The sequence below is a fragment of the Musca vetustissima genome, unplaced genomic scaffold (genome assembly GCF_032173495.1).
Source record: "Musca vetustissima isolate MV318-11 ecotype Yass unplaced genomic scaffold, APGP_CSIRO_Mvet_v1 utg28465, whole genome shotgun sequence".
Classification (NCBI taxonomy): Eukaryota; Metazoa; Arthropoda; class Insecta; order Diptera; family Muscidae; genus Musca; species Musca vetustissima.
In genome coordinates, this window is record NW_026878954.1 from 122,635 (window position 1) to 256,828 (window position 134,194).

Here is a 134,194-nt window from a genome sequence, read left to right on the forward strand (position 1 = left end):
TTTTAATCATCAATTCCTTTACATACAGTGACGAGCAAAAACGAGTACATGTTTTTACTTTGGGCAACCTTTACGTCATAAAAATGAAAGTTAGTAAGCAAATTCAAAAATGTTGGTTTTATTTTATAACGTATTTTGTACTTAACAAAACTACCTACAGTTAAAAATGTAACTCTTAGATTTCTAAGAAAAAATAAAGAAAATTAGATCAACTCCAATGTACTCACTTTTGCACGTTTAAACAAATTTGGAGAAAACTAATATTTTTATTACTCATATCGTAGTTTTATATTTTAATTGCGTGATTTATGCAATTTGGCATACGTTCTAACAATTTTAGTACAATCTCATTTGAAATATTTTTCCAATCACATCAGATTCGCTGCAAAAATTCGTCTAAATTATTAGGGGCTGATTGGTACTGTCTCACCTCTCTCTTTACGATTGGTCCTAAATTATCCTTCGAATTGATGTCGAAACTTTGTGCTGACCACTGTGTTAATTGAAAATTTTGCTCACGAAGATATTCAATCACGATTTTGTACGAGTGTCTTTGATCACCATTTTGTTCATAATTATTTACCCTACAGGATAGGCGTCCCTCTCTACCAAGACCGGTTGATATGACTCTACAATGTTCTCAATAGACTCCTTTCAATATTATATTGTCAATTTTTTACATCGGTCCAGGACCCACAAGTTAAAGTCTACCCATACCATGGCAATTCCTCAACAGTGCTTCAAATTGGGCCTTTGAATTCGTTTTCATGACCAATAATACTTATCGTCGGATTGAAAACGGTTGAATTTGGATTCATCGCACCCGATCACACTTTTCCAGTCGACCACAGTTAAACTTTTGGGCTAGTGGTAAAGTCTTTACCCTGATTTTGCAGTTTTTTTTTTTTGTTTGTTTTTTTTTACTGCTGCTATATTTCGAGAAGGGCTCTTCACGCTGTTCAATGACTAACAGGTTTGAGGAGTACTTGCGAAGTATATTTTGGTGTTAAAACTTATCAAATTACATTTCCCTTATCATTAGACGTGGGTCCACACAACTTATAAGCATTGTACGACCTCTAATTTGAGGTTTGGGAATAACGGGACACCGTTTTTGTACCCATATGACCACCAATTGGTACAATTTAAGTCCCTTTGCAATTTCCAAGTTGAAACAGATTTTTGCACTCAAGACCCGAATGGCCTCTTTAGTGGTTATTAAATATTTCTTCATGATTTATTATTTTTAGTTATTTTTTTAATTTTTGTTCAAAACTTTTTTTTAACGGGACTTAAATGATTCCAAACTTATATTTTCTTGAAAAAAAACTAATAAAAACCAAAAAAAGATTAAAAACACGTGATTCTGCAAATTATTCAATGCAAACGTGCAAAAGTGAGTACATTGGAGCTGATTTCGTTTTCCTTATTTTTTCTTTTACGTTTAAGAGTTGCTTGTTTTGTTAGGTACAAAATACTTAATAAAATACAACCAACATTTTTTTATTTGATTTTTTAGTTTTATTTTTATGACGTAAAAAGTGTCGAAAATGTAAACATGTACTCGTTTCTACAGTAGGTTCTAATTTATATGCCGTTTTATGAGACATTGAATGGATTGGAACTTTGAATGGATTGGAACTTGTATTATTGTACCATGAATATATGTATTTTTATTTGAAATAAATATATGAGGTATAAATTAAAAGAGGTTGTCATTATCAAATTTTCAATTATATAATTATGCTGTGGTTCATAATGTTTTATAGTACATTTACATTGTACTGGATTTCGTTAACCCAGTGGGTTAAAAATGTGAATTTTATTGCTTATATTCAAAAAATCCTCTTACTTCAACATACATTAATCCGATAAAAAGTTCTAACGTACATGTCGCACAGTGTCACGACCGCGGATAAAAATGGTCAAATCCAAGTACATCGGAGGACATTTTTTGATGTGAATTGATAGAAAACATTAGAAGAAATAAAAAATATATAATAAATATTTTATTAAAATAAAAATAACAAAAATAAAACAGTTATAGTGAGTTTAAAACGGCATATACATTAGAACTTCTTACCGGGTTAACCTACTTTATGAGGATTTATTTGACATATATGGAAAGGAATTGACAATTGAAACCCACTGGATTAACGAAACCCGGTTAAATGTAAACGTACTATAATTGCATATAACGATTTTATAGTATAGGAAGTTAATTTTCGAAATACCTACCATAAAACGCTGATTTTTGACTCCCGCATCCAACCATTAACATGTTTCGATATATATTTGTGATGATTGGAGCCATTGCGTTTTCCCAACACATTTGTACAAAACGTCCGATCCATTACTTCAAAAATCTCGTAAATAGATCAATCACCATAAAAAGAAAAACAGCCTAGTGTTATTATTGATCCGCCTCCATGCTTCCCAGTACCCTTTAATTTTTGGACTTTCTCACGGTCATTTTTTCATAAGAGAGTCTTTAATATTTAAACTTAATTCATCCGAGAATGTAATATGTCTCCACTGAGTCGGATTCCAAATAATATCAGCTTTTGCGAAATGCAATCTGACTTTCCGATTATTTTCAGAAATAAAATAACTTTATTGATAGTTTCCGAGCATGTAGGCCTTCTCCACAGCTCTTCCACTCTCTGCTGAGGTTATATCCAACGATAAAACTAAAAAAAAACAACACGAGATCTTTAGTTTTCAAAAAGTTATGCGTCAATTATTAACCTTAAAAAGTTAAGTTGCTTTAGTTTTGTCCACCAGTGTATACTAAATCTTAGTCCGATCTATGTCATCAGCTGCCTAATTAGATGTAAATTTATATGTGAAAAGATTGACATTTTCCAGTCCCATTATATTGAAGATATATCAAATCTTGGTCCGATCCATAATGCAATAATAAGGTGATGTATCACAAAAAAAAAAACATTTGTTTTTATCTCGAAATTCTGTCAAATTTTTCCATATAATATTTCACATGGTTGGCAACTCTGCACATCGAATTCAATTAGAAATTACGCACTTTGACAGTTAATCGAGACATCAGCTGAGCTGTTTTTGGCTCTGTCTGTTAACTCGATATTTGGTAACAATTGTTACTAAATGTTGTCTGTTTACACAATAATCCAGTAAAAGAGAGTCAAGTGAGAGAGCAAGTTTGACAGTTGAACAACAACAAAGTTGCTGGAGTTTACTGAAAGAATTTTATTCAGTAAGATTTTGCAACTCAGCCATTTTCTGATCAGCTGTTCTCTGACCAAACAAAAAAATTATTTAAAACATTTTTTTTAATTTGCAAAGTTCAATTTAAAGTTAATTACAGAAAATGGAAGAAAATTCGTAAGTAATGCAAAGTTTCATTAAATTAGAAACTAATTACTTATATATTTTTAGGCAAGTTCCAGATAGAGGGCAATGTATTGATGCAGGGAGCTTAAATGTTCCCGATGAACATACCAGATCAATTTTTCTTTTATTATTCATTTTATTTTTAATATTAAATGCAATACAAATAATTGTGTTCGTCCTTTGTTTGTTGTTTATTTTGGCGCAAATCAAATATTTTCTTGAATCAGCTGTTTATTTGCTAAAACTTACTAAATGTTGTCTGTTTACTTTTTTCAGTATTATCGCAAAAGAGAGTAAAAAAGGCTTACTCTCTGAACTAGAACTTACTGAATAAATGTTACTGGAAAAGTAACCAGACACACCTTTTGTCTTGACCATCTGTAAATGTTTGGCAACATTGCAAATCGAGTTCAAGTAGAAATTACCCACTTTGACAGGTTATAGAAACATCAGCTGCGCTAAATAGATTAAATCCTGCAGAATGAAGATTAATTTGCAATTAATTGATTCGTTTTATTAAAACACGTTTCCAGTGTGTAATTTATACGTAGTGAAATTTGTCTATTTTGTGGCACCCTGTTTTATCGATACATTTGGTTATCGGAAATAGGGTGGAAAACAAAACTGAAAAATATATCGGTTAAACTCGATGAAACGATTAGTCGAGAGTAGTCGGATAATTATTAATTGTTTTTTCTGTTCGCTTGACTTAAACGACATTTACATTTTTTATTATTTAAAATAAAGAAAGAAACAATGTAACAACGAAAACTATTTCCATACCAAAATATTTTTCGAAAAAAGTTAATTCAGATTTTATAAAAATTTAGCTAAAAGCAATACTCTTTGAAAACGAAAAATTGATGTCAAAATTCAATTCGAAGTGTTAGAGTGTGAGCGTGTGTGTTTGCGTGAGAAAGAAATTTTTATTTTAATTTGAAACACCACCAACAAAAACCCGAAAGAAAAAACTTCATTAGTGGCTGCCACAATAACAACAACAAAAAGAAGCAGTAATTTGACAAAAAGTGGTAATTTTTTGAAGTTTCTGAATAATAAATTTAGAAATTCTTTAATTTGTTGTAATTTTTATTTAAAGGTGTTTCAAGAGTTTTGTACTAAAGTTTTGACATGCTGCTGCTATTGCTGCATTTAATTCGTGTGCGTGTGTCTGTTTTTTGTTGTGCTGTGGTGAATGACTTCAAGAATCAGTATTGAAGCTTTGCTGTTGTTGTTTTCTTTGCCTGAATAATGAATAATTTTTAAAAGTTGGTGTCATCGCAAAAACCATCAAACAAAAAATTAAAGACCAGCTTCTGGTTGGACGAAGGTAAGTTCTTGTTTTTTCTTCTTGTTATTATTCATCTATTATTAATTATTGCTATTGTTGTATAGCGGTTGTATATAGGCCACAAGCAGAAGAAGAACAAGAAAAAGCACAGATCTCTTTAATTAATTTACATATCGTTCGTTGAGTGTTGGTAGGCGTGGTTGAATTGTTTATGCATTTCTTTTCTTTGGCCAGTGTTGATTAATGCACCACCCTATGCCATTACACATATTTTTTGTTTACATTGTGTTTTTTGTGATAAGAAGAAAATCGAAAAATATTTTGATTAAAAAACTACCCAAGTGTTTATGATCACCCCCACTCCTCCGATAGACATTTGTGTTATTATTTATAGCACAACATGTGTGGGGTTGGTTTGTTTGTATCACTTGTATCACAATACTGGGAAGTGTGATTGATGATCACCAAATTGTTGTAAATGATTTTGTTTTCAATAAACATTTAAATGGGAAAGACAAGCTGTGTATTAGATATAAACATTTAAGTGCTTGGGATGATTTCCTCCCACAACATTTGGAAGGCATAAGTTTGATATCATACAAAAAAATGAAAGTTCTAATGCACCATCTGAAAGTCCTGAATTATATTAGGCGAGTTTACTTGCGGCAATTATTATCGTTCCCTTTTGAACTTGCTCCATGCGTCTATACAAGGCAATACGGTTTCGAAAATATTTTTCTATTTGTTGTTTTTTCACATTTAAATCTATATAAAATGTCAACAAATACGAAATACACAAAACGATTTGCCACAAAATTGTCGGTACGAGCAATTTTTTTATCATTTCTATTCCCCTTGCCCCTCTCTCCCACAAACAAAGACTTGCCGCAAGTAAACTCGCCTAATCTAAATCAAGACAAATTTTGAAATTTGAAATTGTTCCAAAGGCAGATATTAGTGTCTCGATAACAAAAATATATAGTTTTTTGGGGAAAGTCCATACTTCCCCATATATATAAGAAGTTAAGACCGTCATAAATCACCTTATCAGGCTTTATGCTGTGTAAAATATTCAGATGAATGTATCTTACACACTCTGAGAACCTGTAAAAATTCCTTGTAAGGCGTGAAAAGTTAAAAAGAAATTTCTGCAAATCATTTTTATACCCTCCACCATAGTATGGAGGGTATATTAGTTTTGTTTTTCCGTTTGTAACGCATCGAAATAATCATTTCCGACCCTATAAAGTATATATATTCTTGATCAGCGTAAAATCCTATGACGATCTAAGCATGTCCGTCTGTCTGTTGTAATCACTATGGCGTCTAAACGAATTGAGATAGAACGCCAAAATTTTGCATAGAGTCGTATTTTGTCTGCAGGCAGGTCAAGTTCGAAGATGGGCTATATCGGTCCACGTTTAGGCATTGCTCCCATACAAGGGTACTCCAAAATTTTCAGTATTTTGGGGTTCTTGAGCTCGTTTTTCAACCGAATTCGCTGAAATTTGGTAAAATGGGTTCTTTTTGGATACCAAATTTCTCTACTAAAAATTATAAATATAGGTCCACATTTTCTGGTAGCCCCCATATAACGGTACCTCCCAATTTTCAGTTTTTGGGGGGTTTGACCGGATTTTTTCACCGAATTGACTGTAATTAGGTACTTTTAGTTTTTATTGGGTATCAAATCTGTTCACAAAAAATTATAAATATAGGTCCATTTTTTCGGGTAGCCCTCATATAAGGGTACCCCCAATTTTCGGTACTTTGGGGTTCTTGAGCCCGTTTTTCAACCGAATTCGCTGAAATTTGGTACTTATAGTTCTTATTGGGCATCAAATCTCTCCACAAAAAATTATAAATATAGGTCCATTTTTTCGGGTAGCCCTCATATAAGGGTACCCCCAATTTTAGGTACTTTGGGGTTCTGCCAGTTTTTCAACCGAATTCGCTGAAATTTGGTACTTTGAGTTCTTATTGCGTAGCAAATCTCTCCACTAAAAATTATAAATATAGGTCCATTTTTTCGGGTATCCCCCTCTAATTTTCGGTATTTTGGGGTTCTTGAGCACAGTTTTCAACCGAATTCGCTGTAATTTGGTATTTTGTAGTCGTATATGGTAACAAATCTCCTTACCAAAAATTATTAACATTCACCCCCCCTTTAGGGGTAGTCCCCTTATAACCCCCTTTTTTATTTTAAAAGAGTTAGGTGATGTTTTCCGTGTGTTGGGGTTATCCCATATAGCCAGTGTTGCCAATTTAGCACTTTTAGTGCTAGATTTAGCACTTCTTGAACTCGTTTAGCACCAAAAAAATTGATCTAGCACCTAGCACTTTTTTTAGCATTTTTAATTTCTTAGGAATTTTTTACAAAATTTTGGTTTTAATACAAAAAATCCCGTTTTTCGATTTAATGTTTAATTTTCGCTATGTTTCAAGCGATGAATTTGATTTTCCAATGCTATCCAGCACTATGATATTGTCAGACTATGATATTGTCTGTTGGTAGACTGTTTATTTGGGAAAATGAAAAATCAAATTAAGTTGTACATTTTATAAGAGCGATGTAAAAATAATGAAAATGAATTATGTTGGAGCTTTCTGAAAACAAGTTTTTTATTCAGCGGGAATCCCGAATGCCAAGTTATAACCACTTTAGATTACCGAAAAGGCGATCATACCCATTTATATTGGGATTGTGCCAGAATAAGGACCAAAATAAAAAAATTCCGGCAAACATATTTTTTTTAAGTTGCTGTTGAGAATGAGATTATGAACCCTTAAAAGTACACAAATGGGACGAAAATTGATAATCTTCATATTTGTACGCAATGTGAAATTACAGTTATTTACCTTAACCTTAATTGGGGGTACCGTTATGCCCGAAAAAATTGACCCATATTTATAATTTTTTGCGGAGAGATTTGCTACCCAATAAGAACTCAAAGTACTAAATTACACCCAATTCGGTCAAAACCACCCAAAAACTGGAAATTGGGAGGTACCCTTATATGGGGGCAACCAGAAAAAATGGACCTATATTTATAATTTTATGTAAGGAAATTTGGTACCCAATAAGAACTCAATGTACCAAATTTCAGCGAATTCGGTTGAAAACCGCGCTCATGAATCCTAAACTACCGAAAATTGGGGGGTACCCTTATATGGGGGCTACCCGAAAAAAATTGACCTACATTTATAATTTTTAATATAGAGATTTTTTACCCAATAAGAACTCAAAGTACCGAATTTCAGCAAATTCGGTCGAAAGATGCGATCAAACCCTCCCCCAAAATACCGCAAAATTGGGGGTACCCTTATATGGGGGCTATCCGAAAATATGGACCCCTATTTATAATTTTTAGTGGAGATATTTGCTACCCAATAAGAACTCAATGTACCAAATTGTCCTTAGACGAACAGACGGATATGGCTATATCGTCATAGAATTTAACGGTGATCAAGAATATATGTGCTTTATAGGGTCGGAAATGATTATTTCGATGAGTTACAAACGAAAAATAAAATTAATATACCCTCCATACTATGGTGAAGGGTATAAAAATGTGCTTAAAAGCTTAAAAGAAATATTCAATATCATTTTCAATATCAAATCTCATAGAAGTAGTACCAACGTATGTGCAAAATTCCAAAGCTCTGTCTTCAATATTGCAACCTCAATGCGACGGACATGGCTAAATCGACAACGAATAGCCGTTAAGAATAAATGGGGTTTCTGATTAATGTTTCATTATTAAATATTAACAATTTTGTTCTAGAAATTTTTAGCACTTTTTTCTGGCACTTTTTTAAATTATTTAGCACTTTCTAGCATTTTTTTCAACAAAATCTAGCATTTTTCCTCAACAAAGTTTTGGCAACACTGCATATAGCTGTATTCCACCATAGTAGGGGGGATATTCGTTAGACGAAATTTTCAGTTCATACCCCACATAGTATGATATTCTAAAACGATTTAATCGATTTAGCCATATGTTGTAATCATTTTTCTCTCGGAGGATATCGACATAAAAAACTAAAATGTGAGGTTTGATAATGAACTGTATTAATATTTAGCGTAATGGGCGGTATTGGGGTTCAAAACTAAAATATTTCCTTGGAACTTGAGCTACATCGGCGCTTAATTTGGCCTAACCCCTTATATAATGAAAACACCAAGTAGTTGCTAATTCCTACACAATGTTGCCAATATTGGTCCCGCTTTAGTATGCCTCATATATAATATTGCCCTATAAATTGTAGTATTTTCAGGATTTTATACACATGTTTCACCGTACCATGCGTTAATAATATATGTCAACATTTTAGGTTTTAGGAAAACCCCCATTGAAATTGCTGAATTTTATATTTGGTTTACAACAATCGATTGGAAGAATTGTCGTTATATGTATATTCCCTATGTTTAAATTCCAAAAATTTGTCAGTATTTCTATGGTGGAGGGTATCCAAAGTTCGGCCCGGCCGAACTTAACACTTTTTTACATGTTTTATTTATGTCGTTCTTGGAGCAAATCTGCGGTATATTGAATTCTGCATATACATTATATTCGCCTACAGAATAGCTGCTGTTTTAATTATAATTTTAAGAAAAAAGAGTTTATTTGCAAAAAAGTGAAAAAAAGTTAACTTCGGCCGGGCCGAACTTTGGATACCCTCCACCACAGGTGTATAAACAGTTACTTGACATGAAAGTTCCAACCCCACATAGTTAAAAACTCGGATGTAATTAAAAATCTTTAAGATTTTGTGATAGGGGATATTAAACATAAACGAGACTATGTAAACAATGTTTGCAATGATATCACACTATTAGGTTGGGTAAAGTTGGGTTCAAATCGGACATTCCATTATCCATGATGGATTTATAATTATTGAAACTGTTGACCCTCTGTAGGGGAGGTACCAGAAGGAGTGGACCAATGGGTCCCATCTTCCTACTTAATCTAGGATTGGTAAAGATAATAGGTTGTACAAAGTTTCGTTACAATCGGATAGTCCGTTTGCATGTTATTTTAAAATTAATTTTTAGCATAATTTTGACCATTTTTGGGGGCGTTACCAGAAGGTGTGGACCGATATTCCCCATCTACGAACTTAACTAAGTTTGGAAAAAATATTAAGATGTGCAAAGTTTGGATGAAAAAGATTAAGATTATATATATTGTTCCTTAAAGAGTCAAATTTAGGCCGATTGGCACAAAATTGTCTAAAATTAGGTTACCCTAACGTTAATAATTTTTAGTGAAAACATTTGGTAGTAATAAAAACTCATTATACCAATTTTCAGCGAATTCGCATACTAGCGTGCTCAAGAAACCCAAAATATTAAAAATTTGCGGTACCCCTATATGGGGGCTATGCCTAAACGTGGACCGATATAGCTCATCTTCGAACTTTACCTGCCTGTAGACAAGAGACAACTCCTTTCCTTTAGAGGCTATAATAATTACAATAGACAGACGGCAGGCGGATTTATAATTACTCTGATCAAAATTATATATACTTTATAGGCTCGGAAATTATTATTTAGTTGAGTTACGATATAACTTGCGTAGATACGGCATATTCTGCAGTTATACCATATCTACGCAAGTTATATTTATTTACCATATTTTGTTCGTAAGCGACTTGCTTTTGCCTTGTTTATGTCTCGCATTAGCTACTGCCTTGAGGTAGTTTCTGGTAGCAGTCAAGAGAAGTTGAAGAAAATTGAGAAATTTTACAATATGGTTCTGCTCTTAGTTACAAATTACCATGTTACAAATTATTCATTGCGGTTTCTGGGTGTACCGTTTAATATTTACATTGACCTACTGCGTAATAATATCATGTTTTCTTATTCCACGCGCAATACATAATTACAAATTCCTTGTTTTACCTCTTTAATGTTTGAACGATCATTTACGGTTAGAGTTGCCCGACTCTGGAATCAACTTCCTTCAGTTAACATTTAGACACAGATCACATATATAATTTAGTCCAATTTCAAGTCAATGGCCCTTCAAAAATGCCGGGTCGGTTACGATGAATCTCTTGAGTATAGCCAAAGGGGTAAAGGGTATCATATAGCCCCGTCCGACTTTTCTACTTTCCTTACTGGTTTTCTATGTACACACAATGTTGCAAAATATGGCTGAATAAATGTTATTAAAATCAGGTTTTCGTGTAGATGTCCTGTTAATATTTATGTATTATTCATATCTTCTCTTACATATTGATCGATCATTACTAAAAATAATAGAGGTCTTTCTTGGCCACAACCGGTCCTACATGCCAAATTCGCGACGATGGGGAATTTGTGATAACTGGGACCAGATATTGTGTTTACAAATTGTAATGGACGGACCTAACAGCAATATTTCGCGAAAAAGGGATGCTTTAAAAAATAATCCTCATTTGATTTAACTGCAGAAATCATTTGATTTAACTGAAATGTTCGATTAAAACACTATATAGGTCTCCAATATAGTAGTCCCTTTCATAATTAAGTATTTTTAAGATCTCAATATAATTAAGTTCACACCTAAGCTGTATATAAATATGTAGCATATAAAATATTATTTAAGTTTATTTCTTAGTAAATTAGTTTTTACAAAAAAAAAAAAAAAAAAAAATGCTGTGTATACGCGTTGTTTTTGGCGGCAAATCTTATTATATACATTTACCTTAACTTCACTGGTGTTTGATGTTTTTTTTTTCATATACAAAAAAAGATGGTAAAAGGGTATTATTTTCACTTTTCACATTGCATGTTTCTCCTAACTAACCACAATACTTTAACCATATACAAAACAAACAAATTTTCCAAACAAAAAACAAATTCATAAGCTTTAAAATGCTTTCACTTGTTCTATTTCTAGGGTAACCAAAAAAGAAAAGCAAGACAGACAGAAACAAAGAAAACAAAATACTGGGGGCCAAATGCAGGTTAGATGAGAGTGAGAGAGATTGGGATTGTTGTTAACCTACCACTCAAGAAGGATTATAAAAGGACAATGAACCGTGCCAAAGGGTGTTGTTGTTGTTTGTCTGCCATGATTTGTTGATAAATCATTTTTCATATTTTGATTCTCTTACACATACACTCAGTCATAAGCATCATCTCTGCCCCCAACCGCCTTACCTAAATGCATTTGAAATTGAAATCACAGAGTCACCAGACAGATTCCTCTTTAGATTCCAAACAACAAAAACGGGCAAATAGAAAGTCACAAAATATGGCTAGTAGTTTGGTAAATGATGATGAAGATAATGCCAGTAATGCAACGCGTAATACACAGCAGCAGCAACCCCAGATAGCAACAGGACAGACGAGTAATAACAATAATCAGCAGAGTAGTAATAATAACAACAATGGGGCAAGTGCCGCCAATACATCATCAGCCACCTCCACCAGCACCACCACTGCCACCACCACGAATAAAATGCATCCCAGTGAAGCCAAGGCGAAAAAGGAAAATCTACAACAAAGAAAATTGGAATTGGAAAAGTTGTTAAATGAGAAAAATTGGCTGCTACAGCAGTTGCAAAAACAGGAGACCGAAATTCTAAATGGCAATTTTGAATATATGAATTTCAATGATTTCCTGCATAGCCTTAATGCCCAATATAAACAGGAACAGGCCACAACGGAATCTACCATTACGGGTGGTAGTGGAAGTATTGGTGGCCCCGATGAGGCAATTCTTCGCCGCAAACCTTTGATGGCCAAAGAAAATCAACAACATCACAATGTGTTGCATCGACGACAATCGGAAATTTCCAATCGTTCATCGGAATATGACAATTATCCGCATCAGGATAACTTATCAACACATTCAGAGGGTGCTGCTAGTGGTGGTGGCGGTGGGGCAAGAGGGGCCTCGGGATCTTCTGCTGCGGCCATGACAATGCAACATGCCCAACAGGCCCAGCAGCAATACAATGCCAAATCGGCATTGAAAAAACGTTCAGCCACAGTGGCAGGTACCACAACCCAACAAACGGCAGCGGCCGCCGCAGCCAGCAATTTACAAATGTTGAGACAGCAGCAACATATGGAACAGCAGCTAATACAACAACATAATCTCTATAAACAACAACATCACTATCATCATCCCCAACAACATTTGTTCAAGCAGCACATTGAACATCATCAGGTGTTGATGCCACATTTACAATATGCCACACAGAAATTTTATTATACCACACTGCAGCCGACAACACAGCCCAGTACATCATCATCAGCTGGTTCCTCGGCACAACAGCAGCAACAACAACACCAAGTTGGTCAACCACAACAAAAAACGGTGCAGCAGCAGTTGCATCAACAGCAACAACAATATGGTCGCTATATTAAATCCAATCAGTTGCCACAGGCCCAAGTCCAGCAGCAGCAGCTTCCACAGCATCATCATGCTCAGCAGCAATCGCCAAATCACTCACAACAACACCACATGAACTACAACCCTCAAAATTCCAGCAGCTCAAATGCCAATCATCAGCATCACCATCAGCAACAACAGCAGCAACAATTACTTCTAACACCCCCTGGCCATGGAACAATTGCTGCTGCCTCCTCACATATGGACAACATTTCTTTGTATTCGTTAAATTCCAACAATGTGGCCACCTTGCATAGACAGGCCCAGCAACAACAACCCGTCATTGTGCAATGTGATAAATATTATCTCTCACCCACCACCCATCATGTGTCCCACAATGATGGTGGGGGATTCATTAAGTCCAGTCAAAATATTAAAGAATATATATCGCCCATGAATTCGCCGCAGCAACAACAACACCACCAAATGGGAACCACCAACGTTCGTGATAAAAGGTTAGCTTCTCAGACAAATCTTTCCCAGCGTGTTAATACACCATCCATAGATGCCATATCACTGGCACCATCCTATGTGTCCATGGAGACAGTGGATTATATGACAATACCCACATCACAACAGCAACAACGATGGAAATCACAATCCAATTTACCTCCACCGGGAACAACTTCAGCTTCATCCGACTTGAAATCCTATTCCAGTGATATGTTGAACAACAACAGCAGCAGTACCAATCAATATTACAACAGCAGCAACACCCTGCAATCCAATTCCAATGCTGCCCAACAACATCCTCCACATGTTACCCAAGTGAAACCATTTAAACCTCTCGATGATATTTCCATAAATTCCGGCTACTCCACAGAGACACAAAAGAAAACGAAATCCAAACAATGGCTTGAATCATCTCTAGATGGTCCGGTGATAAGACAAACCCCCCAACATCATACCCACAACAGCGGAGAAGAAAATTACCACCCCGATCACAATAGCAATATCAGCTCTTCACAACATCCACCCCGCTCCAAACTCTCCTCACACTCTTTGAATACCTCACGACATTATTCAATGTCAGCGGCGGCGGGTGCGGCGTCGTCATCTTCACACTCTCCCCTTGCCCATACAGCACAGGCGGCAAAATTAAGTCAATCCACCTCGTATCTAAATCAAATGGATGTTACCGCAGGTTTAACAAATAATTCCCCAACACCCGCTCCCTCAATATCACAAGCCTATAATATAGAAATTGTCTCACCACAAACTCCCATGGCATATAAATTTTTACCCGTCTCTACGGCGGGTAATACAAATAAGCCACCGGCTAGACCACCGCTCTATATCAATGCTACACCCCAAAATATTTCTGCATCTCCTACCACTGGGTTGTTAAGTGGTGTTGCAGGCTCCTCAGCTTCAGCGTTATCGCCAGATATTCGTGTTGAATCACCAAAAAATGTCACAGTTGTCCAACCGGCCACATTTCAACCTTACAAAGAGGTTACCAAGCCATTTGAAATGTCGGATTTTTATAAATATTCGACTAAATATCGCCAAAAGGAGAATAACAATAATAGTCAGGTGGATAATTGAGGAAGAGGAAGACTTTATATGAAAGGAAAACATAATATTATGGAGAAAGGGTTAGGTGATATGTTAGGGTTTCTATTTCTCATTAGGGAAATGGAAGTCACTTCAATCAGAGACCATGAAACCATTGTTTTTATCCAGGTTAGATAAGTTAATGGCAAAGCTATTAGAAGTAGGTCACCTGACATCCATATAAAACCCAAATTAGGTCTGTAATTTTAATGTTGATGTGGGATTTTATAAATATTCAGAAAGAAGGAGGAGGAATTCAGATAAAAATATGAAGGCGATTGGGTATAGCATTGGGTTCTAAACAATGCAGTAAGGTCGAATTCATTCATTGGCCGTGTGAGACATGTTTCTTATGGTGGAACTCACAGTCGAGGAAACTTAATGTAGAAGGTGCGCTAGAATAATGGATCTTCTACTGACAACAATTTAAGAGCCGATTAAATGTGTATTTGTAACAGAAAAAAATGAGCCTCCTTATTAGGTCAGGATTTAGATTTGTGATTATCAAGAACTAGTTAATTGTAGTGATCATGGGAAAATGACACTGTGAGATAACCATTGTTAGACCTGTTATACCAATTCATTAAAAGTGGAAAATTTAACCACAATCATGCATGTCTTTGATTACGGGAAGAAGGTTATCCCATACTCACAAGCCATAAACACATTTTGCTCATCCTTAAAGTTAACTACTGGACCAAGACAGAAAGAAAAAAAATTGTTTGAAGAGGTGAGTTCGGAGGCATTCGGCGCTGGTAGAAATATTCGAGAAGCAACTCTAGTTCCCTTCACTTCGACAGTTTTGGAATATTTTGGATTATTGAAAAGTTTTGTTATTCAAATATTTTCATTTTTAAAAAAAATAGTACCAAATAATGTTTTAGAACTTTTGGTACAAAATAAATTCTGTGTAATTTTAGTACAAAATGCGTTAATATTAAAAAAAAATGTACAAAAAACATTTTAGGTCAATGCTTAACAAGTTCTAATATAGTACTAAAACAATAAAAAAGTTAGTACTAAAAATATTTTTTGCAAAAAAGTTGCTCCAGAAATGTACACAAATATTCCTCAATATTTATTTTTTGAACAAATACATAAGCATTAGTAATAAAATTTGTTCAGAAATGTACTAAAATATTCCTCAATATTTATAACAATAAAAAATTTAGTACTAAAAATATTTTTACAAAAAAAAGTTTGTACTAAAAATATTTTTTACAAAAAGTTTGTGCTAAAATATTTAAAAAAACACACTACAAATGACTTCTTTCTCCAATTATACAATAGTTATTTGATAAAAATATATGTCGGCTATACCCAGTTCCTTCCCCTCAGATTCTTCAAGCATGTATTGATTAATACCTCGTAATTTTTTTTTTAATTTTATTTATAAAATATTTTTTTTACAAAAAAAGTTTGTGCTAAAATATTTAAAAAAACACACTACAAATGACTTCTTCCTCCAATTATACAATAGCTATTTGTTTAAAATATATGTCGACTATACCCAGTTCCTTCCCCTCAGATTCTTCAAGCATGCATTGATTAATACCTCGTCAATTTTTTTTAATTTTATTTATATCCACCCCTTTAAAATGACAGTTGCAACTAATTTAAAATTTAATATCTTAATCTTATATTTAATTATAAATTTAATATTTTTAAATTTATTATTTTTTTTTAATTATTTCCAAATTTTATTCCATTATATTCATAAATCTGTGTACGTTTAAAAATTTACTGTTAATTGTGTTAAATGTTACAATTAAATATGTATGTTTTTATTGTATTCGTTATTTATGTATTTGTTTTATTTTCAAAATTTTCAATATGTTAAACCGGATTTTAACATCACTTGAGATTATATGTTCAATACTTCAACTTTACATAGCACCACAGACGTTTGTATTTCAGAATAGCTTATTTTTTTAATACATTTCTTCCTCCATCTATTACCACCTCAATATCCAATATAGTTTTCAATAGCTTCCTCCAAGTTAATCTAACCCAAAACTATAGGACTCTCCCTTGAGACATATCTATAAAGGCTGATTCGTCTAGTTCTAATTCGTCAATTCTTCTAAACCACAGACGTTTCAATTTGACAACTTCTTAGTTTTTTTAAATAGATTTCTTTATTCATCTATTGTCTCCTCAAGATCCAATATAGTTTCACACAGCTTCCTCCAATCTAATCTAACCCCAAACTATAGGAGTCTCCCTTGTGACATTTCTATAAAGGCTGATTCGTCTAGTTCTAGTTCATCAAGTCTCCTTTTTTCATATTTTTCAATATTTTTGTAAGTAGATTTTGTATGAGAAATCGTTTCCAAAGGGAACGATTATTTAATGCCAAATCTGTTTCTAATTTAATTTCTATGTTTATTTATAATTAATGTAAAAAATGTAAATCTTTTAAAAGAAAATATTATTTTTTTACTTGACAATGAAATTGTATTTAAAAATTTTTAATTATTAACTTTTAAGATTATATTTGTTTTTTTTATTTTTTTTTTGTAATTTAATTGTTATAGCAAACGAAAAATGAAAAGCGTAGCTTTAAGTTGTTTTATATTTAAAAATAGATATTAAAATTTGTATTTTTTATCAAATAGGGGTTGTTATGGAATTTGTTATAGTTTCGAAATTGATTTACTTTTAAAACTATTTATAGGCTCCTCAATATGAATAGAAATTCAGACAGCAGAATAAACTGTGGTTCTAAAGTGGGCCCCAATTTAAATTTTTATTTTAATTAAAAAATTATTTTTTTATAACAACCTTTTCAGTATATTACAATTTATTGTTAAGGAATCCATTTGGCCATCTGATCATTCATTTTCTATTCATACTGTGGGCTCAATAATAAGAATTTGTTGACTTATAAATTCTTTTTCCAATATCAAGTTCTATAACAACCCCAAAGCCGTTTTTTCGTCATCCATCTCCTCCGTAATTGACTTGCCTGCCTCCCTCTGACCCAAAATAAATATTTTTTGTTCAAATACTTGTGATTTTTAATTAAAAACAAAAATATCCTGCTCAACAATGCCTACAAACAAATACCAGTGTCTTATTATAAAAAAACATAAACAATAACAACAACAACAACTATTAACTTTTAACTGTATAACAAAAAACAAAAAGGACTCCCCAAAGGTGATCTCTAAACACTAAGGCGCCTTATAAAACTACTACTACTAATAATAATGATATTTTTTATATACATAAAAAATTTTATATACATATAAGCAATTTTTATATATATGTAATGCTCAAATGTTTTGCCAAATTTTTTATATATATACATAAATGTAATGTGTGTTATTTTTTATAATATATTTTTTTGTAATATTCTTTTTTGTATTAATATTTGCTTAGACAATAATATTTGCATGTAATAAATCTAAATATTAGTTATATATAAAAATATTAAAATGTTAATTTATAAACAAAAAAAAATGTTTTTATATATGTATACAATATTTTTTTATAGCAAATTTTTATGCTAAACTAAAAGTTATAAAAAAAGAAAATTAAACTATTACAGTTGTATATTATTTTTATATGTAAACCATTTTTTATACAATAAAGAAACAAAAGATTTTTGTATATTACAATAAGTTAGTAGTCATTTTTGAAACTAAGTTCCAATCTCTTATAAATAGTTAACACTACAAACCGGCATATATCCACAAAAACCGAGAGATTTTTTTTTTAAGTTTCCAATGAGAATTGTACACCGATTCAATAAAATATAACGATCCTATCGGTAACTTGTAACTTCGAGGCAAATAAATTCTGCAAATGTAAAATATTGTACGAATTTATCTTGATATCGCTTTTAATTTGAAAAAAATGTTATACCTAAGCATTGCACATACAAAACGGAACCGTCCTTTTATATAGACGGTATATTAATTTTGTTTTTCCGTTTGTAACTCATTCAAATAATCATTTCCGACCCTACGATTCAAACATATTCGTCTGTCCGTCTGTTTTAATCACTCCAACATCTAAACGAATTGAGATGATAAAAAATGCTAGATTTTGTTTAAAAAGTGCTACAAAATGAAAAAAAGTGCCAATAAAAGTGCTAAAAATTGTATAAGGGAAAATAGTAGAATCGGCTTTAATTTGATATTTTTGATTCTCATTAGGTTTCCATACTAAAACAGGACTATTAACATGAAATTGGATGAAATAAAATATGTGATATTTATTTAAATGTGAATCTACCTAGATCTATCCATAAAGTATGTAAATCGACTTTAAACAAATATAAATAGGTCATCCGTTGGGCTATTTCTGTACTTCTAGAAAACGCAACTACGTAATTCTATCCTCAATTTTGTAAGTTGTGAAAAATTTGATGTCAATCTGACTAACATGAGGAGTGTGATGCCCAATTTACTTGAAATCTGGCGAAAATATATATGAAAGCTATATCCAAATATGAAGCGATTTTAAACAAACTTGTCACAGGTTAGGCAGACATCACTCTAGGCTCAATTCAGTACGTTATGCCAAATTTCGTGCAAATCGAAAGATATATAGCGACTTTGGTGTACCATTTACATGAAATCGGACGAAACTATATATGGGAGCTATATAGAAATCTGGACCGATTTTCTCGAATCTTGGCAGACATCACTCTAGGCTAAATTCAGTACGTTATGCCAAATTTCGTGCAAATCGAAGGATATATAGGGATTTTGGTGTACCATTTATATGAAATCGGACGAAACTATATATGGGAGCTATATCTAAATCAGGTCCGATTTTCACGAAAATTGGCAGACATCATTCTAGGCTTAATTTAGTACGTTATGCCAAATTTCGTGCAAATCGAAAGATATATAGGGACTTTAGGGCACCATTTACATTAAATCGGACGAAACCATATATGGGAGCTATATCTAAATCTGGACCGATTTTCTCGAAATTTGTCAGACATCACTCTAGGCTTAATTCAGTACGATATGCCAAATTTCGTGCAAATCGAAAGATATATAGGGACTTTGGGGCACCATTTACATTAAATCGGACGAAACCATATATGGGAGCTATATCTAAATCAGGACCGATTTTCTCGAAATTTGTCAGACATCACTCTAGGCTTAATTCAGTACGATATGCCAAATTTCGTGCAAATCGAAAGATATATAGGGACTTTGGGGCACCATTTACATTAAATCGGACGAAACCATATATGGGAGCTCTATCTAAATCTGGATCGATTTTCTCGAAACTTGGCAGACTTCACTCTAGGCTCAATTCAGTACGTTATGCTAAATTTCGTGCAAATCGAAGGATATATAGGGATTTTGGTGCACCATTTATATGAAATCGGACGAAACTATATATGGGAGCTATATCTAAATCTTGACCGATTTTCACGAAACTTGGCAGACATAATTCTAGGCTCAATTCAGTACGTTATGCCAAATTTGGAGCAAATCGAAGGATATATAGGGACTTTGGTGCACCATTTACATGAAATCGGACGAAACTATATATGGGGGCCATATCTAAATCTGGACCGGTTTTCACGAAACTTGGCAGACATCATTCTAGACCTAAATGATTAGGCTGCACCAAATTTCGTGGAAATCGAAAGATATATAGGACCGTTTACATTAATTCGGTTAAATATATATATGGGAGCTATATCTAAATCTGAACCGATTTTTCCGAATTTCAATAGGGATCGTCCTTGGGCCGAATAAGTGACATATGCCAAATTTCATCCAATTCGGATCATAAATGCGACCTGTACTTTGTTTTGCCTGTAACAAACATATGCACAAAGACACAATACCAGGGACGTACGCAGGGGGCGGCCCGGGCCCAACCGAAATGATTTTTTTTCACAGTAAATTTATGTTTGCAACATCGATTTTTTTCATTTTGTACTACTGGTCCATTTGTACTACTATATCGGTCCATGTTTAGGCATAGCTCCCATATAAGGATACCCCCAATTTTCGGTGCGCATTTCTCAACCCAATTCACTGAAATTTGGTACATTTGGTTTTTATTGGGTACCAAATTTCTCCACTAAAAATAATAAATATAGGTTATGTTCTTCGGGTGGCCCCCATACAAGGGTAAGCCCAAATGTTCGGTATATTTGGGTTCTTGAGCGCATTTTTCAACCCAATTCGCGTAAATTTGGTACATTGGGTTGTTATTGGGTACCAAATTTCTCCAGTAAATATTATAAGCATAGGTCCGCTATTTCTGATAGACCACATATAACGAAACCTGAAATTTTCAGTATTTTGGAAGGTTTTGATCGTATTTGTCGACCGAATTGGCTGTAATTTAGTACTTTGAGTTCTTATTGGGTAGCAAATCTATCCACTAAAAATGATAATACCAATTTTCGGTATTTTGGAGTTCTTGAGCACGTTTTCCAACCAAAATCGATGTAATTTGGTATTTTGTAGTCGTATATAGTAACAAATCTCTCTCACAAAAATATTAATATTCGTCCCCTTTTATAAAACCTTTGATACTTAAATCGTTATCTGTTTTTGTTCCGCGTTTTGGGTTTGGGTTTAAAACTTTTTTGCAATCATTCTACCTGCTGAGAATATCAAGATAAAAAACTAGAACCTAAGGTTAGAGAATGAACTTTATCGGCCCTCATTTAGGCCTGGGCCCAATATAATGATACCTGCCGATTTTTGGTATTTGTAATATTTTGCGTAAATGTAGGGGGGGGGGGGGTATTTTGGGGATACACATTTTCCACCCTATCATGGTCCACCAATATAGGTCCACTTTTTGGGGGTTCTAAGAAAAATCCCTATTAAAAATTGCTGAAATTTGTGTACATTATGTATTACATAAATGGGCTTCTAGATTGTCGGTATAGGTTCTCTATATTTTCATTTCAAGTACCTGCCAATTGAGGGTAATCCAAATCTCAACCCTGCGAACTTAACGTTTTTATTCAGTTGTTATAAATTAAACTGGTCTTTCGGACACGTGGCAGTTTAAAGAATTTTAATCAAATATATATGAAAAAAAAACTGTATTTTTCTGAATTTTCTGAGATCTTTTCGGCAAATTCGGCTGCACTTTCCTCACCTTAGGCTAAAACCTGTCTCGTTTGCCAAAGCAGCTAAAAATTTCTAAATTGGTCTTACGTTTGCTGTGCATGGTGGGTGATTGGCTTACATTCTCTACGCACTCCAGCGCCGCATAGTTAGCTTATTACCGATCGACCTGTTTTTCATACCCTTCACCACCCTTTGTTAAGTCTTCGGCCCTGTCCGACTTTTCTATTTTCCTTACTGGTTTTATATTTTGGATTCTATTAATTCTTTGTGCATATGTTTGTAACATGCAAAAGGAATCGAGGCAGACCCATGGTTACTTTTGAGAATATACATAGAATCACTTTCTGTGTCGATTTATGACTGTCCGTCTGACCATGTATTCTTGTGAACAAAGTACAGGTCACATTTATGATTCCAATTGGATGAAATTTTGCACAGGTCACTGATTTGACTCAAGGACAAACCCAATTGACATTGGAGATAATTGGTTGAGATTTAGATATAGCTCCCATATATAGTTTCGCCCGATTTTAAGGAAAAGGTGGTGGTCCGATTGAGACAAAATCTTGCACAGTCTGTAATGATTTGTTGAAATCGGTTCAGATTTAAATATATGTACCGATGTACCGCTGTCCCCAATTTTGCGATATTTTGTGGATTTGAATGCCCACCTGAAATGGGAGGGTATATAAAGTTCGACCTGGCTGAATTGAATGCTTTTTTACTATTTCATTTAATAGATAAATATTTTCCTTTGGCGGTAATCTTTATTGTCGAATAAAATTATAGTCTAAACACTCCCCCAAAAATATAAACATAACCCTATTCCGCAAAGAAATTTCCTATTTAAAACATATGAAACTCATTGCATTTTTCGGCACTTTGTCACATGTCCCCCCGTCACTCTTTCGCCGCAAAGTGTCCTATTTTTTTTTTAATATCTACACTTTGGATGAAAGATGTTTCCAACAAACAGTCAGACAGACAACAACAAAAATCTGGAAAAACAAGCAGTTTCAAGTGGCCACGATTCTTAAATGAATTGAAATAAGGTGGCGGTGGTGGTGGTGGCTGCAGCTACAAGAATAGCGTCGCTATTTGGTCAGACCAGACCAGAGAATTCTTCTGAGAAAATCTCCGCCACTGTCAATAGTGTGGGGGAAAAATCGAAAAGAGATTTTTCCGATGCATTTTCATTTGTTTTCGTCGTATCCGATTGCCGCCTGTCGTTCATCCCGCAACACGAAACTTTCAGTTGCAATTGGCGCGTTATTTAGAACGTTCGTGTGCGTTTTTCGTCCATTGTCGTCTGTGAAAATTTTTAAGAAAAATTTTTGGATAAATTGATCTTTTATAGGGAATATTGGAAACAAAATATTGAAAAATTATAGAAATGAATTAGAAAAAAAAAAATAGAAAAAAATTTTTAGTAGTTTAGTAAAATCCCCTTCGTGCATCGTGAAATTTCGTGTCTTTTGTGTTGAGTTTTATTTTCGTTTGAAAAAAAATAATTACGTGAATTTTAACAAAAAGAGAATCAATATAACCCTAAATTTTTATTTGTAAACAATTTTTTTTATTTTGAAAACAAAAATTAAAACTAATGGCCACAATGTCAGTGGCCCACATTTCGTGAAATCGTACTAGTCGTCGTGTGTTTGTGTGTCGCGTTCTAAAAAAATCGAATAAGCCATCATTTGACAAATTTGATTGTTGTATTCCAAAAGACAACATCATTTTTTTTCTTCTACGAAAATTACGTTGCAATCTGTTCATCGTCAGGGTGATCGTCATCATGATCGAATTGGGTTCACCTAATTGATACACGGTGGTGGGGTGCTGCGCGATGCTGACACCACAGTGGCTGACTGCCTCCCTCCTCACCAAATAAATAAGAAAATTGTGAAAATAAAGAGAAAACGGTTGCGCGTGAAAATGGAATTTCTCTTTTAGCGTTTTCGGTCTCTTTCGCTGACACACATCTTCCACTCATGTTCCACATCTGTGTTTCAATGGCATTCATTGAAAAAATGTTCATTTAATTATGGATCTGTTTGCAGTTTACGATTGGGTATGTATAAATTGAGAACAAATGTGTGGTGTATAATTAATTAAAATTGTGTTAAGAAATTCCCTGAGAAAATTACCAAAATCGGATTATATTCTGTCGGGTGAACAATTACTACTATACACAACTATGTCAAAATTATCAGTTGGTCTAAAGGGAACTTGTCTCTGGATTAATTTTTTTACTTGGGTGTTTTACATTAAATCGGACAATGTTATATATGGAAGTTATATCTATCATTTAGGGACAAAATCGCGAATGGCTCGAAAATGGAGAAATTTGAGAATTAAGGGGTCTGCTTATTTGCAATATGTCTTTGACAAAGAAAATCGAAACGCATCTATGAGACCAAAATATAATCGAAACGCATCTATGGGACCAAAATATATTTGTACCCTACACAACTATATTGTCAGGGTATTAACGCATTATGGGGTGCCAAGAGTTTGTAGCGCTGCAAAATATTGTTCCGGGACCCAACTTTTAGTATACCGATCGTCATATCTTGACTAGCCGAGTCGATCTAGACATTCGTGCCCGTCCGCCCATTATTATTTATAAACACGATACATGCCACAGTTATGGGCAAATTGTCACGAAATTTTGCAATTAGGACGGGTTCTGGTGGTGATATGTTAATATTTCGGGGGTGTGTGTAGTAGCTTTATCTTTATGACCCGAACCCCAGGAAATTTTAAATGGAGAAGGGGATTTAGCCAAAGAATAAGCATGATCGTTTTGGTGAAGGTCGGTTAATATTTGGCGGGTCCAATCGATCCAAACTTTTATGTGAAATATGAACAATATTGTATATTGCTATCCGAGTAGGGATGTGGAAATTATACGTTATACGCCTGAATTCTCGCGGTAATCGTGAACCATTACCATTGCCCAATATTAATTGAGGCTCCTATTTGTACCTTTAGACCTCTCTCTCTCTCTCTCTCTCTCTCTCTCCAGATCATGAATATCCTTCCTGACATGCTTAGATGGGTGCCTATCGATAATGAGATTAATTGGTTGGCTACTAATACACAAGCAGCTATTGCATCGACAACATCTTGTTGTGTTGACGCACAGGAAGGATCTTCGCAGTCCTCAGGGCGATATTTTGACAGGATGAAGACTTTTCAATTGCGTTACTAACGTTGGCGGAACAATCTGGGGCGGGCTAGGGACATGAGAACCTAGTTCCTGTTCCTGATCTTATCACAAATAGCTGTGGTATGCGCGGACAGCTTATAAATGCTATCGAATGTGACCCCTGGTCGGAATTGTGGACTAATCGACCTGCACCTTCAAAGGTAGCCGCATCTTTGTCTCTGTCTGACAAATTTTGCATCGTATGGCGTAAATGGGGAAATATGATCCGGAAAGGGGAGATGTGTAGTATATCATATGGTCGGCCCTCTCCCACTATACTGCTCCGCTCACTGGTTTTATACTATACCAGAAAATCGTATTGAAAACCAAAAACTATTCTTATGAATGATGGGTAGGATTTTTTAAAGAGGACGAAAAAACTTCCATATAGAAGAACAGGAAATTTTGAAGGATCTCCAGAAGATTCCTAACTTGAAGACCAGAAGTCCCTTCAATAGAAAACTAAGTTTTTTTTTCCATAGAAAACAATAGGTCTTCTTATAGAATATAAGGCATTCGTATGGAATACTGAAAGAAGAAGAAGAAAACCTGTACATTCTAAGTGGACTTCTCTTATATGAATATATTTTGGTTTTTTAGAAGATCCCGTGGTATTGTAATAACCTGATAAGAACTCGTATCTTCTCTTATCTAAACATCCTTTCCTGGTCTTCTAATAGAACACCTCTCCTGATCTGCTTGTATTCTACAGAAAAACCTCCTGATCTTCTCTAGGAAAACTTCCAGGCCATTTATAAGAATAGTTTTTTTGGCTCTCTTAATAGGACATTTCGGACATTTCAATGTCGGATATGGAAAATTACGACAGCAGATTCTAAGGTTTACTACAATATGGCAAGGAAGGAAATGCCTAGAAAACTGAAATCTCTACAGTCTATCTCATAGATGGCGCAACTAGAATTTTGGTAGGTAGGAACCTTTAAGTTGGACTTATGTTTTCATAAATTGCTTCCCAGTAAGTTCTCAAGAACCTGGATTGTCAAATTACAGCCAATTCGGTACAAAATTCAAAATAACAAAAATGGAGCTTGACCTGTAAATGGAGGCCGTGTCAAAGCTTCGACACATATCGACATTTTTCTACAAGGTAATTAATTTACTTCCGAAGCCTTGGAATTTCTATTTCCATCTGAAAAATTTTCAATACATTTGTAAAGCTCTCCAAAAGACTGGAATTTCAAATTACGGGTATCTCGGTGTGAATATTGGACCTTTTCATGGGACCCATGTAAAAAAAACACGTCATAAAATATCCCTTCGAAATCTTACTTTTGACCAGTTGAGCAGTCACAACATTAATTGCGATGATAAAACAAGCGGTATCGTAACAAAACGTTGAACTATACCGATCATATTTTCCAAAATTCCGTAAAGAACCGTAATTCAATTGTACATATGGAGTCTGTACCTAAGGGGGCCTATGAATGGCTATATAGCCGATGCTGCAAAAATTCTAGTAGACAAGCCGGGCGCGTCCCAGGTTTAAATATTTATTACAATATGTTCGATTTGGAGGTAATGAGATAGGTGGTTGATCAAACTCAGTACCGGCGGGTGTCCTTGATTTGCCCACGAGTCACTCTCCGGCGTAACATTGTGATCGTGAACAAACATATTTTACAGATGTGGGTGTCTTCGCATCTGTAGTCAAGTTTACCGCTACAAGCACCCGGCCTAAGGGCAAAAATGGATCTGAGTTTAAGAATCACAGGTGAAGAACAATCTCGACCATACTTCTGAGTCGTGCGGGGACTCAAACTCAAATTCCGAATCTAAACACGACGATCTCAGAATGCCGGAGGAACGAAGAGGTTAAATATAATAGATGGTGGAGGAAGTGAGTAAAGATATCTCCAAGCTCACAAAAAGGAATTTGCAGCCATCTGGGACCCAAAGGCGAAAACTGGCCAGGATGAATCGATGGCTCAGAAGACTAAGCCTAATCTTTCCTCCACTCCCTCGAAAACGGCGAAGACGGCTCTTGATAAGTCCTCCGTGAAAAAACGGGAAAAGGACCCAAAGGGACTTAATGAAGAGGAAGAGGAGGGTAACAGCAATTGGTAGGAATCGAAGAAAGCCAGGATGTGCAACAGACACGAACTCTGCTATGCAGTCAGTTGATATAAATAAAATGCAGAGCCAATCCAAAGTCGAGAATACATTGAAAGAGGACGGTGAAGCTGATATTAATATCAAGAGAGGTTAGACAAAACGTTACTGGAGGTGTTCTAGATGCGCTATAGAGATGAGCAAAGATAATAGTGATTTCGAGAGACCCATAAGTAGGAGAAAAATAGTTTCTTGTCGGCTGATATAAAATACTACTGAAAATACACCTCAAAGTTAAAGAAGACTGTCTCGAGAATCTAGCGACTTAGGGCGACGAAATTGGATCTAATATCAAAAAGTCAAGAGCTTAATCGGAATGCTCCGTAAATACGGAAATAACTATGTGGACTTTACGAAAGAGGAAAAGGGTAGCAACAATTGGTAGGAAGCCACTAGGAGCTCTGTAGCCTTCTTTAGAGGTTGGAGCAAGGAGTTCAGGACAGAACGCACACTCAAAGTATTTGGTAAGCTGGTGAAGAAGTGGGAAGTCTTCAACAGGGAAGAGATTTATATGAGATTTGAGCGGAATATTTAAACATCATACTGGCATAACGGTGTGATCAAAAGAAAATTGGGATCTAAAATCATTTTTTTTTTATATGGTACCAACAAATTGAAAAGACATATAGACAACAATTATAATGAATAAAAAACAAATTGGATTATTTTTTCTTTGGATACATAATTTTCGCACAAAAAAGTTGTCAATATAGGTTCTCCTTATGGTATAAACCCCCTATAGGAGTAACGTTCATTTTGGTATTTTGAAGATTTCGGTCACATGTTCGAAACGAAGTAAGTGTAATTGGGTATTTCGGGCTATATAAGTTTCTTAACAATCGATTTTGGGTATTTTAAGGGTATTGACCTTTGAAAACTGTTCCACTGTGTTAACTCACACACATTCTGAATCCACTGAAAAATGCTCCTGTTATCAATCCAAAATATGAGAACAACACATTCATCATAAAATAAAAGGTTTCTTAGGTTTCCTCTTGTTGTTGTTCTTGTTCCATGTTTCGCTGTGTGTTGCAGACACATGTTGGTCTTGGTTGCTACTTGGTGGGCTTGTTTGTTTGGTTTTTTGTTGCTGCTTCTGTTATGTTGTTTTTGGTTGAGCGGCGGTGCACGGAACCGAATGGAACCGCATGTTTTACTTTGGCGACTGACTTTTCATTTCACTTTTCGTTTACAAAATATATATTATTTTATTATCGAAATTACATACATATATAGGAAGGCACACACAAACAAACATAAAATATATAAAAATAAATATGTATGTTTGTAGCTCAAACAAAGACAGAACAAATACAATTTACTTGGCTATAGCCGACTTTTAAGTCACCGAAAATGTCTTTGATTGGATTGGCGTCGTAGTATTGCGGGTTATCTAGAGAGATTAGCGATTCAATAATGGGGAATAGGTAAGGTTTTCGGTGGTATTTTTAAATAAAATTGGATGCTCGGGAGTATAAACGGCACTTTAAAAAACTGTAAGGTATTAATTTTTCGAACAACCTCTAGAATTTTTAAAAAATTGGTGTTAGTATTTTTTCTGGTAGAAATAAACCTAAGAATAGTCGTAAATATAGGTTCATATCTGGGTTCAAGAATTTAGCCAATGTGTTATATTTTGGAAATTAATGTTCTCAATGTGTAGATTACAAAGAATAATAATGTTGGGTCCATGTTTGTTTTCTCCTGATGTATAGGAAACATTCTAACTGAAATGATAATAGTAGTGTGGAGCAGTCACATCAATTCGTATTAGTCCCGAAATGACAACACGATAATAAAAACTTGCCTGGATGTGGACTATGACCTCCTGATACACTGCATCTATTCAACTGGCCAGGTAAACACACACAACCGTTTCGTTAATATTATGTTTTGGTTATTCCTGCTAAGTAGGTGATTGGTCTGCTGTAGCATGTCCTAGGTGATGGAGGTGTCATCCATCGTTTCCTAAAAACAACGTCTCTCTGAATTGTGTGTTGTGGTTGGGGTCCTGCTTAGTTTATTTTGCCATTTTCCTCTAGGTGACGTGAATGCCAGATTCCTATTTTGGTGTTATCCTCATGTGTTGATGCGAAGGATTTAATCACAATGACGGCAAGCTTCGGGTACATTTAATCCGTATGAAGATGTAAACCTCCTTTTATAAATATTCAAAAACGCATTTAGAATAATTTTTTCTCCCGAACCCGGGGCATTACTACACCACACCACGAAAATAAATATCAATCTACCAGCCAAATCCAACGAAAGTGGAACAAATACTTTCTTCGCCAAAACTGGTCATGTGAGAATAATAGGGAAGATTTTCTGATGCTTCTGGTCTTCTAAAAGAAGACCTTCGAGAAATCTATAACAAGACCTTCTGATCTCCTAAAAGAAAACCTCATATCCCATTTACAAAAAAAAAAACCAGTAAGGAAAGTAGTAAAGTCGGACGGTGCCGACTATATGATACCCTTCACCACTTTGGGCATATTCAACCGATGAATCATAACAGACGTCGAATTTTTGAAGGACCACTAACATGAAAATCGATCCATAAACATGCCATTCTGGAACCTATACATTTGGTCAGATATAGAAGCTATATCTAAATCTGAACCGATTTCAGGAAACTTAACACACATCTAGACCTAATTCATTACGCAGTGCCAAATTTAGTGCAAACCGAAAGATATTAAGGGACTTTGGTGCACCATTTACATTAAATCGGACGAAAATATATATGGGAGCTATATCTAAATCCGAACCGATTTTCAGGAAACTTAACACACATAATTCTAGACCTAATTCATTACGCTAAGCCAAATTTAGTGCAAATCGAGAGATATATAGGGACTTTTGTGCACAATTTACCTTAAATCGGACGAAAATATATATGAGATCTATATCTAAATCTGAACCGATTTTCAGGAAACTTAACACACATCATTCTAGAGATAATTCATTACGCTTTGCCAAATTTCGTGCAAATCGAAATATATATAGGGACTTCGGTGCACCATTTACATTAAATCGGACGAAAATATATATGAGAGCCATGTGTCTATCTCGTTTCCTTTTGCCTGTTACAAACATATGTACTAAGACATAATACCCTGTACCTTAGTGTGGTGAAGGGTATAAATAGAATTTGGTTGAAGAACCTCAAAATACCGAAAATTGGGGGGTACCCTTATATTGGGGCTACCAGAAAAAATTGATCAATATTTATAATTTACAGTGGAGAGATTTGCTACCTAATAAGAACAATCAATTCGGTCGAAAAATACGATCAGAACCCCCAAACTACCAAAAATTTGGGAGTACCGTTATATGGGGACTACCAAAAAACCTGGACCTATATTTATAATTTTTAATGGAGTAATTTGGTATCCAATAAGAACTCAATGTACAAAATTTCAGAGAATTCAGTTATAAAACGAGACAAAGAACCCGAAAATACCGAAAATTGAGGGTACCCTTATATGGGAGCTCTCCGAAAAAATGGACCTTTATTTATAATTTTTGGTAGGGAGATTTGCTACCCAATAAGAACTCAAAGTACCAAATTTCAGCGAATTCAGTTAAAAAACGCGCTCAAGAACCTCAAAATACCGAAAATTTTGGGGTACCCTTATATGGGAGCTATCCGACAAAAGGGACCTTTATTTATAATTTTTGGTAGGGAGATTTGCTACACAATAAGAACTCAAAGTACAAAATTTCAGCGAATTCAGTTAAAAAACGTGCTCAAGAACCTCAAAATACCGAAAATTTTGGGGAACCCTTATATGGGAGCTATGCCTAAACGTGGACCGATTTTCTCCAATAGGGTTCGTCCTTGGGCCAATTAAGTGACCTGTGCCAAATTTCATCCAATTCGGATCATAAATGCGACCTGTGCTTTGTTTACAATTTAACATGGACAGACGGACGGACGGACAGACGGACATGCGTAAATCGACTCAGAAAGTGATTCTATGCATATTCTCAAAAGGAACCATGGGTCTATCTCGATTATTTTTGCCTGTTACAAACATATGCACAAAGACATAATACCCTGTACCACAGTGTGGTGAAGGGTATAAAAACGAAATTTGGTAAATTTTTCGAATTATGCTATATCTTTATTCGGCTCGATCGTGGGGATTTTGAACTGCTGGATCCGAAATAAGGATAACTTCTCCCTTTGTTCTATAGGGAGAACTTCTTTCTTCTACAGATCCATCCAATGATATATTTCACATAATAATACTTGCAGATATTGTCTCCTATAAGGACCCCTTCTGCCTTCTAAAGATCCATCTAATGGAATATCCCTCTATAACAATACATTTTTTCCGACCAGATCGTGAGGCTTTTGAAAACATTGGTCTTCTATAAAACAACACATTGGTCCTGCTTCTGGACTTCTATTCTTTTGTTGTTTTTGTACCATTCACCACACTGTGGTGCAGGGTATTCTGTCTTTGTTTGTAACAGGCAAAAGGAAGTGAGATAGACACATGGTTCCCTTTGAGAATATGCATGGAATCACTTTCTGAGTAGATTTATGCGTGTCCGTCCGTCAATTGTAAACAAAATACAGGTCGCATTTATGATCCGATTTGAATGAAATTTGGCACATGTCACTTATTTGGACCAGGGATAAACCCTATTGAAATTGAAGAAAATCGGATCAGATTTAGATATAGCTCCCATATATATTTTCGTGCGATTTAATGTAAATGGTGCACCAAAGTCCCTATATATCTTCCGATTTGGACGAATTTTGGCATAGCGTAATGAATTAGGTCCAGAATAAAGTGTGCTAATTTTCGTGAAAATCGGTACAGATTTAGATATAGCTCCCATATATAGTTTCGTCCGATTTTATGTAAATGATGTACCAATATCCCTATTCGATTTGCACGAAATTTGGCATAGCGTACATAATAAAGCCTAGAATGATGTGTGTTAAGTGTCGTAAAAATCGGTTTAGATTTAGATATAGCTCCTATATAATTTTCGCCCGATTTCATTTAAATTGTGTACTCTATATTCCTTTCGTCTCTATATTCCTTTCGATTTGATAGGCAAAAATGTGCCTCATCGGAATATTGGTTTTATTATCTCTTATTGCTTTATATCTCTTCCAAACTTAGTTCAAATTCCAAGATCGGTCCACTCCTTCTGGTATCTCTCCCACAAAATAGATCAAGTCCGAAGATGGGCCCCTTGGTCAACTCCTTATGGTACCTCCCCCACAAAATTTTTAATATTTATAAATCCAATATAAAGCGAATTGAATTTCCGATTTTAACCACTACCTATTATCTTTACCAAGTGGGACCCGTCGGCCCTCGTCTTCTGTTACGTACCTCACGAAGGGTCAGAAAGCGAATTGAATAACAGATTTGATCAACATTTAATCCGAATCCTCTTTGATAAAACATATTCTCATAAAGCGAATAATAAAACCTGTATGTAATTCCGTAGACCTCCGCAAACCATAGGCGGGGGGTACTAACTGGCGGCGACACGAACTGACACTTTTGTGCTTGTATAAACTAAAAGGCTGTCATTTTATATTTGGGATTTATATTCCGCAGAAAATCTCCTCACCATACCAATATTGGACCAAATTAAGTGGAGCTCCCTTAGTTTGATATTAAAATTTTCATTCCGTGTCAAATCTTCCTACTAAAAATTTACCATGACTTAGCCCCCATATAAATCTTCCGATTGATTTTAGGTTTTTTTAATGTTCATGATTGGGTTATAAAAAATTTGGACCGGCCGAACTTAACACTTTGTTTTGTATACATAGAAGCTAAGACTTGATATATGTCTCAATTTCCCCTTGATATCTTTCTAAGAATTGACGATATCGGAAACATCTGAAACATTTCTTGGAGTAGAAGTAAATATTCAAATTATATATTATTATATTTTTAAAAAATTGCATGTTTTCCTCCTAGTCGTGTAGGGTATTGAAAGTTCGACCTTAGTTTCCTGCTCTTATTTTGTTTTTTTGCACCACTTTGTTGTTGTAATTGTTTATTTAATGTGATCATTCACCTGAAATATTGCATAGACGCTATAATGTGCGGAATTATTGAAATATATATGTGGGGGCTATGAAAATTAGAAGCAACACGAGATATTTGAATGTAAATAAGGTCTAGCATATATAAAGATATTGTTGTTAGAGTTTTTTTTTTTTAATTTTTGTTTTATTTATTTTTTGTGTGTTTTTTTGCAAATAATTTTACATCATCAAGGCAGTCATTCTCTCTCCTCCATATATTTCTCAATTCACAATTTATTCTCTGATTTGTTGCCACATAAGTTCTGCTACACATTTTCTTTGGTTGTTGTTCTTCGTCTTCGGCGGCACAAGCGGCAGGCAGATACGATATATGGAAGATATATGCCAGCCGTGCCCCCGCTTTGCTAATTCAATTTTACATTTCGGATTTGGTTTGTGCTCCTCTGCCACGGCCTGTGGCAGCCACACACTCTCTTGGTGGGGTTAGGCATCGTCGACTAGAAAGTGAAACGTTTAGTTTTCCATGCAACGTCGTCGATGTGTTGTGCCAGTGTGGATTTTCATCGTTTCGTTTGATAATCGTCGATACAACGTGACTGTGGCGGCGGCACACTACCGCCAGTCAAGACAAAAAGTAGAAAAAAGGCGCGCTATTTAGTGTTGGTGTTCGATAACCAAGAGCATTTAATATCTGTTTTCAAAATAAAGGCAAACAGAAAAGATTAGAAAAAAGCTAAAAAATAAAAAATTTGGAAAAAATGTGTTGTTCGTAACTTGTTGGAAATGTGTGCAAGGCATTTATAAATGCATTCAATAGTTTTTTGTTTGAAAATGGAAAAAATGTGTAGTTTTTATTGAAAACAAAAATTGGAATTTAGTTCATGCATTAAGAAGATTATAAAATAAAAACAAAACAAATAAATAATAAAAAATCGCAAATAACTAGTACCACCTTTGAAAGTGTAAAAATTATTTAAAAAATATATAAAACTTCAAAATTTTGAAATTGCATAATTTGAAAGTAATTACATTTAAAACTGTCCTGCAGTATTATCAAAACGACTACTAAAATTTTATGAAGACATTTTTATATTTTAAAATGTTTTAAAAAATCGGCTAACAAAATGCCCAAAATTCATGTAAGTTCTAAAAAAGAAAATTTTCAATTAAAATTGAAAAATTTGCAATATCAATTAGTAGCTATTGTTTTCGAATTCTTTAAAAATAGGAAGGGACAGACAGATCATTTTATCATGGAGAAAAGTGCATTGCTTATACATTGACATTTGGTAATGTGGAAAATATGCCGATCTTGCTTTGTGACGCCTATATCAAACAGTGAACATATATTGCCCTTTATATATTTTAAATACCAAATTTAATAGTCAATTCACTTGGATTTTTGGTTGAAATTTCAAATAACAAACAATTGAGGGATTGGCCGTGGCATGGAACTTTATTATCATAAAATGTATATACAGCAAAATAATAAAAAAGTGGTGCCAAAATGTATGAAAACTTAAAAAATAGAAATATGGGTGGTGCCATTATATGGGACTTATTTCAAAATAGGTACCTATATTGTAATTTCGCAAAAACATCAAATCAGGAGATACAGTTATATGATGCATATTCCTAAATATTTACTGATATTTCCCCTTCTCAATAGCAACCAATATTTGAGAATTGTGAACAGATATAACGGAGTTCTAAAGGGGTTAAAATTTTGTTAAAGGGATTAAAAATTGATACTGATTTATATCAGTGCTAACAAAGTGGATCCATATTTATAATAATCAGTCGGAAAGATTTCAACTCATTAAGAATCACAAACTGCAGTCTGCCATTTTGTTAATTTTTGAACGAATTCAATAATCCATGTACTCTTGTATTATTTCAAATGCAGTTAGAATTTTCGGATTCCGATGTTCCAGTGAGGAGATATCATGCTCGCCATCGAAATTAAGGACTTTCCTTTAATAAGAAAAAAAACAACAACAAAAAATTGTTGTAAATCATTTTCTCTTCATTTAAATCTTGAAAAATACACTGGTGGCCAAAACTAAAGCAACATAAATTGCAAACTGGATAAATAAATAGGCAATTTATTTATTAAATATATATATATATATATATATAAACGTAAAATTTATTTTGAAATTAAAAATATTGTATGGAAAACTAAGTTGACCCAATTTTTGCATGGTCAAAACTAAAGCAACTTTTTAATTTATTTTTATAACTAAGCAAATTTTGCTAGTAGTCGACAGCATAACCATTATTTTTGATTACGCAGCGCACCTACGATGTATTGTATCTATAAGATGCTCAATTTGATCCATGGCGTAAGGATCTGATGATTGGTTGTGGTGACCATTATAAAACCCTGAATTTTGACCCCGCAACCTATCTTTGGCATGTTATCGACGCCAACAATAAAATTTTGAGCGTCTGGGGTCGAAACCTCCAATACTTTCTGCTGAGACGCTCCTTTATTCTCATTCTCCGGCAGGGTCATTCGACTTAGTTTTTCGGGCAGGGTCTTTAATGAGACCTTACACCGTATTCAACGGCATTACACCATATTCAATGTCGTGTCTTTGGTGATTAAAATTACCTAGAATAAAATTGAAGAAATCATCTTGACTGGTGAGGTTCATTTCAACATCAGTTTCGACGTCGACAAGCAAAATGTTCGCACCTGTGACTCGGAATACCCAAGAGTTATTGTTGAGAAGCCTCTCCGTACACAAAATTTAACTGTTTGGTGCGTTTATATGGTTCGACGGGGTCATTAGACTTTGTTTTTCGAAAATGAGGTTAGATTGATCTAAAGTTATGATTAATGGATTGCGTTATCAGAAGAGTTCGATGGTATTTATAACAGTATCGCCAAATATTCGGTTTTAGGGAGTTTTTGACACGTTCTTCAACCGAATTGGCTGTAACTCAATGATCAATATTGGTCCACAAATGATCAATATTGGCTTATGTTTGGGGTGGTGACACCCAATATTCGATATTTGGATGGTTTTGGGCACATGTTAATACCATGCACCACACTGTGGTACATAGTATTATGTCTTTGTGCATATGTTTGTAACATGCAATACGAAACGAGATACATTTTTGAGTCGATTTATGCGTGTCCGTCCTTCTGTTGGTGTTAAATTGTAAATAAAGTACAGGTCGCATTTATAATCCGATTTGGATGAAATTTGGTGCAGCTAATTTGTTTAGGTATAGATATAGCTCTCATATACATATATATATATATTTTTTTTTTCGTCCGATTTAATGTAAATTGTGCACTAAAGACCCAATGTTTGGCCGATTGACACAATATATTGAAATTAATATAATTTAATCTCGTAAAGTTTTCTTGAAATCGGTTCAGATTAAGATATAGCATAGCTTCCATATATAATTTTGATCTATTCATGGTAATTGTACACCTAAAGGGTGTCAGATTGAGCACACCGAACAGCGTGTGCCAAGTTTCCTTAAAATCGATTTAAAATGGTTTTTCTAGAATGGCATGTGTAGGGATTGACGTTAGTCGGTTTACATATAGATAAAGGTATTTAAGTTCGTTCAAATGGCCACAAATGATTTATAGTCGGCCCAGTCCGACTTTACTACTTTCCTTACTGTGCTTATCTCATTGATTGTAATTTGTTATTATATTATTATGATGGAAAATCTTCCGACTAAAAATTCTCAATGTTGGTCCACCCCAAAGGTCAGTATTTTGGGGAGCTTGTTTCCGGTGAATAATGTTTATTCATTAAATTGGGTGTTTTTAGCACGTTTTTTACTCCTTCTCGGGACTATGGATACGGTAGTTATAACCGATATATCTTTATAAATAATTTTGTCTGTTCATTATTTTCAAAGCTTGATAGAAAAGTTTGTTCTTAATTTTCTTTTTTCAAAACCACATACATATATTAATCCCACACTCCGACGGAAATGTTGATTTCAAATTTCAGGATTCTAGCTCCATTTGTACCTCCAAATTATATTTGTGTCAAATATACACGCTTTCAAAACCATCTCCTTAAATCATCTTACTTCTCAACCTTAATTCGCATTCCAAATTTCCATTCACATGCTACGAAATTGTACCAAATTTGGTACATTTTAGTACTTTTTGGAACTTGTAGTTCGAATGTCAAAAAAATCCTTTGCTATATCTATTCTACACTCCATCCGTGACCCTTATTTCAAAATTAAGAGTTCCAGTTCTACCGGTTCGCGAAATAGAAATGGAACCACATTTAGTTCTAGTTCGAATTTCCACAAACCCAGCCTTATCTGTCACCTTTGGACCAAGATTGACCCTCACCCTAAATTTCAAGATTCCAGCTTCAGCCGTTTCGTCTGGGCGTTGATGAATAGTTAGGTCAGTCATTACTGTTTTATTAGTATAGATATGTAAAATAAGTCTCCGATTTCAGTTTGACGTTACACGAAAAAAGAAAAAAAAAACATTGTTAACCCTGTTCACAGATTTAATGCAACTATCCTAAATAGGATATGCACAAAATTTGACATCGATACATCCTTGCATTTGGGAGATACAGTACATTCTTTCGGAAAAATTAAAGTCCAATATCAAGAAAACCAAATGCAAAATTGTCAGAAAAATCAATTTATATTATTCTCTATATTCAATTTTACAAGAATCAAAAATAATTCTGAGGGTAGAATTTGTACAATTTGAATACGAAGCGATTTAAATAATTTGGACTGTATACACAAATTAGTACTGTACACATATTTACCCTCTTCTCTATATTGAAATGCTCATAACTTTACCAAAATTTTGAATTTTTTTGATTTTTCTTTTGATATGTGTCGTCCATAATCAGGTCTTGACATATGAAATCCAAATAATACATATCTACTAGCTGCATATAAAATATAAGCTCTAAAACATTTTGTTGCCTGTGGGCAACATTGGGCCACAAAGGGTTAATAAAAAACATATTTTCTGTATGGCCGAAATATAACGGTACCGTCCCATTGTCGGCAATTTTTAATGTTAGACCCATTTTCTAAGCGAAGTTTCTGTAATTTGATTTTTCAGGTTTTTGGAGAGGAGCACATATTTACAAAAAATGTTCAATGTTGCTCCATGTTCCGACATAACCTTCAGACGCAATGCCAACAGAAGTGGCTGTAATATAGCTTTTCAGGTTGTTGGCTGCTGATTCCAGAGTATCAGCACATCACTTTTTTTCCTATAAATCCAGTAAGAATACCTGAAAAAAGAATACAAAACTGTCAGCTAATTTGCGAAAGGAATTATAAAAATTCCACTGAAACATTTTTGTGTGATCAGTATTTAAATTATGATCAAACTTAGCGGACTTTGGCATAATAAATAATGTGTCTGGAATTTTTCTAATCTTTTTTTCCAATATTGTGTTTTCATGCCTGATTTTCAAAAAATTTCTCAACAACTTTCAAGAACATTTACATTTCTTCAATTATTCCCCATAAATTCGATACAAATTGCAAATTAACGAAATTATTGATTTACTTAGCCAGATTGTATTCTAAATTTATACACACATCTATTTTGTTTTAAAAGAAAACGAAACTTCTGCTCCCATCCATCCATGTGTTTAATGACTCAATATTTTCCTAATTTATTTTTGCTACTTCTTTTTTTTTCTTTTGCAAAATAAATTCTATTTTCAATACATTTTTAGCATCAAAAACATTTCTTTCTCTATTTTCTTTGGGGTTTGTTTTATTTGATTTTTTTATTTTTGCAAATAGTAAAGTGTGAAAAGAAATGTGAACCATTAAAAAAGCCGAACCGAATAATAAACAACCGAATGTGCTCTATTTGAAGTGTAGTGAGGATGAGTGTGTATGTGTGTGAGTTAGCACGTGAATAAAATGAGATTGAGTTTTGTACAAAAAAATTGCCATAAAAATTAAGAGAAGATAATCGATCAGGGATCCAATATGGTTTTTGAGTTTAAAATTATGATGGATCCCATTCCTAATGGGGTTTGGATGTGGTGATCAATCATATCGTTGGCTTAACGTGAAAAGGCAATAAGTCCACTTTTTCTAGAAATTGAGTTTTTGATACAGACATGTTCAATAAGTAAAAATACATCGATTTAAAAAAAAATCAATAATGTCCTTTTTTTGTAGTAATGAGTGGCCGTCTATTTTTTCCTCTCTCCTGCAAAATTTGAAAATTTGGACTTATTTCCTTTATATGTTAATCCACCCGTCGAAAAATTAAAGGGGGGAGGTGTGTATTAAGACCAGAAAGGAATCAACATTTTTATTAAAACCCCTTAAATAAAATAATATTTTAAAACTTCTCGTATAAAAATTTTAGTGGTTTAACAAAAACTGTGCAGCAATCGGAATCGCATTTTTTGTGACATCATTGCAATGCGCTTCCATAAATGGCGGATTCAAGCCACAGCCACTTTACTGATAGACAAGCCATTGATAAATAAATGACTTTATTGTTCGTTAAGTGACATATCACTTACACAACATGATACTATGAAATGCATTCACACTTCCGTTTGGTTATATTCAAAACGAACTTGAATATGAATATATTTCGCCAAAGACAGTCAGAGGCATTATTTTGAAATTTTTGGAAGATGTTATATTGGATATTTTCAGAGGCCTATAAGATCTGCATTTTTTTATTGTTAACTCTCTTGAAAACATAATATTTGTTTTATTTCAAATAAGTAGATGCTTAGTCTGTCCTAAGTGATTAAGCTGTCATCTATCGTTGTCTAAAAACAACGCCACCTTGAATTGTAGTTGAGCAATGGTTGGAGTCCCTACTTATTTAGTGTTGCCATTATTCTAGTGGCGCTATCCAGCCCTTTCTATGTTGTTTTGTCCCGTGTAACCGGCCCGCCATCTATCGTTGCCTTGAAACAACGGATCTTGGAATTTGTGGGCAGTGATTCGGGTCATAACTTTAAATGTCTTCTGGGTGGGGCTATCTCCTTCCATTCATATTTTGTGTTATGCTCACGAGCGCATATTAATGTCGAGGTTGAATTTAGAAGGTCTTGGATATTAGAGGTCATCTGGATTGGGATGTAAGCCCGTTTTTAAAAATATTCGAAAAATTCTTTGAAAGAAAAGTTCCTCCTCCAATGGGATTTGAACCTTGATGCCGTGCGTGATCCGATCGATATGTGACATACCGTTAGATAGAGGCATCCTTCTTCCACCAGCATATATTCGCTAGTACACGAACACTTGGCTGTGAAATGGGTTCGCTCTCGTTGAATCTCGCACAATTTGAGCATCTTTAAAAAAAAAAAAAACTTGTCGAAAAGCATTTGACCATCTCCCTAAAAAAAACCCTGTCGAAAAGCACCTTGAATAGCAAAATGTTTACCCTGTTGAGAACATATTGTTATTTTTTTATTTCCACTAAGTAGATGCTTTTTCTAATGTGTCCTGTCATATGTGAAGCGGCTGTCATCTATCGTTGCCTAGAAACAACGCCTCCCTTAATTTCTCCAGTGGTTCGTGTCCCTACTTATTTATTATTGTCATTATCCTGTGGGTGGCTCTATGTGCTGCCCTTCCTATTTTATTTGGTCCGCTGTAGCCTGTCCTATGTGATGAGGCCGCCATTTATCGTTGTCTAGAATTAAAGTCTCTAAGAATTTGTTGGCAGTGGTATCGATCATTGTTTTAATTTTCTTCTAGGTGGCGTTATCTGTTGTCATTCGTATTTTGTGTTATACTCATGTGTTGATATTAATGGTGAGGTTGAATATTAGAAGGGCATGGGGGCTTCGGATACATTTCATCTGGAGGAACATTTGTAAGAGAATTTAAGCCACTTACAAATGTTCGTAAAACACTTTGAACGAAAATTACCTTTTCTAATGGGATTCGAACCTTAATGCCGTGGGTGAATCGATAATGCTAATCGGTATGTGACATACCGTGAGTTAGAGGCATCTTTCGGTTGATCTTCGCCAATGCATGCACATTTGGGCATAAAATAGGTTCGCTATCGTTGGATCTTTCACAATTTAACTCTCAAATTGGTTCTCTTGGAGCTTCAATAGACAGACAAGCTAAATCCATCGAATGTTCTCCTGCAAAAAATCCCTTTAAAGCAAATAATCGCCTGTTTTTTCGGCAAATGTTGACTCTTCAACTTGAGCAACGTAGGTCGGTAAGTTCTGTGTGGGGTACACCCTAATATCATTGCATAATGTCTTCGAAGAAATCGGAAAATCCAACAAACGAAGATCAAACGTTATGCACCATGGCCACCTCTTTAATCGACTAGGCGACTATCACGGCTCGAACATGGATTTTTTAAAGAATATTTTTAGGCGACTATCATTACTAGAAATGCGGATTTTTTAAAGAATTTTTTAGGCGGCTATATCGGCTAGTAGCGCGGATTATCCCAGCTATAAGCGTGGTTATTTTAAAGAATGTTTTTAGGCGACTATCACTGCCAAAAGCGTGGATTTTTCAAAGAATATGTTTAGGCGACATCAAGCTTGGAGTTTTTTAAATAATATTTTTAGGCGACTATCACGGCTAGAACCGTGGATTTTTTAAAGAATATTTTTAGAGCGACTATTACGTGGATTTTTAAAGAATATTTTTAGAGCGACTATTACGTGGATTTTTAAAGAATATTTTTAGGCGATTATAAGCGTGGATTTTTTTAAAGAATATTTTTAGAAGACTTCCACATCCAGCAGCGTAGATATGTTTAAAAGAATATTTCAGATAACTATCTAGGCAGGAAGCGTGAATTTTTTAAAGAATATTTTTAGGCGACTGTCACGGCTAGAAACGTGGATTTTTTAAAAGAATATTTTAAGGCGACTATCACGGCTAGAGGCGTAGATATTTTTAAAGAATATTTTTAGGCGACTATCACGGATAGAAGCATGAATTTTTTAGAACATTTTTTAAGAGAATATTTTTAGACGTCTATCTCGGATAGAAGCATGGATTTTTTAGAGAATTTGTTAAGAGAATATAGAAGCTTGCAGTTTTAAAAAAATATTTTTAGGCGACTATTAAATTTCGATGTGTGGATTTTTTAAAGAATATTTTTAGGCGACTGTCATGGCCCGAAGTGTGGATTTTTTAAAGAATATTTTAGTCGACTACTATAGCTAAGATCTTAATATAGTTTATGAATATTTTTCAGAGTACTATTCGATATGCTATAATGAATTTTTAATGGCATTTTGGATTATTTCTTTGTTCTCTTTCAATTTGAGATTAAAGATCGAAGTTTTGCAATAAAAAATCAGAACTGTTATTATTTTTTATATAAAAGTTATTTGCTAAATCCCATAATCTATTTGAAAATAATTATGGTCAAATTGTGTCTAATTGTGGAAAACCATAGGAAATGAGTAACACCTTTTTGGCCCATCCTTCCAAATACTGCATAGCCAAACTAGATAGAAATGCTCCTTAATAAAACAAAATTAGACTGGACTAATTTTAGTTAATCATGCTTACTAAATTTTGTTGTAAATCAAAAAAGAATTATTGGTTGTGTTTTTTTTTTTCATTTTGCGTGTTTGATTTCATTTTCGCTATTTTGGTTTTTGGGAGTGCCTATCGGTGACGTCTTGAAAAAGACATCACACATTTCGACATTGTGAAACTTTTGGAAGAAGGGACAAAGGATGTTGGCAATTAAGTAATAAGACGTTATTTGTTCTTGGTCTAGATTGTTTGGGAATCAGTCTGAGGCGTTTCATATGACTACTGGCAGTTATTGTCCCGCCTTCCCACACTTAATTGAAAATTTAAAATTAACAGAAGAAAAAACATCTCACATTGTGGCACTCCTAAAATATGTGTCATTTTGTTGCCTTGTAACATTTTCAGCGTAAAATGTGTGTTCACTGAATGGACACACCTTTCCTTCCTTCCTTCCATTCGTTGCCTATTTTAGTTTTTTGGGACATCATCACAGAAAATAATCATTAATATTCTCCAAGCAATATCAAATTAAAGGAGTAGTTCTTTTCCTTGGAGGACTTTAGTTTTATTTCGTTATGTTCATGGTTTCCATAACAATTTGTTTGTTTTCTTTTACTTTGTTTACTTTTTAAACACTGACTGGCACAATAATTCGCCAGCTACCCGCTCCTGTGCAAAATAACTTTGTTTTTAACATACTGACATACTGCCAGGAAGTGAAAAAGTGGGTGACAAGTTCAAGGACATTTACCGGGTAGAAGCCATGAACAAAAAGTTTTGGAGTATTTAAACCCTACGCAACTATGTTGTATTAGATGTTTGTATGGTATTCCAGAGTTTGTAACGCCACAAAATATTGGTCCTTGAAAAAGTCTCATGTGGCATTCTTTAAACAATTCTCGCTTCTAGTTGTGATAGTCCTCTGAAAATTGTCATTGACCTTTGAAAACTATTTTGTAACCATTTAAACTGTTACTCTGGGGACGTAGGGCTTTCGCAAAGCATCGCCCTCTTACTCGATTAGTCCTTGTGTTTGTTAATCATTGTTATTTTTTCCTGCTAAGTATATGATTAGTCTGTTGTAGCCTGTACTACGTAATTGGGGCTGCCATCTATCATTGCCTAGAAAGAACGCCTCCTTGAAATTTGTGCAGTGATTGGGGTCATTGCTTGTTTAGTGCTGTCATTTGGCACTCTCTTCTGCTAATTCTATTTTGTGTTATTCGCGTGTGTTGATATATAAAATATCCAAGCTGCTGGCTTTGACAGTCCACTGCAAAAAAATATCCTTTTCAAAATCCACGCCTGCAGCTGCGATACCCACAGAAAAATATTAAAAAATCAAGATTCTTAAAACAATCACGCCTACAGATAGTCTTCTTAAATTCTATAGAAAATCCACGCTTATGGCTGTGAAAGTCTAAATAATAAGTATCGACATTTTACTACATAGTATTTTTTACTCCAGCTAAGTAAATTATTTTTCTGTTGTAGCTTGTTTCAAATTATGAGACTGCTATCTATCTTTGCTTAGAGACAACGCCTCCTTGAATTGTGTTCAGTGGTTGTGGTCCTTGCTTATTAAGTATAGCAATTTTCCTCTGGGTGGTGCCTCTCCTGTCATTTGTATTTTGTGTAATTTTATGTGTTGGTAGGTATTAGGATGGTTGGGGTCTCCACCCCTGCAGCCATGATATTATCAGAAATGTCTGTCTACGATAATCCTTGACTTAAACTTGACGTTTTTCCTGTTAGGAGCACATAGATTTCACAGATCATCGACATCTTATTCTATTCGACCTTATGTTAGTAAGTAAATTATTGGTCTTCCGTAGGCTGTACTATGTGATTGGGGCTGCCATCTATCATTGCCTAGAAACAATGACACATCCCGGAATTGTTTTGCAGTGGTTGATGTCCTTGCTTATGTAGTGTTGCCATTTTCCTCAGGGTATAGGTATTAGAATGGCAGGGGCCTTTGGATGCATTTCATCTGGAGGGGGATGTAAGTATCCCCATGGAAAATATTAAAAAAAATATCCAAGCATGACAGTCCAACGACAAAAATATTCTTTACAAAATCCACGTCCTCAGCTGTTATATTTGCAGAAAAAATATTTTAAAAATCAAGACTCTTCAAAAAATTCGCCCCAAAAGCTATCTTTTAAAAAATATACTTCAGAAATCCGCACTGCAGTGCGGAGATGTCCACACTTATTTTGTATGTCCAATTTCCTCTGGGTGGCGCTATCTCCTGCCATTCCTAGATTCGTTTGTTGATGCCGTGATTGGTTATTATTATTGGTTGATGCCGTGATTGGGCTGCGACGAGAATTTTAAGACTTCTTTACAAATATTCAAAAACCACATTAAAAGAATTTTTCTTCTCCGCTGGGATTCGATTCCGGGACCCATTGGTTTGTAGTCTGTCACATTATCTACTGCACTGCGACACTCTCACCTGTGCTGCGTATGTCTGCCGTAGCCTGCCTTAGGTGATAGTGATGCCATCTATATTTGTCTAAAAGCAATGCCTCTGTGAATTTTGTGCATTGGTTTGGATACTTGCTTATTTAGTGCTGACATGTTATTCTGCCTGGCGCTCTTTGTTTTGATGTAGATACCAACTTTGGTTATTCGAATGTCAGGGGGCTTTGGATACATGTCATCTAGAGAGGGATGTAATCCTTTTTTTGATGCTTCGCAGGGATTAGAATCCTCACCCACTGGTTTATAGTCCAGTACAATGCGCCACCGCCATCTGGCTGTTATAGTACTTTTCATAAAGAAGTCATAGCTTCTATATTTTATAATCCTCTGAAACACATACTTTAAAAATGCGCACTTCTAGCGGTGATACTCCTTTCATAAATATATTTTAATAATTTAAAGATTATGTTGTAAAAAAAATATTATTTAAAGAATCTAGACTCCTTACTGTTTACAAGAATTTAAAAAAATCTGACTTTTAGTTTTCCTGATTTTTTCCCACCCTCTTAATTATTATTAATATTTTTTGCTTATAATTTCTAACAAATTGCTTTTATGCAAATATGAATGCACTTCGGCTGTTCTAGTTCTATGACCGACTTACATAAATATTCTTATTCATTTGCTCTCTGTGTTCAGCGGCATCTTGACGTTTCAGCTGGTGTTTGTTCGCTCTGTCACTTCTCTATATTAATAATTTAGTTGTTGTTAAATTTGATTTTAGCAAAAATGACCTGGGCTTTGGTCTATTGCCTTACAAATCCGAAAAATTAATTTTTGTGTTTCTTGTACAAAATCTTAAATACCTATAAATACATTTGAGTGGTGTGTTTTGGTTTATTTGGGTCATGTGGGAATGTTTTCGGGTTATTTGGCAAAGCGAATATGGGTGACAATGAAATTAGCATAAGGGCAGATTATAAAGGGCATAAATAATTTTTGTTTAATAAAAAATAAATTGTTTTCCTATAGAAAAAATTTCTGGATTGTGGGTAAAGGTAGGAGGAGTAATAAAAAATTGTCTATAAATATAAAATAGCTACGAAGTTACATGGAAATTTTATAGGGATCACTGATTTGGTATAGATGTCGTCTCCCTTTCGAACAATTTCTATTATTATCATCGCATCCAACAAATATAATTATTCATCCATGAAAGGAAATTTATTGGGGGGAGTTGTTGTGGTAAATAAATTAAATTTCTAGTTAATTTTGTATGTAAGTGAAAAATACTCTTTAAATGGGGTGTGAACTTTTTGGGGCCCATAGATTTTTTCGATAAAAAATTACACAATATGTACTGAGGCCTTTTCTATAGAACTAATTTTTCCTTAGATTTCCTGAGACCTCAAGCGATTTTTTTAGGAATGATGGTGTCAATGAAAAGGCTGAAGTCTCTTTTTGTCTTTAGAAAAAATCGCTGGAGCCTCAGATTACTGAAAAAGTTTATTCTATAGAAAAAAATCGTTGGCATTACTACACTTGAAGTAATTTTTACTAAAAAAATGCAGGAGACCTCAGTATATCTGAAGCAATATTCTTTTTTCTATAGTAAAAGATTACTAGATAACTGTGTACACCTGAGGCAATTTTTTCTATGAGAAGTTTGCTGAAGCAATTTATTCTATATAAAAAATCGCTGGAGGCATCAGTACACCTGAGTCCATTTTTTTCATTTCGCAGGAGACCTTAGTACAACTGAAAAAAAAACAATACACCTGAGGCCATTTTTTCTACAGAAAGGGAGACCTCAGGACACTAGAGGCAATTTTTGTCTATAGAAAAAATCGCTGCATGCTTCAGTTAGATCTGAGACCATTTCTTCTATTAGAAGTTTGCTGAATCATTGTATTCTATAGAAACAAATCGCTGTAGACATCAGTCCATTTTTTCTATAGAAAAAAATCGCAGGAGACCTCAGTACACCTGACGCCTTTTTTTATAGAAAATAAGATCACTGGATACCTGAGTACACCTGAGGCCATTTTTTTTACAAAAAGAGAGACCTCAGGACACTTGAGGCAATTTTTGTCTATAGAAAAAATTGCTGGACGCCTCAGATCTGAGACCAATTCTTTCTATTAGAAATCGCTGGGTGCAGTTGTACACCTGAGTCCAATGATTCTATAGAAAAAAATTGCAGGACACCTAAAGTATTTTTTCTATAGAAAAAAGCCCTGCAGACCTGAATATACCTAAGGCAATTTTTTTCTATTGAAAAAAAAAATCATTGGAGGCCTCAGATAGTTCTGATGCCATTTTTTCTTTTAGAAAAAAATGTGGAGAACTCAGTTAGATCTGAAACAATTTTTTGCTATAGGAAAAAATCGCTGGGGCCCTTATTCCCCTCCGGCTATATTTCTATAGAAAAAAGTCTCCGAAGGCCTCACTTTTCTGAGCTGAGATTCGCTGGAATCCCCAGTTGCCAGGGTTTTTTTACTAAAAAAATCGCTGCAGGTTTTGGTCATTTTTGCCATAAAATAAATCTGATGTAATTTTTTTTCTATTGAAAAAAATGTTGAACTTCTGCTGCCTCTTTGAAAAAATCTTAAAAATTTTATTCCTGCAAATTCTCCCACAGCCCCCAAAGAAAAATTAACATTTTCTTGAATTTTATTATTAGAAATATTTGAATGTGAATTCTCCTTCAAGTCGCCAGACACATGGACCTCTATTTTTTTAAAAAAAAAAAAAAAAAAAAAAAAAAAAACAATTTTCCATAATTTCTATTTTCAATTCACTTGACTTCCCAGCAGACCCCCTTTTCCCTCCACCCATTTACCCAATACAAAATCATCCCAACAGATGCAATCCATCAAATGTTCATTAAGTCATCATCTGTAGCGTTTTTCGAAACATTTACATGTACATCATGATGCCATCTCTTAAGTGGGCACTGCGGGAGGAAGGGGGCACATTGGTTAGGTGGATGGTCGGACGCCCAAGTGTAATTAAATATCCCAAAAAAAAAAACGAATAGCCGCCAGTAAGGAAAATTGAATTGTTTTGCCTGATAATAATGATGAAGAAGATGATGCCACTGGCCGTTTTTCTCCATTTTTAACTGTTGCTGCAGCTCAGACTGCCGCTGATGATGATGATGAAATGCAGGTCAAATCAATTGGAAATTATTACAGAATAAAGATAAGCATTTCCAGAGACTCAGCCCAGTCGGCAATCTTTGGTTGGTATTTTTTTGTTTTTAATTGATGATCATTTTGCAGAAGAGTTATCCGACAGAGAAGACAAATTGAAATCTGAGTATTCAATATGATGGACGCTACTTCTTCTGTGTGTGTGTCTGTGTTCGGTTTTGAAGTGCCTACAATTTGTCTAGAATGTAATTGAATAAAGTGGGAAATGGAAATAGTTGAAGGGGGATGGGGATAACAGATATGCAGATTTTTTTTAAATCACAGAAATTGTTATTGATGGCAATGCCAGAATGGCATGAAGAGGATATGGGATTTTAAGAGGATGATAGAAAATAAATCCGCATTAAAAAATATTAATGAATGAAAGGGTACTGCAGGTCTGAGGATGGGTATTTTTTTGATGAGAAAAATTTTTTAATGAATCCAACACTAGAAATGACATTGAGAGGTAGAAAAAAATCCGCAAACAATTTAATGAATACCTACTTCAGGTCTAAAGACTTCTATATTTTCGATCAAAATTATATTTTTTAATAAACCTCAGCAACTTTATACAGTCTTTTCCTGCAGAAAGAAATCCCGAATCGATTATTTGATGCTTGCACCAGAAACAATATTAAGATTTCCTCTGAAAAAAATACCTCCCCCACTCCAAAAAAACACTTCATGTTATGTGACACTTTCGTACACAAATTTCCACTTTAAAGCTGCTATTTTCCGAAGTTTTATTTCACGGGATTTCTAAATATTTGTCCATAAAATTTTGTTAATATTTCCATGGACCAATGAAAACCTCAGCCACTCCAAAAATTGCTCGAGTTGAGTGATTTATGGCTGTGATTCTTAGGTTTCCTTTTTCTTTGTAGCCAAGTGATGAAAAGACCGGCATGTTGGCTATAGAAGATTGTGGGTGTGAGTGAGTAGAAGGTGAAGGAGAATCACAGGAAATAAAAATTAAAAATAAAAATATTGACTGTAAATATAAATAGCCACGAAGTTACATGGAAATTTTATAGGGATCATTGATTTGGTATAGATGTCGTCTCCCTTTCGAACAATTTCTATTATTATCATAAAATCCGACAAATATTGCCGTTCATCCATGAAAGGAAATTTATTGGGGAAGTTGTTGTGGTAATTAAATTAAATTTCTAATAAATTTTGAAATTAGGAGAAAAAATGTCTCCTTATATGGGGCGTAAATTTTTCTGAACCCCAGACATGTTTTCTATAGGAAAAAAATGGCTTCACATGTAGTCGGTCCTCAAGAGATTTTTTTCTATAGAAAAAAGTTGCTTCAGGTGTAATTTTTTGAAGATAGAAAACAAATAAAAAGAGTCACGATAATATTTTCTTAAAAAAAAGAATTATGCCCTGAACGAAAAAGATGCCCTTACTACAATTGCACTATCACCCATTCTTTTCTTTGCCAAATAACCCGAAAACATTCCCACATGACCCAAATAAACCACAACACACCCATCAAATATGTTTATAGGTATTGCTCATTTTTTTATAAGAAATATAAAAAAACTATCTCCTATTTGTGGGGCAATAGTCCGCAGCCTAGATCATTTTTGCTCAAATTCAAATTTAACAACAACCTAAATTATTAATGTTTTGAAGTGACAAAGTGAACAAACACGGTCGCAACGTGAAGATGCCTTTGAGCACAGAGAGCAAATGAATAAGAATATTTGTGTAAGTCGGTCATAAAACTAGAACAGCCGATGTGCATTCATATTTGCATAAAAACGATTTGTTAGAAATTAAAAGCTAAAAACAATAATAATAATTACGAGGGTAGGGAAAAATTGGGGAAAATTTAAAACATGAATTTTTGAGGTACTATCGCAATAAGAAGCATAGATTCTTCGTAGATTTTTAAATAATATGTTTGATAGGGGTATCAGCCCTAGAAGTGTGAATTTTTAAGGAATATTTTTCAGAGGACTATGAAAAGACTATGTGTGGTTTATTTGGGTCATGTGGGAATTTTTTGGGGTATTTGGCAAAGCAAATATGGATGACAATGAAATTATCATAAATGTCCTAAATAACGGCGTCCTAAGTTTTTAAGGGCACGAATTTAATTTTAATAAAACATATTTTTCTATAGAAAAATATATCTGGAGGCAAATTTTTATGGGAAAAATACTCTAGACGTCTGTGTAGAAAAAGCTGATAATCTCAGCCATTTTTATACCCTCCACCTGAATATTTTTTAACCGAATTGTCTTATTTGATGGTGTACCTTTCAACAAATATTATCTTTTGGACTACATTCTTTCAAAGTGCTTTTCGAATATATTCGTATAAGGATAATGTAACCTACATTATCCGCCAGTTGAAATGCCTCCGAATCCACCCGGTATTCTAATAAGCAACATTGAAACCAAAGTAGAATTGGTAGAAGATAGCGCCACCTTCAGGATAATGGCAACCCTAAATAAGCAATGATCCCAAGAACTATATAATAATTAAAATATGTGTCGTTGTTTCTAGGCAACGATAGATGGCAACCCCACCACTTAGGATAGTCTACAGCAGACCAATCATCTACTTAGCTCGAATAATAGAATAATGTTTAACGAAATTAAAACAAGGACTACTCGAGTAAGATGTCAATGCTTTACGTAAGCCCTATGCTCCCAAGACGAGTAACAGGAGCAAAAAATACGGATCTGATGGCCCTCTAAAAATATATAGTAATTTTTTCCAAAAAATTTTCAAAATTATACCTTTGCTTCTCATACGAATAACTCGAAATATTCATCGGAGACCCTATCATATAGCCAAATACCGAATTAGCTCCAATTTGATATTTAGGGTTCTCATTTGGTCGAAAATTTCGCTACCAAAAATAGCTGTAATTTGATATTTCGGATTATCATTGTAACAAAATCTTTACACAAAAATTTATTAAGGGGACCCCCCCCCCATTCTCGGGGTCAAAAATTTTTTTGATTTAATTCGAATCTACACTAATTCATGAATGTCCCTACAAAATTTCAAGTGAAAATCTGAAGAACTCTTGAAGATATAGCCTATTTATTGTGTCAGTGACGGCTAAAGGGCTTCTCAAACTTTAAACGCGTTTTTCTCTTTTGCGAATGGCGGACACGATAACTTAAAAACTAATAACCCAATCGATTCCAAATTTTTACACGTTTCTCTGTGAGTGTATAGCTATCGTATTAACTAGGATAAAGCCAATCGGTGAAGATCTTGCTTATTTTTTAACATGGTTTTTGGTCAAAAATCGGCGATTTTCCAAAAATATTTTTTCAAAGGTCCTCCATTTTGTTAATTTTAGAGCGATGTCAATAATCCTAGTTCATACGAGAGCCAGACATGCACCCTTTCTAACACGGTTGGAATTTTCGGATTCCGGGATTCTGGGATCTTCGCCGGTATACAACTTCTTCATCGAACACTTTCATATAAGTCCATGTTTATATATAGCCACCAATTTTCCACAATCTGAGTGTCTGTTCTTTGGTACTTCGTTTTCTTCTGGAAACGATATAAAAGTTCCGATAGATTTTTGTTATTTTGAGTGAACGTTCAAACCCCTTAGATCATGGTGGTAAATAATAGGGCCTCACGAACTAAATTAATTTTTACTTGTTCAATTTAAACATTTAATATTTTTCTATACAACAAATCTCTGGAGACCTCAGTATTCCTTAAGTCTCAGTTTTTTCTATAAACAATTATAGAAGCCTCAATGCATCTGAGGAGTCATCTTTTCTGTAAGAACAAGTCTCAGAGGTAATTTTGTGTACTGAGGTCTCCATTAATTTTTTTTAAAAAGGAAAACGACCACCGATCCAACTGAGGTCTATGATGATTTTTTTCTGTAGGAAAAAATGTCCTCAATTGAACTGAAACCCCCAGATAAAAGTTCCGATAGATTTTTGTTATTTTGAGTGAACGTTTAAACTCCTTAGCTCATGGTGGAGGGTGTAAATAGTTCGGCATGACGGACTAAAGGACTTTTTTACTTGTTTAATTTTTTCTATTAAAAAAAATCTCTGGAGACCTCAGTAAACCTTAGGTCTCAGTTTTTTTTCTGTAGGAACAAATCTCAGAGGCAATTTTTTTCAATTGTACTAAGTTCTCCATTAATTTTTTCTAAAGAAAAAAGGCCACCGATCCAACTGAAAACTCCACTGATTTTTTTCTATTAAAAATGACCTCAGGTGAGCTGAGACCCCAGACATTATTTTTCTATGACAAAATTGCCTCAAAATAGAACTTAAAAGAAAATAATGAATTCAGATGTATTGAAGGCTCCAGCGATTTTTTCTATAGAAAAATTGCCTCATATCGAATTGAGGCTCCTCAGTTTTTTTTTATAAAAAAGTTCAGTACACTTGAGGCCAACTTTTGCAATAGGAAAGTATCTCTGGTGGTCTCAGTACATATGATGCTTCAGTACACATGAACAATTCATTTTTTAAATAGAAAAAAAATCTTTTGAGACCTCAAGACATCGTAGGCTATTATTTTCAGTCCAAATGATCCTGGAGGCCTTAGTCATTTTGTTTTATTTAAAAATTACTTGAGGCCTCAGTGCACCTGGAGGTCTCAGTACACATGAGGCCAACTTTTTTCTACAGTAGAAAATCTCTGGAGGCTTCAGTACACATGAGGTAATTTTTTCAATAGAAGAAACTCTTTGAAGACCTCAAAGCACCGTAGGCAATTATTTTATGTACACAAGATCTCTGGAGGCCTTGGTAAACATGAAGTCATTTTGTTTTATTTAAAAATCTCTTGAGACCTCAGTATACTTGGAGGTCCCAGTGCACATGAGGTTAATTTTTTCTATAGTAGAAAATATTTGAAGGTGAAGTGCACCAAAGGCTTTTTTTTCTCCATAGAAGAAATTCTTTGGAGACCTCAGTGCACCGCATGCAATTATTTTCTGTATAAAAAATCTAGCCTTAGTAAACCTGATATCATTTTGTTTAATTTAAAAATCCCTTGAGTTCTCAGTACACATGAGGTCAATTTTTTTTATAGTAGAACATTTCTACAGGCACACCTGAGGCCATTTTTTCAATAGTAGAAATTATTTTCTGTACAAAAGATCTCCGGAGGCCTTTGTCATTTTATTTAAAAATCTCTTGAGACCTCAGTACACCTAAGGCATTTCCTATTCTATAGAAACAAATCTTTGGAGGTCCTCAATACTCTGGAGGCCTCAGTACACCTGACGTCTCATTTTTTATTGAAAAACAGCTCATAAGCAATTTTCACCTTCTTTACATTTAATAATTCCTTTATTTCCCCTCCATATTTACAGATCACAACATTGTTGCGCCCCCGAGCAACATACAAGACCTCAACACCGATACCGACAGCGGCAACAGCAACAATCCATCCATATTTGAATGTAACCAACAGTCAAGATATCACTTCAGATATTGTGGTGTATGCAGCTAAACCTTGCAACGCAAACGACAGTGAAATACCCAACAAGGAACCCGACTCCTCACATTTGGTATTTACAGAAGCTGCCACGGCAACAACAACACCAACAACAATAAATAATATTGAATTAATACCAACATTAGAATTTATAAGTCATACACCAGCAGCATCATCATCATCGAAAACCCTCTCGTGTGAACATTTGCAACAATGTCTGCCGGGTTGCTGTGTCGCCCATCATGAACAATCACCACCAGCGGAACAATTGTTGCAGCAACACAACGAAACGGCAGCAGAATCACGCCTAACATTTACCATTGAAAAGTCAGCAGAGAGTGAAAGTGAAGAACAGAAACAACAACAACAAGTAGCCAACGATTCCCCCTGCTCCCTGGATACCATTGAACTTTTACAGCAGGAGGTCGTGCCAACAGTAAGTCTAAGCGACACAGCTTCATTATCGACATATTTCGATGAGCCAACCAGCTCCATTACAATTGATATAATGGAGGGCTCTCAAAAAACCACAACAACGACTGCGGCCACCACCACACCAGCAACAACAACATCTTCAGCACAATCGGCTGCCATTAGCCGATCTAACAATACCACCAGCCAGAGTAATGTGCCACAACGAAGTTCCACAAATCTTCTTTCTAGTCTAAGTGATGAACCCAGCGATGAAATTGAAGAAGAAATCGAGGAGGCTCTAGAAGAGATTAGTGATGAACAGGTGGATTCCTTAGATTCTCTACCGGGACCAAGTAAAAAACCACAACCACCACACCTTACCCCAAAATCGGAACAAATGTTTGGCATTGATCTCTCCGATTTATCAAGTATTGGAAATTCGGAAAAACTATCATCGGGAAAGAGTAAAAAAAGTTCACCAAGTGATGAGGGTCAATTTAAAATCGACGACGATCAGTTATCGGGCGGTAAATTAGCCCAACATTTTGTTTTGGAGGACAGTGATGAAGTATCGTTGGGTCTACAACAAGATAAACATGAAATTCGTTCAGTACTACAATCGGAGGAACGGAGTGCCAGTCTGGGACTGGAGGAGGAGGAGGAGAATAACCCAGCGGAACAGAGTTTAAGTAATCAAAGTACCTCACATGATGTTTCCGAATTGCAAGAAGAACCTGTGGAAGATCCTGAATCGTTAGTGTCGGATGGAGATTATCCCTTGTCGTTGCCAGAGGGTGCTGGAGGGGAAAGTAATAAGGGTAAGTTGCAAAAAAAAAAAAAAAAAAAAAAAATGATGAGTAAACTTCGGGACACTTAAGGTTTTATTTTTATTATAAAAAAGACATCTTGGAGGTCTCAGGATAGCACAGTACACCTGAAGTCTAATTTGTATCTATAGAAACTATTCTGGAGAACAGGTCTCATTTTTTCAGTGGAGACCTGCATAGGCCTCGGAAAACCTGAGGTCTATCTTTTTGCTTCTGTGGTGGTCTCTTTTGAACTGTGGAGACTTCGGTAAACCTGTTGAAAGAGCCTCTGGAGGCTTCAGTCCACCTGACGTCTCATTTTTCCTATAGAAAAAATCTCTGGAGGCCTCAGTCCACCTGAAGTCTCAATTTTTGCCTCGGTGTAGACCTCTGTCGACCTGCCGAGGCCTCGGTAAACCTGAGGTCTCGTTTTTTCCTATAGAAACAAATCTATGGAGGTCTCATTTTCTTTGCCTCGGTGGATGCCTTGGTAAACCTAAGTTCAAATTTTTTTCAATAGAAAAAATCTCTGGAGGCCTCAGAACACCTGAGGGCTCATTTACTCTGGAGGTCTGTATAGAAAAATATCTCTGGAATTTACCTAACGGCTCATTTTTTCTATAGAAAAAATCTCTGGAGGCCACAGGATCCCTCAGGTATCCATTTTTCTATACAACAAAATCACTGGAGGCCTCGATACACCGGATTTTTCTTTTCTATAGGGATCTCTGTACCGGAAGTCTAAGTTTTTTTCTATATAAAAACAACTCTGGAGACCTCAGAACACATGAGGACTCATTTTTTTCTATAAAATAAAACCATTGAAGGCCTCAATACACCTGAGGGCCCCTTTTTTCCTACAAGAAAAAACCTCTGGAGGCCTCAGAACACCTGTGGACTCATTTATTCCTATAAAATGAAATGTTTGGAGGCCTCTGTACACCTGAGGTCTAACTTTTACTATTCTCGGGAGGCCTCAGTACACGGGGGTTTCGATTCTTCCTATATAAAAAATTTATTTTAAGGCCTCGGTACGCTTAGCCTAATTATTCAATAGGAACAAAATTGTCAAAGGCTGCGGAGGCCTAGTCAGTACACATTTTATAAAATCTCTGGAGGCATCCGTATATCCCAGACTTTTAAGAAAAACCCCTTCCTTTGTAATGTCTCATTTTTGATCAAAAAATATTCGATGGTCCCGTTTTTTTTCTTGAAGTCCTAATCCACCCTTTTTCTCCTATCTAATTGCCTACCTTTTATTGCAGATATATCCAAAAGCGTTCCAAAGTCGGACGCCCTACAAAGTCTCCAAAGTGACCAGGAAAAATTGGAGAGCCTTGAAAAAGAAAAACAACAACTCAAAGCCGAACTTGATCCCAAAATGCCAGCAGAAAATGTGAAACCGAATCCCGTAAAAATCTTAGAACCCTTGACAAACATTGTGAGTCCCGCTGCCTCGGAATCATCGTCACAAAAAATTCTACTCAAACCCTTGGCTAGGGTAACGGCAACCAAAAAAGCATCTTTACCCGAATTATTTGAAAATCCCGATATAAAACCCCTGTCCGGTTCATCATCGAATTACAGCGAAAAGGATCAATCAATGGAAGAGATGATGGCCTCAAATCCTTCATTGGAAATAACCCTGGATGATCATGAAATCAGCTCCCTGAATCCCAGTTATATTGACAACAACAAAACATTGATTGATGATTTGTTGTTGGAACAAAGTGCGGATAAAGAAAATCAAGATCCGAAAGAGGATAAATCCGGATCATTGGAAGTAAGTTCTCGAAAGACTTTGGAAAAGGCAGAATCCAAGGAAACAAGTCTAAATTATGCCACCGAAGATTTTGTTAAACCTGCAGATTTTCAACAAGTTGAAAGTTGTGGGGTCCTAGTCGTGGAACCCTCACCACCCATAGAAATTGTAACGGATTTGGATGAAAGTCTGCCCGATAATCCTGAGAAGCCATTAACCTCCACAAAAATTGATGATGATTTGGATCAGACACTGAAAACTGAAATTGGTGTAGCCAAAGGAGGCAATACCATGATGGATTCTACGGAGGAGGAAGATGATGAGGAGGAGACCGACTTGAAATTAATGAAATGTCGAATAATGGCTATGCGGGAAAACATTCTATCATCGGCAGAGTTGTCCACATCACCTGCAACCGTGAGCGGAGATGTTAACTCTCAACAACCCAAAGCCATGGAAAGGGTTTCCTTGGTGGAATTTGCCAAAGATGTCCTCGAGGATATAACGGAGGAGAGTGAACGTAACTCCTTGTCCACCCAGGATGAACAACAATCCCTGGCAGCTTTGGCCAGCAAATTGGAGGCTCAAGCCAAACAAAATGAAATGGAATGTAATTCGAATGAGGCCACTTCGACTAGTAATTCGGCAGTTAGCTTAAATATGATACAAATGTTGGAACAGAAGGTGGGAGAACTGCAACAAATGTTGGCCACCAAAGATGCCTGTTTGGCTTCACTAAATATGCAACTGGAAAATATGTCCCGCAGAGAATCAAGCGAACAATTGGGTTCGGTGTCGGGTAGGGAAACCAGTTCATTGGCCACTAACTCAACGGAATATAGGACCCTTCAGGAAGATTTTGGGCAACAGGTAAGCTTTTTTGGAAGAACTATATTTCTAGGAAATTAATGCATCTTTTTCCTCTTCCAGACCATGGATATCTATGTGGAGCTAACCAAACGTGATGAATTAATTGCCAAACTAACGGAATCCCTTCAGCAATCCTTGACCATACGGGAGAATCTGCAAACTGAAAGTGAAAAACTAGCCACCGAAGTTCAACTACTTCGCAAACAACTAACCGATGCCATGGACACGCTGAAACGCCCCTCCTGGCCCCGAGCCGATCAGGAAAGCAATTTCGGACAACGTATCTCGGAAATTTCTATGGATCTTGTTAGTGAAAGTGATGATGATTTCGAGCGGCATTATTTTACCGACAACGAAGAGAAATTCTCACGCAATTCCCGAGAACGTCAACTCTCAATGCCACGACAATTTGATTATATGCCAAATGAACCGGAAATCATTTCCACTCCCTTCAACAAACAAATTGAACAATTTCAAAAATATTTAACACCCAGTGAAGTGCGTCTCTTTTTTATGGTTCAAAAGAAATTCGATGATTATCTATGTCAAGAATTAGAAAAGCTGCGAATGAAAAGTGAACAGGAGCTAAAAATTGTTATGGATCAATGGGAGACGGAAAAGCGTGAAAAAGACGAAGAGATACAACGTCTTTTGTTGCAGCGGCAGGAACGTGAACTCAAACATAATCAAGAAATGGAAGATTTGAGGAAATATTTTGAAGCCAAATGTGCGGAATTGGAGAAACAGTAAGTTGGATCATTGAGAATGATAATTCTAATGTCGCAGGAAAGAGAAACAATTTCCTAAATTAATTCGGGAGAGTTAAGTGGCAAATCTGTATTCTAGAAATCTGAAAAGGACAATGTGCCTCTAAAACATGTATGACCTTCTAAAGACTATACTGAAGTCTATACGGCGGTCATACTTCTGATTTTTTATAGAGCTTCTCTTATAAATCTGAAGTCTACTCTTTAGAGAGTGCTTCTTGAACCAAAGGAATTTGATGTCGCTGATCAAGTTCAGCTCCTTATCAATATACCGTTGGTAATAGCAAATTTCCCACCGATACGCCTTCCTATTCAATCTTTTAAATACTCTCTTTGAACAAAAAATCAGCTGAAAATTTTCTACACAGAGAGGTGTCACTAACAACGGAAGACACTCTGAGGGTCTCCTTTAAAATGAGAATTTCTTTTGGTCTTCTGGAAGTTCTACTACAGATAGAATGTCTTCATACAACAGAAGGCCATTTGAGGATCATTCGTTGACAAAACGCCCTTTCAGAGACTTTTATAAAGAAAATACCTCCTGTATGTCTCCTTAGAGAGATGATATTTTAAGTACTCTCTCTAAACAGAAAAAAGGCAGAGGATCTCCTCTTCTGAGGGCCCTCTATAGAGATCCTAAAGCGGTTATACTTTCTGGAAATCCTCTATAAAGAGGATTTCCAAACTAAAGAAGTTTTGTTCAGGCTTAATCGCCAAGTCCTTACCATGGTACAAGGCTATGCCATGGCCGACTTCAAATCCTCACTGAATCCTTATTCTATAAAGCCGAATCCTAAAGATGTATGAGTCATCGGAAACGGGAAACAGCAAACGAGTCAACGCCAAAGAGATCCCTAAAAAGAAGAATTACCAGAGAGCGGTTAATTAGTGCAACCGGTTTATCTGGCCGGACAGAGACTCGATTACGGTCAAGGAGTTTATTCTAATTAAGAGGAACTATCCGAATGATTTTGCGAAAGACTTCTTAATTGATAGAATTCCTATATCACGTGCGAAGTCTGGCTAGCACCTCAGAGCCTTCAACTCCAACACGAATTGAGGCGGCTTATCCACCGAGATCTAAAAATCACTCTGATTTGTCTTGGTAGCTGCTGCTTTCTGTGGCGGGTGTTCCCTGAGGATTATATTCATCCTTTCAATCCTGATTGACAGGGTTATTGATCTAGAGATTTTCCTTTATACGTCCGGACTTCTCAATTCAGGCCATGAAGATAAATCCTGACACACCTATCTATAGGATGGCTGTTGTTGTAGCAGCCCTATTGCTGTTACAAAATTGTCTGAAGTGACAGACGTTGTCCGAGTAAGATTCGGGTCGTTTCGGATCGTAGAACCCCCAGTCGCAAAAACGATCTATAAAAGGAGGTGATTTGCAGTTCTCAGTGTGACATTCAGGCTGGATTAGAAATTTCTCCTTTTTATATCCCTTATATTAGGGGACCACACTGGAGCAAAGGAGCAGCACATTTTAACACAGACCGGCCTATCGATGTACAGGATGTCAACAAGGTTTCTTTATCAGATCCGAAATAGCAGTGGCAATGGCTGATGACATTTATAAACTAAAAGATGTGACCCCTAGAATATTGGGGTCATTAGTGAACGTAATAGACCTGCAGATCAGAAAAATATTGTTTTTTTTTTTTTGTTACTACAGGCAGGTCATGGTCGATCCACATATAAACATAACTCCCAATATACGGGTGTATTTGTATGTAATTCTATATTTCCCAGTAGAGTGAAAACTCCTTGAATGCAATTGACGTTATGGGTCTAAGTTTAGATAAAGTGTCCATATACCTTCCGTTTTTCAATACCGGTACCTTCTCAATTTTCAGTATCTTGAGAATTGTGCACCTTTTTTTAAACCAAATTGGATGTAGTTTAGTTTTTGCAGTTACAGTATAAACTTCATAATCCGGACCTCGACAATCCGGATTATTCGGTAATCCGGACTGCATTTCAGAACCCATTGCGTATCCTATAATCCGGATTGATTGACCTATTTGACTCAAAAATCCGGATTGTAAAGATACGTTACTTTTTATTTTAATAAAAAAATCGTTGCAAATTTAATTGAAAATGGTACCTATTATATACAAAGTTCATATTTTTGAAATGAATAATTTTCATTTTTAATAAAAACATAAAAATACTTAAATTATCACCAAATTAATATAAATTTAAACCAATTAATAAAACTCGATAATCCGGAAATCTCGGTAATCCGGATTGGGGGCTGCAATCAATTATCCGGATTAGCGAGTTTTTACTGTATGTGTAGGTAGAAAATGTCCTTAGAAAAAATTTTGGACATAAGTCCGGCTTAAGTTGGACAGATTTTCTATAGATTGCTTATATATTATATTCATATATTTCCTTATTCCTTTCTCGTTTATTCTTACCATTCTGCCCAAACCCCCTCCCAATATCCCTGCTAAATTATTTATTTCCAAATTTATGCTAATTAATTAACCCTTATCCCACTGAAACAAAAATTAATAATACTAATTCCCTTACTTTTTTCTAACCAAGCATGCCAACCAATAAATCCCACGGAACGCCTAAGTATTAACCCCAAACCCATAACCACAAAATCACAAAAATGCTAAAAAATTAATCCCTTTTTTATAGATTCTCCGATGATGTCTTTTCACAAAAATCCCAGCGGCAAGGTTTGTCCTCGCCTGAATCATCAGACCAGGAGCAATTGTCACTCGATTATAAATCTCCATCACTGCCAAGGTCCAAAGAAACCTCACCACGTAAACGTTATAGGGCTGAACTACTATTAAGTCCCTCACATCGACAAATGACACCCGGTAATGATGGTGTCGCCGAGGAGGTAACAGCAAATGAAGGATCACAGGTGGGTTCAGATTTCAATTTTTATTTTTTTAATGATATTAAAATTGGTTGGTTTTCTTCTTTAGTTGGCCTTGGAAATAACCGAATTGAAAACATTTTATCAAAATAAAATCCATGAAATTCAACGTTCCCAGGAAGAGAACATCAAGAAATTAAGTGATCGTTTGAAATATTATGAATCACGTTATCCAGAAGATGAATTTGTGGTAAGTTTGGAAAGGAGATTATTTATAATGTATATTTTGTCATCCATTTATTAATTTCATTACAAAAAAATGGCATGTTGTTTTGCTTAAAGATTTTTTATTGCATTCGACTTTAACAAAACAATTCACACTCACTAATTTCGTATTATAATCAGAATCAAAAGACAAACATAATCATGCTTTTTTTGGGTGAAGGATTGGGAGAGTTTCCATTAAGTTAACATTACAAGTTTATGAGAATCATTTATTTTACATTTCCATACGCGCCTGAAAATATGCTTCGTTTTTGTCGTACATTTCTTCAGTGCCTCGTCAATTATGTTGCGCCGCAAAATATGCATTGAAAAGTGCTGTCGATTTTAAATATTTAGCGAAGCTGATATATTTTCTTGAAAAAATATATTAATTAAATTATATATCATTGGTTTGTTGTCGAAAAAGAGAATTATAGAACGATTTCTGTATCGCAGGGACCTTCAATGTGTAAAACAACTATGGAAGGTATTCCATGTGTAGACAATCTATACAAGAACTGTAGAAGATATATAACGCCTTCTACATTACTTTTATTGACAGAAGACTTTATAAGATTCTTTTATAAAAAGAGGAAGAAGATATTAAATTTGTAAAAACTATAGAAGGTTTTCTAGCTGTATAAGAACTGTAGAATTTTTGTCTATTTGTGGAAGGCCCATGAAAGATATTCTTTCTATAGATGACAACCTGAACCCTTCGGAATATATTTTATTGACAGAAAAATGTATAATGTTCTCTAGAAGGTGTTATATCTGTGAAAGGCGTATGAAAGATATTCTATTTTCATATTTAATCGGCAGGTCTTTATGGGGGTATTTAACAGAGGAACGTTTTGTTGGGTGTAATAATCACTTTTGGATAGGATATTTCATAAACAGAATTAACTATATAAGGCTATAGATAGACGGTTTTTTTTAAACCGCATACAAAAAGAAATCTTCTTGAGGGTATTCTATAGACAAAAGTGCTTGTAGAAAAAAAAGGTCCTTAAATTTTTATTTAAGAACAATAAGTGGTTTTATGAATATCATATTTACGAAAGACCTACAGAATTATTATATTGATATGGATCCCATATAAGTTGCATAGAAGATCGTTAATAGGTTTATCTTTAGATTCAGTTCCCCTTGTTAAAAAATAAAATCTATAAGGTTGCTGAAGACCTGTTGATTGCATTATTAGAAACTTTCTGAAGGTCCATATATTAATAGAAGGCCCATAAAATGTATTTTAATGGAGTTCTTTCAAGTGCCTTCAATAAGTGGAATTCGTTCTAAGATAATACATTCTGAAGGTCGAAAAAGAGACGAATTTCGTATAATCGTTCGTAAAAAGTAGTATTTCTGAGGGTCTTCTATAGGGTGTTTGAGAGTTTTGTGTGACATCTGTACACAAAAGGTTACAAATCGAAAAATTGGTTGAATATAGTTGATTATATAAAATACCTTCTGAAGAATTATTGTAAAACCCAAAAATTCTCTTCTATCTATGGTTTCTACTGAAGGTGAAGACCTATCAATTTTTGGAATTCCATTCCATGTAAAGATTACTTCTGTGCGATCCAATATACTTTAAGGGACCCTATTGCAACCAAATGATTCGCACTGATCCGTCCATCGGGGTCAACCTTGTCAATGATAGCTACTCTTTGGCTATCTGGGACCATTTGTCGTTTCCTTACGTTTTGTTCGCTTCAAAGGTTCCTGCGAAGTCTTGCCACCTGACCTTTGGTCTTTCCGGTGGTAGTCTTCTCACTATCCCTCATAGTGGCTGTTGATTGGAATGTCTGCAGCTAGTTGAGGAGGGCATTGAGGAGGTTTTGACTTCAATCGGAACAGGTTCCGCTGAAATGTCCGAGGGTTTTTGTGATCCTGTTCCGTAGGAATCCGTAGTCGCAGTCTTTTTTGGGGGCTTGACGTGAGTAGCCACAGTACATGATGTAGGATTCCTGTCGATCTGCAGTTCCCTAGTTGTCTTCTGAGGATAATTCCCTATGTACTTCCTTACGGCTCTTAGGTGTTTCCTGATTAAACGGAATTCCATATCACTGACCTTACTTGGTATTGGTAGACGTAATGTTGGCAAAAGCCACAGTATTAACCAGGCTCCTAATTAAAAGTGGAAAATCCAAAGAGGCCCTGGAAGGCAAGGGCCTCTTTGGATTTTCCACTTTTAGTTGTCAGGGGGTTACCAAACTTCCTATGGAATTTCCCCTATTGACTGCTTTGTTTTCGGCGGTTAATTGCCTTGGAGGTCCTGTCTCATCGATCATTTTCGGTGCAGAGACGGGAGCATGCGCGCTCAAAGGGTCCTCTTTTTTTCCGTTTCATATCTGAAAACTTCTTCTGACTTGGAGGTGAGACTGTTTTGTCAGCATCGTCTTCCTCCTCCGACATGGAAATGTCGTACCCTATCTTCCGAAATGCTTTCCTGACTCAGGCGGAAATTTCGGCATACGTTCACTCCCGCGGTTGAGCGTGAGAATATGCTTTGTACACTGGATAAAGAGTCTTAGTCTGAGTCCAGATTTTTAAATTGGAGATTTGCTCTTCTAAAATTTGAATCTGAGGGTGCCAGGGCAACTGTACTCATTTCCGTCGGAGAATTTTATTTATAATCACTGGTTCTATACGTCATTATTTTGTGGAGGACGATATGTCGACAATGGCATAGCCTCCTTACGATTGTAAGGACTTGGTAACTAAACCTAATACTAGTTGGCCGCACATGTATTAACCAGGCTCCATTCAAATACAGTCGGTACCCTGACTGAGAGGAAATAAGATACCCATTTTATGGTCTTTTTATGGGCGCCAATAGTCGACTCGTCAATCCAAGGATCATTGGCACTCGGCCATTTCCTCCGAGATTCTCCCCTTAGACCCTCTGACTGTCCGCGACTGCTTATTTACCCAATATATCTACTGGGCTTCCCACTGTCTGTCTTGTGTCCATGATTTTATTCCCTCATGGGGATGCAGACATCCTGTTGATATTCTCAGGACGCGTTAGTTCAGTATTTTCACCAACTTTCTGCAGGAAATAATCATCGAAGATGTAGACTGGAATGCCTTTCGATCTAAAATAGACGTTTTCCACAGTTAGTCTCAGTGTAAAGGTTCCGATCAACTTTAGGTATTTTGATGGTTCTATACAGATTTTTCCACCGAAAGGTATGTAATTTGTCTTTCTAGATAAAGTCCTTCTTGGCAAACTTTTTTATATATAGAACACTGTCTAATGTGTCCTTGCAAATGTCTGATGGACCCTGAGGGTCCAGTTTACCTTAAATGCAATAATAAATTGAATAAGGGTTACAATAAAGTAAATTTATCAAAGGCATATGAGGACCTGTACTGTAATTTCATAATATATAGATAAATAAAAAATCTATCTTTTGGTTATCCCGATTTTGTGAGTTTTCGACTTCCCCTCCTTCCCCTCAAAGAAGCTATGATTTGTTTGTTGAAAAAAGTTTACCCAGAACAAAAATCTCTATTTTTTGCTGTTGTGTTATTAACAAGCATGTATTTGCATTTGAATTCTCTTCTCTTTATTTTATGGCTAAAACAAAACAAACACACAAATGCATACAACCAACAAAAACACATTATATATGGATGTTATTGTGCTAACCCTCAAATTGTATTTAACCAAAAACCAACAAAAACTCGAAAAAAATATATCCTCGAAAACCAAAACGTATAAATGCAACATCCTGAAAATAGGCTACAAATAAAAATTCCACACTCAATTCGACACAAGAAAGTTCTGTCAATACTGAAGATATGACTCTAATGACGGTACGTCATGTTAATGATTCTCGGGATCAAGATGTGAGTCCTGAGGATGTGGAGAAAAACGCCACCATTAAAGAGGCCAATGTCAGTGATGTAAATAGTTCATCATCGCCAAGTGCACAAAATAACAATAATAACAACACCTCATTAATCATTATCGACACGGATGAACTGATGACCGCTGCAAATAATGAAACCCAAATCATACAAAAAATAATCGATGAATACGAGCGTCGTTTACAGGAACAGGTGACATTGGCTCGCGAGGATATTGTACATGAGTTGGAACAACAAATACAGGTAAGTAGTCGTTTTGTGATACTAATAAAAATTAATATAATAACTTTTTTTTTTTAATTTTTAAGGATTATTTTATTTGATTTTGTAAATAATTTTTATTTTTGGTTGTTATTGCTGATTTATTTAATGTTCCATCTGAATGCATGAATCATTTATTTTTTGTTGTTGTGTTAATTTATGTTTTTTTTTTTCATCTCCTAAATGCCCATTTGTTTTTTTAATGCTTCGTTGTTGTTTTTGTGTCGCTTAATGCCCCTTAACAACATTAAATTTTTTTGATCATAATTAGAAACAGTGATTTGAAAGAGACATTTTTTTAAATACTAGAGTTTGAAATTACATAAATAGTTTCTTCCGGTTTTTGGTAAATGGTGCACCGAGGATCCTACGCCTGTTCCATATACACGAGATAAAATTGTGAACAGCGCTCTGTGGTGCAGCATATCAAACATTTACATATAGCTCCACATACATTATTTTGCTCGATTTCATACAAATGGTACACAAAAGAATCCGATTGACATACAATGCATTGAGTTTTTTACTTGGTTCAAATATCTATGTAGATCACACATTTAGTTTCGCCCCATTCCATTTCAATGGTCCTCTAAAAATTATATGTCTGTTCTATATACAGGATATTGCATATATTAGCATCTCTTGTATGTATCCAAAGTGGTGAAGGGTATCATATAGTCGGTCATGTCCGACTTTTGAACTTTCCTTACTGGTGAGAAAACTTATAGAAATAGCATTGCGAAGATATATCACCACCTAAAATAACCAAGGACGTAACTCTCATAATCACAATTTTTCAAGATAAGCAAAAAATCGTATAATGTAAAAACTGTTAAATTTAAAATTCCGACTAAAATTAAGTACCGAAAAAGTGGTGTAGAAATGGGAATGTTAAATTGGGCTGTTTTAATTTTATACCATTTGTTGCTTCTCTTGAAAAATTATGATCATGAGGATTACCTCTTAGGGAATTTTATACACAATTACATTTTTAGGTATTTCTTTAGAAAATATTCTTAGCAGCTTACAACAAACCCCAACCGTCCAAAATAAGCACCCTAAATATTAAACCGTGTTATGCAAGTGGGCATGTACGGTTGCTAATTACAACCGTACACTCAGAGACAATTGTCCATTGTGATCATCCTTGATACCTGAAAAGAAGAGGGAAAGAAAAGAGAATGGAACCATCTCTTGTCGTCTACCTCGCCGTAAACCAAGCGGATTTTGCCAATAAAATAGCCAATGGTTGGTTGCACAGATCTCTCAATCGGAAGGTTGGACGATTGTGAACCCCCTCGAGCAAGCTCGTCGGCTATCTCATTGCCTTCTATGTTGCTATGTCCTGGAACCCAACATAATTTAAATATCCGTCGTATAACATGCAAAGCAGCCTTGCAATCAAGAACTGATTTTGAGTTTATAGTGCACAACTTTACAGCCTTTAGGGCCGTCTAACTATCGACTTATATAAATGTGTATAAATGACTATCTCGGCCGCTTTCGTGATTGCAAGGATTTCTGCTTGAAAAACGCTACAAAGATCGTTAAGTTTATATGAGTTCTAGATTTCTAATTCCCTACAGTAAACGCCTGCACCAGTACCTTCCTCACTCTTTGACCCGTCTGTGAAAAATGACAGACCAGGCAGAGGTAAGGAGCCATTAGTCCAGGATTCCCTACTAGGAAACTCTACTCTGATGTCGGTAAAAACTCTATGAGAGGGAACATAATCACTAATGTGAGTACTCCTCAAGAAGTCACAACCTGGGGTAATGTTGAGGATACTAGCGTGACCAAATTTCTGCGACATCCAGGGATCCGTTTCTCGGAGCCTCAGGACACATTTAGCAGTCTGGAATTTAATCAGAGAGTCCAGTGGTTGGGGGTTCAATATCGCATTCAAGGCTGCCTGTGGTGTGCTTCTTAGCGCTCCGGTAGTCAGGATTGAAGCCTATCGCTGTACTGTGTTCATTTTTGTCAGCAGTATATTTTTGTTGGCCCCCTGCCACCATACAGAGGTAAGGCGACACTAGTCCAGGATTTCCTACTAGGAAACTCTACTCTAATGTCGGTAAAATCTCTATGAGAGGGAACATAATCACTAATGTGAGTACTCCTCCTCAAGAAGTCACAACCTAGCGTCATGTTGAGGATACTAGCGTGACCAAAGTTCAGCGACTTCCAGGCATCCTTTTCTTGGAGCCTCAGGTCACATCTAGCAGCCTGTAATTTAATCATAGAGTCCAGTGGTTGGAGGTAAGTGATCGCATTCAAGGCTGCCTGAGGTGTGCTTGTTTGCGCTCCGGTAGTCAGGATCGAAGCCGATCGCTGTACTTTTTTCATTTTCGTCAGCAGTATCTTTTTGTTGGCCCCCTGTCACCATACATGGCATCCATATTTAAAAGTGGGGAGTACAATCGTCACATACGCCAATGTATGTATCTGGACTTAGTCACTGTAGAAAATTATTGAAATAAGTTCAGTTCGATTTTAGGTTGTTTTGAAGAATTTTGTCATGTTTTTTTTTCTGAATTGATTATAGTATGCAATTTTGTGGTTCTGGTTAGACTCATCCAATATCGATATTGAATCCGAATTTTTATTTTGAGCCCTCCAATTTTTGATTTTTTTGAAAGGTTTTAATTTTTTTAAATTGAATTAACTGTATTTTGTTATTTTGGATTCTGCTGGGTATCAAAGTTATCAATATTGGTCCATGGCTAGATGCCGTTAGAGGGTTGGTTCACATATGTCTTCCAATAGACATAATCACTCCCGGCGCAAAATTAAGTTAGTACGATTCACCTATAGGTCTAGTTGCGATAACCCATGTTTTTCCAGCTAAATAGATTTTTGCTTTACTGCAGCCAGTCATATGTAATGGTCTTCCATCTATTGTCGCCTAGAAACAACACCAGTTTGAATTTTGTACAATGGTTGAGATCCTTGCTTATTTAGGGCGAAGATCGCTTTCTCTGGGCGACGCTATCTCCTGCGTGTCTTATTTTGTGTAATGCTCATGTGTTGTGCCGAGGTTGGATATTAGAATGTCAGGGAACTTTGGATGCTTTTCATATGGAGGTAATTATTCGAACCCACATTGAAAGATCTTTTCCCTTCTCTGCTGGGATTCAAACCCAAACCCATCGGTTTGTAGCGTGGCACACTGCACTCTAAAATATTTCCTACGGTTGATAATAGTTAGGTTGGATTGCACGACATGGCCAGCTACAGATTTTCTAAACTCACGGCTCAAAATTAATTTTTGTTTGTTCGGGTGATGTTAGCATGTACAATTCTCCTTTGATGGTATTCATAGATCCTTTGAAAAAACCAGCCTAAGCCATTTTGATATAGTTCAAGTGTCATGTTCGATCAGCTGATGGATAACCCCTAGTACCAAAGATTTATAGTCATCTTGAAGCGACATTTTTGTGTCTTCGTGAATAGAAACCTTTCTGGCAAGACATCACTGTACAGGCCGCAGTTGTAGACCAATCGTATTTCTGGTTCTGGCAAATACGATACCAGATACTCAATTTTTCTGATTTTCTAATCGTTCTAGAGAACACATTTAAATATGACCTGAACACCATGGCATTATTTAGCATGTCTTGATGAAGATTGACCAATATTTATTTTGACACCTCCGACTATACTGCTCCTCTCAACGGTTTAATTTAAAATGCATGTAATTCGACACTCATTTTTAATAAGGGGGTTATTTTTGTAACATCTGAGAACAGGAAATAATCGCTGGGGGTCAGGTGTAGATAATAAGGTCGCGTCGTTAACAATTTCAATACTTTTCAAATTCCTTGAAAAAATTCAATTTTTTACTTTCCACGTAAACTACAGTGCATAATTCCCCACACGACCAAAACCACAGTCTCAACAGAAGAGTATAATCACCATTACCGCCACCGTCATCGTTTTCATTAGCTTCTAACTTATGTTTCTTTTCTTTTGCGTGAGGTACGCACAAATGTTTCCCCTGTGTGTTTTCCTTTTTTTGCTGACAATTTGCCAAAATTGTCGATCGTTTTCCGAAACTTAACGTGTGGTCATCTAATTTTATTTATTTTTTTTGTCTGTTTGTTTTTGTTTTCATTACTTCTGTTCTTATGAGCTTCTAAACGAAAAAACGTGAAATAAAATTCTATGTTGAATGTTATGGTTTTGGGTCTTGGACCATTCAAATGGTACATCATCTTATGGCATATGTTTACAAAACATGTGCTCCTCGATCACATTCACATATAGATTGTAGATTTATATATACATTAGTATATATAGAGTGTAAAATACTTATAGATCAGTTCAAAGAGTTGTTTGTCTATCTGTAAGAGATAAGGTCCAAAGTACGTTGATTTTTTTTAATGTAATTGTAATTTGAAATAAAATTGTAAGTGATCGATGATTAAAGATGCTCTCAACGACAAACAATGTTGTAATGAGTTTGATTTGTGGTATTAGTTTGAGAATTTAAAATAGATTTCCAAAAAAATGAAGTCGTCTGGGTGTTAAAGTTTAATGTGAAATTTAAATTTGGAAAATAAAAAAGAATAATAACATTGATGACAGTAAATTTAACTCTCAATAATTATGGTCTCTGCAGCGACTAGAAAATCTCACAAGTAAAAAGTTGTTGGTTAATTTGTTGTTTATCCAGCTCTGCAGCCTGTTTGATACAACTTATAATGTACAGATGGGTACACAATGTTAGTCGATATATGATCGGTATACTAAAATCTGGGTCTAAGATCAATATTTCGGGCCGTTACAAACTCTTGGGGCCACATACTTAAAATACCCTCACTACATAATTGTTTATGGCATTCAAATTCAGCAAACATACAAAGCCTTTCGAAGCAGTTTTTTTTAATTCGGCTCATAATTCTACTTAAGGAGGTTACATAGTTACACAGGAGATACCTCAGTTAGAAATGGAGACGTGACGTGGCGGTTACAGCCACCTTTGAACAAATTTAGAAGGAGTCTGCCAAAGTGGATCTGACAGTAAATGGCGAAAAGACAAAGCTAACGGTATCAACGTGCAATACGTCTAGTAGACTCGGACCAACTGTGGAACCAAAAAAAATACAGCTTCGAGGTAGTCAAAGACCGCCATAAATAAAAATATTTACATCAGTTTTGAAATTCAGAGAAGGATAGCGTTGGCCAACAGATGCTACTATGGTCTAAGTAGGCAGTTTAGAAACAAGGCCACCTCCCGCCAGACCAAACCCACACTCTGCAAGACGCTGATACTACCCGTGCTGGTGTATGGATCTGAAGAATCGGTACTTACGCAAGCAGATGAGGCAGCTCCTGGAGTGTTTGAGAGCCGTCGAATGAACCATGATTTGTATCTCGGACATCGGCATTGTCACATGTATCGAGCTGTAGCGGCTACGTTGGCTGGGTCATGTGAGAATGGATGTGAGGATGCCCCACCACAAAAATCATATAAGAGCGAGCCTACTGTTTGCTGACGCAGAAGTGGAAGGCCACGAATTAGTTGGAAAAATCAAGTGGAAGAGTAGTAGTTAGCCACACTATAAAACCAGTGTTGAGCAGAAATAAATTGAGAGTAAGTGTGTGAGAGCGTAACTAAGAGATCATCATCAAAAATTGATGCCGAAAAAAGAGAATACGTACTATTTCGATCGAATCCCTATGGAGTAAAACAAATTTTTTCGAAGTGATTTTCGAATGTTTGTAAAAACATGTTTATAACTGATTCCGTGTGAAATGCATCCGAAGCCACTGATATTATAATAACGGCTGCACTGCGTAAGCAAGGACACAATCCACTGCAAATAATATAATGAAACGTTATTTCTAGGAAACGATAGATGGCAGCACTATCATCTAAGACAGACTACATAGTTGAAATAAAAAAACAAACAACTGCAATTAACAAAACTAACACAGGGTCTAATCGAAAGCCATGTTGCTCTCAAAAGGAGTAACTATAGAACAAACGTTTTACGGCAGTCCAAAGTATCTGTATTATTTGGGAGATTATTATTTCAAAGCTAGTAAAAATGTTGGTTTTAACTGCTCTCTAGTGTGTGCTAATTTGGATTACATTCGAACGATCTAACCAACCGTTCTTTTTGTTCTCAGATTTTTACAAATGTTATAAGTATAGGGATCAGATTTGAGAAACAGCATGTAATGCCTTTGTAATACAATGTCTCGTAACATACAGGTAGTTGAGATGAGAGAAAGTGCTTACAACTTTACAGAGATAGCGCCACCCAGAGTGAAATGGTACCATTGTGTAAGCAAGGACACAAACCATGACAAAAATCAAGGAAGTGTTATTTCTAGGCAACAATAGATGGCAGTGCTATCATCTGTGACAGGCTACAGGAAACCAATCATCTATTAAGCTGGAATAAAACAACAAATATAATTATCGAAACTAACATGTCGTCTAATCGAAATCCCTTTGCTCTCCAGGGGAGTAACAATAGAACAAAACTTTTAACACAGTCCAAAATAGCTCTATTACTTTGGAGGTTACCGCTAAAAGCTAGTAAAATTTTTGGTTTTAATTGGCCTGTGTGCTAGTTCGGATCCATCTTTTTTACTTGTTTGTAATCGAATGGATAATAACACGTTATGGCTTCGTAAGGCAAGGGTTCGTAACATGCAGGTACTTGAGATGAGGGAAATGGTGTTTACAAACCTTACAAATCAATTCTGCTCAAACATGTTTTGATAAACATTACAATTGGACAATCACTACCTGCAGCATGTTGCAAAAACAAAAGGATTAAAGAAGTTGCCTTTTTTGGATGATTTTGTAAACATGTTTGTTCAAGAAAACGTAAACAGAAATGGGTATGTAACCATAGATGATGTTTCACATTCACAGACAGAAAACATTTTTGAAATACCAATAATGTAGATCCAACTTATAAGGTGTATATCAAAAGGTGGACTAATAATGACAAGTTTTTGCAAATAATTTTCCGATTTTTGTTCTATAACAAAACGTGGTAATATATTGACATTTTTTGCAAGCAATAAAACATTTTCTTAAAAATACCCGATGTCGAGTAATACTTGGAGGGGTTCTATAACGAAATATGTTCACATTGAAATTTACAAGCAAAAAATATTCCACATTTGTGGTAGAGCAATTGTTCCCAAATAATATTTAATTTCAATTTTTTCTCTAAATGCCAAAAATTTCAAAATCCTATAATAAAGTTGAATTTTTCAAATTTGATTCTTGACCTTCAATGTTAACAAAATTTGTGAATCATTGACACCAGCTAATTTGAAATTTATTTTTTATTTTTTATATTCGCTAATCTGTCTGTCCAACCGTTCATCCGTCCTCTCTATCATGTTGTCAACCTTTCGTTAATGATATTGAACTTTTCCATTTTTTTGTGTCTCTTTTCCACAGAAAATCCATGGCATTCAAAGTAAATGGAATTTTCAAATGATTTTCGATTCCAAAAATACACTTTTTTTGATTTGTTGTTTTACAAAAAACAAAAACAACAAATTTGTTGTCACCCAGCGTTGTTAGGACCATCTTTGAACATTTAATGTGGTGATAATGATGATGATCATCATCATAAACATCATTTTCGAATTCGAAATAAAATTTTATGTTGGATTAGTTGGTTAAAAGAACAACACGATATAAAATACTACTAGCACGTGTCCAAGAAAATGAAGGGAAACAGAGAATCACACACACACACAAAGTGTCTCCCCAAAACATTATTTAGGAAAAAAGACACAATTTTGGGGATGTAGGGATGCCAATTGGTGTTGTGCGTTAAAAAGGCGCCTCCTGTCAATTTCTGTTTTTGTTTTTCTTTTTTCAAAACGAATTTGGTGTAACATATCGATCCATCTATGGTTGGCTGTTGAAGAGGAAAACATAAGAAAATTCATCAACATTTGTGAAATGGAAAGTGTGAAAAGTGTCTTCTAACGGCAAATTGTATTTGGTAGTTTTTGTTGTTGTCATTCAAAACATTGGGTCAATATGTGTGTGCGTAGTATTGTTTTGTCTCGTTTTCTTTTTGTTTTGGCATCCGTTCGTATTGTGACAGTGAAAACGTGGTGTTGTTCGTTGACATCATGCTAATGACATTTCTGTGATTTGTCTAAAAAAAATCTTTTTAAAATTGACACCAATTTTTATCTGAAAAATTGTTAAAATTTTCGCAAGAAAAACTTTTTAAAAATGTAATATTTTTAAATACGAGCGCTACTATATATATTTTGGTCCATATGTATGGATATATACACTTTGCTACGGTTTAACGGGTTTAACCCCCATGTTCCTTTGGACCAAATCCGTTTCACACAAAATGAAGTCTTACTTACAAATGTCTGTTTGTCAATTTGGCTGGTGCGAACAATAATATTCGAAGAGAGTAACCGATTGCATCTAAACATTTTACATCGTAATATTTCTTCTACACAGCGTACAATTTTGAAATTCCATGTGATAAGTTAAATGCACATCGTAATAATTTTACCAAACTCATATCAAGACTGAACATATACATAGCAGGCCTTAATGTGTAAACTAACCATAGACTTAGGGCCACTGTTGTATATCAAGGTTGAAGGTATAGGGTTCTCAATTTCGATCTTTTTTATTATACATTTTGAACGTTCCGCGGCCAGGAAATGTCTCTGGAACACAAATTCGGTTGAAAAATGCTCTCAAAAACACCAAAATACCGAAAATGGGGGAATCCTTATATGGGATACTATGGGAATACTCCCACAATACCGAAAATTGGGGTGTAACCTTAAATGGGGGCTACCCGAATGGATGGACACATATTTATAATTTTTAGTGGAGAGATTTGCTACACAATAAGAACTCAAAGTTCTAAGTTACAGCGAAATCGTTCGAAAAATGCTGAAAAATACTGAAATACTAAAAAATAGTGGGTTCCGTTATATGGGGGCTGCCCGAAAAAGTGGCCATATATTTATAATTATACCCCTCACCACACTGTGGTACAGGGTATTATGTCTTGGTGCATATGTTTGTAACAGGCAAAAGGAAACGAGATAGACACATGGTTCCTTTTGAGAATATGCATAGAATCACTTTCTAAGTCGATTTATGCATGTCCGTCCGTCTGTTAAATTGTGAACAAAGTGCAGGTCGCATTTGTGATTCGAATTTGATGAAATTTGGCATAGTTCATTTTTATTGGTCCAAGGACGAGCCCTATTGAAATTGCGAAAAATCGGTTCAGATTAAGATATAGCTCCCATATATATTTTCCTCCGATTTAAGGTAAATGGTGCACCAAAGTCTCTATATATCTTTCGATTTGCACGAAATTTGGCACAGTGCACCTAATTGAGTTTAGAATGGCGTGTGCTGATTGAGTCTAGAATGACGTGTGCTAAGTCAAAATCGGTTTAGGTTTAGATATAGCTTCCATATATAGTTAGCTAAAATGCAAAAAGGCGTAACTAACAAAAAATGATATAGATGTAGCTCCCATATATATATTTTCATCCGATTTAAGGTAAATGGTGCATCAAAGTACCTATATTTACCTATATATATTTCGATTTGCACGAAATTTTGCACAGCGTACTAAATTAAGTCTAGAGTGATGTGTGTTAAGTTCCGTGACAATAAGTTTAGATTTAGATATAGCTCCCATATATATTTTCGTCCAATTTATTGTAAATAGTGCACCAAAGTCCCTATATATCATACGATTTCCACGAAATTTAGCATAGCGTACTGAATTAAGTCTAGAAAGATAAGTGCTAATTTTCGAGAGCTTCATCTAAATCGGTTCAGATTTAGATGAAGCTCCCGTATATATTTTCGTCTGATTTTATGTAGATGGCGCATATATATCCTGGTGTACCTGGATATATATGGTGCACCAAAGTCCCTCTAAATTTGGCATAGCATACTGAATTGAGTCTAGAATGATGTGTGGTAAGTTTCGGGAAAATCGGTTCAGATTTCGATATAGCTCCCACATATACATATTTATTCGTTCGATTTTACATAAGTGGTGCACCAATCTCCTAATGTTTGACCGATTTACACGACATTTTGCAAAACGTATCAAATTGAGACTAGAATGACGTCATTGCGTTTTGTTGAAATTGGTGCAGATGCAGCCATAGCTTCCATATGATTGAAATTAAATTTTTAACAGTGCGGAGTACTGAATAGCATGTATCAATTTCGTTTTTCAAAAATTTGTCACGAATGAAATTAGATTTATCATAGGTTGCAGAAAAACAGGAGTATATTTCTTCGAGGGAACATTGACATGCAATTGTAAGGATACATGTGTACAATATGCCCAAAGTGGTGAAGGGTATCATATAGACCGCCCCGATCTGACTTTACTACTTTCTTTACTGGGTTTTCCTTTTTTTCGTACATTTGTACAACCAGTTTCATATTTGAGATCTTCTGTGATTGAAACAGTCCGCTTTTGAAATCCTAGCGAACTTACGTTGGGCGCCACTTTTCATTTCATGAGTTTTTGGACAAACTATAAGAACTATGTGTTTTGCTCCACATAGTTCTTATGCTTCACATAGTTCCTTTGCTTCATACTCCGGGGTTGCAACCTTTTTAAGCAACTCTGCTCCTGCTATCTCTTGTGAATCACTTCTCCCTCGTCGCTTTTCTTACCCCTCTCTCCTATGAACTCAGCAAAGTTACTTACACAAGTTGCATATGCAAACTCCGAGGTATATTTCCTCCGCTCCACATACAGTTCCGAATCCTAGATTGTTGATTTGAATATAGAAATAAGGGAACGAGATCACAAAAGGGACTATAGGAACTAAAGAACTGAACCAAGTTTCTCTCGTACCTTTATCGGAATAGTTCCAATCAAATAGTTCGTTCCGCAAATGCCCAACTCCTGTAATTTTATATTTTAAAATTTCACTGGGAAGAGTCCAGAGAACTTTTAAATATTTAAATGTCTTGTTTGAAACTTTAACCTTGATATTCAGAATTTCTGGTTGTCAGAGGATAGGAAATGCCCACATTTTAGCATAGGATCGGATATCAAAGCACCTAAGAACTAAAATTAGGTTATTTTAAGGGGGTTGTCTGTAATTTGGTGAATATGTTCATTCGATATAAATGTCAAGCATTTGAGGATTTATCTAAAATATTCCTTTTATAAGCAAATTCTTAAAAATTTTCGAGTGAAGTTTAGATTTTAAGACCTTTAAACAATAATAATTTCTTTATTTTTACATGAATTATTTCATTAGAGATGTCAACCATTTCGGCAAAAATTTTGATGTTCTTTAAAATTTATTATTATTTATTTAAAGATTGAAGTAAATCCGTCTTGTAATTTATTTGAACTTTTTCAACAAATTCATAAATATTTAAAGATTAAAAGATTCAAACACACGCGCGAACACTCATACCCCAAAGTATAAATCCCACAAGACAGACATATCTGTGGGATTGTGTTGTACACATATTTACAAATTCAAACGCTTAAATTTGCCGCAAAGTTTTCCAGCATCCCCATAGTGCGACAATTTATATGGTTTTATTATTTATAAGTTAGAAATTCTAAACAACCACAGCAACAACAACAATAGCAGCAGCATAAAAGTGTCCCCTACATTATTTGATGACTAAATTAATTGAAGTTCATTAACCATAAAGTACCTGCAGCATAGAAGTTAATCTGTGCTCTCTCACAGTCTTTCTCTCTCTTCACTGCTCTCACAAAGATCGCATTCGGAAAAATCACATTTGTTAACAAAATAGCATAAACAAAGTGGTGGCCCTTTAATTTTTTACCTAATTGAATCCCGCATCAAAAATCTACCTTTTTAGATTTTGCCTGTTGTAAATTTTCCTCTGCCTCTCAATCGGAATACAAACACGCATTCTCTCTCGAAAATATCCCTCTGTGTGAGAGACACAACCACTCCATGTCGAATTGCTGTTTATTTTCGAAATTCCCAACATTCAAACAGTACAACATAAACCTTCAAAGCGTTCACTCGTTCAAAACGCTCGGTATTGAAATTCTAAAAATAAAATATAACAACGTGCGTGTGTGAGAGATTTTTATATATGCACCATTATTTCTTATAAGAAAAATTACCCCGCCAAATATAATAACAAGAATCAAATTGTTGTTATTCTTGTCAATGGACAAATTTAAATATTGTGACAACCAAATTCAATTAAATTGTGTGTGTGTGAAAAGAACGCTTCGCGTCATTTTGTCTATAACGTCGAAATGTGTTTTCAATTAAATTGTAACGGTTTCGCATTTTAAAAAATTTGAATAGACAGACATATCTGTGGGATTGTGTTGTACACATATTTACAAATTCAAACGCTTAAATTTGCCGCAAAGTTTTCCAGCATCCCCATAGTGCGACAATTTATATGGCATTTAAGTTAGAAATTCTAAACAACCACAGCAACAACAACAATAGCAGCAGCATAAAAGTGTCCCCTACATTATTTGATGACTAAATTAATTGAAGTTCATTAACCATAAAGTACCTGCAGCATAGAAGTTAATCTGTGCTCTCTCACAGTCTTTCTCTCTCTTCACTGCTCTCACAAAGATCGCATTCGGAAAAATCACATTTGTTAACAAAATAGCATAAACAAAGTGGTGGCCCTTTAATTTTTTACCTAATTGAATCCCGCATCAAAAATCTACCTTTTTAGATTTTGCCTGTTGTAAATTTTCCTCTGCCTCTCAATCGGAATACAAACACGCATTCTCTCTCGAAAATATCCCTCTGTGTGAGAGACACAACCACTCCATGTCGAATTGCTGTTTATTTTCGAAATTCCCAACATTCAAACAGTACAACATAAACCTTCAAAGCGTTCACTCGTTCAAAACGCTCGGTATTGAAATTCTAAAAATAAAATATAACAACGTGCGTGTGTGAGAGATTTTTATATATGCACCATTATTTCTTATAAGAAAAATTACCCCGCCAAATATAATAACAAGAATCAAATTGTTGTTATTCTTGTCAATGGACAAATTTAAATATTGTGACAACCAAATTCAATTAAATTGTGTGTGTGTGAAAAGAACGCTTCGCGTCATTTTGTCTATAACGTCGAAATGTGTTTTCAATTAAATTGTAACGGTTTCGCATTTTAAAAAATTTGAATAGAAACAAAAATGTGCAAAAAATAACAGAAGAAAATAGAAAAAAATATTAAAAAAAACAAACAAAATTGTGTCAAAATAAACCAAAAAAGAAAATTCTTTTTAATTTTTTATTTGAAAAAGAAAAACAATTGCAAAAAAGAAATATTTGAAAAAAAAAATACTCAAGTGATTCATAAAAAAGTGCAAAAATATTTATACGCTGACAAAAGTCATTAATACATTTGTGTGGATATATATACATACCTAGACATTTAAAGTGAGTTTGATTTATGACTATTTTTTATTTTTATATCTAGTATTTTTTTTAAGAATTTCCGTAAATTTTAAAGAACTTCTATAGACTTACTTTTGTTAAAAATGACTTTTAGATACTTTATAAAGTTTCTTTCGATAGAAGAAGAATATTATCTACAGTCTTTTTTTTATATAGAAATCCTTCAACAATTATTCTATGTACAGGTCCTCCTTGGACAGTAGGCCTTTTTACTGGTAGCAGATCTTCCAGTTAATTATTTTAAATTAAAATTGAAAAAGGTCTCTTTTGAAAATCGAAAGTTTTGTAGAGAACTGTTGAACTTTCTCCATAAGTCGTATTTTCTTGAAATCGAAAAACATGTTGTGACAGTATCTCTATGGAGGCAAATTACAATTAATAAATAAAGACAGTTTATATTCAACAAATTTACACTTTGGGCGCCAATTCTACTTTGCATTCGAACTTTCAAAAGTCGAATTTTCTTTGAACAAAACAAAGGACAAAGAAGCAAATAATAATTAATACCGTAAATCGAAGTTCCCAAGAGTCGAAGTTTTTTTTTTCAGGATAATGTAAGTTCAACTGTAATTTTTTAGTAGGAGCAAAGAGAAGCCCGGCAATTTTATTTACCAAATTTCCCAAATATTAAATATAACATGTTAAAAAACGAAAAAGCACCCGTTGGGCGCCAGATTTTTTTAAATTCAAAATGTAACCCGTTGTAGCCACTTTTCTTTAAAAAGACAAAATATCGTAAGTGGGATAAGTGCAGAGAAAGGGTATAACAATTCAATAAAATCACAGGTTTAGTGCCACTTGGGCATTCATGATGGATGAAAATTATATCTCGAATTTGTCTTTCATTTAATCTATTTTAATATTCTAAGGAACCTCACATTGGGCGCCATTTTAAATTGACTTTAAGGACAGAAAAATGCACATATTTCGACGATTCAATGCAGCACTTAAAAATTGAACCATAACAAATGTTGGGCGCCAGAAAATCTATTAAAAAAGTCAAATTTGTTTCGTCACCTGTTATAAGCTTCTATTAAAAATGCTGAATATCGTATCATTTTGGTCCTGAAACTTCACGTTGGGCGCCATTTTAGCTTTGACCTTATGAATAGGGAATTGCAAAGAATCTATGTGGCTATACAAAATGCGATTGAAAGACACGTTGGGCGCCAGTTCTGCTTTGCTTTTTGTATCAGTAAAATATGGAATTTCATTAGTATGAAAATAATTTTAAAAGCTCAATTCATTATAGTCATAACACACACTTTGAAACCCGGATTTTAATAATCCAGGAACCTCGTGTTGGGCGCCACTCTTAATTAAGACTTAAGGGAACAACCCCCCTCCCTTAACGATTTTTTTATTTTTAAGATTTTAAATGGACTGGTAAATGAATAACATTGCTTGTTAAGGTTTGTAACTTTACACAAATATATTTGAAGATTTAAAAAGGAAGAAAAATAATTTACAAAAAAATTTTGTTGCAGTTTTGTTGTTGTTTTTTTCAAAGAAAAGTCCTTATTTTTGATGGCGGGCATGATAACTTATCACTGGAACATCGGAATCTTAAAATTCCAACGGTGTTAGAAAGAGTACTAGACTGGCTCTCGTATGAACTAGGATTATTGACTTCGCACAAAAATTAACAAAATTTTTTGTAATTTGACATTTTGCTTTAGGAAACTCCTGACAGAAAATTTTCAAAACTGGCCAATTTTTTTAATCAATGTGGCTCTAATTCGGAAGTATGCATAGATTTTTAATCGAAGTGGCTGTAATTTGGAAATATAGACTTTCGGAAGATTAAAGGCCTTCTTCAATATATATCCATGTTTTGTTTCTATTAGACCCTATATAAAATTCCCAATTTCCGGTATTGTTAGCTATGTTTATGTAATTGAGCATTTTCGTTTTTCCAGCCATAAAAATTTTCGTAATACAAAATTGTTTATATAGGTCTGTTAATCGACATATACCCAATATCAAGGCTCCAATCGATATTAATAATTGTGATGGTACTAGCCTTATTTCCCAACCGAAGTGGCCTTAGGAATAACAATATAAATAGATCTAGGTTTTGATATTGCTGCCATATAGCGGGTCCGGCTAATATTAGGTATTTTGAAAGTCCTTAACTCAATTTCCAATTAAAGTGGTTTCAATTTTGAATTGCATGTTCTCAGAACATGACATACCGCCAATTTATATATATGTCTACGTTTTTGTATTGCCCCATAAAACGTTCCCACCAATTTTAGATATATTCACGGTTTTGCCGCATTTTTCAACTGAAGTAATTGTAATTTTTCATATTGGGTTCTCTGAAAATAATGTGATCCCTGGCTGATAATTTTATATATCTCAACAGAAGTTATATATTTTTGTGGTTCTACACTCATTTTCATTTTGGGTGCTAATACAGATCAAGTTCGAAGGTGTGACATATCGGTCCACAGTTAGCTATTGCGATCATATAACGTTATTTTCCCATTATTTATTTTGAAGATTTTCGCCACGGTTTTCAAATTGAATTAATTGTTTTTTTTTTTCGCCAATTTTATTCCAATAAAGAGAAATAACTAGGAAATAAAAGAGAAGTAACTAATAAATTGAAACTTACATTGGGCGCCATTTTTTTATTTTGACTTTCACTGTAAAGACTCTTAGTGAATCAAAATTCAAACTAATTTTGAAGAATTTATGTGAAATAACAACTATTTAAAAGTATATTTAATAAGCAACAGAACCACATTGGGCGCCATTTCTGGCCTGATAGGATCAATGGAAAAATATGTTTAAATGTAAAAAAATGTTTTTTTTTCACCAATTTTATTCATTCTCCCTCCAAAAATGATTAACATTGGTTCACCTTTAGGTATTGCCTTCTTATAAAAGTACCCTATTTTTTCAGAATTTCTGGTGCAAATTGATTGCATTTTAATATTATGGGTTTTGCGGGGTAGAAATCTCTACATTTAAAATAACAAATTCTGGCCCATCTTTAGGTAAAGCCCCTCTATAACGTTATCCATAATTTCAGCTCCTTCATCAAAGTGACTGGAATTTTGTAGTTATATTGTTTAGAAGATCACAAAATTTCGTTGAAAATTGGTCGGAAAAAATAATAAGTTTTTGGTATGTCACCTATATAACGATTCCCAAAGTTCACTTGAATTAATTCATAGAATATCCACTAAAACAATTTTTTCTTTAAAAAAGCTTATATTAGGCTTACATTTTCCCCAATTAAAATAATCCGAAAAAATGTATTCTACCATTCTTATTATATAGATAAGTTTTAATTTTTCCATTAAAAATACTTTCTGTATTAAAAACTTATATAATGGGATCATTATATAACTTATTATATATTTGTGTGCTGAAAATAAGAAAAAATTAAATAATTCCCAAATAGATTTCCTACTTTCTTTAACTCTTACTTTTACGGGGACAACCGCTGATTTATTTATTACGAAGAGGGTGTCTAATCATTTCAATCACCCAATAAAATGGCAACCCTAATACTCTACAACCTTTCACCCTTATTGTTAATCGACATATTTGTAATTTTCCTCCAATAATTTCATTTTCTTCTCAATCGCTTTGTCTTCCCCTCCCCGTAAAGAAGTAGCGATTATCATTATAAAACGTTAAAGCAATTAATAAATAAACTGCAGCTACTTTTGCTGCAAATAAAACAAAACTCTGCTAAATTAAGTTTCGATTCAGAGTTCAATTGATAATTCATTTAGCTGCTTATCAGTTCAGTTCAAAAAAGAAAAAGAAAATAAATACTCAATAAGTAGCTCTGCAGCAAATTCTGCTGATCCCTACAAATGACATTAAACGCATCATCATTGTTAATATTAAAACCAGCAGACGATAAGAAACACGCAGTCAGTAAATTGCAGTGTCTATTAAGAGTTTCTCAACTTATACTACCACGTTGATGAAATCTCCCGCTCTTTGGATTTAGTTTTAGAATTGATGGCAAAATGAGGGAAAATATTTGAATATTTAGCAAATTTGTAGACTTTTTCCTAGTACGATTTCAAATTATGATTTCAAATTCGAAACATCAAAGAGAGCTTTTTTCCTCTCCATAAATTTTACCCGCAAAACGTGTTTAATTAGCCGAATATTATATAGCGTCTAGGCCACTTTTTCCATTTTACAAAATATCTGCACCATTTGCCAAAAATAGTTTTATTTTGAAATTTATGTTTCGTTGTAAATTTTCCATATAATGTCCGCAACTTTACTTGTTTTGAATTTTGCATAGATGCACTCAGCTATTTATAAAATAGAACTTCCAAAAATATGCTTTCTATTTGATGTGTTTGAAATTGTATAATAGGGTGGGGAAACAAATTCTAATAGAATTGCCATATTTGTTGATGTTAAAAATCTCAAAATATATAAAAAATCCAAATTAACTTCAATATTTGCAAGAGCCTCCCATTGGTTGCCATTTTTAAGACCTACAAATTAAACTAATAATTTTTAGGAGACAATTTTAGTCACATTAGTGTCAAATAAAATTTCATATAATCTATTCTACACTAATATGATATAAATGATATAGACAACCTCACGTTGGGCGCCATTTTTTCTATTTTGATTTTCTTTGCAAAAATGTTTGTGGTATTTGTAGACTCAATGCGGCAATAAAATTCTGTAAAAGTAAAAAGCCACATGTTGGGCGCCATTTATGCCCTGATTGACTAAAGGAAACTTATGTTTGAATCTAACAGTTATCCATTTCTGAAAGCTATATTAGTTAATGAACCCTTTTAAAATAATAAATAAAAGTTGATATTTTGTAAGTTGATTTTCAAGTTGTTTCAGTGCTCGCCACCCTAATGTAAGCATAATACACATTTTATTTAAAGATGCTAATTTCAAAAATTTCCAACTTCTTTCACATGTTCATTCATGTGGATATTTTGTTTTCATACAAAACTGTACAACTGTACTTGCTTGCGATTTATTTTTAAACTGGATTGACCCACATTTTCTAAATACAAGATGCAAACATGAATTCTGCTGAAAATTCAGAAAATGTTGCACTTTCAATGAAATTAATACTTCTACTAAAAGTACTAAAAATACTAAAGTGGTGTCGAAATAAGTGGCCAAGCAGCTTCATTAAAAATTCAAAATAATTTAAAATTTATTGGGAAACTATTTCACCTGTTTAAGAAGTTGTTGACTTAATTTTGCCAAAATAACTGTCCTGCCAAAGACTTTAGTAACATATCTTTTGTAAGGTCTTATACAATTTTTCGCTTGCTCATGTTTATGCAAAACTTACTCTACGATTAGTAGAAAAGTGGCGACCAATATGGGGCTTTGTCCAATTTATAATTGTTTTTAATACTTTGGGTCTGGATTTATTTTTTAATTTTATTCAAAGTGTTATTTCAAAACTCAACTCATTAATTACCGAAAAACCCACGTTGGGCGCCATTTTTTAATATTGATGTTTTTGGGTTTTTTTCAGGTTAGGTTATTATGCTGAAAAATAATACTAGTTTTATTTCATATTTTGCTCGACGTTTCGTTGGTCTTTTTCCAACTTTTTCATGAGCTGGTTTTATTGATCTTTTAATATTTTTATTAAGTAATAGAACTTGGGCGCCAGATTGACTTTTACTTCAATCAAAGACAAATTATAAACCAGTAAGGAAAGCAGTAAAGTCGGACGGGGCCGACTATATGATACCCTTCACCACTATGGGTATATTAAACAGGACTATTAACATGAAATTGGATGAAATAAAATATGTGATATTTATCTACATGTGAATCTACCTAGATCTATCCATAAAGTATGTAAATCGACTTCAAACAAATAAAAATAGGTCGTCCGTTGGGCTATGTCTGTACTGCTACAAAACCCAACTACGTAATTCTATGCTCAAGTTTGTAAGTTGTGCAAAATTTGATGTCGATCTGACTAACATGAGGAATTTGATGCCCAATATACTTGAAATCGGGCAAAAAAATATATATGGAAGGTCTATCCAAATATTAAGCGATTTCAAACAAACTTGTCACAGGTTAGGTTATACTAATTCCAGAACGTTTTGTTCCTATTGGTTCCTTGGTGCGTCAATCACTTAAAATCAATCTAAATTAAAAGGGATCTATATCTAAATCTGAACCCATTTTCACGAAACAAGGCAGATATCACTCTAGGCTCAATTCAGTACGTTATGCCAAATTTCGTGCAAATCGAAGGATATATAGCGACTTTGGTGCACCATTTACATGAAATCGGACGAAGCTATATATGTGAGCTATATAGAAATCAGTACCGATTTTCTCGAAACTTGGCGGACATCACTCTAGGCTCAATTCAGTACGTTATGCCAAATTTCGTGCAAATCGAAGGATATATAGGGACTTTGGTGCTATATATGGGAGCTATATAGAAATCTGGACCGATTTTCTCGAAACTTGGCAGACATCACTCTAGGCTTAATTCAGTACGATATGTCAAATTTCGTGCAAATCGAAAGAAATATGGGGACTTTGGGGCACCATTTACATGAAATCGGACGAAACTATATATGGGAGCTATATCTTAATCTGGACCGATTTTCACGAAACTTGGCAGACATTATTCTAGGCTCAATTCAGTACGTTATACCAAATTTGGTGCAAATCGAAAGATATATAGGGACTTTGGTGCACCATTTACATGAAATCGGACGAAACTATATATGGGAGCTATATCTAAATCTGGACCGATTTTCACGAAACTTGGCACATATCATTCTAGACCTAAATGATAAATCGACTTAGAAAGTGATTCTATGCATATTCTCAAAAGGAACCATGGGTCTATCTCGATTATTTTTGCCTGTTACAAACATATGCACAAAGACATAATACCCTGTACCACAGTGTGGTGAAGGGTATAAAAATGACTTTTCTTTAAGTGACTTGGTATAAGATGCTTGACTTAAACTCATAATGAAGAATGCATATGAAGTGAAACTGTAATAAAGGACGTCCAGTATAGGACTCTGCTCTAGGTTTTTTGCGAATGAGAATATACATATTTTCTATCGGCATTATTAGCCGAGCTGTCCTTTAGTTCTTCATTAAAAAATATATAGGGTTTTATTAGGTTCCATGTAACGATACCGAACTTATCTATAACCCCTTTCAAATGCGTTAAAGATCAATTTGGCAATTCGCGTTTTTATTTCTCGTTGTAGATCCTTAATATAGACCCGAATTAAGGTTCCGCCCATTCAGGTAATGGATGGTTGAATATTTTTCGGGGATTATATTGTCTGTATTTAGTATTAAGATAATTTATTTTTTTTCCATAATTTATTTTCTTTGTTTATTTTAAATTCATCATTATTAGAAGTTGGTATGATCTTTAATGAACAGAATTTCCTCTGACAAGACCAAATCCTCCCCGTCAGACCAAATCCAACAACAAATGACGCCCAACATTGAATTTGCTAATTATTAGTAAATCATTATTATGTGCAAACTGATAATCAGAATTTATATCCGTTTTCTTCCTTCAAAGCCAAAGTATAAAAAATATCGTCTAAGTTGAAATTTAGGGTTGTATTTCGAATAAATAGAGTTTTTGCTATTCAATTTCAATATCACAAATCTGTAAACAATTAACACTTTCTTTTCCTCAAAATCAGAGTGTAGATGGAGCGCAACATCGGGTTTTTACCTATTTTTATTTTATCGATCTTGCAAAGAGAATTGCTCTATTTATTCCCTCTGATCAGGTCCAAGAACCAATGGCGCCCAACATTGCTTTGTTTGTTTGTTCTCTGAAATGTGTAGAAACTTGCATGGAACACTTGAAGTTACTGTCCTCAATGATAATTAAGTCAAAGTCAATTTCAATAATTTGGCGCCCAACATGCATTTTTACTGATATATACTTTTTGTGTTTGTAACCGATCTCAAAAGATTGTGTGGACTTAAAGTAAGCATTTGAATAGAATGACCCTTCCAACATTCCTCTTTTTATAATTTTAAAATGAATTTAAAAATGGCGCCCAATGTAAAAATTAGAGTTGCATTTAGTCGGCCAACTGATTTTGTTACCATTCTCAGAAGTTTGTGTGGACTCACATTAAACATTTGAATAGAATGACCCTTTCAACATTCCTCTTTTTATTACTTATTACATTTGAAATGAATGCAAAAATGGCGCCTAAATACTGAACTAACATTAAATATTTGAATGGAATTACATTTTATTACATTTGAAATGAATGCAAAAAATGGCGCCCAACGTAAAATTTCGAGTTGTATTTAGTACTCCATTAATAAATTTAGTTAACACTTTGAATGAATGGATTTTCCGCTTTTCAATTTTTATATCACAATTCTGTAAACAAATAGTAAGCGTGCTAATAACATCTGCAGTATTTTCATTGTTCTAAAACTGTGAATGAAAATTGGAAAACAAAATAGCGAAAAATGCGCAGATGCCAGGGTCAAGTATACATTTTTCGTGGGTGAATGGAAAGACAAAAATAAATAAATTGTGATTTTATTTTGGATGAACAAAGGCATAATTCTCTTTGTCTTTTAGAAAAGGTTGTCTTCTTTTATTTATTTTCCGTTAAAATTTCATATTTTTCAAAATAATACGCTCAATTAAACCTCAATTATTAAATTGTCTTTTTTTATTTGAATTGATTTTTAAAGTTTTTTTTTTTGGGTCGGCATATGGTCACACATTGCTTTGGCCAATTAATGATTTCTAACATTTGTTATTAGAAAGAGGACAGATTCTTTCTTTGATTCTCATGCTTTTCAAATAAATCAAATTCAATTAAAACAAATTCCGTGGAGTAGAACAAGTGTTCTTAGAACATTTATTTAGAATTAGAAATAAAACTTCTCTACAAAAACGAATGCGTTTGGGGAACTTTAAGAGTAACGTACAACTTGCAATTGCTACGACTTTATAGAATAAACATTTTTTATGTTGAGGCATGTTTGATATCATCTCTTCAACTGCATTTTCGAAAAAAGAAAAACACATACCATCCAACGTTTAATTAAGAATTATGCTGATTGATGACCCACAAAAACTCCAGAGTTTTTATTTAAATACTATGCGGATGTTGTTGCTGTGGATGATCTGGGAAACAAGACGTAGAAGTCGTCTGACTATGGGTTGTTTTGTCTTTTTTGTGGTATATGTCGCGCCGTCGGTACCAATTTATGTTTACACTTCCCTTTAATGAATTTGTATCTCTTTTTTTTTTGAAAAGAGTGGTGTGATGTGGTGTTGGAGCGACGGGGGTGTAAACAAAACACAAGACAATCATTAGTTGTTGTACGTATGTCTGATGGTGGCATGTGTTATTGGTTTGTTGTCGAACATTTGACTTTCAGAATATCGGAATATCTCGCCTTTCACTTATTTGTCTACAACAAATAATTGACAGATTATTTGATGTAAAGTGTCATTGTGTGAGTGTGTGTAACTATCTGCTAAGCCAACTTCAATGAATTTAGCCTATTTTTAGTCTCTTTCCTCTTGGAGTACTATGACATTTCCTGTCTGAAAGGATTTCGAAAGAGAGAGTTGTAGTTGTATTATTGGATTATGGACATATTTTAATTAAAAAATGTAATTAGAGTTGTATTTCAAGGGATGGGGGAAAGATCTGAAATATGATAACTGTGAGATGTGCGGAAACGTGATGTTATTAGGGACAAACATCAAAGGGTAGATAATTTTGGAATAAACAAGTAAAAATGACGTTAACTTCGACCGGGCAGAAAAAAGTCGTATATATTTGACTTGCCTATTAAATATCGGAGACTTTCTGAACTCAATCAACATTGATACTCCTCATCTTATTTTATTAGTTCTTTGTTTCCTTAATTATTGGTTTTTGTATACCAGCCTGTCCTATATGATAGGACTGCCATCTATCCTTGTCTAGAAGAAACGTCTCCTTTAATTTTGTGCAGTGGTTAGGGTCCTTGCTTATGTAGTGTTTCATTTTTTTCTGTTTGGGGTGTCAGGGGGTTTCGGATGGATGTTGCCATTTCTCTCTGTGTGGTGCTATCTACCGATACTGAGGTTGGTTATTAGATGGGGTTTCCGATGGAAGGGGATGTAAGCTTCCTTTTCCTTTCCTTTAAAGAATACTCATTTCCAATAGAAAAGCAGTAAGGAAAGTAATAAAGTCGGACAGGGCCGACTATATGATACCCTTCACCACTTTGGGTATATTCTACATAGTCTCCTAACAGACGTCGCCTTTTCGAAAGAACATTGACATATATTAGAATAAATGGTGCACCAAAGATATATAAGAACTTGGGTGCATCATTTCTATTAAATCAGACGAAAATATATATGGGAGCTATATCTAAATCTTGACCGATTTTCACGAAACTTGGAACACATCATTATACACTCAATTCAATACGTACAAATTTCGTGCAAATCGAAATAAATTTAGGGACTTTTCGGAAGAAAATATATATAGGAGCTGTATCTAAATCTGAACCGATTTCACGAAACTTAGCACACATCATTCAAGACTTAATTTAGTACGCTATGCCAAATTTCGTGCAAATCGAAAGATACTTAGGGACTTTGCCGCACCATTTACCTTAAACCCCACGAAAATATATATGGGAGCTATACCTAAATCTGAACCGATTTTCACGAAACTTAGCACACGTTATTCTAGATTTAATTTAGTGTGATATACCAAATTTCGTGTGAATCGGCAGAAATACAGGGGCTTTTGTTCGCCATTTACATCAATTCGGACGAAAATATATATATATATATATATATATATAGCCATATATAAATCTGAACCGATTTTCTTCAATAAGGTTCGCCCTTGGGCCAAAGAAGTGAGCTGTGCCAAATTTCATCCAAATCAGATCATAAATGCGACCTGTACTTTGTTTAAAATTTAACATCTACAGACGGACGGACATGCATAAATCGACTCAGAAAGTGATTCTATGCAGATTCTCAAAAGGAACCATGGGTTTATCTCATTACCTTTTGCCTGTTGCAAACATATGCACAAAGACATAATACCCTGTACCACAGTGTGGTGAAGGCTATAAAAATTGCCAAAAATATATTTCTTTTAATATATTTTTTAAAGATCCGCCTTACAAATCCCCATTTTTTGCCCATCCCAAAAATCTATGACATTGTAATTAATTTGTCTACATATTCTTTACACCCGCAAAATAAACTTGACCCTGGCATCTGGAAAAAATACAATATTAAAATTTGGTCTGCTTTGTTTTTCAATTTTCATTGTGGATAAATAAAAGAAAACATTCACACAAACCAAAATCATATAGCCAAAGATTTCATTAGCAAGGTCACTAAGTGGTTGAAGAACAATAGAAATAACATTGAGGAGAGGGAGAGAAAATATCATTCTTTGAAAGAATTATTGTAATACATAAAATACTAATCTGATAAAAGGCACATAAGAGCATTACGTTGGGCGCCATTATTTGCTTTCACTTACAAAAAGGGAAAAGTGACCAAACTTGGAGTGGGGAACTATCAAATAAAATTCATACATGTGATAATGGTTATTAATTGTCAAATGGGACACACATTGTTAAGGATGATATTATTGCGGTATAAAACGTTCTATAGATAGTGGATTTCAAGCATCTACAGAACCCAACGTTGGGCGCCATTTGTTTCATTTTAACATTAAACAAAGACCCTTTATTATTTTCCAAAAATATTTTTAAAATGTTAGAAATATTGTTGAGTTCAATATTGTAAATCAGAGACTTTCCAAATGCATTAAACTTTCGGGGATTGTTATGGTCCAAAAGAAGGCCTAAATTTCTGATTTGTTTTTAAAATCATCGATATATTATTTATATATTTAGTTTTTATTTTGAAAATTCGGAAGTTGTTGCCCAACAGAATACTCAAGATAGTTTCTAGAAGGTGATTTTTATATTTCTCTAAAAAATCCAGGGTTCCTATGAGGGATTGTTTTCTTATTTAATCCACTAGTTTTTTCCTAAAAGAATACTTTGAGGCTATCTTGATATTTAGTTAAAAAATAATAATTCAATTATCACAAGGTACATTCTAAAATAATTCCTTAAAAATACCCCCAAAACCGTGTTCTAAAGAGCATTTTATTACTTCTTCCTTTAAAACCCAAAATTATTGCCCAGAAGTCTTCTCAAAATATTCGGAAATCATCTTAATTACAATTAATAACAGAGGCTAAAGCCTAAATCCAAAACCATTATAGCAATAATCAAAAGATTTCCTCGTTGGGCGCCATTATTGTTTTTTTTATTTAAAATTGATAAGAATTATGTTGCTGAAACTGATGTCATTCTATTCATTAAAAATTCAATGTGTAGAGAATTTTGTTTTTTGTTGTTGTTATAAATGTCCAAAGTGATGAACAGAACTCCACGTTGGGCGCCATTATTGTTTAAAGTTCAATAACATTGCATCAATTTAATGTTGCAATGCTAAATATTCAGGTTTTCTTAAAAAATCCTAAAATTATAATTGCAATAATCAACAGTACTCCACGTTGGGCGCCATTGTTATTTAGTTTAATTTCAAGACAAATGACTATATGGAGAGTTATAGTATCAAATCAAAATTAAAATATAAATATCCAACGATGCAATTCAGTAAACCCATATATATAGGAAAGAATTCAACGTTGGGCGCTATTTTTTACTTTCCTACTTTTAGAGCAAAGGCAATCGTATTTGTATTTTCGGTCGAGAAAGTTTTTTTTTAATCTTCAAGGAATTTATTGTTGTGATATTCGAGATTTGTATAATCATTTATACGTTTTAAACATTGAAAGGACTTCACATTGATCGCCGCCTTTGGAGCCTCACATCAAAAATTTAAAGGAACATTTTCTTTGCTCCAATACATCGTTCATGCTATTTGCATTTGTGGAATCAAAATTATATTAAGTGAATATCAAGAAAGGAGAGTACCTTAAAATTAGTTGATTTCCTATTAATATAACCCAATGTTGGGCGCCATTTGTATTTATAGTTCATGTTTAAACAAATGTCTATCAACATTTCAATTGAAACCCATTTTGTTAAACTAAAACACAATTTTGAACTATTTTAAATGATTTTGGCGAGTATATCCAATAGTGCTCCCTGAGAAGTGTGAAATCGGGTGCCATTTGAATTTGTGGACTGAACTCTGTAATCGCAATTCTTACAAAGAAAAATTTAGTTGGAATATATATTTTTAAAAGATAATTTTCCTAAAGATAAAGATTTTTTACTAGTAATAGAGCTTCACGTTGGGCGCCATTTGTACACATATTTTGTGATTAAAGAAATTTCAATCAATATTACAATTTGTGAGCATTTTTTGGGAATTATTGAAACAATTTCGTGTAAATTTGGTATTATAGGTTTATTGCTAAGACTCGCGCATTTTTTGATTATTTACAATTTCATTTACAATTTCATTAAAAAATAAACATTGCACAACTTGTTGGCCTATTTTTTGTTTTGTTGGAAGGGAGAGAAGTACAACTTATTTCTATTGAAACAAAACTTTCAAACATGTGTCTGTCATATGTTAAATTTTGGAATACCAAAAAATTACACACATGAAGTTATAAAAAGAGCGCCACAACATTTGCTACTTCGACTTCTTCTTCTTCTTGTTTTTTTCAAGCAACAAACGAAGGAAAAAAATAAATTAAATTTTTGTTTACGTCCATCAAAATCACAGCACATTTCCGTCATGCAATGGCGCTGGACGTCACAATGCAATGAAATCTGCAGCCATACATTGCCCACACACACGCACACATTTGCCACAATACCTCCATGCATCCCTTCTTATTTCACTTCATTTTTATTTTGCTTTCATATATTTTTTTCTTTCATATATTTTTTTCTTTCATATATTTTTAATTTATTAAAGAAAATTGTGGAGGGGAATCCCTTCAATGTAAACTATTTGCATTGCCAAGATATAATTTAATATCCATCATTATTTTGTAAATATTTACATGTTTTGTTTCAGTTTCAGACCAAAATGAAAAAAATCGTTTATTTCCTTTACATTCAAAACTTTTTTAATTTATTTTTTGTTTTCATTGAAATGTTGTTTACTAATTTGATCGTTAACATTTTTTGTTTCATTTGTAGACCTTATTGTCAGAATCAACGACAGATGACCAACACTGGCCGAAGGAGTTGATTTTGCTGCGTGAGAAATTTACAGCGAAAAGTCAATTAGAAATTGCCCAATTGCAGATTAAACATGCTGAAGAGGTAAGCCAAAAAAAGAGAGGAGATAATAATTCAATATAAGGAGGATAGCGGATAAAAAACAGACAGATTTATAAATCAGATTATTAATCAGTGACTAAAAGTAGGCCTCCCTAAAATCCAATCAAAATTTCTCTCAACCCCCTTAGAGAATTTTTGATTGCAATTTAAGGAATACTTTTAGGCATTGATTGGCCTCTGACCTCCAAAACGAGGGATTTCAAACCCCTTCGAGATTTATTGATTGGATTTTAAGGCACATATTAATCTTTGTTTTAAGGAACACTTTTAGGCACATATAAACCTTGATTGGATTTTAAGACCTACTTTTCACTTCACCCCCAAAATGATTCAAAGCTCTTCAAATACAATTTTTGAAATATTTTCTAATTTTTATTTCTCCCTCTCGTTGCAGATGTCGCGCCTAAAATTAGACTATGAAAAACAATTAAATCGCAAGAACAAACGTCATTCGACATTTGATTCGATACGCGATTATGAAAAGCTACTAAGTGAACGTGATAATTTACGTGAGCTATCGAATGCCTTCCGTCAGGTATTGGCAGAATTACTGAAATGCTTAAACAATTGTGAAAATGAACTGACAGAAGCCCTCATGGATGAGGTGCAACGTCTATTAACCTGTAATCGCACTTTAGAAGAACATAACCTAGAAGATTTTACCCTCAATACAACGTTACTCAATGAAACTTTAAATTCAACACGTATGCGTCTAATACCCGATGTCCATAATCTTATGGAAGTTGTTGAGGACCCAAGTCTAATTGAATATATTACCCAGAAGAACAACGATGTTTCGGAAGATTTCGATTTAAAGGATTGTTTGGAGTGTTTGCGTTCAGAGGCTTCATATCTGTTGCATCTCTCAGAAGATTTGGTTAAGAAACATAGCGTGAATAGTGGTCGTAAAGATTCCTATTCCAGTGAGAGGGAGAAAAATGATAGCGAACAGGAGGATGGTTTGAAGTTGCAACAAAATCGTCGTTTTGTTCGTGGCAATTCATTGAATGAGCAGCAACTACCCACCCATCATCGTTCGTCGTTAATGGGACAGGCGCAGAATTTGATATCCCTACCACCAGATTTAAATCGCCTATATTTGGATAATAACTCCTCCAGTACAACGGGTGGAGTTAATGCAGCGGAACTACATTTCCAATTGACAGAATTGAAAAATCGCCTAATTAAATCGGAAAATGATCGTCTCATGCTGCAACAGGAGTTGGATCACACAATTTCACGTAATTCCGATTTGGGTCAAGAGCTGCAACATTTGCGAGATCAGCTATCACAACTTTCTTCCATCAATAATGTGGAATATAATGAAGGTTATGGTTTGGGTTCATCTCTGGTGAAATCGCCACAACGTTTATCGGGTTCCGACCACTCATCATCAGGATTTGCCCAGTTGCAGGAGAAGGCAAGAAACATTCTTTCGACGCCCACCCAAAAGCAAACAAATAATGATTCCACGGCTCAGCTGCTACAAATGATTGAAGACTTCTGCCGTGAGGGTGACAAGGTTGTGGAGTGCAGTAAAAAAGATCGTGAAGATTTGCAATCGCAGGTGAGTTTTCAATTTTCACTTTTTTTCGATTTGTCTATTTAAGAAGTAGTAAAATAAAATTTGTAAATATTTGATATTAGAAAAAATTGTAGCATCGAACAAACAACAGCATGCTTAAATCGATATTGTGATTACATATATTTGTAATAGAAATTATTAAACGATAATTTTTAGATTTAAGTTTAATATTGTATCGTTCATAAATTAAATTAATAGCTGTAAATAAGCTTAAGATAATGTCCATATTTTGAAGTACAGTTGAACCTCTTTATGGCAATTCGACAATTGTTGAAACTTGGTTGAAATTTTCCACTCAAAATATTTTTGTGGTAATTCGTCGGTCTGGAATTGCGTCCATATAGAGAATTTCGACTGTGGTATAATTTTAACATAACAATAGATTTAATTTTTGTATATGTCGAATTTAAAACCTTTAACATATAATTAAAAAAATGCGTATCGGAGCCTAAAAGTATGCTTTAAAATCCATATGTCGTTAAATATGACTTTTTTATAGTACTTTCTTTAAGAATTTCATGGAAATAATTTTCAAATCCATACAATTTTTTATGATATCTATCCCCCGCGTTCTCATGGAACGAGGGATTTTAGAAATTACCTACAATCGAAATCGTTAATAAGGATACCGAAATCACCGACAAAATTGTACCATTTTATACCCTCCACCATAAGGTCTATCTGTTCTTTTGAAATCACGATAAAGATCGCAATATTTAAGATCCCTATCTTAAACTATGCACAGACATTGCTGGTACTCCTAGGATGTTTGGTATTCCAAATGGGATATATAGGTCCACGTTTTGGTATAGCCCCCATATAACAGTTCCCCCAATATTCGGTATTTCCGTCCGTCTGTCCGTCTGTTGTAATCACGCTATCTTCTGAAGGAATTGAGATAGGGTGCTGAAATTTTGCATAGGGTTGTCAGGCAGGTCAAGTTCGAAGATGGGATATATCGGTCCACGTTTAGGCATAGCTCCCATATAAGGGTACCTCCCAATTTTCGGTATTTTGGGGTTCTTGACCGAGTTTTTCAACTGAATTCGCTGAAATTTGATACGTTGCGTTCTTATTGGGTACTAAGTGTCTCCACAAAAAATTATGAGTATAGGTCCACTTTTTCTGGTAGCCCCTATATAACGGCACCTTCTAATTTTCAGTATTTTGGGGGTTTTGATCGTATTTTTCCACCGAATAGTCTGTAATTTAGTGTTTTGAGTTCTTAATAGGTACCAAATTTCTCCACAAAAAATTATGAATATAGGTCCATTTTTTCGGGTAGCCCTCATATAACGGTACCCCCAATATTCGGTATTTTGGGGTTCTTGAGCGCGTTTTTCAACCGAATTCGCTGCAATTTGGTATTTTGTAGTCGTATATGGTAGCAAATCTCCCTACCAAAAATTATTTATATTCGCCCCCCTTTTTGGGGTAGTCCCCATATAACCCCCATTTTTTTATATTAAAATAGTTATCTAATTTGTTCCGCGTTTTGGGTTTGGTTCTAAGACTCTGTCGTAATCATTTAACTTGCGGAGGATATCGAGATAAAGTTAGAACGTAAGGTTCGATAATGAACTATACATGAACTATAACCCGCATTTAGGCCTAGGACCTGTGTGGGAGGTATCAGAGGGAGTGGACCGATAGTCCACATTTTCGAACCTGAACTAAGTTTGGAAGAATAATAAGATAGGCACAGGTTGGATGAAATCAACATTTTCTGGAACATGGTTCACATTATGGTTTTGGTATTTTCCCTACATTTTCATTTCAACTACCTTTTAGTATATCTATGGTGGAAGGTATCCAAAGTTCGGCCCGGCCGAACTTAACGCTTTTTCACTTGTTAACACCTCTTTCCAACCAAATTGTCAGTAATTTGATATTTTGGGTTCTCGTTGCATAGCACATCTCCGTACTAAAAATTATGAATATTGAACCAAGTTTCAGGGTAGCCCCCATACAACGGTACCCCCAATATTAGGTATTGTGGGGATTCTCTCGACACTCTTTTTCAGCCGAATTGTCTATAATTTGGTGTTTTGGGTTCTCATTGTATAGCACATCCTTATAATACAAATTATTAATATTGAACCAAATTTCAGAGTAGCTCCCATATAACGGTACATCTCATCTCTGTACTAGAAATAATTAATATTAACCCAAGTCGGCATTTTAGAAATTTTGAACACGTTTTTCAACCGAATTGACTGTAAATAGTCAAATTTCACTACCCAAAATTATCTATATTGTTCCCCGTTTTGGGATAACCCCATAAAACGGTAGCCCCTATTAGGTAATCACTCTTTTTCTCAGGTCTTTTTCGGTACCTTGAAGGCCCTGTTATAACAAGAGTTTTCTCTTTATTAATTTTACATATTTTGGATGTCATTTTCGTGGTGGAGTGTATAAAAATTTCGGCCGGGCCGAACTTGATCATCGTTTTAACTGGTTTACTATAGCTTTAAGCAATTTCGACTGTAATTGGAATCGGTACCTAAAAGTATGTTTTATCATTAAAAAAAAATAGTTTTCCAAATTTATTTAAGAATTCATGAAATTCTGAAACTAAAAATCTTTCTTATTATTTTTATAAGTTTCACTAGGATATATAATTGCTAGAATATTGAGATATGTTTAAACCACATAATATTTTTATTATCTAATATTGCATAATTATTATTATTTCCATTGTATATTTTATTAAAAGTCTATATTTGTATTCAAATTTATTGTAATAATAATTGTAAGATATCCCAAAAATTTTAAATTATTTAAAAAATTAAAATATTATATTAAAAATACCATAACTTCGTTAACAAAAAAAAACCCCTAGATTGATACCGCTGATAAACAACTAAAGGCAACACGGCAATTCCTTGAAGAACAAGCCATTGAACGTGAACAGGAACGTGATGAGTTCCTAAAGGAAATCGATAATTTAAAAGCTCAACTAAGAGATAAGGAAAAGGAACGTTCATCGTATGCCAATGCCTCTGAGGAGGTGAGTTCAAAACACTGATTTTGTAGATTACCCATCAAGAGTCTACTTCAAGTACCCCCTTTTTCGTTCCACTGCATTTAATAATTTTGGTTTGGTTGTTTTTTCGTTCTTCTATTTCCTTTGCTTTGAAATGGTTATGGATTTCGTGGTTCTTTTTTTCTTTATGGATTCTGAATTTGTTATTATTATTTCTATTGGGTTTGAATTGTACAGTTTTTGCTTTAATTTTTTTTATATTTATATTTTTGCAATCTTTCTTGCTTTGATTAAAAAACAAAAAAAAAAATGTTATAATATCTTGAATGGTTTTGCTTTTTATTTTTGTAAAAATAGTTTTAAGTTGTGTGTCTTTTATATACACTTTTATAATTTATATTGTTATGGTTTATTTGCCTTTATAAATAATATGTTTTTATATATTTTGGTAATGGTTTTTAATTTTTATTATATTTATAAGCATTTCAATGTAAATTTATAATTTAATTTCTCTTCACATAAAATACTTCAGTATTATTCAAATGTGATATTTCGTATGTATGATTTTAAGAATATTATAATAATATTTATTATGTAGTTTAATATTCATTTGAGAATTTCTCGTTCGAAAGTGTTAAAATTTCTTGGTTTTTTTAACTCATCAGTTACCACAAGCTTTTCATATGACTTTAAAACGGTATATCTATCAAATATCAAACATTATTTGTTTTAAGAATTTCATTAATAGGACCAAACTTTTGAGTTAAAAAATATTAAAAATATATGTACAGGCATATACATATGGGCTATTTTTAGACCTTACGTAGAGGAAAATTAATTTACAAAAAAATTTATTAATTTAATTTATAAAAAAATTAATTTATAAAAAAAATATTTCTAAAAATGTCCATTTAATTATCATGTTAGAATATTTTTTCAATTATTTTTAAAATTCACGAATAGTTCTCTACTTTGAAATCATAAACATATTTATGAGATAAGGAAGGCATTATTGAAGAATTAGGCTAACAAAATTATATAGAACAAATTCTTACAAATATTCTTTTAAATTTTTACCCATAAAAATATATTTTTAAGGTCTCCAAAATGTTTAAAAATTAATTAATTGACAACTAAAATATAATTTCCTCAATGTACTTATTGTAATGTAATCTTTCAATTAGGACCTCAAATTAAGGATTTCAAATGTTCTTAAAAAATAATAAACTAGGCACTCAAAAATTCTTAGTAGGCCTTAAATCTTTCAATTTATATATGAAACATCTTTGAATTAAGACCTTAAAGTAGACTACAAAATTTTAAAGTAAATTATTTAAACTAAATTAAAATGATTTTAAAGGGGACTCCCTATTCTCGGTTTCAAAAATTTTAATTTGCATGTAAACATCTCAACAACTTTTGAATATATGCCGATTTATTGTGTCTCCATGAGAGTTTTTCTCAAACTTTAAACGTGTTTTTCTCGAAACAGTGTTTTTACGAATGCGGGCAGATAACTAAAAGACTAATAATCCATCGTTCCAAATTTTAACACGTTCTTCTACACATATATAGCTATCGCATGAATTAATCGTTGAAGATCTTCCTTATTTCCTAACTTGATTTGTGGTCAAAAATAGGAAAATTTCCAAAATTCGAATTTCATAGGTCTGCCATTCGATAATGGGGGTTCCCCTAAGCCTAAAAGTATGCATTGTAAATACTCAAAATCTCAATTCAAGCCTTATTACATTTTTCAATTCTACAAGAGAAGATTAGATAACATAAAAAAATTAACTAAAGTGACTAAAATTTGTCGTTCCGAGTTCTTGAAAACCGTCATACATCTATGCAGAAAATTATCAACATAGTTCCATGTTTTGGCATGACCCCTTAATATAAAGGTCCCGGTTTGCTGTATATCGAAAGTTTTAGCCGCATTTTCCAACTAATGTAACTGTAATTCGGCATTCCTCTATCGTTTCGGTATATCAAAGGTTTTAGCCACATTTTCCAACTAATGTAACTGTAATTCGCCATTCCTCTATAGTTTTTTTGAAGCCTATAGCCGAATTTTAACACTGAAGTGACTGTAATTGTGCATTCCTGGTTCTTGGAGGATGATAAATATTAGTCTATACAAATTTTTAAAAATTTCATGTTTTAGGTCCTACCAAGAGGCCATACAAATTGTTTAAAAAAATCAACGCCTTAGGACCTACCAAGAGTCTATAAAAATTGTTAGAAAAAATATACGCCTTAGTGCGTACCAAGAGGCTATACAAATTATTCGAAAAAATCCACGCCTTAGGGTATATCAAGAAGCTATACGAATTGTTTAAAAAATCACACATTTGGGCCTACCAATAGGCTATACGAATTGTTTAAAAGTGTTCGTCTATGAAAATTGTTAAAAAATTCACGCAAGAATGGTCCTTTTTTAAATTCAAAAATACGCCTAAAAGTATGCTTCAAAATATCCCTTGTTTGGAAGTCTAAGAGTAGAAATTAAAAGCCTTTACCATCTACGAGAAGAGACAAAATTTAAAGTTCCAACTGTGAAGCTTGTAGAAGGTTTTATAGTAATCCAAAAGAATATTCTTGTAATGCCTATATAGGCCTAAAATTTGATAGTGTGCATTACTTTAACTTGGTTTTTGGATTATCATATAGGAGTTTATTACCCCTCATATATTATTTTATATTTATTTTACAGACAATTTTTTATTGTAAAATATTTAAGATATTTTATATTTAGTTAATGATTTATTTAATTTTATTTTTAAAATTTACTTATTTTTTGCTGTTCATTTTGCATGCTATTTGTTAATAATCTTCGTGTAATTGTTTATGTTTTATAACACTAGCTACAATATTTATACTAAAAGAATTACAAACAATTTTTTTCGCACATTTTCAAAACATCTAAAAATAACAAAAGGTAATACACTGAGGTCTCTTTTTATATTGATGTAAATATCAACATATTTTAGACTTTATTTGAAGAAATAATTTTCTTTTTTTAACAAAAGTTTATATTCCTCACAGTCCTCTATGAATATCTTCTGTAAATAAATACCTAAGTGTTCCCCTTTCATATATTCTGAAGTCTTTTTTTCACACACATCTGTTTTGGCTGTACGAACCATTTTCAAGGTTATGGTCTAGATGGTTTTGATTTTACTTATTTGATGTAAACAAATATAATTTTCAAATATTTCTCTTCTCACATTTTCATTATCACCCCCTTTTGCTTCAGCCCTTCACAATGCAAAGCAATGTAAAGGAAATATAAATGAAATCAGTCAATAATTTTGGTTAATACAAATTTTAAAATAAATTCAAAAGGGTTATGGTAAAACAGTCCGTTGGTAGCTTCAAATATAAATATTTTTTTATTTTTCAAATAAAAAAATAAATATTTTATTATAATAGAGTTCATTATTACCATGTTCTTTTGTATATATAATATAAAACACACACTCTCACATACCTAATTAACATAACCAACTAATAATTTTGTGTTTTTGCACGCTTCACTAACAATAATTAAAAAACAAAAGTTTTTCAATTAAAAAAGTAAGTTTTTAACACGTTTCTATTTTTTTTGTTAAATTTTCATTTACAATTTTTTTAAAATTATTTTTTTATAATATTAAAAATTACTAATTTAAATACTTCTCATTTTCACCTAGGTCGAACACTTAGAAAATCAAATACGTGATTTAAGCCAACAACTGCAGGACTCGAATGCCAAACGTGATAAATTCGAAGTGGAACTGAAGGCCTCCATAGATAAGATATTTGTGTTGCGTGAAATAATCTCCGATTTGGAGACCCAAGTGGAGACAAAGGCCCTCAATGAACATGTTATGGGTGAAAAGGTTAAGGTAAGTACTTAAATAAATAAATCACTTCCAATTAATTTTAATTACCTCTCTCTTTCTTTCTTTCCCCCTTTTCAGCAACTTGAGGACTATATCAACTCCCAATCACGTTCGAATGATGCCCTCCAGATGGAGGTGCAATCGCTAAAAGGTGAAATCGAACATGGCTATCAAATGCGTATCAATCAGCTGGAAGAGAAGCTACAAAACATTAGACCTACAGCTGAACAAAGTTTAATTATGGATCAAGTTGTTGAACAACTGCGTGATATTGAAAATACGTTGGAACAAAAAACTAAAGTTCTTGAATCGCTGCATCAATCGAATGCTAGCAGTGTTACGAGTTTAAATTGTCCCGAAGATATTTCCGCCAGAGGTGTAGGACCCACATCATTGCCCACCAATATTGAAACACCAAATCAAGGTTCACCAATACATCCATCACCGCGACAACATTCATGGACAATGGAGGGTGTGCAGCGGGTCGTCGATAAGCTATCGAAACATTCGCGTGTGGAAGAGGCTGCTGTGAAGAGGATTCGGGATTTGGAAATGCAAGTCAATCAAATGCGTAACAATTGTGTGGTGAGTAGAGAATTTTTGTATTTTTTCATTATTTAAAATTTAACGGTTAGAGAGTTGAATTTGATTTTGAAATAAGCTTAGGGGAACGTAAAAACTTCTTGAGAGCTTTGTGAAAATTAGGTAGTTTTCTATTTATTGTTAAACATGCCAAAGAAAAGAGCTTTGATATTTTTTGACATAATATAGAATTATTCCATTGGTGACAGCTTTTTATAGCAGTTTAACATAGCATAGCTTTAATGGGAAAGCTTTTCCTAATAGTCTCTGGAATCAGAGATGGATAGTTATACCCTTTACCACACTGTGGTACAGGCTATTATGTATTTGTGATTATGTTTGTAACAGGCAAAAGGAAACGAAATAGACACATGGTTCCTTTTGAGAATATGCACTTTCACTTTCTAAGTCGATTTATGCATGTCCGTCCGTCTGTCTGTCTGTTCATGTTAAATTGTTAACGAAGTACAGGTCGCATTTATGATTCGAATTGGATGAAATTTGGCACAGCTCATATATGGCCCGGGACGATTTTCCCCCTATTGAAATTGGGGAAAAACCGGTTCAGATTTAGATATAGCTCCCATATATATTTTCGTCCGATTTAAGGTAAATGGTGCATCAAAGGTCCTATATACCTTTCGATTTGCCCGAAATTTGGCTCAGCGTACTGAATTAAGCATTGATTGAAGTATGCTAAATTTCGTGAAAAACGATTCAGATTTAGATATAGCTCCCATATATATTTTCGTCCGATTTAAGGTAAATGGTGCACCAAAGGTCCTATATACCTTTAGATTTGCCCGAAATTTGGCTCAGCGTACTGAATTAAGCATTGAATGAAGTGTGCTAAATTTCGTGAAAATCGGTTCAGATTTAGATATAGCTCCAATATATATATATATATATATATATATTTACGAAATTTGGCATAGTGTACTTAATTAGGTCTAGAATGATGTGTGCTAAGTTTTCTTAAAATCGGTTGAGATTTAGATATAGCTCCCATATATATTTTCCTCCGATTTAATGTAAATGGTGCACCAAAGTAAATATATATCTTTCGATTTGCACGAAATTTGGCATAGCGTAATGAATTAAGTCTAGAATGATGTGTGAAGTTTTCCGAAAATCGATCCAGATTTAGATATATCTCCCATATATATTTTCGTCCGATTTAGTGTAAATGGTGTACTAAAGTCCTTATATATCTTTCGATTTGCACGAAATTTCGTCTGGAATGGTGTGTGTTAAGTTTCGTGAAAATTGGTTCAGATTTAGATACAGCTCCTATATATTTTTTCTTCCGATTTTATGTAACTTGTGCACTAACGAACCAAAGTTTGTCCGATTGTCACACAATTTTGTACAACAAACTGTAGTTAATATAAATTTATCTATGGCAAGTCTCGTTGAAATCGGTTCAGTTTTTGATATAGCTTCTACATATATATGTTCGTCCGATTTTTCTCAAAATTTTGCACAACGTACTGAAGTTAGTATAACCTAGAAGTTAGATATAAATGCTGCACCAAACTCCCCAAGTCGGTCCGATTGACGCAAAATTTTGCACAACGTACTGATGTTAGTATATATATTTAGATATAGCTCTATATCTATATAGCTATATATTTTCGTCCGATTTTTAGTAAAAGGTCACAAAAGACAGAAATTTAGGTCGTTTGCTACATAATTTTGCACAACGTACTGAAATTGGTATAGCTTACGTGTGCCAAGTTTTGTAGTAATCGGTTCAGATTTAGATATAGCTCCCATATATTTTCTCCCGATTTTAAGTAAATGTGGCCGATATGCACAAAACATACTGACATTAGTATAACTTAACCTGTGACAAATTTCGATGAACTCGGTTTAGATTTCGATATTTTGCTTTAAGTTTTACATTTACATACCTGACCAAATGAAAAATTTAGTATATGTTTAATTTCTTGTTTATGGTCCTTCAAAAATGCAACGTCTGTTAGGATTCCATGTTGAATATACCAAGTGGTGAAGGGTATCATATAGTCGGCCCCGTCCGACTTCACTACTTTCCTTACTGTTTTTTTTTTTTTTTTGAGTTATCCTAATCTATCAAAATTAATTCCCATCTCTGCAATGTTTCTCGATTAAAGCTTTTTTAATTAACATAAAGCTTTGCAACTATAACATTTTATAGCACTTTAATTTCCAGTATCAGTATAAGATCCGACTTTTCATTATGGCTAACATCCGTTCATAACATCAATCCCCCATCCCTTATGAAATTTTGTAACATAAACAAATAAGAGATCCCCATCCCCGTCGATATGATCTGCTGTGAGTGCCTATGTAACATTTTATGATGATGCTGCTGCTGTTGTTTGTTGTCTTATTCGTTAATGCTCATCTCGATGAAAGAGATGCATGAGAACGAAGAATCTCTGCATAACATAATTATTCCAATTTATCTTCACATCCACATCCACATTCCTCTCCACTTCACTCCTCTAATCTTCCCTCACATCTTGATGGTGAATATTTGAATGGGATGTGTTTTCGGTTTATATCCGCTTTTCTCTCATTTAATTCAATTTAGAACATTTAGTCTGTTTTCGATCTCTGTTGGAAGAACATTCAACCAAGTCCACCAAACACCCCAAACAAAAGAAAAAAAATCGTTTAACCGCCAATTAAATTCAATTCGAAATTTTTGTGTGTTTTGTGAAGCAAATCGAAGTATTTTTGTTTTGTATTGAAAAATGTAGTTTTTTGAGGATTTAGAAAAAAATATTATTTTTTAATAATAAAAAATTAAAAAAATGTTCCCCTTTTTAAAGTCATGTGAAATTTTTGAGAGCTAAGGTGTCATATAAAGTGTTTAGTAATTTGTTGTAATTTTTATTGTTGTTATCAATGCTACAAAAGCATGTAACCTTTAAAATGAGCCCGTTCAGGGTAAGTGTCTCTTTTAATTGTTGTAGTTTTCCAAATTTATAAAAACAATTTTAATATTTTGTTAATGTGTTTATTAAGTGTTTTGTGTTTTTTTATAATATATCCTATATATTCAATATTTGTTTATACATATTTTGTCAACAAATATTTTGATTTCGTTGCCAAATTTTTATATTATTTTTTATATTTCAAACAACAACGTATCATTGGACAGGTGGTGTGGGTTCTTCTACCAAAAACAATAGATAATTTTTATGATTTATTATAGGAAATAATAATAGTATTCAAACCTATATTAATAAAATGTAATATGTGAAAAAATTACTGAAAGAAAAAAAAAGAACATGAATCAATGTGTTCCTAAAGATGCCTCTTTTGGGCTAATAGTGCTTGAGATCTTCCGTATAAAGAAATGTATTCTACAGTCCTTTAATAGGTCTTTTACAGGACATTTACATATATTCAGAAGACCATTTATAGGTTTTCTGTAGACAATATCGATTATAGAGGTCTTCCCTTTGAGATGGTCATTTATCAATATATTTTTGTAAGGCTCTTCTCTATATAGAAGATGCTTGAAAAATCTATGAGAGACCTTAAAAAAATAAAATATAACTTGGAGTATATATTAAAATTGTCATTCCGTTTGCAAAACTTCGAAATATTAATCGAAGTCCTTATAAAGTACATATATTCTTGATCAGAAAACAAATCCTATGTCGATTTAACCATGTCCGTCTTTCTGTTGAAATACGATAGTAATCACAATATTTATGATAGAGCTTTGAAAATTTTGCACATACATTGCTTCTACTTCTAAGATATTTGGTATTGAAAATAGGGTAGGGTTTTAGTATAGCCTCTATATAACAGTACCTTCCAATATTAGGTATTTTGAGGATTTTGTTTTTCCACCGAATTGGCTGTTTATCGATATTTTGGTTTCCCATTGGTTGGCAAAACAATGAATATAGGTCCACTTTTTAAGATAGACCTCATATAACAACAACCCTTCAAAATTTCGGTACTTTGTGGAGTTTATACTCCATTTTCAATCAAAATGGCTGTGATTTAGCTTTTCTTGGATTTTGATTAGTTATAAAATATCCCTTCAAAAATTATAAATATTGAGTCAAGTTTCAGGGTATGTGATTTAGCTTTTCTTGGATTTTGATTGGTTATAAAATATCCCTTCAAAAATTATAAATATACAACGGCACCTCTCAAATTCGCGGTTTTGAGAAGTTTGGTTAGAAAATGGCCCTAACATAATTGATCAATATTGGACAACAATTCGTGGCAAAACGATCCCGTAAAACGACAACTTCCATTATTTTCAAAATTTTGGGTAAGTTTTTTAACCGAATGGACTTTAATTTGATATTATGGATTTTCACGTGGTAGAAAAATCTTTCTACCAAAAATTATCAACGTGGGTCCAAGTTTTGGTATAACTCTATACAACCCCCATTATTATGATTTTTGAGAAAGTTAGGGTCGTTTGCATCCGAATTGGCTATAATTTTACAATTTTGGTTGTCATTACCACTAATTATTACCAGAATTAGTAATATATGTCAATCATGGGCATAGCCCCCATATTAGGGTTCAACCCCTTCAAAAGCATTAGGTTGGGGAAAAGAAATCCATCTAAATATGACCCGTTTTGTTGTATGATTTGTTGCCTTTTTAAAGGTAACTTCATAATGCCTCTCTCATAGAAGTCCTGCTCTCTATTTGCAAAAAAACTCTAGTAGTCGATTTTCACAATCCTCCCTAAATACCCATTTTTTATCATTAAAGTAATTTTGCAACGCAAGAAAAAGATTATAATCGTTTGGTGTCAAGTCCGGACTATATGTCGTGGAAACGTGCACCGTTTTTTTGTATGATTTGTTGCAATTTTAAAGGTAACTTCACAATGCCTCTCTCATAGAAGTCCTGCTCTCTATTTGAAAAAAAACTCTAGTAGTCGATTTTCACAATTCTCTCTATATACCAATTTTTTATCTTTAAAGAAATTTTGCAATGCATGAAAAAGATGATAATCGTTTGGTGTCAAGTCCGGACTGTATGGCGAATGCATTAAAACTTCCCAACCAAGCTCCCGAAGTTTCTGGCGAGTTACTGTAGATGTATGTGGTTTATTTATTCACAGAACCAAAAAATTTTAGGTATTTTTAATTATATTTCTTTAATAAATCCTCAGTCCTCAAAAAATATTTTTATATAAATCCAGGCCTAATAGTTCTCAAGAAATATTCAGTTTATATAAAATAAATCCACACCTAAGTTGGCCCTTGAAAAATATTCTTTAATAAATCCACGCCTCAGTTGGCCCTTGAAAAATATTCTTTAATAAATCCACGCCTCAGTTGGCCCTTGAAAAATATTCTTTAATAAATCCACGCCTCAGTTGGCCCTTGAAAAATATTCTTTAATAAATCCACGCCTCAGTTGGCCCTTGAAAAATATTCTTTAATAAATCCACGCCTCAGTTGGCCCTTGAAAAATATTTCTAAAAAAACAAACACTCAGTTGGCCCTTGAAAAATATTCTTTAATAAATCCACGCCTCAGTTGGCCCTTGAAAAATAAAATATTCTTTAATAAATCCACGCCTCAGTTGGCCCTTGAAAAATATTCTTTAATAAATCCACGCCTCAGTTGGCCCTTGAAAAATATTCTTTAATAAATCCACGCCTCAGTTGGCCCTTGAAAAATATTCTTTAATAAATCCACGCCTCAGTTGGCCCTTGAAAAATATTCTTTAATAAATCCACGCCTCAATTGGCCCTTGAAAAATATTCTTTAATAAATCCACGCCTCAGTTGGCCCTTGAAAAATATTCTTTAATAAATCCACGCCTCAGTTGGCCCTTGAAAAATATTCTTTAATAAATCCACGCCTCAGTTGGCCCTTGAAAAATATTCTTTAATAAATCCACGCCTCAGTTGGCCCTTGAAAAATATTCTTTAATAAATCCACGCCTCAGTTGGCTTTTGAAAAATATTCTTTAATAAATCCACGCCTCAGTTGGCCCTTGAAAAATATTCTTTAATAAATCCACGCCTCAGTTGGCCCTTGAAAAATATTCTTTAATAAATCCACGCCTCAGTTGGCCCTTGAAAAATATTCTTTAATAAATCCACGCCTCAGTTGGCCCTTGAAAAATATTCTTTAATAAATCCACGCCTCAGTTGGCCCTTGAAAAATATTCTTTAATAAATCCACGCCTCAGTTGGCCCTTGAAAAATATTCTTTAATAAATCCACGCCTCAGTTGGCCCTTGAAAAATATTCTTTAATAAATCCACGCCTCAGTTGGCCCTTGAAAAATATTCTTTAATAAATCCACGCCTCAGTTGGCCCTTGAAAAATATTCTTTAATAAATCCACGCCTCAGTTGGCCCTTGAAAAATATTCTTTAATAAATCCACGCCTCAGTTGGCCCTTGAAAAATATTCTTTAATAAATCCACGCCTCAGTTGGCCCTTGAAAAATATTCTTTAATAAATCCACGCCTCAGTTGGCCCTTGAAAAATATTCTTTAATAAATCCACGCCTCAGTTGGCCCTTGAAAAATATTCTTTAATAAATCCACGCCTCAGTTGGCCCTTGAAAAATATTCTTTAATAAATCCACGCCTCAGTTGGCCCTTGAAAAATATTCTTTAATAAATCCACGCCTCAGTTGGCCCTTGAAAAATATTCTTTAATAAATCCACGCCTCAGTTGGCCCTTGAAAAATATTCTTTAATAAATCCACGCCTCAGTTGGCCCTTGAAAAATATTCTTTAATAAATCCACGCCTCAGTTGGCCCTTGAAAAATATTCTTTAATAAATCCACGCCTCAAGTTGGCCCTTGAAATCCACGCCTTATTGGCCCTTGGAAAAATATTGTTTTAATAAATCCACGCCCTATGGTGTTTGGAAAAAATATTTTTTAAAAAATCCACGCCTGCTTGTCTTTGAAACAAATATTTTTTAATAAATCCACGCCAAATAGCCTTGAAAACATTTTTAACAATAATGAAAGAAACCACAACTGAAGTAACCAAAAAACAAACACAATTTATTACATCAAAAGTGTAAAATGACATAAACCATAAAAAAGAAAAAAAAAGAACTTCAAAATCAAATGTAAAGTAACATGAAACAGTTTGCCTAAAAAAAAATTAAAAAAAAATCTTCTTCAAAAAATACGATACACTTTAAAGTAATTCCTTCCGATGTTTCCACCAGAAAAAGGGCTGATTAGCCATGGTAATGGTACGTGGTACGGCTGCTGGTTGTAATTCACCCATTCTGTTTTATATAAACAAATGAATTCATTGTTTACGATAAACTTGGTGTTTTGTTATGGATAGGGATGAATGGTTGGCCGACTGGCTGGCTGGATGAAGTGCTGGAATAAACAGTGAAATTTCTGTGTGTGTGTGCAAGAGCCCTAAATTGCATCATCAACATCCTCCTCATATCCCATTGAGATGCTATTTTTCTGCTTCAGCTACTGATGATGATAGATATGGGAAATATGGTTTCGGGAATGAAAAAAATGGTGGAGGAGAAAGGGAATTTAAACGGGAAATTTATGTAATACTTTTTAAAGGAATTAAGGAAAAGTAGGAGAATATTGTAGCAGTAATGGGAATAATCAAGCCAATCATTTAAAAAATCCGCACTACAGTAGCCCTGACAATTTTGTCTATAAAAAAACGCACTGACCTACGAACATATTTTTTTACAAATTCTCACTCTAAAAACCACAATTTTTTAAAAATATATAATTTTTGTAATCAACTGAAAATATTATTTTTTCACTCTAATAATAATTGAAAATATATCCTTGAAAAGGTCGTCCTTAAAAATACTCCTTATTAAATAAATTTCAAAAAAAATAGTCGTGGTTTTGAAGAATATTTACAATTGATTTTACGTACTTCTCTTTTCTGATTGTACCCTCCAGCTTTCCTTCTTTAATGTTACTCCCTTTTCAAATTAAACTCATCCCGAAAATATTTAGGTCTTTCTTTAAATCTCAAAAGACAATTTAATTCAAAATTCCGCAGATTTCTACGAGTTCATAGTCCTTTTCATTGAACTGACCTTTTTTGTTGTTGTTGCTCCCGTTGCTGTATCTTGTTATAACTGACCTAACAATTTTGCATTTAAAATGTGCAAAATGTGGCAATTAAATAAAATGATGACTTCTTACTCTCTGCTCCACCAACTTCAATGACAGCAACAACAACAATGGATGGTATTAAAACCCCAAGTATGAGCTCAACAACAATTGAAAAATAAACATCAATAATTTTTGTGTGCGAGTTTAAGGAATGTAGAAGACAGGCTAATTTGATTCTGACTCTGTCTGGCAAAGTAGACGCACACATGTTGCAAAGTTGTGTTCTTCGTCTTTGTCTGGGAATAATGGGCAGAGATACATATTTTTTAAAAAGATTATTAGATCTGATTTTTTATTTGTTTAAAAGATTATTAGGGTAATTTTAAAAAATTTAATTGTTAATTGTGATGTTTTTAAGATTTCTGTACTTGAATTTCATTTAAAAATTTGATCGATGCAAAAAAAAAAAAAAAATCCAAATCCAAAAAGGTTTAAAGATTACTATTTTATTACATAAAAAAAATATTTTCCAAATAAAGGTCCCGAACCAATTTTTTTGTATTTTAAATGGATACCTGGGGAGGGTATAAAAGGTTCCACCAGGCCTTAGTACTGTTTTTCAAGTTCTATAATATGTTTTTCGACAGCTTATTGAAGCCTTTTCAGTATTTTTGCGTTGGGCGCCACATAGGATTTTAAAGTAGTAAAACATTGAACATTTTTTTCAAAGCCTTTTTTATATTTTCAAGAATTTCTATTCTGAATTAAAAAAAGTTTAAAGATTTTTTTTAGTATTTTTATTTCTAAAAAATAACTCAAAGTGTATTGAGTTTTTTTCCTCCAATTATTAAACCTCACCTCGAAGGCAACCACTTGCCTGCCTAGCATCCAAGAGTATGATTTACTTTGTGACCAGTGCAATACAAAAAAATCTATGTACTTATATTATGTCGGATGGTGGTGCAACAATATACAGCCCCTACCCGAAACGCACATCTATAAACACAGCACTCTCTCACTGAGCAACAAAAAGCCATTCAATCAGTTGGTGTCTCATGGTGGTGTTTCCAAAAAAAGCCACTACATTACACAGACCAAAAAATTAAATGATAAAGAAGAAGAGATCCAATGATGATAATCATGACGACAATTTTGCTAAAAGGCAGGGGGAGAAAGATCCGATGAGTTTGTTCAGTAGGGGAGAAGTGTTCTTATTTTTTTTTTTTTGTTTTACTTTTATTGTATTTTTTGGTTTGTTGGTATACTATCCTGCCATCCTGTCTGCAAGCTATTTTGCGCGTTAAAATGTCACGAACTCTGTGATGACATTCAGTGTTTCGAATTTAGTGCAAAATATTATTTGGCCACCCACCTAGCAAAAAAGAAGTGATATACAATCAATGAAAGTGTGTACGTGAGTAGACACTTATAGTTGAGACAAAGGGGTTTATAGGTATTATTTACAGTAGTCTTGTAGTTTTTTGTTAAAGAGGAACCGAAGGACATTTTGTGTCTGCAGAAGAAATCATGGCGGCCAACGAAATTTTAAAAATGTTTCAGATATTTGAATGCTTTACATTACCTGCAAATTCCCGCATCACTAATGTTTTTAATATTTATTGGGCGCCCTTTTAAAATCAGTACCGTAAACTCAATATGGCGCCCAATGAATTTTAGGCTTAGAATATCATCGGGATGCTCCAAGGCTTTATATATTCTGCTGATTTCTTGAAGAATCCTTTTCCAATAATACGTTGGGCGCCATTTGTTAGAGTGGGAGGTTTTTTTATTTTTGAAAAAGGCGTAGATTTAATTCTGTGTATTCAGTTTTACAATATTCGAAGAATATTAGGGGTGAATTTTTTTTTTTTTTTTAGAAATACATTTCAAGGACTCATAGTTGAGGATTTTTGAAAATATATTTATACCCTACACAACTATATCGTAAGGGTATTGTAGCTTTGTGTGACACCAAGAGTTTGTAAAGCCGCGAAATATTGGTCCGAAACCCACCATGTGTGTCCGTCCGTCTGTCCATTATTATTTATAAACACGATACAGGCCACAAATATGGACGAAATTTTGCATTTAGGACAAATTCTGGCATAAGAAAACCCCTGTTTTTTTTTTTTGTAGTGATCGGTTAATATTTAGGGGATGAAATGGATCATCAACTTACTTTTGTCTCTTATTCTGGTCGCTCTGGAGACCACAATTATGACCCGAATAATGTCAAATTTTATACGGAGTCGGATCTGCCAAGGAATATACATGACTCTTTTCAGAAGAATCGACTTATATTTAGCGGGTCATATACACCCAGACTTTCGTGTAAAAAATTACAAAATTTGCATACTATGGCCTATATGTTTACTACTGAAGTAAATAGACTCGAAATGTGGATGACGTATCTATTCTGATATTGTTTAAAATTACCATTACCCCGCTAGAGGGCGGACATGAATATGAAATATTTCATTAAGTTCCGGTTATGGCCAAGGACGACGCCTGGAGGTTCGGTGGTATCAGGTGTTTAAAATGGTCCAAAACTTTTTATGTCTCTTTTTCTGCGACCACAATTATAAGTCGGTCACAACAACACAACGCACCGGGAAAGGAATCCGGCCAACGTATTTCGAGGACTTTTATTCAGTAATATTCCGAAAATATACCATCGTAAGAAATGATCTCTAATCTTTCAATAGGGTGCTAATATGACGAAATATTGACCTACTCGAAATATAGATCTTCGAAAAGTTAGAGTTCCGTGGTATTTGTGTAGGGTGTCATATGGTCAGTTCCGTCCGACTACACTGCTACGCTCACTGATTTTATCATGGAGCCTTTCAAAACGTCTGCTATATTATATGGGAATAACATAACATTTCAAATGTATTGTTTTAGAAATTGTGGGCGACCATACAAAAATCCGCACGTTGGGCGCCAAATTTTATATGAACTGCCGCTACTGTATGTCATGCTCACTTCTTTTAGGGAATACTAGTTCTAGTCAAATTTCAATTGATCTGCGATTATCAAATGGATTTTAGACCAAAAATTTAAAATTTTGTAAAAAATTGTTGGGCGCCATATTCATTATGTGTTTTTTTAAGTATTTCGGCGCCAAAAATGTATGTTATCCTGATACTCTCTCATGTAAACATATTTACATTGAGAATTATTAAAACCAGAATTTTGGTGGCCTAACCTCTTATCAATGCCATAAATTCTTGTTCAAAATTATTTGGGCGCCAAGACCCATATCGGAAATATCGGGCAGATCCTTCTTTCTTTCTGGGCATTCGCTCAGCTTTAAATAGACTTCAATTTTTTGATCTGCAAGTGATAAAAAGATGAAAGCTCTCTCCCTCTGTGCCTTTCTCTTTACAGAATATAATTTCATTTATTAATTAGACCCATATTTTTCCGTTAAGCCCAACGGTGTTTTTAATTTTGTTAGCATTTCAATTCGATACGTTGGGCGCCAAACTCTCTCGAGAGACTTTTAAATTAATTTTTAACTTAGATTTAATTTTTTAACCCTCAATTCCCTTTTCTAATCATAAAAATCTCTCTTTTTCCCTTTCTTCCCCTCCCCATTAGGAACTTCAGGTTGAACGGGAATCGCTGCAGGAACGTATGTCCGAGCAGACGCAGCGTATCTCTGCGCTACAATCACGACTCGAAGAACAGCGACAACGTGCCGAAGAACTGCAACGGGCCAACACCTCCGATCTCAACATTCGCATACATGATTTACAAAATGAACTGCAAACGGTACGTGAGACTCTCACGAATCGTGATAAACAAATTGCCACCATGAAACAGCAATTGGAAAAGAGTAAAATGGTCATAGATCGTTTGGAAGCTGAATTGGCGGTGGAACACCAACCCGATCGTAGTGCTATAGAACGTTTGGAGAATGAATTGAAGTTAAAGCAGGTGGAAAATCAAAAACTCAAAGATAAAATTAAAAATGAAATGATCAACAAATTGGCGTTGCCAGATTTGATGGAAACAATGTTGGCGGATAAAAATGAAGAAATCGATCATCTCAAAGAGCAATTGGAGAGTAAGGAAAAGGAATTGCAAAATGTCTTGGATTCGAGTAATCAGGCTTCGAGTACTTCGCTGGGATTGTTGGGCAAGAAACCCGAAGAGGTTGGAGGTTCAAAATTAAGTGCCAGAACTTTAAGTGATATTGTGTCGATATCGGAATTTGATGAACCGGATGTGGTGAGGCGGGCAATGGGTGCCAATACCAGTTCTCCTTTGCTGCTACCCGAGGGTAGTGGTGGTTTCCTGCAACACACCATGGACACCACAAAGGGTGCGGTGGCCAATCTTACCCACAAACGTACTGAAGATTTGACAGGCTTCGCCACATTGCATCAGGTCAATACCTTTGATCATCCACATTACTTCCAAGATCCTAATATTTTACTGGGGTCGGCTCAGTCGGGAGCTTCGAATACACCCACTCTTGTGCCAAGACAAATTAATTTCTCCGAATTCACAGAAGATTCGAAATTGAAAACACCCAGCAATTATCAAAGTCCCCGGCAAGTGGAGGAACAACGCAAGGCCATGGAAGAAGATAAGGCCACCATTGGGAAATTGAATAAACAAATCGAAGAATTGCAGGATAGAATCGAAAAATTGCAAAAGGAAAAGGAAACAAGTTCCGAGGAGTTGATATCCTCACAGCTACGCCTCAACAACTTGCAGGATGAATTGGAACAATGTCGAAGGGAATTGGAGGAGTTCAAAGAGAATTCGGAGAAAATCCGGGATTTGGAAAGGCAGCTTACCGATAAATGTTTGGAAATAGAGGAGCTACAAAGAGAACAAGAAAAATGGCAAAAGGAACGATCGGATCTGCTAACGAAACATGATAAGAATCTGAAAAATCTCCAAGAAAGTGAAGAGGTCTTCAAACGACGCATTCAAGAACTGGAAACGACAATTTTGAAAAATACCGAAAAAGAGGTTCAAGAGCGGGAAAGTCTACGCAAAGAGCTACGAGCCATTAGCGAGGCCCACGAACAATGCAAATACACTGCCAAGGATAATGAAAATCGTAAAAAGGAAATTGAAAATTTCAATTTGGAAATCAAAGCCAAGGATGAACGTCTCCTAACCCTCTCCACAAAACTCTCCATTGCTGAAGATAAAATTGCAGATTTGCAGCGGCAAATTGTCAACCTCGAAAGGGAAGTGGAAAAATGGAAGCAACAAAGCAGTGATAACAGTTCCCGACAATTCTCTGTCGATGAAATTGCCCAACAGGTCGAGAAGGAACTAAACTACTCTGCCCAATTGGATTCGAACATTTTGAAAGCTATCGAAAGTGAGGAAGAAAATAATTTAGATCGTTCGCATGTAGAGAAAAATGTCGGCCTTGAGGCTCCCGGCACCACAGATGATGAAAACTTCACCGGAGAACGGGATTTACTCAATCAGCTGGAGGCATTACGGGCTCAAATTGCCGTCGAAAGAGATCATGCCGATGAGTTGAGACGTGAACTCATGGAAGAGAAACAACATTCCCAGGAGGTGCAGGAACAAGATGTCCTTATCATTGAGGCAATGCGGAAGCGTCTAGAATCAGCCCTGGCTCAGGAGGATGAGCTGCACAAACATTTGGATATCGAAAGGGAGCGTTGTGAACTTTTGCAAACGCAATTAACCACCTTACAGCGTACCGATAGTCGTCGCAATTCATCTCTGCTGAAATCACCCACGGAGTCACCACGTAAATCTCCTCGATCCCTATCCGATTTCGAATCTGAATTGGCTGAACGTTTGAAGAGTGAAATTAAACTACTGACGGCACAAAATGAACGGGAACGTGAGAGGTCCGCCGATTTACAACGCAACTGTGAACGTGAACGATCACGTTATGAAAAGGAACTGGCTGAGCGCATTGAATATTGTGACAAATTGAAACGAGAAATGGATAAGGTGGCTCGGGATAAAGAAAATGCCGAACTAGAAATTGACCACCTACAAGAACGTTTGACCCTGCAAACCCAAGAAATTGAAAGTCTAGAAGCTCGAATTGGAAGCCTGCAGGCAGCTGAGACCCGTCGTTTTACCCGCAAGGAACAGCAGCAAAAAGAAAATGCCCAGCTAATGGCCGAAATGAAAGAATTGAAAAATCAACTCGCCCTACTCGAATTGGAAAAGGAAACGATGAATAAAACCATTACCCAGCTGCGTTACGACATCGAACGTTCGGCTCAACGTGAAACTAAACTAGCCGAAGCATTGGCCAATGCCAACGCTCAACTGGCGGCACGTGAAGGCACCACTTCTGTCCCCGAACAATTTCTACAAAAAATGAAAGAAATTAATTCTCTGCTAGCCGAAAACACGCAGGAGAATAAGCAGATGGCGGAGACAGTTCAATATTTGGTTGAGGAGAGACGTCAACTGCAAAGGAAATGTGAAGAGCTGGAAACACAATTGGCTGGTGGTGCTTCTGGTTCCGGTGGTGCCAATCTGCAAGAACTCGAAGAACGTTGTAATCATCTACTCGGCCGTTATCTACGTGTCGATTCTCACCGCAAAGCCTTAGTATATCAAAAACGTTATCTGAAAATCTCGCTACAAAATTATCAGGACAGTGAGGAAAAGGCGCTGGCAGCCTTAAATGGTGGAGAGATGATACAGCAGCCGGCAAGGCCCAAAAAGAAATTATTTAAGTACGTTTTGAAATGAAGTTAATTTTTTTCTATTAAACTAAATTAATTTATTTTTTATTCTTTTCAGGACTGTCGCCATGGCCATTATTGCCATACAACGCATGAAATACATTAGTCGCATTTGGCGTACCGGAAAGCGTATTGTCTCCAAATCGGTGTTTACCATAACACAACAAAAGTAAGTATTTGAGAGATTTTATTTTTTTGAGATGGTTTTGCTAATTGGAAATTTGAATTAGTAGTGGGAACTGGTTAGGATGAACAGAAATGGGGTCCTCGCAAAAAATAGTAAGTTGGAGAAGAGTTGTTTCCCCACCATATACACTCCCCTCAATTACAAGACCTTGTAGCATTTCTTAGAGGTCCAAAGCCCCTGAGCACGTTGGTTTTAATTCTACAATGTTTAATAAGCTTAACGATCCACGGTTTTACCTACCCCTCGGGCTAATCTCTTTCTAATGTGTTGATTAATTTTGATAGAATTTTCTGAAGTTTAGTTATTCGATTTCTCAATGGGTTCAAATTTAGGTAAATTTAGTATCATAGGTATTATGACGATTTTGGCAGGGTTTTTAATCGAATAGACTACAGGTGGTTAGGTGCCAAATTTCCCTGTTAAAAATTGTCAACATCGTCCCACCTTTAGGTGTTGTTTTAGTCGGTCATCATAACAAGTTCAATATGGCCTGGTAAATTCGCTCAGGCGTCAGTGTATTTTGATCATTCTGGGGAAAAATTTAAGCTCAGGCGACGGCATTTCTTTTTTTCCTATTTCTAAATACTTTGCTGTAGCCAATTAAGACTCTTCATGCTTTAATGTTGGGTTGCTGGTTATGTGTGGAAGAAAGAGGGGAGAGGGAAAAAAATAGATCGAGCTCTGTGTTTCACAGAAATCTGTCAACACACCCATGGACTGGAGAGCCTTGACCGAAAGGCGTTTGATATTTAACAGCTTCCTTAAAGACATGGTTTAGGTACATAGTCTTTGATATTATGTACGCATGTAGGAGGTCCATAGAGAATGGAGGGGAGTCTTTTTTGGATTGAAATGGGTTGGTCAGATGACAATTTAAACTTTTCAGATAATTTAAGTGAGTCAAGCTTGGATATTTCGATGAATATGTCAGTCAGTCATATGTCAGTCCATAGACTGCAGACGTTTGAATGTATGAGACTTTTGCAGCTTAACATTAGAGGCTTGTAGGAAGTCCATAGAGAGGGGAGATCTTCTTAGAATAAATGAAAAGGGTTGGTCAGATGACCATATAGACCTTTCAGATAATTTTAGTGAGTTAAAGCTTAATTTTTTCGATGAATATGTCAGTCAGAATGTCCATGGACTGTAGAGGCCTGACTGGATGAGACTTTAGTTGAGGGAGAGTAGAAAATACGTACTTCGACTGGAGATGGTCAAAGTACAGCCAAATGTACCACTACAAATTTCAAATTTCGTATGTAGGACGTCCGAAGAATTAAGGCGGTGGTCAGATGGGTATGAGTATTTTATAACTTCTTAAGATAGAGTAGACTAGACTGCAAGACTTCGACTGAAGAGGGTTGGTCAGATGACAGCCCGGTTTACCACCACCAATTTCCGATTGGGTCTTTAGGACGTTTTTAGAATAGATGGAATTTTAATAATGGGGTTTGATACCTTTTGAGAATTAATTTGAGAGTGTTGTTTAGCAAAGCTTGTTTGGATTTTTCTAATTAACGAACTCTATGATTCGTTAGAAATTTCCTATTGCTATCTTTACAGATTTTACTTTGAATGCCCATAGACTTGAGCATTTGTCAATGATTAGAGATGACGTAATTCTATTGAAATAGGGTGGTATCTTAAATTTTGAGATTTACCATCTCTGTCGTTTCCACATGAATCGATAATGCGAAACGACACGCGTCTTGATCGGTCAGGTTAATTCTTTCTGTCTATTTTAGAGTGCCAATATGGCAAGATTTTTTTTCGATAACACAACCTTTCGATGATTTTATCAAACGTCCATAAACTGTATGGCTTGACTGGAAGGTTTTTGTGACTTCACAGCAACTTGAGAGACATACTTCGACTGAAGATAGTTGGTCATCACTACAAATTTCGGATTTTGTTTGTAGGAAGTCCATAGAATGGTTGGATTTTTACTAATGCTTTTGTCAGAACTTTTGTGAATAAAATGATGGATTTGTCTTGAACTCTATTCGGTAGAGATTCTCTATGGGTATCTTCACATGGTTTTTCTTTGAATAGCCTTAAACTTTAGCTTTTGTCGCTAGTTAAAAGTAGTAGGGCTGCTACAACAAAGACAATTTTCAAATAATATTTGAGATCTGGGAGGGATTGTCATGTGACTTCTTATAATCTTTCTAGTTGGCTAACATGAACTTTAATTTTTTAATCTCTGTTTGCATTTTTTCACACATTTTCCATTTTTTACGATTTATTCAAAATTATTCCATCTACCCAGCTCTGCTAATGGCAAAAAACCTTTGATGACCTTAAATTTACAAGTAAAACTGAAAAAGGGTACACGAATATCCAATACCAAGAATGAATAATGTTAGTAAATTTCGAAAATTAATTTTGTAAATTTTAAATTAAATTGTTGTAGAGTTGGGAATTTTATTTCTGCACAGTAAATCGGTCTTGTTTTACACCTCTTCTAAGTAGATTTTGTTCATTGTTTTAGAAATTCACACACAAAAATATTTTCCATAAAATTTTGAAAATTGAAATCTTCCATTATAATTTGAAGGTTATACTCGTATTAATTATATCATTCCATATGTAACACCTCATTAATTGTGGAATTTTTAGGAATCTATTTCATTTCTTTTTCATATAAATACAATTGGCAATTCTTTTAGGAATTAATTTCATTTTCATATAAATTCGACATAACCTCACAATTGTATTCTTTTCCACTATACTATTGGTGGATATAGTAATTGTATCATTTCATTTATAACACTTCATTAATTCTTTAATGTCATGTAAAATATATAATTCCATAAACATTTAGGACACTTTTCTTATCTCATTTTTATTTCAATTGGACGTAACCTCACATTTTTATTCTTCTCCGCCATAATATTGATAAATATAGTAATTGCATCATTTCATTTCTAACATTGCATTAGTTGTTGAAATTTATGAAATTTTTATATCATTTTCATGAAAAAAGAACATAACCTCACTTTTCTTATACTCCACCCACTATAATACGTTGGACATGTTAATGTTATTATTCAATTCGTAACATCTTGTTCGATGCATAACGACATATCGTTTATAAAGAAAGATATCGAAAAGTTTTGAAAAAATTCTTCCCTTTATTTGATATCGCTTTGGCCGGTCCCTTGGCCGTCGTTGTAAGCAATTTTCGGCTGAATATATTCTTCATCAAAGTAAATTTAAATTTCGGTTTTTCCACTTATCCACACATCCATTGAAATCATCAACTGATCCTAACCCAATCCTCCATTTTCAATCTCAAGCTAGTTGAACAATTGTTACCATAATTATTGCTTTCTTCATTTCATTTCATTCCAATTTATTTATTTTTTTAATATTTTACCAAATTATTAATTTATTTTATTTCTTTCGAATAGACGTGTCCAAGCGCCAACAATAAGCAGTCCCATCATAACCTCCTCCTCCGCAAACGGCCAACAACAGCAGCAACAACAACAACATCAACAGCAATTAGTACAACACAATAATGGACATCTATCGCCACACATCGGCAATTATAATACACAGAAAATATTGGATCGACCATTGGCTCCATTGAAGACACCATCCCTACTGAATGGTGGTGGTGGTAATAAAACTCCACTTTCCGGAGCTTCAACAGCATCTGTGGGAGCCGCAACAACAGCATTTGAATGGCCTAAAGTAACAAATCACAGACACTTTAAAAACTAGAGGGGGGAAATCGATCGAATTTCCCCATCTTGAGAACCCAATAATGCTCAACCAAACAATAAGCCATATTTTTTTAATTTTATTATTTTTTTTCTAACCATAAAAATGAAGTTTAGATTTAAGAGAGATATTCATTGTTAAGTTTTAGCGATTAAGAAAAATATGCACACATCCCTCCCTAATTGTAATGTTTCGAATAAAATATATAACCTATTTATTATGTATCATTTGTAATACAAAAACACATCACATTGTTAGACAAGAAGTTTATGGAAAATATTTTAACTAATTTGACTGGATTTGAAATCCTTCCCCAAAACCCTAATTGTAACAAATTTTTATTGTATCCAATGTTATATTTTATTTTTAATTTTCTTTATTCTAATTTGTATATGTCGTTATATTCCTCGAATATTACTTTTAAAAAGTTCTAATATCAGTTTTAATTCTTAAAAGGTCCAGTATTTTGTTTTTTACTTGGTTCAAATTATACTAAGCTTAAATACTGACACAACTACATTTATATATAATTATCATTTGTGCGTTTTGTAAAAAACCATTTTCATATAGAAACGTTCAGTAATAGAATTAAGATTCAAAAGTGGTTACATCGAAGCTAGACACATAACATTTCTTAAAAGGAAACTGAGTTTAGAAATAAGAGGAGAACAAAGATATAATCCCCTTGGTTCTCTTCTCACTTTCCCTACTCAATTGTCTTTTAAGATAATTGTCTGAATTCAAAGTTCCCTTCTACCCCCTCTCGCCTTTCATCGCATCTACCCTGTATTTATCCCTCTATTGTGTAAAATTTATTTAAGTTTCGTTTTTTAAGTTGTAGTACCTAAAAATAGTTCATCTAAGTGTAATCCCTAAGTCTAATATAACCATTTTTATTATAATTATTATTTTTTGTTTTCAATTCCATGTTTTTAATTTTTTATTTATTTAAGTCCTACCTAAGTTAAAACTGAAATATACTGATTTTTTATAATAAATTGATTTTAAAAATTACATCTACTTTGTTTTCTTATCTATCCCATTTGCACCACATAACAACTAAATGAAGTGCCTTCGTTAATCTCACCTGTTGATATATAAGAGTTTATATTTTAGATATTTTATTCGAACATAAAATAAAAACAATGAAAAAAGAATAATAATAAATAAAAAACTTTGTTTTTAATTTCAATTAGAGGTAAGAAAAACAAACCCCCACCGAAGCACATAGGACTTATAAGGTATTTCTGTACCACATCCATTCCTGGTTTCAAAAAATTGAATTTTGGTTTTCGATTTAATTTGAACCGACACTAGTTCAAGAATATCGCATTAAAATCTCAACAACTCTTAAAGATATAGTCGATTTATTGTGTCAGTATCAAGCGGCAGCAGAAGTGTTTTTCAAACTTCAAACTTTAAACGCGTTTTTCTCGAAACAGTCTTTTAACAAATGGCGGGCACGATTTCGCAAAACCCAATAATCCGATGGGTTCGAAATTTTAACACGTGATTCGTATGAACTAGGATAAATGCTAAATGCAAGATTTTCTAATTCGATTTGTAGTCGAAAATAGGGGATTTTTTAAAAATTGTATTTTATATGTCAGTCAGTTTGTTAATTTTTGCGTGATGTTAATAATCCTAGTTCATACCAGATGCAGAATGTACTTTTTCGAATACCGTTGGAATTTTTGCAATCAAACGTTCCAGTGATCAGAAGTCATGCCCGTCGAAAATAAGTAATTTTCGATCATTAAAAAAACAACTACAAAACCACAACAACAAAAGTATGTCAACTCATGTTCTTAATGGCAAGCCATTTGAAAATCTTAAAAATTTACTGGTCGGGATTGACGTATGATATTAGTTATTAAAAAATCTAACCCCTCTTCTATGCTATGTGCCTAAGCAGGGTGTGAACTGTGATCGTGCCCACTTGCCCAAAATCATACGTTCTAATTTGTTCTGTTTTCTTCAGTAATTTGTATACGCTCACACACACTAGCCTTCAATTTACGCCTGCATAACACTGTTTTAAATGGTAGGTGCATTAACACTGTGAGCCCCGACTTTTTTCGTGACCATGGAACTTTGAAAGGCTTAAGCTAAGAGCGAGGGAAAAAAATCGGCGAACCATAAAAATGGGGTTAGAACATTCAAAATACCAAATATTTATTTTAGGGTTATACCAAATGTATGTTTGTATGTTTGTAACATGCAAATGAAACGAAATATACCCAAACTTAATTTTGAAAATATCAAAGAATCACTTTTTGAATCGATTTATGTATGTCCGTCCGTATGTCCATGTAAAATTGTAAACAATGATGAAAGTTAGAACAGCTCATCTATTTGACCCAAGTACGAACCCTATTGAAATTGGGAATAATCGGTTCAGATTTAGATATAGCTACCATATAATGGTTCACAACAGTGCCTATATATCTCTCGCTTTCCACGAAATTTGGCATAGCGGCACAGAATTAAGTGTATAATGATGTGTGCTAAGTTTGGGTTCAGGTTTAGATATATCTCCCATATGTATTTCTCCCATATGTATTTTGTCCGTGTTCCCATATAACTTTCAATTTGCACAAAATTTGTCATTCGTACTGAATTGGGACTAGAATGATGTGTGTTAAGTGTGGAGAAAATCGGAAACGAAATCATAGCGTACGTGTGCTAAATTGCGTAAAATCGGTTCAGATTTAGATATATATCCCATATATATATACGTCCGATTTAATGTAAATGGCACACTAAAGTCCCTATATATTCTTCAATTTGTACGAAATTTAGCATAGCGTACAGAATTGAGTCTAGAATAACGTGTGCTAAGTTTCGTTAAGATCGGTTCTGATTTAGATATAGCGCCCACATATATATTTTCGTCCGAATTTAGGTAAATGGTACACCAAACTCCTAATGTTTGTCTGATTGTTCCATCGAAGTAACACACACGTGCCTTCCTGCAATCGATGCTCAATTTAATTTCATTTGGACAGATATAGAGTCGTTTGCTTACAAATTTATGGAAATCGATTTATAGGAAACAATATACCGAAAGTGGTGAAGGGTATCATATAGTCGGCCCAGTCCGACTTTACTACTTTCATTGCTATAACAGACTATAGTACGTATTTCTCAAACAATTCATACATTCATGTTTAAGATAACAACTCAGAATATTTGCACTTATTCCTCTCACTACATAAAAACATTTTGCATTTAGCTTTAAAGAGAATATCAAATGAAAAAAACAGTTGTTATTTTTTGCAAACCATCGCAAACAATACACAGGGACTATTGTTTTTAATGCAATAAGTATCGATTCACCCAAATCCAAATTTGGCACCATATAGTACTCATTAGTACGAATTTCCAAAACGTTCCTACACCCCAGCAATGATCATAACTCAAAAATTCAGGATCCCAAATCCGCTTCATGCGTTTTTCAAAATTCAAATTGTACCAAATTTAGTACAGTTTAGTACATTTCTAACTAATGTCAAAATTACCACCTTATATCGACCCTACTTCTGAACCCTTATTTGCATTCCAAATTTCAAGTTTTTAGCTCTATCCATTCACATGCTACGAAATTGTATCAAATTTAGTACATTTCGGATACTTATACGAATGTTCAAAAAAAGCTTTGCTACATCAATTATACACTCCATCAGTGACCCTCATTACAAATTTAAGAGTTCTAGCTCTATCGGTTCGCCAAATACCAATGGTACACATTTAGTTCTTTTCGTGCCATTTTAGACAAATTTCCGAAAACACAGCCTAATCTGACACGTTTGGACAAAAAGTGACCCTCAACCAAAATTTTTAGATTGTAGCTCCAGTCAGTCAATCAGTGAATCGGTCAGTCTGTAAGTCAGTCAATCACTTTACTTTTTATTAATATAGATTGGGTCTAAAATTATTATTACAATGAGTTAATTAGTTGAGGGTTTAAATATTCGGTTTGGTAAGAGAATATTTTTTAACTAACTAACGCTCTTTGTTATAAACTGAAAATTTCACCTCTATCAATTATATCAATTGGGCATGGTGGTTTATCTTTCGGAATCTTGTTACGACAACATTACACTGAAGCAACAGTTGTCTGAGGTGGGTGGGTAGGAAATACACAGGCTCTCTTTCTTCTTTTAAGAGAAAAATCACAGAGAAAATGCCACGAAAAGCTTTACAACAAAATTCAAAGCTTTTTTTTTTGGAAAAATGTTCACCACAAGCGGCAAATTTTTGTAAACACAATGACGAATGCCGAATGGTGAAAAATCAAATACAAATGGAAAATCCACTGAGTGCGGCTATATGTGAGTGTTTGTGCAAGTATTTGGCCATTGTGAATCCCTTTTGTGTGTGTGTATGTGTGTTTGAACTGCAACAACCAACCATATGGTCGAAATGTTATGGCAAACGACAGGCATGGCGTATCAAAATATAAATAAACATTTCATATCCTGACGTGGTACGGAATACATGGTCATAACGGTTAAATTCGTATATAAAACAAATAATCAAAAACGGTAAATTTTGGAAACGCATAAAGTTGTGGTTTCCAAAAAAAATCACAAAAAGTTTTTTTAAATTATTTTTATTAAATAATAAAATAAATACAAAAAAATTAAATCCTCTAAAGGAACCAACCGGATTTTTTTGTTGACGTTGGTATTTGTTTTTTTGAAAATTTAATTGAAAAGTGAATTTTTATAAATAATGGAAATTTAAACAATACAAAATACAAATTTTAATAATACAAATAAAAAAACGCAAAAATTGTGGTGATTTTTTAAAGTTATTAACAAAACAAAAAAGTATCGAAAACCCAATATTGAACTAAAAAAAATAAATATTTTTTCCAATACAAAAATCAAAGATTTTGAAAAATATGGATTAATAAAATTTGAAACATTTGAAGTTCCTGCAGTTCTGCGTTACATTATTGGGTAAGTTTTCTATTTAATTTGCACCCAAAAAAAATTCTAATTTGAAAAAAATATCCAAAGTAAATTTTTAATAAAAAAGTAAGTTTTCTCTTTCAATATGTTTTCAATTAACTTTTGGTGTGTGTCTGTGTCTTTGCGTCTTTGTATGGATGCATTTGCCCCAGTGTTGGTGCGGTATGGTGTGTGTGGTATACCACTGGTATGAGTTGTGATTGTTTGTCCTGCTGAAGGCTGTATTGGTGCTGGTGTTTGTTCGAGTGGGCCGTTTACTTGTTGTTCCACACTTATCATCGATAGACTATCTTTGTTACTTGCTGTTTGCTTTTTGTGTTTTTATTGTTGTTGTTGTTTTATTTGTTTTTATTGTGTTATTCTTTTTGCCATAATTTTTCCCAACTACTTTGTGAGAGGGGTCTGTGTTTTTTTTACATTGTTGCACTAAACCTCCCACGCTATGGGGGTTTTTGTGATATAGACTAATGTGCGATATAATTTGATGAACAAAAAATATATATACTATAGATAAGATAACTGTATAATCAGTTACAAATGTTGTCTGTTGGGAATATAGATATCCATGTATATCGGGGAAAGGGAATTATTTTGTTCCAGACCTTACCATCTTCATTTTGGGAGTTTTTAATCCAACAAATAACTTGATATTAATATTGCAGTCATGGCGTATCCAAAATGTGGCGTATCCAAAATTATAAGTGGTGCCTATATCGATATCTGAACCGATTTGAGTTGAATTTGGTGGACATAATTGTAGGTAATGCATCATAACAAAATTTAATGCTGTTGGTTGTATATTTCGGTTTTGGGCCAGTGCTCTTGAAAGCCGCATGCATATTTAATGAAACCAATATGTAACATGTCAATTGAAAAAAAATTGCGATTTACAATGGGGGGGGGGGGGGGTTATTTAATATTCTACAAGTGCGATACACAAATTATTCCTCCAAATTTTTAATAAAATTTTTATACCCTCCAATATATTTGCAATCTTGAAACATTCTGCGGAGACCCCATACGAAGTCTGATCATATTGTTTCCAATGTATGTTCGATATTCGCAAATGTGCGCATATCTGTTTTATTTCAGTTTGTTTTTCACAGGTAAAAAGTATGATTGTGTGTTGGTGTGATCATCGATTTTTTGCAATTCGAAAAAGGGTCTAACCAAATATATTATGTTTTGTTTAAAATATAAAATTAAATGCGCAAGGACATTTCACATATTGATTGTGGGGTTTGGCAAGTAATCTATGAGCAGAATACAAGTTGAATGGATATATAACCGGTTTAAGGAAGGCCTAGAAGATGTCAATAAGGATAGTCGTCAAGGTCGCGCCTCTTTAACCGATGAAAATATTGGAGCAGTGATGGAAATGATTTGGACTATCAGATATGTTGCTGATAATATTGGCATATCGTTCCACTTATACCACACAAATATTATAGCAAAAACAACGATACGTGGATATCGCTCTGGAGCTGTTGAACCCTGTCAACAACGATCCAGATTGCCTCAAAAAGATAGAAAGTCCAATCACCCCAATGGAAACGTCCATTTTGTACACTGTGCAAAATTTTTCGCCAATCTGACAAAAATGAGGAGTTTGGGGTACCATTTACTTAAAATCGGACGAAAATATTAATGGAAGTTATATCGAAACCTATTTCAGTGAAACTTGTCACAGGTTAGTTTATACTAATTTCAACACGTTATGTGTATATCGGTCACATTTTGGGTCCTTGGTATATCATTAGCTTAAAATCGGAAGAAATTGTATATGGGAGCTATATCTATATATATTCATTATATTCATTTATATATATTCATTAATCTGGACCTAGTTCAGTACCCTGTACAAAATTGTGTGGCAATCGACCTATCACTGGGACTTTGGTGCACCATTTACCTAAAATCGGACAAGACGAAATTTGTCACAGGTTAGGTTATACTAAATTCAGTACGTTTTGTGCCTATCGGCCATTTTTTTTTTTGGGTCCTTGGTGCATCACTTTCATAAAATCGGAGACAAAAATATATATAGGAGCTATATCTAAATCTCAATCGATTTTCACCAAACTTAACACACATCATTCTAGACTTATTTTAGTACACTATGTAAAATTTCGGTCTTTAGTACATCATTTACATAATATCGTACGAATATATATATGGGAGCTACATCTAAATCTTAACTGATTTTAACGAAACATTCTAAACATTATTGTAGACTTAATTTAGTAAGCTATGCCAAAATTCGTGTAAATCGAATGATTTTCAGGGGCTTTGTTGCACTATTTACCTAAAATCAGGCGAAACTATATATGGGAGCTATATCTAAATCTGAATCGATTTTCACGAAACTTAGCACACATTATTCTAGATTTAATTCAGTACGCTATGCTAAATTTCATTCAAATCGATAGATATACAGGGACTTTAGTACTCTATACACACTAAAAGGGACAAAAATATATATGAGAGCTATATCCAAATATGAACCGATTTCAGCGAAACTTGTCACAGGTTAGGTTATACTAATTTCAGTACGTTTTGTTCCTATCAGCCATATATTGGTTCCTTGGTGCGTCAATTACTTAAAATTAATCTATATAAGAGAGCTATATCTAAATCTCAACCGATTTTCACGAAACTTGGCACACATCATTCTGGACTAAATTCAGTACGCTATGCAACATAAGAACTTTGGTACATTATTTAAATTAAACCAGAAGATAATATATATATATATATATATATATATATATATATCTGAACTGATTTTCACGAAACTCAGCACACATCATTCCAGCATAAATTCAGTACGTTATGACAAATTTCGTTCAAATCGAGAGATATATAGGGACTTTGGGGCACCATTTACATTAAATCGGACGAAAATATACGAAAATATATATGGGATCTATATCTAAATCTGAACCGATTTTCATGAAATTTAACACTCATCATTCTAGACTTAATTCAGTACTTTGATACTCTGTTTACATTAAATCGGGCGAAAATTTATATGGGAGCTATATGTAAATCTGAATCGATTTTTCCCAATTCCAATAGGGTTCGTCCCTGGGCCAAATAAATGAGCTGCACCAAATTTCATCCAATTCGGATTATAAATGCGACCTGTACTTTGTTTACAATTTAACATGGACGGACGGACGGACATGCATAAATCGACTTAGAAAGTGATTCTATGCATATTCTCAAAAGGAACCATGGTTCTATCTGGTTCCCTTTTGCTATGCCTTGTCTTGTTTCTTCTTATTTACTTACATGTTCATGTACTGCTCCATTAGAACAACCATAGGCAATGTTAAACATTAGGTTGGGTTTGCTGTTCGTATCAACACATGTTTGACATAATGTATTTAGGATTTATATCAAAATAATTTGGAAATCACATATGCGAATTTTGTAACGCCAATGTAGAGGTAAGAGTGAGAGTGTCTGAAATAAGGAAACAATGAAATGCAAAACTAGTCGCAATCAGAGTAAGTGGAAAGTTGGCAACATAAACAGTAGTCAAATAAACGGTTGCGAAAATAACAAATACCAAGTATGGGAGAGGCGGAGAACGATACAAAAACAAAACCCAGCCGAACAATGAATGGTGGTGTGGTTTTCTTCTGAGGAATACATTTGTTTTTGTCAAAAGAGTGAGAGAGAGAGGAAAAATGAGCACAAGTAGTGGTGAAGTAAAGCGAAGTAGGAAAATAGTTGTGATATTAATGAAACATTAAATTTTTTAAATAGTGGATTTGTCATAGTTATGAGAAAGTTAGCTTGTATTCAAAGCGAGGTACATGTAACGATATAGTCTTGTCGTGATAATCCACGTCAAATGTTGTGGAAAGTGATATATATTCCCGTGCTAATTCCATATTTTTGTAAAGGACACAACACATGGTCGTACTTCAACCTTCGCTGTTTACATCTATATTAATAATTATAAGATTTAACATGAAAATATCAGATGGCGCTAAGAAATACTGATGACAAGGTCGTCTGCATGCTACAAACTAGTAAGGAAAGTCCATACTTCGGACGGAGTCGACTATATGATACCCTTCACCGCTTTACCTTACAAGGAACAGAAGAACTTTAACAGCTTCTCAACCAGAGTGTGAAAGATATATTTATCTGAATTTTTTACATGTAATGTAATTCTGCTCCATTAACTCAAAAATTGCGAATTTATGCCGGTCATGCAGCAAATGAGCGATATGTGCAACAATTTAAAGCTCTATCTTAAGTATTGAGATTTATAGCATCATATAAACGACCGGACATACCCAACACCCGGGCATATCCATAGAGAATGTAATTTTGATCAAGAAAATGTGTCCGCTTTTGAGTCTCCGTCGAATATTTCGAGGTGTTGCAAACTATGTGAAAAACGTAATACTCACTTCACCTTACTGTGAAGGATAAACAAAATTTCTATTGAAATTAGTTACTTTTTCCCCAAGCTCATTATCCCTATTGTAGTAAAAAAAAGCAAATTTTAACAAAATTCTTCTAGAACACCTGTCCTAAACATTTGTCATTTGCCATTGACATTGTACGGTTTCAAATCTTCCTCCCATTGAACTCTCTAATCTATTACATAGAAACTTTTTTGTTATTGCCTTTTGTTTGTTACTATTATTTTGTTGTTGTTGTTATTTTGTTATTAACTTGAACGTTGAAACGGTTGGTGGACACGTCAATCAATGCAAAAAGAACTACAAGATTTTGAAAATCAATATCGGCGCGATTTGTCCTTGTAAGACATCAATTGTCTATTGCAAGACAAGCACACACACGCACATACTTATATACTAGGATATATTGTATGGCTGATTGTTTGTCTGGCTGGCTGGTTGTTAATGACGGTCACAAGGATAACAACAGGCGGTCGATTGTAGAATAATAATACAACTTGTTTTGTAATAAATTTATTTTATGTGGGGAAATTGAGGGTGAAGGATTTTTTGTAAAGGCTTAGAAAAAAATGTATTGTTTATTGTATGTATGAAGAGTTAAAAGGATTACAATAAGGAATTTAAAATTTATTACAGACATTTTTATGCTTTAGAGCACTACCTAAAATTCAACTAGGGCGTTCGACGTTATTCACCACAAAAGTAAAACACATGTATTTATATGACTGTTACCGAAGGTTCTGGCAACAACATTTAAAATGAAATGGCAATAATTTCATAATTCGGGTGATTCGTGGATAAAATACTTTCCGTTAAAATGCTGACGAAATAAGCCTACAATTATTTCGTAAACAGTGTTATCTGTGTATTGGTCCTGACTTGGACTTCGCATAAAACCCGCATCTAAAGGTCTGGCCCAGCCACTATTACTCAAGAGAATGCTTTCTGGGATGATATTTTCGTCGAATGAAGGAGTGATCACCGGCCTTGCCGGGGCTTCTATATTCTCCGACATGAAATACCTAACATTCAATGGGTAGATTTGCATTTATTTGCAGATGTATATATGGACGCAAATATATTGAATATATTCTGTGAGGAGGAATGAAAAACCCATGTCCTTAATTACAGTCATGTCGGTGGGAAATGCGTCCGAAATCATAACAAGTGAAAAAAGCATTAAGTTCGGCAGGCCGAACTTTGGATATTTTGGAAAATTTGAAAAATATTTATGGGAATTTTTCCTAAAACCTGAACACCCCATAGCGTAGACTGATACTAATAACGCATGATAGAGTATAGAATCATCCAACTACTGTAATTCATATTACAATGTTATGCCTAAAGGGGGGCCAATATTGATTACATAGTGTAGGAACTAGCGAATATTTGGGGTTATCATGATATGAGGGCTATGCCTAATTAATGACCGATATATGTCAATTTCGAACCCAATATTTTGGTTTTGTATATCAATTCTTTCCTTCAGGAGGTATAATTATATAGTGGATATGCCTAAATGCGTAAGTTCAGCCCGGCCGAACTTTGGATACCCTCCACCATAGTATACTGAAAGATACTTGAAATTAAAATATAGGGAACATACCAAAAAGTGGACCTATACCGACCATTCTACAAACTAATTTATGTAAACCTATATATTTCATTGCCGTCGGCTCCAAGTTTTTTGTCAGGATATCCTTAGAAGGCGGAATAAAAACCCTCATAATGGGTTGAAAATGGGGGGTACCGTACCCTTTGTAAAAACATCCACCTATATTGAAGATTTTCTGAAAATAGGTTTTATTTTTCATCACCACTCCGAAATGACAAATTACAGCCTCTTCGGAGGTAAAACCTTGAAAAAACCGAAAACTGGTAATTGAGAGAGAAGTATAGCCGGTGTCAGCCATATGATACCCTATACAACTACCATGGAATTCAGACTTTCTGCGGATCTATATTTCGAGTCGGCATTATTTCGCTATAATTGACCTTCTCGTTAGTTGTCAGATTCCCTTTTCCGTATGATGTGTTGTGATGTTCGGCTTATAATTGTGATCTAAAAAGCAACTTGAAAAACACTCACAAAAATTTAGTTTTCGGTAAATTTCATCCTCATCCCGATCTTTACCGAAAATTATAAGAGTCGCCCTTGACCTTAATGTAAAATTTCCAAGCCATCAGCACGACATTTCCTAACACTAGTGTTTAATTTGAAATATAATTCCATTTGAATTAAAGTAAATTCTAACCGATCGTTATATTTTGTTCACTACCTTTGTATACGTCTTTGAGTATTTCGTACAAAAGACAAAAGGTAGTAGCAAAATCTAACGAGTAACTATGTCAAAGCGCCGCTTTGTGACATCTTGGCTTTTATTAACACTCGTTCTTTGGTTCACGACCAGAAATCATCAAACCCTGTAGAAAAGGTAAAATATACTGTTCCACGAACAATCCAATAAATAAATCCAAATATACGTTTGGAAAAAATTCTAAACCATTGTGTTTTTATTTCTCTTCTATTTCATATTTTGCATCAACGCAAACATTGGTCCAATCGAGCCGGATTGTTTTTGACGAAAACAAACCCCTCTCCTTTTGTTTCTCCCTTCACGAAGGAAAATATCGACATCGTCGAGGACAACAACAACCACATACAGAGATCAACGATCACCACACTCTATTTATTAAATATATTTTATACTAAAAATTTTTATTTCAACAACACAGGTATGTACACTGCTTAATTTATTTTTCCAAAATAAAAAGTGACATACGGTGATATTTGTGTTGTGATAAAGAAATAAACAAAAACTGTCGGTCGTTTTACTAAGCGCCTAATTGTCCGTCCGTTGCCGTCGGCAAAATTTATTCGAACAAAACAGCAACAACATTGTGTCATTGTTTTCAACACCCCACTCGTTGTTTACAACAACAAGTAATTCACCATCACTTATATATATTTTTCTTTATTTATTTCATCATTTATTACATATGTTACACATTTTCTTTCGTAATTTGCATTTATTTCGTTGTTGTGTTCTTACCCTTCGGATATCAACTAAAAATATTTTGTAATAACGTTTTCAACAAAGTGCACCCTACATTTGACAATATTTAACAAATATATTAATTTCATATATATAATATTACCTATTACATATATCGAAAAATTTTCATATTTATTTCAAAATAATTTTTGTGGGCAATTGCTATCTTCGATACATTGCCATTGCTTACGTGTATTATACGATACACTGTAATAAATTTGGAATACATTTAATACACTGAGAGAAATTTTATTACGTTTTTTCTTAAAATTTCTAACTTATTGCTGGTTTTAATCACGTTAAACCACATTTTACTGTATCCACGATACAATATAGATAAAAGTTCACGACTTTTTATAAATTCAGTGTATTTTCAACATTTGATTTACAGCATCACGTGCTATTTCCTAATTACTTTTGAAAATTTCCATTTATTAGTAGATTTTCAATTACAGTTGTTGACATCACGTGTCAAATTCTTCATATTTATTGCATTTCGTGCAAACTATTCCGAATTTTAATTCTTTTTGTGCATTTTCGTGCAAGTTTACAAATTTGCAATTGTTTTTCAAACAATTCAGAACACATTTCTTGGTGTAATTGCCACAATTTCGACATTTATTATTACAAAAATATTGTTTTCCACGAAAACTTTATTAAACCTATCCAAATTCTATATTTCACAATG

General features: G+C 34.3%; 2 protein-coding genes across 2 annotated transcripts; both read left to right on the plus strand.

The window, feature by feature from the left end:
* The first annotated feature begins 11,814 nt into the window (after positions 1-11,814).
* LOC133323754 (bromodomain-containing protein DDB_G0280777-like) lies at positions 11,815-14,598 on the plus strand. Its single transcript, XM_061532675.1, has 2 exons — positions 11,815-12,924; positions 12,982-14,598. Exons 1-2 carry the CDS (start codon positions 11,815-11,817, stop codon positions 14,596-14,598), a joined length of 2,727 nt encoding a protein of 908 aa, XP_061388659.1.
* Positions 14,599-34,179: 19,581 nt separating this feature from the next.
* On the plus strand, positions 34,180-120,996 carry LOC133323755 (A-kinase anchor protein 9; the record flags this gene model as incomplete). Its single annotated transcript, XM_061532676.1, has 15 exons — positions 34,180-34,194; positions 53,510-54,866; positions 56,120-57,486; positions 57,547-58,232; positions 60,909-61,143; positions 61,208-61,348; positions 93,148-93,273; positions 93,686-94,858; positions 97,719-97,886; positions 101,558-101,752; positions 101,828-102,334; positions 113,998-114,960; positions 115,063-117,101; positions 117,169-117,279; positions 120,711-120,996. Coding segments are annotated over exons 1-15 (9,369 nt in total), but the record flags the coding sequence as incomplete, so codon positions are not given.
* Between the last annotated feature and the right edge of the window lie 13,198 nt (positions 120,997-134,194).

What these genes read in the sequence shown, in the direction of transcription:
- LOC133323754 (XM_061532675.1), top strand. Translation starts at nt 11,815, where the DNA reads ATGCATTTGAAATTGAAATCACAGAGTCACCAGACAGATTCCTCTTTA. An exon ending in CATCATCAGCTGGTTCCTCG is followed by an intron (nt 12,925 to 12,981) that starts GCACAACAGCAG and finishes AAAACGGTGCAG; the next exon opens with CAGCAGTTGCATCAACAGCA.